Raw genomic sequence first — 104,863 nt, 5'->3', positions numbered from 1 at the left:
TCCTCTATAAGCAAGGAAAAATTCTTACATCTTTTTTTTTATTTCCGTTTATTTACGAAATAATGTTAATAATTTTTATAGTAGAGAATTTTGAGCTTTAGGTATTAATCGAACTGATCAAAGCTTCCAACATTTTGTTGCTCGAAAATGCTTATACTGGATCCGGTGTATAATGAAAATATATAATATGAAATAAATTAATAATAAATAAGTAAAAAATGAAATTAAAAAATAAATCAATGAATAAATAAAACAATAAATAAATAAAAACAAATACAATAATATCAATATGAAACATTGAGCGAATGTCTATATGGTTTCAATATTTTCCAACAATTTCAACATAAGGCAGTTGGAAGATTTTTCAACATTTAACTCAGCTAGCACTTACTCTTTGTGTGAAGCGTATTAAGATCTCAATTTAATGTGTCACGATTATGCGATGTGCAACCTTTTTTAAGAAAGTACATTAGTCCTTTATGAGTGAAATGATATTGCATGCCTTAAAATTATTAACCGAATAGAAATATTTAAATGATTTGTGTGCGTACTACTTATTTGCTTATTAGAGCTGACTTCATGTTAAGTGTACCAAACGGTTTAGGCAACAAAGTCCTTTAGCTGCCGAAATGCAAATATCGATGGTAACTGTTAAAAAAAATTGTTTAATTTAACATACAAAACACAACAACAACCATATAAACATATATGAATAGGCAACATAATTATGTTAACATCAAGTGAACGTTAAATTTAACATACTACATATTTAATGTAATTTAACCTGTTTAAATCAATTAGAATGTTAATTACCAATAGCATTTTAACACAATTAACATAACATAAATAACAAAGGCAATGGAAACTTAAACCATTGTTTCTTCTCTGTTGCAGCAGTTAAACAAAAACAAAATCTAAAACATAACGGAAGCAAGTGTGTGAGTAAACAACATGATTAACTGCAAGGCATTAGTATAAGAATGTCCGTGTGGGCGAGTGGTGACAAGCAAGAAATGGATCAGCGCTCATTTGTGATTAAAAAAAAAACTTAAAATTATATTCAATGATTTGAATTAGTGATTAACAAATTAGAGTTTTAATCAATATAAGCAATTTAACTGCAGCACAATAATATTAAAATAATAATTTTTACATAAAAAAAACCTAATTAAAGTGAAATGAAAAATTGTGACGCCATTTTAAAAATGGCGTTGATTCGGCAAATTAATCACAGCCAATAAGATATTTTTTTTGTTTGCATTTGTAAAGCGGTTTTAAAACATGCGTACGTAATATATAAAATGAATATCAGTTTTGTTTTACTTTTATATAAAATATTTTTATTTTTGTATATAAAAGTATAAAGTTTAAAAATGAAAGAATGTTACCATTATCTTAACATATACTGTAGCAGTGCAATGACAGCGCAGTGCAGCAGCAGTGACAGCCGCAGCGAAAATGAGCAACAACAATGGCAGAGACTCGAATCTGCTTCTATTGTGTAGTTTATGCGAAAGGTAAGTTAAGAAGTTTATTAATTCATAAATAAAAAATATGAAAAGTTGTCTTTATATTTATTTATTAAAAAATTATTATTATTTAATTTTAAATAAGCATAAAGTTAAAAATTATATTACTTTTGCATTTTGTAAATTTTGTTACCCAAAAATAATAGTTTTTTACATGTTTTTTGTGTGGCGAAAATTTTAACTGTGGTGAAATTTTCAAAAGCGACCGAAGATGTGTTCCAGAAAAACTCATCAAAGTGACATTTTCAATAGAGATTGGATCGATTAAACATCTCTCTGTGCTAGTATAGTTGTTAAAAATTATACAGACAAACAGAAGCTCTTCTAGAACTTTCTGGCATATAAAAGCTTTTTCACATGCATAGTTAAATCAACTTATACGAATGAAAACGATCAAATCTGAATTTAATTAATATAAATTATTTTAGTTGTAGTGGGAACATGGTATTATAAAAATTATTTTAATCTAATTAATTAAAACTAAATTTTTTGACTGATGAAACAAAAATTTTCTTTATCGTAAATTAATTTTAATCAATTAATAATGGTTATTATTATTTATGACTTCCTGTAATTTTTGGGTAGCTTCATAATTGCAATAGCGTAACACTTCTATAGTTTATTGGCAATACTCTTTGTTTAGTACCATAAATACCAGAGGCTTTTCTGACGGACAATTTTTTACTATTAAAATACTTTTGCCAAAACAAAACAAATGGTAGTCAGATGTTGCAAAGTGCGTGGTATAAGTTCTGTCAACTTTTTTCAAGTAATTAAAAATGTGTGAGTCCTGTCATTGGCAATTTAGAACGCAATACATTTTTTGTTTGTCAGTTTGTTGTCTCTGTTTGTTTCGCTGAAACGGTCGGATTGTAAGCAGTTGATGAACAAATTAACTGTTTAAAGGTTAGAGAGAAGTTGGTAATAAAAAAATCACTTTCAATCCCACCAAACACTCAACCATACTTTGGTTGCTATCAATTCAGACCATTAAATCAACGAAATAATCGTTGTACCAGGTTGAAGATGCTCGTCATAGACAATGCTCTGCCAATCCCACCATACAACATAATACAACATAACCTTGTTTGCTGTCAATCCTGGCTTTAAAGTAGATAAAAGGTGTTGGACACTCTCTTACGTAATTTATGTCATCGCCTATTAGATTACGTTGTATTTTAGCATCGTTTTACTGATCGCACAATTAATTTTTTTTGCGCTAATTTATGTGGCGCCAAATATCGTACGTCTATTGGTAGCTGGCTCATTTTATATGATGTGAAACTGTCACGTGATTGATGTGTCTCTACCATCTCCTGACAATTTGCTTCATCAATTGCAAAATTTGATAGGTTTTTTAATGACTCTTCGACCAGAGAGAGGATAATCTATGACATCGAACTTTCTGAAACCGAATCGAGTAGAGCACTCCTGAGTCCTATGTTCACTTACAGCATCTTCACCATAATGCGCACCAATTTTTGATTTTTTTATATGACTTTCGCATTTTCTTAGAGAATTTTTTCAGAAATTTTAGTATAATTTTTAAAAACTGTAAACTTTATTCAAAATATGGTTCGAAACTGAAATTTTAGTCTTAATTCGGTAAACTGTAAGCGATTTTAGCATCACCTCTTTTTGTGTTTCGCTATCTTACTTATGTATTTTGTTAAATTGTAAGCAAGTTATATAATTTATAAGTACGGAAATTCACTTTGTGACGAAGTGATTTTCAATGTTTGACTTAATTACTTTAGAATGTGATATTAATAAATATGTTCTACTTTTCATTTTACTTTATATATAATGCGGGCACTTAAAACCGAATACTTTCACACTTTCATTTATATAATAGATCCATAGACAAAAGGTACGCATCAATTTTTTTTTCTCACTGGGTGTATAAAATTTTTTTTTTTCGAGAGATGTATAAGTAAATATTGACTATGTAATTCGCAGTTGTACATACAGTGTACATATATTGCAAGTTCACGTCTATTTATTGATACTTTTATCTTATTTTACTTAAAATAGAACGGCACTACTCTATTGACGTTTTACTATTGTCGTAAAGTATACTTAAGCTAATTTTGTTTTATTTACCCATTTTATTTGTATCTAATAACTAAATGTATCATCTTTGGGGCTGATAAAGCTAAATATAGAATGTTAAACAAATAAAGGCTTAAGACTTAAATAAAATTCAAGTTCACTAGCACAGAAATTAATTGCAATAATAATAACGCGATCCAAAGAAAATAAAAATTATTCAGCTTAAATTGAAGCAGTAAAAATAATGTAAATATTTGACAGAGTGAACCAAAATAGATATACTGGTACGATCAAGTGAAGGAGTTCAAGTGAATACCGAATCACTGCTCAAATATGCAAATTTGTTTGAAAATAGATTAATGTAAGTCACCACCCACTAATTACGTACATTTGCGGATTATTTGTAGACTAGATAAACGTCAGTACCTATTGAATGGAAAATTTTTGAAATCTGAGTAAAGTGTAAAGAATTTTTCGGCAGGAAGTTTAAAATATTCAATTTTAGATTCTTCAATCAAAGAAGTTTACAAGAAAAATATATAGAAAGATATTTAAAAAAAAAATTATTTATTTTAGATTGAAAAAAGGACCCTTTAAATATAGTTTTGTTGATAAATAATAATTTATATATTCAATACTGTTTTATAAGTAATGTCTATGAGAAAATTCTTAGATTCTATTTAGAAGAGAAAGCAAAAACTGAAGAGAAAGAAACTGTAGAGAAAGAAACAAATGAAATTTAAACTTTATTTCTATTCAATTAAAAAAGGGTTAAGTGTATAGATTTAAAACTTTGTATTTATTAAGTTTTGGACAGTATGTATATAGCCGGGACAATACTGAATATAAACATTTATTTGTAATAAGGTGATCAAACATAAAAAGTCAGAGAATATAAGTAATTATGCAGAAAAAATATTTTTATTATAATAATATTTTTATTCACTTACCATAATCACACGAATATATTTATAAAAATATTAAACCAGGGTTATATATCAAGAGTCATCGCATGCAGTTCGTTAAACGTGTGCATGCAGGATTGAGTAGTCATGAAGAAGAAGAACGGTAGTCTGCTCTATGTATTGACATAGACAAAACGAACTGTTGGCACCATTTTGTCATTCTGGCAGTGACCCTAAATATTGACGTGTGAAATCACTTAAATTTCGGAACGCTTTCGTGGCAGGTTTAGAACAGTTATCTGCAGTATGTAATTTTTTTGAAATTATTTTCTCCACGTATTTAGTGCAGTTAGCTGCACTAACTGTATTTAGGTGGAAAACCCACTAACCCACTAAAACCACCTCTCAGGAATAGAGAGGATGCATAGAGTATAGATTCAGGGCAGAGGATCGTACAGGCTGGGAATATCATTCCAGAACACAGGGAAAGAAATGAAGTAGTTGATCAAAAGGCTTAACACTAATGAAGTAAATATATCTAAGCCATAAAGGAAAATTGTGTATTGATTTAGAGGTGAGTAATTGTAAATGACGTTAAAACAACTGGGTCAAATTGATTATTTAAGAGTAAACTCTATGTAGGGGGATTACTGTAACTATAATTATACTACGGGATTACAGAGGATGAATGGAAAAGGTATGCAATTTGACGAAAGGTACTTTGATAATAATATGACTTACCGTCAACGAAGTTATAAAGTTAGTAGTATGTTAATACGAAATTTATTTCTTAAAAAATATTATTATTTCTTAAATTAATCCTTCATACAAGAGCCGGTTTCGTTGACAAGTGACAAGTTATAAAGTTAGTAGTATGTTAATACGAAATTTATTTCTTAAAAAAATATTATTATTTCTTAAATTAATCCTTTATACGAGAGTCGGTTATATAGTTCTGCATGTTTCGCATAAGAAGTGGATGTGAGAAAAGGGTGTCTCGATGAATTTTTAGAAATTTTATAGCGGACAGTCCTCTTAAAGTTCGGAGAAATACTGATCTGATGGTGGCAGTGTTCTATTGGACCTATCATACTACTTGCAACTTTGCCCTAGAACACAAACTCAAAACCTCTTGGAAATTGAATCTGCAAAATACAAATATATACTACTTTGTTTATGATCAAATTTAATCAATCTTAGATTATTTATTAGATTAATTAATTTTTTTTATTAATTTTTAATTAATAATTAATTTTTAAATTTCAATTTTCATCTGTGGTATTTTGTAGTTGATAAAAGTAATCTTGGGAGAATAGTTAGATAGTGCAATCTCGTAGGTAAACATAAATATGTCATATATGTAATCATCTCTATTACTTACGTATGTAAATTTATTCCCATAACTCTGATGTTGCAATTGAAGCCTTTCTATATCTTTTTGTATTGTTTAGTGCAATATGTCATTACAATCAACATATGAACTGATGATTACAATGCATTCCATTAAATTTTAAATATTTACCAATAAACAAATTTGAATGCTCTTTCATTTTTTTCGACTTGACAATAAATTATATGTATGCAGCTCTGCTAATTTGTAAACATTTGATATTTATTAAAACTAAAAACCAAAATATTTGAGATTAGCCGTAGTCTTAGTCGTAAAAATGCCACAAAGATCCGAAAAAAAAATTAAAGTGCATTGCACATGTGCGCTTGATTTATTTATGCATTGTTAAACGGCAAACTGACGACGAAGAATGAAATCGCATCGTATCATCACGACATTTTCTAATGCCAAAGCAAAATTTTGCACTCTGAACCATTCGTAATGAAGTCGAGCTTCGGATTAAATAACAGGCTACAATAGACTTTCGAAGATTCTCTTAAGAGTCTTAACCGCGACTTTTCACACAATTCGGGTATGGAAATGTCATAACAATTTCATTGAAGTAGTGCATCTATTCACTGATGCATAACAACAGACGGACATTAGATTCTCACCTTTAGCACCAATACTAAGTCTTAATGCCGCCTGGCATACTCGTATATTCATAGAAAAATTTCATCCGTTTGTGCATATGCAGAAATGAGTTTGAGGTTGAGTTTTATGCACAATTATTCCATTTCGTGAATTTTAGCTTGAGTTGCAATTTCCATTGACGAATTTCGTTGCAGTTGGATTTGAATTTTTGCCACAAAGCTTGTAAAAATACTTTTTTTTAAATGCATTTTGTAATATTAAAATCAGAGTTTGAATTAATTGCATTTATTCTCAGCTCTGTTTGAAAAGATGATGATTTATAAATGTGACGATGACATTTTATTGTTAATTTAATTGTGAGAAAAATTAAAAAAAAAATACTTTCAATTAATTTGTTTTAAATTTGTTTACAATTATTTTGACACTGACTTCCAGTAGTTTTTTTTTGTATTTTACTATCTACTTTATTCTATTTATATATATTCATTTAAATAATGAATCACCATATCTATTTAAAAAACATTTGTCTCCAGATTATTATTGTTATTATAAGAAGCATTGGCACACTGCCTTATGTGAAATTTATTGTGCTAAACCAAAAATATGTTCCTAACTATCACAACGAATGGCTTTTAGGATTATTGATCAGCTTTGTAATATTCTTTAGTTCAAGTTTCTAAATTTTTTTTAGTTTAATAAAAATCTGATAAAAATACTAGACTATATTTTTGACTATAAATATTGAAGACAATATATTAAAAAAATGGCAAATATAGTACATAGTACATTTTAAGTGCATCTTTGAAAGGCGACAGTTGACAGTCTAGTTGAGAAATCAGGAATAAATTCAAAATCCAATATATGATTAGAATAATAAATATATTAGGTTTCTTTGTCTCTAATCGGTTTCCCTTGGGGATAGGGATTAGAGTATTCCTAAGATAAAGCATGCTAGTCGTAAGAGGCGAATCAAATCCAACAGGTACCACTGCTTTGATTATAACTTGCATGAGTTTCACTTGCGAAACCTACAGGTAAGCAATACAGGTAAGCTCTTTTGTGGGGAGTAACAGGGTGGATGTAATTTTATTCGATGTGAAGTTGCATTTTCCAATCGGGCACCTTTGAGCAAACGTGTACGATTAACCTCGCTTACTCTAAAAGAGAAAAATACGGTATATCAAAATACTTAACTTCAATTAGTATCGCCAGATTTCCTTAAAATTTCAATGGGGCTTATTATTATATCGACACGTGATTTAAGAACACCTTGGTGCTTACAGTAGGTTTTCACATTAAGTAAATCTGAACTCTAAGCGGAGTTTTTTAAATTACATTAAAAATAACTATAATTTCACATTATTGTGAAATGACTGTCTATGTACAACATAGCCATAATTAATTAACAAATAAAAATCTTCTGAATGTTAATTATTGAATAATTTGCTAGAACTAATTTTTTTACAGTTTATTCTTAAGTCAGCTGTTTGAAAACATCTAACTTGAAGTGTCCTTTCAACACTTCTCCATTAATTTCACTTTGTCACCAATAAAAGCATCATCTTTAGATCAAAAATAATAATAATTATATGATGATGCAATGTTAGATTCACGCGGTAGATGACCACAAGTTCCTACATATCATTTTTTAATTTAATTTGGATTGTCAAAAATGTGCTAGTAGTATTACCATTATTACCATTACCTTTATAAAATATATTACCTACCTTCATGATGCCGTTTCGGATTGGTAAATCTGCGGGAAGTTTTTCAATTGAAATTCACTTATGTGTAATATTCATTATCGATTGGTAAATCTCGAGCGAAATGTATAACACTCGAAATTAATTTATAATACTCTAGATATTTTGCTAGAGGAGCAAGATGACTATAAATTTAAATTTTATGTTTTATATGACTTGACAAACAAAGTGTGATTTAATTGGATATATGTATTTATGAAAAATATAAGTATCTACTAACATTACCTAAAAAATGTTAAGATACTTTAAAAATCTGCAATTGGAATAATTAGAGAAATTGAGGGTGACTCTAGTTTGAATTCTGGTATATCAATCGAAAAAGCCATAATATGCCGAAAACGCCATGATATATAGTCCAACGTTTTTTAATATCATTTTTAATTATACTTATTGGTGTAAGAAATGAAAAACTTCTAGAATATAAAACAAATATGTTATTATTAAATATAATAATTTAACAATTTAGCTCAACAAACAAAATCGTATAGCTCCTTCAAAGACAAACTTTCACATAATCTATTTTACATTACATTAACAATTTTTGAACTAATTCTTGATATTTTTTTCCCACCAAGTCCTTTCATTGAAAATCGAGAATCATTTTATTATTTATTTGTCCCATGGCTTTTTCACAAGTGTCTTCTTGCTAATAGAAGTCTGTAAGCCATTTCACCATTTCCCGATTATTTATTCGTTCCATTGGTTTTTTTCCAAGTATCCTTTTCCTAAAAGAAGTCCGCAAGAAAAAAAATATTTGTTTGATACTGTTGTTAGTTATGTTATTTTCGATTATCTTTTTACAAAAATAAATCAGCATATTTTAATCCCAGCACCACTATAGTGATTAAGAAAAGATATTGATCTCGTTTGATAACTATTTTGTTAGAAATAGTTATCAAACGATAACTGACATCCCCCACAACTCGGAACGTGGTCTTTTTTTCAAGTTTTTTTTTTTAAATATTTTTTAAAAAAAGAGGTTTACAAGTTTCGATCTCAGCTTCTTTATACCGATTATGAAAAAATATTTTTGCCTTAATAATTTCACCAAATTTGAGAAACGTCATACTTTTCTCAATATCTCTAAAAAACTAAACTACCGAAGCATACAACATCTTGTAGAATCTGTATGGGTTCGTTGTTGATCAGCACCACTGTTTTATCGGTGTTAACGTCTAGTCCCGCTTTACAGACATTTATGTTCAAACTATTTATGTTGTTTTGAAGATCCCTAACACTGTAGCTTAATAAACATACATCGACTGCCTATTTGATGTCTTCGAGATGGAAGAAAGGGATTCATTCAATTCCATGGTGACCATACAATGATACCCTTAAAATCTCTCCGAGTGCAAGAATGAATAGTGCGGGATAGAGAAAACAGTCCTGTCTAATTTCAGTGCTAACTTCAAAGGCATGTGATATTACACTATTGTATAGCAATTGACATTTAAAGTCCTTGTAGATAACTTTTATTAAATTTACGATTTTCTCGGGCGTCACACTTCGATGTAAAGAGCTCCAGATAAAATCTCTGTTTATACTATCAAATGCCTTCTTGAAGTCGATTTATGCAGCATAAACGAAATTCGTTGCACTGCTCAAATAATCTTCTTCAACCTGCTTAAACGTTTGAAATGCAAGATGTTGAATGATTGTCATTTCAAACAGTAATTGTTTTTATTTTATATATTCCAAAACAATTGATTGTACTCTGAATAAATTTAATTTTTTCTTCAATTCTGTTGTATTCTTGAACATTTAAGATTATAATTAATCCATAATCTATGATCCCTTGAGTTCACAATTTGTCGCAATTTTAAAAAAACATATGTATTTCACTATATTATAACCACATTCGTAGATTATATATGAGACTATGTATTCTGTGTATATATGTAAATATTGATATCAACAAACAAATATTGAGATTTGTGTGTGCCCACAAGTCTATGTTAACAGCCATTTTAGGCGATAATAATACTCGTAAAGAAAAAAATGTTGCTGATTTTTCTAGCGCTAGATTCGCTGAGCTTTAGTGCATGGCAACGTGCCCGAACATGAGGTTTCATGTTAATATTTTAACTTACAAATGTTTTCTATATTAAATAATCGGCTGATATTTTTACAAATTCATTTTAAAATGTCAAATAATTTACAACAATTTTGTATGTATTCATTCAATTGTGTAAATTTCTTATCGTGTTTATAGTGTTTTCCAAGGAGCGATTAAAAATTATTACGTTGTGCGAACATTTTGTGTATCTTAGTTGTCACAGACTGCTTGGCTATGTCTTTGAAAAAGAAATAAAATTTTTAAATAAACAAATAATAAAAATAGTATTTAATGCCTGTTAAGTGTGTGAAAGATATTTGGTAGTTTAGTGTTAAAAGATATTGGATTTGAGTACAAAACCAGAGTAGGAGTTCAGTTCACAAATAAAAAAAAACACGAGAATTATTTATTTAACAATATTTACATTATATTATTCAGCTGAGTTATTGCGGAAAAATTTGAAAACAAAATTAATTAATTAAAAAATTTTTTCTTTAAACATAGTTGTCACTATATAGGAATCTTATCTGTAAAATAGATTGCACTGAAATTATATTTAGAACAAGGAAAAAATTATCTTTAGCTTAATTTACGCTTCTATATATACCTTTTTTACAGAAAATCATATTTCTATATTTTTTAGTTAGTCATTATACATTCCAAAGTCTACAAAAATTTATAAGAATTAGTAAAAGTGGTTGATTGTAGTGGCAGGTCATCAGATAACTTTTACTATCACATTCCTCGCAATAAACCCTCAGATAGAAGAATACAAACTAAATCCATCCCGTTCAATTTAGAAAATTTATCGATAAACAGTCTGAAAAACTGTCAAAGAAATATCTCCCTAAAAGTTCATTTCTTTTAAATGCCAACGCTGGGCATTCACAGAGAAAACGTTTAATGGTTTCTTTTTCCTGCAGGTTTCCACAACTTCTGTAGTGAAGATTATGAGAAATGCACAGTTTTTCTACACCAATGACAAGAATGAACTGCAGTAAACCTTATAGCCTTGTAGTCAGCAAAATTTTAATAAAATAACTAAAAATTTTGCTGTTGTCTTTTTATTTCTATTCGAACCCTTCTGATATTAAAATATTATTATTTGACACTTTTTAAATTAATAGCGAACTGAAAACTTAAAACTTACACCACAACGATTTATTCTCGATGTTAACTTTAAGCGAAGTCCAATAAAATGAATATATCTCGTCATTGTCATATATTTTCAAGTGGATGTTTTGAGGTTATTCTGTTACTTCAACTGGCAAAAACTAATGTTAAGTATGAATTTTCTTTATATACTATTCATTTCACGAATAGCCTGATAAACATGCTCTATAAATTTATTCCCATACTTTAAATTATAAGTATTATTTTTATATTTCTATGGCTTTTTTTTAAAAGTTTTCAAGTCAGCGACCTTCCAAATTTCTATAGCCTACAATCACAGATACTCAAACTACACATAATTCCTATGTTCGAGTACAATTATTATCTAAGTGGTACGAATTTTGATTAATTTTTTATTCGAGCATATATTACGTATATTATTACAGATATATATATATATATATATATTTGAATATTTGAGAAGCAATTGGTATGTATGTTTCTATTTCACTACCTCAACCTTCAAAAGATTTCTATTGTTAATACTTATCAGCGGTAAATATGAGTGCTTCGACTGTTTCACAAGAATTCCCCGAAATGAGAAATATCCTATAAAGCTTGTGAAACACAAGTAAATATTTATCGCCACATGTTTTTATCAAAGAAATGCAAAATTTCGGTAGAAATACAAATAGAAATAAGAATCTGTAAAAAACATATGAAAAAATGAATGAATTCGAAAGACAATTAAAATCGGTTCACTTGGATCATTTTGCAATCAGCAGAATCGGCAAATATAATGAGCGCATTGTCAAGCTATTTCTTGTACTGGCATTTGCTGTTCAAATTAGTAGTTTTTTCTTTTTGAAATTGCGATACCAACAAAAAATATATGAGTATATCAAAAAATGTTGTTAACAAATCAGTAAAATGTATATTTTATTGTTGTTTCTATTTACAATGGTATCAGTTACGGTTTTATTTGGTTAACGATTAGAGCAAAGACGGTGCCGTTACTGATACTTGAAGGTTATAATTAATATAATCATTATTAATGTTAGTAACCCGAAAAACATTAACGGAGTTTCGTCTAATACAAAACAGAGCAAACTGACGCTGAAACTTAGTCTTAGCTCTAAATTAGTTAAATATGATGACGCTTTTCAAGGATGGGGCATTATTTGAGCTCAGGTGGGCTTTCTTGGATACCAGGCCGCCACTCCAATCTACCTACCTTTCAATTTATTATAAATAGAATGCATTGTCATTGTTACATTGAAGGTAATATATAAACAAATAAGTTAGTCTAGCTTCTATATATGTTTATCGTAGAGTACCGATAAAGTTCCTCTAGAGCCCGTTAAGAAGTTAACTAGCTCTATTCTGTTCAGTTAGTTAATAACAGGTAAAAGTCACTCATAACAAATAGAACCTCATGCTTGACGTATTCTTCATATAATAAGATAGACTCCTGGGCTTCTTCGAAAAAAACCGCATCAGTAAGAATAACTGGATTCCTATTAAGCCAAAGATATATAGGAATCAATGAAAATTTGAACACCTATCGCTTATTTAAGTGAAAAAGAAATAATTACTTGTTTTCTTTATGATTGCGCAGCTTTAACTAATTGAAGATACAGGTATTTAGATAACACGGTTTATCAGACTACTCATTGGTAAAGACAAATTATCTGTTAAATTACATTAACTTCGCAGGATAGATTTAGTTTAACCTATAAATGTTTCTTGTGAGAAATATGGTAGAAAAACCACAACTAACAAGCCACCATGTGAATAGTGCTCCGCTCACCAAGAACTACAATACAAACAAAAAAATAAAAAGATCAAGAAAAAACTAGAAGAGAAATCTATTACAATCCATTCACAAATAATATTTTAGGGTACCAATAAGCAAATATGTTTGTATTATCGTAAACCGCCTATGTTCTATTTTTTTTGTACTTTAAATACATTTCTATATATTTCTATATTATGCATATCGAAATTATATTTTTTTATTTCGAATTTCAATTTTTGTGCAATTCTTATTAAAGAAATATGTTTTTTGAAATAAAATTTAATATGACTGTCATTTGATGTCGTAAGAATTTCTACAAAAAAGGTCATTTCATTATGAAAGACATATTGCAAAGTAAAATAATTTAAAAATAATTACATTAATTCTTTATTTAAGGCTTGAAAAAAATGTTAAACAGATTAAAAAATTAAATTAAATTAATTTAATGAAATAATTTATTTCCATATAACATAATTTTGCAAAAAAAGTGGTTATATTTTTTTATAAAATATGCAAATTGACGGATTTTATGAATCTATTAACGCAATTTACACCTGATTTAAAGCTGAACTAAAGTTGTAAACATTAATGTATAACCATTAATCAAAAGGAACATTTTTTAACATTGAAAGTGTGTTTCAATCTTTCTACATTTTTAGTTTTTATTTTTAATGCAGTTAATCCGCACTTTTTGTGCTTTGTGTTGTACTAAACAATTTTTTTCCATATATTTAATGCAGTTAGCTAGATCTTTATTTCACCTTAATTTCTTTCCTTAAATGTAAGTGCCTAAATGTAAGTATATGTTAAGAAATTTTCATAAAAATGTTTAATAATAATTAATAATAATAATAATAGTTAATTTAATAATACCATTCTGTAATAAAGCCATTTTCAATATCTGACCGAATCACATAGTTAATAATGTTATTAATTATTTTTTACTTATAACAGATAATTTTTTACTATATTGATATTGTTTATTTCTTATAGTTCAATATATCCATTTAATATCCATTAATTACTAAATTTGAGATATCTATTTCATTTTATTTATTTCTATTTGAGCCAGTGCACTTGAGCACTTTTACTCTTTCTTAACTCGATGTATTTTTAAAACCCCTCTTTACGCCTTGACTGGATTATTGTTCATCACTTCATCAGACTAAGCAATAATTGACCTCAGATCTGCATACCTCCCCGAGGAGCCTGTAACTATTTTGAGATTGAGATATCATAACCTATTACTTGATATCGGTTATTCCCCATTTAACAAAAGCCTTCAATGGTTTTGATTTTCAACTAAAGCTTATCAATTAATGAAAGCTATTAGAGCTAAGTCATTATTCATTTATCATTTAGTTGCTTTTTAAAGTGCTACATATTTTAGTATTTTTAAGAAATTTATATTAATGTACATGTACATAACTGTAACAGTTAAAGCTTGTTAGTATTAGCTTTGAACTACTTATCACTTTTAAAGCCAAAAATTTAGTTTTTTTTAAATGAAATTTACAATCATAGAAGTTTGAACAAATATAATATGTATAATATGTAATTTTATAATAAATATAAAGTATATTAGTTATAATCAGCAATAAACATGATGTTTTTGTAAAATTCTTCTAATAATCTAAGTACCTCTCCATATTAAGCAGAAACGAATGAGTTCAGGATTTGATTAATGTATAATCGTATATTATGTATTATGCAAGTGGTCTTGAACCACTAGCTTAGAGGAATTTGTTTACAAATATTAAGCTCTTGTTTTCTGTCTCTCCTTATTCTGGAATGGTGTTGCATCTGCGGGTGCAAACTTCTACTTACATTCCAAAGAGGTGGTTTAGTGGGTTCAAGTCTCAGACGGTGGCTTTCGATGCTTCCACATACTGCAAAAAAAAAAAGTGGTCTTGAACCAACTTCTACAAGTAGAACAAAAGCTATAAATTTATAAAACAACTATATCCAAATCTAAATCGATCGACATAAGTTATACTACGAAAATTCTCTTCCATAGTAGATACCAAAATTTATAAATTTATAATTTATAGTGCGAAGGCACTGAAAAATGAAAATGTTATTCTAAAAAAAAAAACATTACTAAATCGCTGGTTTATATATGAGCTATATCGAAATCTGAACCGCATTTTTATTACTCCGATAGCAATCTATAAATTATGTTTAAGGTTTAAAGTAGATGCATGTTTAGTTTGTATTACAAAAACATATTTGAATCGGTAGTTTATTTTTCTGCTATATGCTATATGTAAATTTAAAGTATGTAAATTCTTTAAAATAAATACAAGTGCATTCTGTTTTAATTTTTATTCAAATATCTTTGTTAAAAATGGTAAAAATCTTCACATCCGATTGTTATTTGGCAATTATAGGATATAGTCCTCTAGTCGGAGGACGTACAAACGCTTATCCATGGTACTGCAACGGAACATTATTTGAGCTTAAGTGGGCTTTGGGTACAAGGCTGCCACTTCACCCTAACCTAATTTATAGAATATAGTGGTCTAATTTCAGCTAATCCCAAATAATCAAGACCTATGTGTTCACAGTTTCATTTGAATAGTTTAAAAACTGAGGGATTCCTGTGAATTGAAGCAGACAAACAGACGGACAGGGCTAAAGGAACTCGAACTTAACAGTAATTTTTATAAATATATGTTATTTTAGTCGACGACGTGTTCTTCTATAAATTGCAAAGACCTTGACATAGCTAATATACAATTTTTACACTTCTTCGTATAAAAGGTATACAAATAATTGAGTATTCTAGGCGCCTGTGCTTATAGCTTTTTTATACTATTCCAAATGTTATAATTTTGACAAAATTGTATTGCATTAAGGGTCCAATTTGGTATAGATAGTTGTATATATGTATTTCAAATTGTTTAAAATATTTTTCTATTAATATTGAAAATAATACATAAATCTTGAAACCACTCGGAATTGATGCATTTGTTAATATTCAATTATTTGGAAAACAAAACTTCTCTAACTTAGACTTACCTGTTGAATTTAACGAAACAGTTCATTAAACACCACATCAAATATTAGATGTTTTTTCTATATTTTTTTAAATTTTTTTTGTAAAAGTTTAAGTCGAATTGTTTTCAAATATTCTAACATCTATGTTATTTTATTATTTTGCTTACTGCTGAGATACAAGACAATTTAAGTGCATTTCCGTTTTCAATTTATCATAAATATTTTGAGCAATAAAATACTAATTAAGATTTTTATTTTTTTTCTGTTTTACTGTTTTTATGAATTTGTTTAGTGATGCATATATATGTATAGCTTATTACTTTTGTTAAAACATTTTAATTCTGAGATACTTTACTGTTTTTCACAGAAATTTTATTAGTCATTTGCATTTCTAAGTCTGTAAAGAATTATTAAGTTGATGTACTTTTAAATTTAAAAAAAAAACAACAGTACTTAAAAATAGAAAATTCATGACAATAAGTGATTTTATTACTACTCAAAGATAATGACTTAATCAATATTATTACATTATTTAATATTATTTTATAATTTGATTTGATTTTTAATTTAATTGAGATATTTAATTTTCATAAAGTTAATTATTAATCACATTTTGTTCTTAAACTTAAATTTCTTATTTCATATTTATATTTATTAATAAATATTTTTAATTACATATTTCAAATGTTAAAATTGGTTTTTATATTATATTCATATAGCTAAGTTATCGCATGTATTTTTATGTAGCAAAGGCATATTTTATATAAAATAAACTAATTTTAAAAATCTTTTTATATCATTTAAAATTCATTTTTTCAGACTTTAATTTGTTTCTTTCATAATTTTAAACTTGAAAAACATTGAACGGCTTTTACTAGTTTCAACTGGTGGTTATCGGTTAGTTTCAAGATGATTGCTTTCAATTTAAGCACAGCGATTATGTATGGCATTGGCAGCTTTGAACATAAAATTCAATTGTACCTTCCGGAAGGGATGTTTTATATAATAGAAAGGATATTGAATAATAACTGAATAATTTGAAAATAAATTATATAATAAAAGTAAAATAAAATTAAAGATAAATAAAAAAACATATGCATAAAATAACCAACTAAATAAAATAATATAATACAATAAATTAATAAAAAGCAGATATTACCAAAAATTAGATGAGGTCTGAAATAATAAAATAAATAAAACTGAAAAGAAAATATAGAACAGTTCAAAATAAAATAAAGTATATATTAAATCTTAAGAACCTATCAGCAAAAATGTCTACCGCACTCTTCATGTGGGTGACCCTAGTTCGTCTCAAACTCAAATTCTGTCAAAAGTGCATATGGTGAAATGCTCGTGCTCAATATATATCTATAGTGTGAAATGCCTGTATACTCCAAAGAGAACTACCTGGAGAATGAGAGTTCAAAATATCAGATGGTATCACCAATATCCCAATGAGAAACAGCTGAAGATGTGTTTAGTAAAGTCAAACCAAATGATAACTGAAATGTGCAAGGAAGAATAATTGTTTAAAGAAACTTAGATGCCTTTAGAAAATCTAGGCAACTTGTTGTACAAATCTTTCTTTAGAACGAAAACAAGTACCAAACTTTTTAGTGCCTGCGTTTGTAAACAATATATAGACAGATAATCCCTATTAAAATTCATCAAAATCAAAATTCCATGTGGCATTAAATCCTGGAACCTAAACTTAGTAAAACAAAACCTTTTGAATAATAATGAACAAAAAGTATTTGATAAAAAAAGTTTTTATAAGGATGAATAACTGTAAAGAACTTTTTTGTGTCCCTGTTTGCAAATATTATGTTAGCTTATGTGCCAAATCATTTTTAGAAAAGTGTTCAAATGCTACTCCAATAATATATTCTCCAACTTTAATCAGATTTCTGCTTTATAAAAAATAATTTAAAAAAAATTACAAAAAATTGAATCATTATCGAACTTATAAATTTATATTCTTTCACTAACAAAGAAGAAGAAATCTTCAAACTAATTAAAGTATAGTTCGTAAATATAGTAGTTAGTCAATATAGTAGTGATATAGTAGTGAATATAAAAATAATAAGAACCTAAATATTATAATATATAATTTAAAGTTCTTAAATTTTTCTATCTATTTAACTTTATTTGTTTGGTTTATCATAATAGGTTTATGAATTTAATATTGACATCTTATTATTTACAAAGGTTCGTTGAATAGACTTATAATAATTTATGAGATAAAAAAGGATTATTTTCAAAATCTCCAAAATTGAAAGAAATTGACTGGATACGTTGAGTTAAGTCTAACCTCATATCATGTTTATTAACTACATCAAAAAACGAATAAAGAATATATTTTACTTAATATGTGGCATTTCTATCCGGTTGGTCGGATATATACCTATATGACTACAAAAATACAAGATTTGCTACATTGGAGATTGTACTCATGTATATAAGACAAGACTAATTATAAGACAAGAAATGTCAAAATACGAGGATAACGTATATAACGAGGATTAAAAAACTGATACTATATACAAAAAATGTTAAAAGCCAACTTTTCTCGTTATAAAACCTCACTCATAAAACCCCAATTGTGTAGAAAAACAAATTTAAAGTCGAATTTTAACTTTTATTTTGGATGTTTAAAGCTTCGGGTATTTTAATATTTAAATGTGCTTAACGTATACTGGGAGATGTTCAACCTCTTCCTAAAAACTTTGACATCATTTCGCACTGGATTGAAAGACTTTTTTTTTAATTAAACTTATTATATATATATAAATCATATTTACATATATATATATTTATATTTCTGTTATAAACACATGTTATAATAATTATAAACACATATTTTTAATATTAAAAATATTCTATTACGAATAAATTTTGTTCAATCCACTAAAAATATAAACAATCACGCAAGATATTTTGTGCTTTCTTCAAAAGTACTAAAGGAAACGATGGTAAGTGAAATCGAAAAGTACTAACTGCTGCACTAAAAATAAATACAACAGGAGAAATACATATTCACAAAAAATTTTTAGGGGAAATGTGTATATAAATACATTTTATATGAAAAAAATGTTATAATGTTCGTTTAATAAAAATACAAAAAATCTACTAACTAGTTTTATCTGCTGTACTTTGCAGAGTATATCTATAAAAATAATAAAAAAACGATCTAAGTAAAATTGAAAAGTGCTAACTGCTGCACTAAAAACAAATGAAACAATAAAAATATATTTCCCAAAAGAAATTGTTGAAAAAAGTGTAAATGAATATATTTAATGTTAAAAAAATTCTATTACAAATAAATTTTCATGAAAAAATGCTAACTAGATACACTAAAAATAACTACCCCAAAATTTTTTGTAGGAACTATATATAAACATATTTAATATGGAAACAGTTCTACAACGAATAAATTTTTATTTAATCCATTAAAAATACAAGCAATCTACAAACTAATCTTACCTACTTCACTTTACACAATAAGTGTACTCATCTAAACTGATAAATGTCTTATAAACCTTATATCATATAAATTTATCTACTAAGTAAATGAAGTGTCAAATTTTGTATGAAAAATCGTTAATGAATTTACACGAAAATTTTACCGAATAAATTTATGTAGCATAAATTTATCTATACTCGTTACAGAGTTACATTCCTACACAAACAAGTCATTTACAAAAATATCTTGGTAAATACATATTAGTTTGAATTTTTCGCTCAATTTCGATATTATATTTAATAATTTATTGATAACGACACAGCTAATCAATAACAATTGCACAATTATTTAAAATTGCAACGATGTTAGATAAAAAATTGCGCTGTTAAGCATTGTATATTGTTCTGTCATAATAATTGCTGATATAAATAGTGCTATTATACAGCAGATTGATAAATTCACACAAATATTTCACTAAGTGCGTTTATATAACTGAGTACGTTGACGTATAAAATTATACATTTGATAAGTTTATGTGCTTAAAACGATGTTAAGTAAAATAAGTGAAATGAACAAGTGCTAACTAACTGCACTAAAAATAAATACTACAATGAAAATATATTTTCCTAAAAAAATTTTTTTTAGGAAATGTTTATGTAAATATATTTAATGTGAAAAAATTTCAACAACATATAAATTTTTATTTAATCCACTAACAATACTACGAACTATCTGCGAACTAATCTTACCTACTTCACTTCACACAATATTTTGTGTAACACAATATAAAATTTGTGTTGCTTTTCACATTACCAATGTGGTACTGGCATAGTCCACAAGTTGGTAACACTGTTCAGTGTTCAATTTGCTTCAACTACGGCTGCAATCGTATTTTTCTCTCAATTGAATTCTATTATGTGCCTGAAAGTCGCTCGTGTCGGTTGTGTTTATCTCTTAGCGGTAATGTGCGAAATGATTGAATTTGTTATGTTGGCGCGTATTTGAATTCAATGATTTGGAAAAAATTTCAATTTGTTCGTTCGATGGCAGTTTGCGATATATGAAAAGTTAAGTTATGAATGAAAGTTGAGTGAGTTCTAAAAGAAGTTGCCGTCGTAGCTGCACCCTTTGACGTATGCGTAATTTAATTTGCAGTACTAACGCATCCTGTTGTGTTTCGCACGTTTTCTAACGGTTACGTTACTGTTTGTCAAAAATTCGCGGCTCAATTTACCGACGGCAAATTCGAATTTAAATTTAAATTAAATAAAAAAAAAAGTTTCTTAAATAAACATTGTTTTTTCTTTCAATGACTTTAATAAAAAAAAAATAAACAAAATAAATATTAAAAAAGTGTAAGAAGTGCGAAAGGCAGAGCAAAAAAAAATATACACATATATATATATAATATAAAAATAATAATAATAAAAACAATGATTATCAAGTACATAAAAATGTATTGTTTTGTATGAAAACGTCTCCTCCACATGATGTCAAGCATAATTAATTTCCAATTGTGGCCGCGCCAACGTTTTTGTTGCTTCCACTGTTCTTGCAGCTGTTAGCCGCCGCAGTTGGCGAGTAATTAATATGGTGCGTTTATATATATTTGTTTTTGTTTTTATTATTATTGTGGTTAGTGCTGTAGTGTTGTAGTGTTGTATATTTTTAATATTATAATTATTATGTTAATTGTTTTCCAAATCGTATGAAGTTAAGCATACTTACTGTAGTGCGCATATAACTTGTCTTTGTTCGATTACATTTGGTTGCTTATCAAATTCATAACATAACAGCGCCGACACTGTAAAAAGAAAACTTAAATTTCGTAACATTGCGATTTAGTTCATTAAGCTCGATATCAAAACTTTGTTGTTGTTAGAACTGCTGTTGCTGTTATTGTTGCTGCTGCAATTGTGCTTTGTTTGATTGCAAACTACATATGTATACTGTGTGTGTATGTATGTGCAGCGAACCTGTATAATTGCAGGCTAATTATAGCCCGTTTACACGGTAGTTTCGTTTGAAGTAAGCTTTACTGCTGTTCTTTCTGTTCACTTCTGTTAAGTTCTGTTCACAAGAAACATTTTAAGTGCTTTGCATTCAAATTTTATTCACAATTTTTTCTTTTTTTTTATATTTTTTTACTTTGTTTAAATTTGAATTTTTGTTGTTGTGTTTTGTTTATTTAATTTTACTTTTTAATTATCTGTGAGTTATAATTAATACTGTTGTGATTATTATTATTATTATTTTGTTCACTTAATGTTGAAACAAATGAAGCGTTAATTGGTGGGAACTTTTTTCGACGTGGGGAGAATGCAAAATTTTTGTATATTATACATATATACATTTATTTTTTTTTTTCGCGTAAATTATTATTATTATTCTGAGCTTTTTTTGTAAATTCTTTTGATAAATATTTATTCTTTTTATTAATTTTGTTGCAATCTCAAAAGTTCATTTCGCTGGCTTGCTTCAATATTTACTTCAACAATATAAATATTTAATATTAAAATATTGTCTTATGGTGTTTGTAAAATTAAATATATTAAGTACATAAATATTAACTAAGAGCAGTATTGTTATAAATTATTGTGTATAATTTTGATAAGTTAAGTACAATATGCTTCAGCTTTGCTTGAAAGTATAAGCAAATGAGTATTGGTGCTTGCTATCCTTTTTATAGATGTATTTATATAGTAGAATAAATAAAGATTTCAGACTATCGACACTTTAGTTTTCATACTGTTGTGGTATTACTGAATTTTGAAAGGTTATGGTAGTCTTAAATTCATGTTTTAAAATCCCAAATCAATACATACTACGGCAGTTTGAATATTCTCTGAATGGTGGATATGAATGGTGAATTTTAGATTTTGTGAAATGTAAAAAATTACCACCATATAACGATTGTTATAAATTCTTTGTTCAGAAATACTATAAAAAAAGTATTTAAGAGGACTTATTAATAATTAACATTCGTAAATCAAGTTAATAAGCCCAAATTTTCTCTGACGCCGTTACGAGTACTTGGTCCATATTGTTCTTCTTATTCCAACATACTATCCTATTAATATATGTAATAGCGCATAATTCGAAAATCAACGTTACAACCCCTTCAAAAGTTGCTGTTATACAATTTAAAATAAATGCTACAGATTTTTATTAGAAGATTTTCTAATAGAAGAGACTGTAGTCAAGTGCAATAAAAACAAATTTGTATCTGCTATTTAGATGCAGTGATGTTAGTTTTAGAAAATGGTGTAAACTAATTTGTGGAAGGGTATAAGCGTTGGAAGATCTGAGTGGTAGAATGGTTGCACATTCAACTGTCAGATCTTCACTACCCTTTTTGCTGAGTCAATAAGACTTTAAAAGCCATTTACACTTTAAAAAGACTTTATTCAGTTTTCCACAAAACAGTTGGCAATATTTGTGATGTTCATAACATGCAACTTTGGGTTTCTTTGATAACAGATTTAAAGATTAATTTTTTCCTGTTAAGGATATTTGACTTTATATACATATCACAGGTCAAATACATAAACATATATTTCAAAATTCTTCTTTAAGTAAAACTCATTTTAAAAATTATTTGAAAAGTTTCTCTATTTCACATAAGAGATAGGGAATTTGAGAAATAATGTGTAGAGCAAAAATGTTTGTCTAGTTATTCGTACCAAGTTTTCTAAAGAGACGAAATTCAAGACTTTTCTAAAAAAACTTTATTATCAACTCTTTAAATCTCAATTTTTGAACTTTAACTTTAGCACTAACAAGCTAAAGGTCCAGATGTCCAGGAGACGTTGCAAATTTGAACTCAAATTAATTAACATCATTAAAAAATTAAAAAAACGATTAAATGTCATCTAGTGAATTTCTACATACATTTTTGCCCAATTGATGTAATTAGATTTTTAAAAGTTATTTTATAATTTCCCATCAGAATTTTGCAATACAAAAATTACGATGAAGATAAATATATTTAGTATTTATTATTTGCATTCCGCTGAACTATTAATAATATAAACTATTAGTAATTATGATTTTGTAATAGATAATGTAGTAATTATGGTGTACCGAATTTTTATTTAATAGGTTATTGGTTTTTCATTTAATTAAAAGCACAGTGGACGCTAAATACTTATATAAATGTATTATAAAGCTTTAAAATATACTGAATATTTACCTATTCAGATGGTAAAAGTAAAGTATGATATTGGGATCCAGTTTTAAATGCTTTCACATAAGTTTTTTGCCGATTATTAATGCCAATTCGTAGTTTGATGTAAACATACGATTTAAAAAATATATTGCTACATAAAAACAAAGAGAAACTGGTAAACGCGACGGACTAGACATTTCAAAAGTTCTGCTTTATCAGTATAAGATGTATAAGAAAGAAAATTAATAAGTTTGTGAAATCTACTTTCGCAAAATCGACTTAAATGAAACAAATATATGGATACCACCAAAAAGTTAATCCAGTTCCATAGTTAATAACGTATAACTGAAAATTAATTTGCACAGAGTGAATAGGTTCGAATTTAATTATGAAAATATTAATTGTATTCGTTATAAATTTTATTTCTTATCTTTACTCTTTCTATTCCTTAATAATTAATAATTGAATAGATGTAAGATGTCTTATTTACAAGCTTCCAATGAATAATAAGTTCATTCTAGGTATATAGAATGATATATTTTTCGATCAATGTATTGTCTAACTTATGTATTAGCAATAAAAAATGTACAATAACAACGCAAATTATAAACAAAATATTATTTTACTGAACATAAAGTTTCTTTTATTTTTTTATTCAGTAAATAATAAATCACTTTTAAATTTGCCAACTCATGTTCGTATATATTTTAGCATATATAGAATTTTCTCTCTGCGGGTGATATTCTTCAATATTTCTTATGGATTCTACGCATTAAAAGCGCACTTTTCTTATTTTATGATATTTTCTTGGTCATTTAGGAAACATATTTTTTTATTACAATTGACTTATATTTGTCACTTGGTCTTCAGATTAGATGTTATACTCAACAAAATATTTTTTTTATAGGTTTATACTGCTTCTTTAAATATATTAAATATTTACTTTCGTTGTATCATTGTGTCACACAATATGTATATACGTAGTTGACGTGACATTTATTTTTTTACAAATTATTTTTTTTGAAATTCTTTAACAAAAAAAATAATGTATTTGATTTTTTTAAAAGTACCGTCTCTCTAATGCAATTCCATTTTAAGATTTGCAAGGTTGCGTACATATTACCATTATATTATAATCATTATTATATATTTTTAAAACATCCCTTCATCTACATTCCAAGTGAATCTAATAGATCACCGATGTAATCTAAACTAACTCACGTTATCAATTGAGTTCTGTAACATATAAAAATATTACGCTGAAACTATACAATTTTTAAATATGTAATGGTAAATCTTTTCTATATTCAATACGATATATCTCATACGTTTTACTTATACAGTTATATGCCATGGCGCTGCTGTAGTATGTTAAAGGCAATATACTCTTTATGGTGGAATAAATCAGGAACTTCGAATTATTTCTTCATTCCACCTTTCTAGTAACTAAATATTTTATACAGATTCTTGTAATATTAGGATTTATGTACATAAATATTATTTTATTTTAATTATTTTATAAATTACTAATATTATAATTTACTGACAATAAACTTTTTAATTAACCACCATTCGTCTTACATTCCTAGTAATACTTAACCTCCAAGTTTACAGTAAGACTTTTTCAGTTAAAGATTTATTAGATTTGAAATCACTTGAACATATACCGTGTTACATTCCTAGTAATACTTAACCTTCAAGTTTACGGTAAGACTTTTTCAGTTATAGATTTATTAGATTTGAAATCACTTGAACATATAACTGCTCCTAGATCAATGTATGCTTTACTGAGGTTTTTAGTTGAATTTTTAAAAGAATACTACCTATTCCATCTACTCATATCATGGTTTATTTTGGTCTTGTAATTTAGTGTTAGGTACTTTAGTCAATTTTTTTATTTACACTTAAATAACATTAAATACTGATCATTTTATTTGAAATAAATTTTAAACAATTTATCATTTCTTTAATCTTATGGTAGATTTGTTGACGAGTCACATTTGTTTAGGCAACTATGGTGTAAGATACAGTTTATTTATTTATGTCGCAATTGTGGGGAAGACTAAGAAAGCGCCTCACATCTGCTTCATCACTGTCCAGCATATGCGCAACAAAGATTAATCATGGTCGAGACTCGCGTTTTAGAGAATCTTACCCAGCTTCCAGATCTTCCTTCAAAAAGTATTTTAGACTTTACTTAAGATTTAACTTGTTATCTAAGCCCCTGAGTATCAATTTGGTAAGAAGCTTTTATCCCTAAAGATTAGCTTAGTTAAGATTGAGTTAAATGCTTAAAAGCCATAGATGAAGCTATTGGTCCTTAGTGTTACCAAATATATTATCGAAGTATAAATTAATTTACTACAAATATGTTATATAAAGTATCGAAAGTTTATTTGTTAGTCAGTCTAACAAATACGTAATATTTGAAAATTAAGTTTTTGTTTAAAATATATTAAATAATATTTTATCTATCTACAAGTTAAGAAAACAAGGAAACATTAAAATCTCTTGCTTTCTGATATCTAAAAACATCGAAATACATAAAATTAATACTTTTCTTTCGGACGTGTTGGTTAAATTGTTCGCTCGTTTGCAAACTTTATAATAAAATGTGTAAAATAATTGCATTTGAAAAGTATAAAACAAATATTAAAATAAGATTACATATAATAATTTAATCTTAATGAAATAAAATTACATACTTAAACATACTTAAAAGCAAAACAACAACAATTTAACATATTTGCCATTTACGCAGCTATAGCTTTACATATTGGTTTTATTATATGTTTGTAGTCATTAACGTGGGGTTACACATGCTTATATCGTATATCGAATATCGTAATAGACCCGTACGAGTACAACAAAAATGCAACCATTCCAGTTTTGATCGTCACCGCAAAAAATACTTGTTTCCTTCAACAACAGAGCCAGGCCGCATGTCCAAAGTCTTGTCGTTTGTTGTTTTGTATTTTTAGCTTCTCATACTATTTATTTATTTAACATATTTTTTTTCATTTATATAAATTTTTTTCAATTTATTGATTTATTTATATTATTTCTCGTAACTATTTTATTCATACTCCTCAGATGATCTAAACACAGTAAATATAGGTGTTTAGCGATGGCAACATAAAACACTTTTTCATCGTACGACTTTTTGGATTAAAACACACCTGTCATGACTTTTGCTTTAGGTCGTTTTTTAAACAATTTTGGGGATTTACCTTACATAAGAGATTTTATTTTTTATTAATTGCATTGCATATGGAGACGTCATAGCGATTACGTCTTAATTTTGGCAATTGTAAAATACACGGCATTACTATTACTTTATATATTGTTTTGAAATTTTTATATAGTTTTTTTTAAATATTATTTTCAACTGGTGTGGCAATATTTTCAAAGCTTCGAATACTGACTTCTTTGTACCGATTATTACATCAAGCAATTTTGATTATAATGATCATATGTATCACTATCGGAGGCAATGCGCACATGGCCGAGTATCTTTCAAGCTGAAATTCACGCATTCAACTTATGCGTAAGATTTAATATCTTCAAAAAATCGTCTGGCTCGAGAATTGTTATTTACTCCGACAGCTAGGCTCTTTAAAGCTCTGTCTTCTTTGACTTTCAAGTCAAAACAGGTCCTCATGTGTTATGAGCTTCTATAGTTACTTATAGAGACAATAGAATAAGGTATGCCTATATTGGGTTTTGGGACAAAGGAGAGTTTTGGGATATAAACAAACTGATGAGCTAGCCAAAACTGTACCAAAAACTGCTTTAAGAGGTTCTCAACCCTTTTGTGGGTTAAACTAGGCCAGTACAAAGGAAATAATAAAGAAAGTAGAGGAAGGATCGTTTGCGGCTGGCGTACTGAAAAGATTTCCTAGGACTTAAACAAAGCAAACTACTGATCAAACCGTACTCCTATAAAAACATTCCTAAATTTTCAAAAGGTGATTTAAGGTTGCTAACGGGTTTTACTACGAGTCGTTGTGGTCTGTAATATAACCTACATAAACTTCAATTATCTGCTAATTCGAAATGCAGATTACGCCTCAAAGATGAGAAAACAGCTATGCATATTCTTTCCAGCTTTAACAACGCACAGAAGTAACTTAATTCATATGGAATTTCTGTCCAGATCCATATTTTATTCTGGACTTTATTTACAAAGCTTCAAAAGGTTTTGTGTAATAAAAAGTTAATTTTCACAATAAGACACTTCTGGCCGCAGTATCGCCTGTTGGACGATTTCATGACAATAGTTTTATTAAAATAAAATCTGTACTACCACAATCTGAATATTGTATGTTCTCAATTTTTTCACGAAACGCGCTATAATTTTCGTAGCTGATTTTAAAATTTAAGTAATGAAAGAAATCTAATAGTAGGGCATATCTACCTTTTAATTGAAGCAAGAATCTCCTAACGACAACATATAGGATCAAAATTCATTCAAATAAGATGACATAGATCATAACCTCAATAAGAGCTAACTATCGGAAATTCTATGCAATTTTTTTTATATATGCATAAAAGTACTAAAAAAGAAAAATTTAGAATCCATATACTTTATGAATTATTTTGTAATACTCACACGACAGACAACTTGTCACAAACTCAATGATCATTTAGGGTCAACAATATCAGAAGTTAACATGGATATTGCTTTTCAATTTATACAAATGTATTATAACTACATTATTATCTCCAAATTTAAGTATATGTATACATACTATATGTTCCAAATATATGAGAATTATAATCAAATTGAAGACTGTAGTAAAATTTTATTTTATAAACTATAATATATCGTTAGTATTTAGAAATTATACTTCACTGAGGTCAGAAAGCAAAGATTTTAAAAGAAATATAACTCAAAAAAATCTCGTTTCAATTCATTTTCTATATAGATGTTATAGAATGGAAAAAAGTGACACACATAGGTATATACAAAAACAAAAAAGATTCAACAATTGATATTAACATATCTATGCTTTTCATAAGTCAACTACTATTTATAGCATTTTGTTCCAAAAATAAATTATAGCAAATAACATTCAAAATTGTATTTCATATGTAAATTAAATTAAATTCCCACTTTTACCTTCGTATTAAATTATATTTATATATAGCTACACATTCAAGTACATGAGAATTGTTTATATATATATATATATATGATTTATATATATATACAATTCTAGAAAAGAAAATAGGTTTAATTAACCTAACAATGAGTGCTATTTGTTTCAACTATTTTTTCGTACAAAATAAGATATATAGATAACATAAATTAAGGTTTCTGTTCTTGAGTATTGGTGACCAATAAAATTTTAACTGGTTGACCATGCTCCTGTTTGAAATATTGTCAAATACTCAGTGGTTATTTTAAAAATAATGCTTACATTATATTATTCATCAATAATGCTTTAGGATCCAAGTACATGGATCTAGCCAAATTTATATAATTATCAGGTTGGTTTTTCTTTTTCTAATGGGGGAGTCGTTATCCTTTTCGGTGTTGGTTGTATACTGATTTCAATCTATATACGTACCAATGCTATTCCTGTGATACCACAATTAGCCATTATTCGAGCTCAAGTGGGCTTTTTTGAGTACAAGGCTGTCACTTCACCTACTTACCTGTATATCTGTACTATGATGTAAATTATTTTATGACCAAACGATTTAATAAAGTGTTTTTGCAGGCTAATTATTGAAATTTTTTAATTTTTGTTAAAAAATTAAAATTAAGAAAAAGAAACCACAATTTATTTTACAATTATTTTTATTTCATCGATATTTCGACATATATTATATATAATTATTATACATTATTATTATGTTAACATATTATATATTAAACACACTACTTGATACATTAAGTTTTTCCATAACCATTTACGGATTTCACAAACTTCTATTAACCCGGAAATAGAAGTAAACCATTGGATTCTGGAGTGATTTACGATTTTATTTTATTACTTGATTTATGATTTTGTGTTTGTCACAATACAAAATTCGCGAAAATGTCGCAGATGCAATGCGTCATGTACTATTTACAGTGAATTTGAATCTCTATTCTAAAAAAACATAACAATAATAATATTTTGTTTTTATTTATAAATTTTATTGATCATTTTTCGCTAAGTTTGGAAATGTTTTTTATCTAAATGCAGTGCCACAGCATTCGCAGCATAGAAAAAACAAATTTAAAAGATTTTTTACTCTGTCATCTGCCTCCTTCTGCTATGACTATAGTCACTCACTTCATTTGAACAAATGTGTACATATTTCCGTCAACTTTGGTTGGATTTCATACTCTTAAAGCCAACAGTAAATACCGAAATATTAGCAAAAAATCTTTAACACTTTAGCGATTGTTGTGGTTTTACTGGCGCTACAAGTTCAAGATAAGCGCCGAAGTATACTTTTTAGTTTGTTTGGCATTAAAAGTGACTCCCACGTTATTTATTTCGTTCATTTCTTTGCTATTGCTGAATCATACTCCACTATTCGCAAAAGCAAACGTAAAAGCGTAAACGTAAAAGCAAACACATCATCGAACCAAACTTGTACTTTGGACCGAAAACATTTCCAGCTGTATTTGCCGCAATCGTTCAGATACGTCGCAACTGCTGTTAAGTTGTATTGTCGCCAACAATAATTGACCGAAAGCTGTCAACTGCTAACTGCAAACTGTGAACTGCGAATTGTGAATTCAGAATATCTGAATTTCTCAGTTTCTGAGTTTCTGAGTTTCTGATTTTCTGAATTGTGAATTGTGACGTAAATATACGACTACGCTATGGTGACGTATAATAAAGCAATTTATTGAATGGCGAATTTTTATCGCAAATTTGTTACCTATTGAACGCAAAAATATCTCAATATCTGTATCTTATCTATGGAATGTGTACCCTCAAGAGTACAAATTTTGTTTGGTAAACATGCGTCATACAAAATAAACAAAGAACTTAGCAAATAAAGCTAACATAACAATAATGCAATTTCACAACGCCTTGTAATTTTTAAACAAAGTTTTGATTCAGTTATTTCTGATTCATAAAATCTCAGAAGTACTCTCATCGTATCTACTCAAACTGAAATACAGTACGCATTCCTTGAGAATTTGTGTAAAACTCGTGTGTGACAATCAATAAGTCAAAAGTGTTTGAAAACAATTGAATCGATTGTGTGGGAATATTAGCTTAAGTCTTGAGGAAAACTCTTTTATGAAGTTTTGGTTGTTGCTTAGTAAGTTTAAAAGGATATCTACGTCATTACTCCCACAGTTCATAAGTTATGCAAATAGGTCCAAGTGTGTAATGGTCAAAGTTTAAACCATGAATGTATGTAGTATATAAATTATAAGTAAAAACAAAGGTTTCTCCATATAGCAATAAATATGAGTAATAAAAACTGAATGAAATATAGAAAGATTGTGAAATTTAAAAATTTTTAACCTTATTATTAACCTTATTAACCTTATTAACAGGTTGGGTATATATAGACTTAATGAATGAATTTAGTACAAATGAATACTTGAATTTATGAATGAGGAAGCAGAGATTTAAAACAGGTCACTTATATTATAATAGAAAATTAAATGTTTACTAATAACTTACCAGAAGAAATGAGAAAAGAACTACTACGCAGAAGATGGATAGATGGTGTTAATACTGAATTACGCTGAATAAACATGAAACCAAAACAAATTAAATCATTTTTGTCGCGCGATATATGAGTAAGCTAATTATATGTAGACTGAATGAATGGAGCCAACAGAATTCGTTGTGTGTGAACGGAGACATTTAAAATGAATTGCACATATTATAATAACAATGCCGAAGATGAACTATAGAATGTAACATATACTCATAACCTACTACGGAAATCATTTCTGATTAAGTCAAGGTGTGCTGGCCAAATGTCAGCAGTAACACCGACTTATATGCAAAATGTGAATTGGAACCAATGGCCGATTATAAAAAACTAAGAAATTGGCGATAGCTAGGTCACACATTGTGAAAGGATGCCACGAAAAACTTGTCGACAAGCTATTGTTTGGAATACCCAATGCAGCCGTTGCAAAAGGAAATCGAAGAGTTCGGAAAAATGTGGAGCGGATGATTTGGGCAAACAGAACAGAACCTGAGGAAAATCTTTTATTAAGGCCCTATGCTCCAATGGGAAAAATTGGAATTGATGATAATGATGATAACAGATTCGTAAGCTAATTATATAAAAACTGGTTTAATGCTGTTACTGCAATTCAATACATATAAATTAAAAGTTTCAAAATGGTTTACTCATATAACAACAATGCCAAAAGACAAACTATAGAATGAAACATATACTCATAACTTACTACGGAACAGAAGAATAGAGGGATCACATAGAAAATGGACAGATAGTGTTAATATTGAATTAAGGAGAGTGGAACCAAAATACATAGATTTGATGAATAGAACCACAATATTTTAAAGAGATTATTCACACCATATGAGGAAGAATGTCTAAACAGAAACGAAAAGGTAAAATTTTTAATAGTCACGTACCACACACAGAATGAATATATAGAGTAAAGCCTAAATTACGGAGAATGTGTATTAGCAACTTAATAGTTAAATTAGGTTACAGTGGCAACTTTAACACTTTTTAGCAATCAAAAAGAGAACTCAAAAAATTTGTGTGAATGATGGGCTATCCTGTGCCAGTTTTCGATCTTTCTAGAGCTGCTTTACCAAAAAAAAGAAGAAAGTTGTTTTCTGAACCACAACTGGAAATTTACAAAATTTTTAAAATTATTATTATTTTTATTCAAATAGTTCCTTTGAATTTCGCTTATAATATAATATCGTTCTATAGTATATTAGTTGTTGATAAATTTTTGCAGAAAACGATGATGAAGTTTTGTAATCGTTAAAAACTTTGATGCTTTTCGCATCACTACTGAATCAAACATTGATTGTTGTAAGTGTTGCTCGTAAAATAAATTATAAATGGTAGTTATAAATGGTAGTAATTGATAGCATATATTGCAAAAGACGAGTCTCAATTAGGCTATAAGAAATAAAGTTGTAATACCATATTTTCAACGAAGGAAAGTACATCTTTACTTAAGGTAACGATATTCCTATTTTGAAATGGGGAGACGAATGAGCGGTTTTAATAACACCAGCAATGTCTTAAATGCCTACATGCTTAAAGGAGTGTATACCTTCTGGCAAGTACCGGCTATTAATTGAGTGGATAATTTATATTTATTTACAAAGTCTTTATTATCTAATTTAATTAAAACATCCAATTGTATAGGATTGTGTTATTGCTAATGTTTTTAGTTTCGTAAAACTTGAAGTCTTGAATTTATTTTAGTTTGAATAATGTAGTAATATATGTAGTAAGAGAAAGATAGAAATAATGCTGAAGATAAGCAATAACTTTTGAAAGTTAAAAAAAAAAAAGGTATGATCATTTCCTCGCTTCTATCAGAAACCTTTACATTGTCACCAGATGCAAAAACCTCAAGCTGTCGTTAGTGTGAATAGATCCATCCATCTTTCTTCTATTATAGTGATGTTTTCATATTCTAAAGATAATGGAAATATTCAGAATCTTATTAACAAACATTAGTTTATATGATTATTATTTTAATAACACAATATGATTACACATATTAATTTATTTATTTGTTTATTCTTCACAGAAATCAATTTTAACGCTACAAATTACTTTTCGTAGAAGTTATTATATGATTTACACTTGCTTGTAATTGCATTGAAATACATAAAAATGTAATATGTTCTCTATAAAATTAAATTTTTATTCAACCGAGAAATGTTAACTTAACGACCCATTAAAATGCTGCAACAAAATAAACGCCAAGTACTCGTCTGTTAACATTACAACAATTTTCAATATTTTCCATTTGAAAAAAAAAACAAAGTTTTACAAAATATTAATTAAAAACTACAATAATATAAAATATTTACAACTATAAAAATATAATTACAATTGTGTTTATAAGCAGAGACGTTGCGAAACCTAGACTCGTATAGATTTAATTTCCAAGCGTTTCACTACGAATGTGAACTGGCCTGGGAATTGAGCATTAAAAAAAACTTTTAAGTTATGAATTAAAACTGAGATTTGCGTTGTAAAAGCTAGAATACTGTGGCGTACACTTTTTTCAGAAACTTATAGTTTTTATTAAATCTCAACGGAGCTTCGGCTTCACTGCGGTTAATACCACTGACAGACGGACTTTATCAGTTTGATTTTAAGTCACTTAAAACGAAGCAAATAGACGCTCAAACAGCATCTAACAATAATCTTTGCACTATTTTCATGCTAGAACACTAAACTTGAGCTTTAGTAACAATTCCGAATAATTGCTTCTACACTCGTATGTATAAAATACCCTAATATATATTTCAAAAAAAAAAAACAAAACTAATAACATTTATAAATGATTAAGTATAAAACGAAATGTTTATTTTTTATATAAATAAAATAATACAAAAATGAACATTTTTTAATTGGAAACTAAAACTGATAAGTATTTTAAGGTCAAAAGTATTAAAACTATTAAAAATGAAAAATTTGTTTAATAAAATATTACGAAAAAAATGTTAAGCAAATAAAATTTAAATTGCAGATACACAGATAAGAATTTGATTACAAAATATGCATAAAATATATGTAAATCACATATTTTAAATAATGCATTTAATATTTCTAGGTAAAGCTTTGAAAATCACAAGAAAAGTTTACGAAATAGCCACAACATTTATTTAATATAAGTAAATTCTTGTTTAATAAAGCAAATTCATTGTCGAAATCGTTGCGTTATAACCACATACTGATATCACCTCAATCAATAAACCTTCGATCTTACACATACAGAATAGAGAATAGCATTCTTCAAATGTCACATATAAAAATTCTGAATGAGAAGTTGATGAAAACGTTGGTTAAATTGCATGAATTACTTTTCTGTTTATGAAAACTCACACAGTTTTTTCTAGATCTGTTCCCCAACGGTGACTGGTTTTTTGTAGACAGCAAAAAGATGCTTCAAAGCAGTGGTTCCAAACCGTTGGTTCGCGAGATGGTTAAAAATTGTCCGTTTAACAAGTATGGATAAGATACACAGCTTGTAGTTTTTTCAGTGAGATCTCGCTTATTAGAAAATAAGCACAAAAAATGTCCAAGTAATTATATATCTCTTTATAGCCTATATAGTGCACTATATTTATACAATTCATCAAATATTATACCAGAGATGCATAAAGCTTATCAAAATAATTATATTATTTATTATTCTTAAACTTTGTGGTCCCTACTACAAAAAAGTATCAGAACCTTGATCAAAAAGGGTTGGAAACCAAGAGAAAGGCTCAAATAAATAACTAGATTCAGCAAAGTGATTTAGTAAGCTGAAAATCACTAGTTCTTTCTTCAATATTTGTCAATATTCTGATTTATTATTATAATAATATTATAAATTATAATTTTTTATTAAATTAGTTAAGTTGGAGTGACGGCCTTGTACTTCAAAGCTCATTCGATTGCAAATTAACGCCTATTGTAATACCATAATAATAATAATAATATAATTAAAAAAAAAAAGAATCAAAACAAATATGACGCATTATCATTGTAAGAGTTTGAAACTCCTCAATAAGCTAGAAATAATTTTCTATTTCAAAATTCTTGTAATTTGAGAAGAGGGTGTAATAATTATATCTGCTAGTATTTTGTTTATTACTAAGCAATGAGTCGAATAATTGGGAACTTATATGCTTCAACTTGGATACAGATAACAATAGACAGTGGCATAACAGGTTCTAACCAACTGTTATCTCTCTATTAGACACCAGTAATGGTGCAGGCCCCAGGAAATGTTAAACGAATTATAGAAGAATAATAGAGAAGACATTGCGGTTCAACAAAGTGCTCATTACCCACTATGTTTGAAAGACCAAAAATATAAACTAAAGTTAAAGTTGCATTTGCAATAAACAACCGCCGAAATTACCTATGCGACTTACTTGTTAAGTAGGTCTCAATCGCCGGCAAAGCAAAAAAGAGGACATTACATTATATATCCACAAGGAATATGCGATACACGTCAAGTAAATATATAGTACATATACTTTGTTATATCAAGTGTATAGGAAAATCTATGTATGTATAACCGAGTCAGGATATAGTGCTTTTTAAAAAGATGTTTTTGAAATATTCTTTGAATATAGTGACTTTAAATAATTTTGATTGAAGAACTATTAACTGTTTATAACTAGCAATTCCTTAATATATAATAAAAAACTGAAAGCATATTGGATCAGTGGAATCGTACGTGAGATTTTTGATAATATTATATTACTGCTGACTTTTAAACCCTAAGGTTGCAAGACCACTTACAACGTGGAAGAGGATAATTCTTATTGAAACTCGGAAATTGTTAATTTGAAACTGGAAACTTTTTTGTAGAATCCTTAAGCTCCTAAAGTGGAGGGTGGAGATAGTAGTGCTAATGCTAAATAGTAAGGCGCGGTTTTGGAGATTACCCAAATGCTCTACAAAATATTTTTATAACATGAAAGCTATTTCAATATCTCAAAATACTTATAGTAAACTTAATTTAATATTATGGTTGTAGCTTCACCCATTGATATTGTGAAAAAAAATCTATCAAGTAACACTTTTGAAATTTATACAAAAAGAAAAAAATTTCAGTTATGTTAATTCTTCATACTTAAAAAATCGTTAAATTTGTCTTCTTTAAACAATATAAGTTGAATTTAAATTTGATATTCAAACCGAAATGTTTATGATAAAATCAGTAAGTCAAAAAATAATTTAAGCAAATATTTCTCCAGTGGTTTTAAATTTGGTTTTGATTGGTATGGATTATAGGTTTTTTGTTGGATTAGAGTATCGATTTATAACTTAATACGATAAAGGCATAATCGTAAATTTATGATATTATTAATTTTTTCTTTTTAACTGTGGCAAATTTCACAACTTTGACGAGGCATTTTGTAAACAAACACTCACACAATACCAGAAACTGATGGAATGAAAAAATCGACTTAAATTTTTATGAAAATTCGAATCCATTAAAATTAATATCAACATCAATATTTTGCTTTCTTACGTATGTTTATATTTATACGCGTATTGTCAAATGCCTCAAAGAATTAATAAGATTTTTTAAATACGATTTTTTAATTAATATGCAACAATGCGTTTTTTAAGCCATTCATTTGCGTAAACAGAAAAAAATTTTTTTTTAAAAAATAAAACATTTTCAAACATGAAAACACAATAAAATTTCAAGATGCTTAAGTGGTACCAGATGTCGTAGCGTAGAAGATGATGTTGCTTTTGAGGCTGATTCCGATTGGCTGAAAAAAGTAGTCCATACGATGCGTAATAGACAAAACCGGTAGCAGTGGATTATTTGACCCAACATGTTACATCCAACAACTTTGGCCTGTCGATCGGTCAGTCTGCGGTATGGGTTTTGTATGTCGCCATACTTTAATCTTACTTTTACCGCCTCAGTATCACGTTTTACTTATTTATAGGCACAACTGTTTAAATGAAGTCATTTGCATGTTCATTTGATACGGAGACTAATTGTAGGAGATTAGAGGAGATCTACTTTCTCACTAATAGTTGAATTTTATAGGTTTTGTAGTTTTATGATTTTACGATTTTATGATTTCATGGTATTAATATTATTGTATTTTATCTCTTGTTTTTGAATTTATGCTTTTTACGACTTTATCATAATGTCTTTTTTGATATTTAATGACACGATAATGATTTTAATATCATTAAAGTAACTAATAATTTTATACTTTATAAAAAATTCATTAGGAATTATCTGCATTTTGATATTTCTGTATTAAGGCAATCGGAATTTACAGTATACAAAGATATATCTTTCTCGTAATAAAAACTATTTATAGAGTGAAAATAGCAAATTATTTTATTATAAAATATAAAAAAAAAGGCATATAATTATTATATTTGAGAGAGATATTAATAATTTCTTTTATAATTTATAACTACTCAAACCAAAATTGTAATAAAAAACCCGGCTTTCTTACTTCTTCTTCTTTTTCTTTACTTGCCAATATTTTCCTTAAATTTAAAGAAAATTAAATTTATAAAAAAAGTATTCTTTCGGTAAAATACATATTTTTTATTTAAAACTAAAATAACAAAAATTTTTAATTATTACAAGTACATTAAATTCATAATATTATGAGCTCAATTCACACTTCACTCATGCAAGCAGTCAGTGTTCAAGTCAGTTGTAGTAGGTATATACATTCAAACGTCACTTGGTAGAACCAAAATAGCAAAACAAAACATGCAAGCTAACTGCTTTAAAAACATGGATTAGATTTGAGAAAAACTTTGCAAGTCAACATATAAAAAAGGTCTTGAAAAAAAAAATATTAGTAGTTGAAAACTACGACTACGATTAAATGTACAGCACATAGGTATATCCTCATAAAAGTTATGAAACACTTTCTTTATATATATTTGCTTTAGTTAATTTTCAGCGTAAATTCTCAAGCGGATACGTATTCAACATTAGAGAAATAACAGTTGGCAGTTGGGATATCTTTTAAAGTCACCCAGATAACATCATAAAGTTAGCTATATATATAACTAATCTCATACGTATGATTGGATTATCTTTAATCCACAGAAGCCAGTCAATTTTTTAGTCAAATAACATAATATATTTTCTTACAATAAATAATTAAGTTTAAAATATTTTAAATTAATATGCATTCTTGCAGTAATACGTTCATAAAATAATATTGTGAAATCATTGCGAAATCATATCTTTAAATATATATATATATATATATATAATATGTTTAAAATATACATATATAAGTAAAGTTTATCTTTTTCTTTTTTCGGATTTACACAAAAAAAAAACTCTATTTTGTATTAAAAATTGATATTATACTTAAATCTTAAATCTATTTTGCTATTTCAATGTTGTTTATTTCTCGGTTCTAAGTTATTTTGTGACCCTAAGTGTCGCATGACATCTTTGGCATTTATGGACCATGGGTGTCAGATGATGAATTGCAAAACGATTATTATTGTTTATATGATAATTTCCTTTTTTATGAGAAAACTTTATATATAATATTGATTTTTATATATATGTATTGAATATATAATGAATTTAAGAATTTATTTCGTTGAGGTACGCAAATTCAAATATTATTATAAACATTTTTAGTAGATATTAGATAAGCTAAAAGTTGTCCTAAAAAATAATTTTTCATCAAAATTATTAATCAGTTTTGAAGTTGGCTAATAAAATGAGCAATTGTTTGGAATTACTTCTTATTTATCACGTTTGCACCCTGAGAATTTAACTCATACAGTTTTCTTATATTCATTAAAAAGATTATCTGAAAAATATATTAGTATAATATTTACATTGGAGTCTCGTTTTGATGCATATAAATAGGTGATGTTTGTTATGAATATTTTTGTTCTACAAATAATTTTGATGACAATATCAGGTGTTTTTTAGCTGCATCAGAAGTTAAAATGATAATAAAAGACAGAAAGATTGTTGGAATGAAATTTTTTTATTATATTCTGGTAAGTAATATCATGGCATTAATTTTTGAATATGATTTCTGGGTTATGTCCGCCGCGGTTACGAGTTACATAGTCCATTTGATCAGTTCAATTTTTGACTATTTTTTGCAATAAATGTGGTCATATGGCATCAATGGTGGCATGAACTTTCCGGCCAATACTGCAAGAGTTGCTGTTTTGTTACCAGAAAACAATGACTGAACATAGCCCCATAAAAATTAATCAAGCGACAATAAATCGTACGAACGAGAGAGCCACTAAACAATACCGCTTCTGAAAATAAAGTTGTTATCAAATTTATTTCGCAATAACGAAATAAACGGCAGCTCCTACCTCATTTCGAAATAGACGAAATGTGGACGAAGTGCTCTATGAACTTCGCGAACAGATTTATTTTTTCCAAACTAATTTTCCACAATTTAGAAGTATTGTTCTAGCGTTAAACGATTCATGATGAATTGTCAAAGCTTACTGGACAAAAACGTTAACACAGTTTCATTGTCTCAGCTGTCTGAACCATAGTTATCGCTATCGATAGTTCTCTTGCAGCTAAAAAACACGCGATATATTATAAAACAAATTCTACATATAGAAATCCTGATATTGAAGTGGTATCAAAACTTAATTATTTTTTTTACTGATTAATTACTTTTATTAATTTTATTCATTATAAATTTATATTAATTTTAATTGAGTCAAAGCAAAAAAAAATGATGATTAGTTTGGGTTAATGTGAGAAACTTTATGATCGAAATTACGAAAATTTAAATGGGGGTATTAAAAGGAACATAGTGCACCTTATCAAAATAAAGTGAATAACATTGGAAAGTATTGTGCCCAATAGCTTAAATCAAGAGAAATGCTACTTATGAGATGAAAATAAAAAGGAAGATATCCATATGTTCATTGGTTCTAGCTCTACAAAAACTAGCTGTTAAGAAAAATATAATTGTTTTTGTAATTTCAAATATGAACAGAGAAACATCTATGTTTGGAAATATAACATACTGGACTTAAGTGTGAAAGGAACTATTTATATATTTATATATTATACACTATATTTTTTAATATTGCTTAGCAAAATAATAATTAAAGTGGTAAAAAAAATAGTCAAAAAATGGTATTTGCTGATCATTATGACATTTATTAGTAAACAAACGAACAGCGTACTAGTATATGAACATTAACATTGCATTGGGTATTATGTTTTAGGTACATTTAAAATCGTGATGATTAAACTTCTTGTTACCAATGGGGTGAGAATAAAATCAGTTGCAACATTCATTTTGTTAGAGAATAATTTTTAGGGCCTCGTAGCGATTTGTATCTTCTTAAACTTCGAGACTTTATCGGTTAAAATGAACTTCATTAAAGTTTTAATTTCAATTTAATATGTAATATTGTAAAAATATTTATAAACAGAAGTAGAATTTATAATTAAAACAAAAATTATTAACATTTCTTCATATTAATTGTTTTAATTATTAAAGGTATTCAGTCAACTTAGTAACACATTTCTTACAAAATTATTTTTAGATTATAGAATCTTGTTAATTCATTTAGTGTAAATCTCAGAAAGCATTAATTCAACAAATTCAACTTCTCAACTAAATTTAGAATCCCTCGCATATTCGATACATTTCATAATTCTCAATGAATTCTACTAGAAATCTTAAATGTAATACGTGTTGCGATTTGCACTTGACCGGTTATGGGGTTTCTTTACTTTTTTTTCTATATGGAATTCTTTCCTTATACTCGAGACTCATTTGCACATTCTATTAGCCACGTTGTTGTTGATGTTGTCGTTGTTGTTGTTGTTGTTGGTTTTGTCGTCGATATTGTTCTATAAAGCGCATCTGTCACTGCTTGTGTACATTCACATTTTATCGGTTGGCGTTGATCTTGTATTTTGTTTCTGGTGTTGTCGCTGTGTTGGCGCGTGATAATTAAATTTACAATTCCGAAGGCACGATCAATCGCATGCGTCTTAAATAGTTTATCTTTACATATTTGTTTAAAGGTTTTCATAGATCTAGATATTCTCAATATGTACATAAACCACAACAAATAAAAAAAATCTTAAAGAAAATAAAATCAAAATATTAAAAAAAGATATATGTTTGTTTACAAAACTTAGAAAGAGTTGTTATTATGTATTATTTTTTTTTTTTTTGTAAACTAAAAAAAAAGTTTTATTTATCACTTTTGGAATTCTTTTATTACATTTTCAATAAATGATCTGCAAGTAATTCATTAAAATCTCATGTAAAATGATTGCAACTCCTACAGTTTATGTTATTTTCAATGGTTACATTGCATTTTTGTGCATTAATTTTAGTTAATTTTCAATATGCTTATAATAAAGTTTAACTTACTAATAGTTTCTTAACCTAAATATTTATTTTTTAAGTCTCTCTATATCCAGAACAATACTTAGTGTCAACAACTTTTCTGTTTACTTATTTTGCATTTCAGTAGCTGATATATGTCGTGTCAAATATATTATTAGACTAGACACATATATAAATAATTAACTTAAAATGCAGTAATAGGCAAGCAATATGCTTGCATAGATAATTAGCACTTTTTGTAGATACATTGTATAAATACTTTTACACTAATCTTTCACAGTACAACACACAATTCACACTGACAATTCGACAGTTCAATTTTTGTTAAAAAGATAAGCTGTATAAGTTTATATCTTCTTTAATAACTCTTTCTAAGTACTTAATGGAATTATAAAGATATAGTTGTAAAAGACATAATCTATTAATATTTAAGAAACTGATATGTATAACGAGGATATCTAACCGGAAGTCATCAATTTTACATCAATTTTAATATGGGGAATTTTCAGGCCCCATATTATTTTTAATTATTTTTAAACATCATGAAATGTTTGTTAGTAAAAAACTGTCTCTAAAAATTTTTTTAAAAGGTTATGAGTTAAGCAATGATGGCATAAAGATTTTCCAATATTATTAGAAAATATGAAAATATATTATTATTGCATAGTAATATACAGTAATAATACCGCAATATTACTAATATACCAATGTCTTCGTTTTATAATTGCATTAAAATAAAAGTATTTAGTTTTTTTTTTTTTTGATTAAAATTAAAAATATGTTTTTTCCTTTATTTTAGAAACAATTTCATTAATTCAAACACATTGAAAGGTTTTCTAAAAAGACATTGACTGTATCAGTACATATATACAATCAAATTCGTCTTTGTTTAAACAAAAGTATTATGTCTTAATGTTTGAAAACTGGGGTCTAGTAACACTCCATAGTTAACAAATGCTCCCGTTTAATGAAAATTGAATTTTTTCGGATAATATCATTGTTCATTTTCATGCAATTTTAACATATATACCTTTCAATATAATATTTTCTATTTTGATTTAAATTGGTATCACACTTATAAAACTATAAGCTGGGCTTGATAAAAAAAATTATCTCAAGTAAACTTTATTAGTAAAAAATTTTAGAGGTACGTTTATAGTACAACATCATCATTAATAGCAATGCCCAAGTAGATTAAAATGTATTTCATAAATATAGATTTCATCATATGAAAAATGCTTATTTAATGCACTATGCTTATTCTTTGGGCTTAAATTTTAATGCAAATGCTATATAAATGATAATATAATTACATAAATTTTGTTTTATATAATTATAATTTAATATAATATAATTGGGTTGTATAGAATATGTAATTTTAATATAATATAAAATGCGTTATCTATCAGGATAATAATCTAATTTATTAATATTTTAATCCATGTAAGCTACAAAGTATAAATAAAGATTTTTAAACTATTTGTTGGGAAATTTTAAATATTTTCAGAATGAAAAATAGTGCATATGACTAATTAAAAAAATTTGTTAATTTTTTTATAAATATACAGGAGTGTACTTTTTTAGTGCAATTATTTGGAAAGTGTTCTAAACTATTGCTTCATAAAAGATAAATTACCATTCATAGGATTTAAAATTTCATACTTATTTCTCCTTCAGCCACACTAGTGTAACCTTAAAGAAGTTCGTTTCATAAATCAAAAGTAACTTAATAGATTTAAAAATTTTTGATGAGATAACTCTGACAGATTTTCTCCCAATGTTCTGAATATTATTAATAATATTAATAAATATGAGGAGGTTTCGAAAAGGTGTGAACTACAACAACAAAAATTTTTTTTATGTATTTTTTAATTAATTAAATTTTTGGCTGACCATACTGTTTCAAGTATTTGGCATGGCTCGAGTTTAACATATGTTACTTCCAATCTCAAAAAACGATTTACTTATAATTAAATATAGGAAATAGTTCCAAGACCACTGATGGTGAGTATTTGGCAATACTTGAAATAATCAAAAATCAAATAAATTAAAATAATATAAAAAAGATTTTTTGTTGTTGTAGTTCACTTATTATCAAAACTTCTCTATTAAATACCACAGTTTCTATTAAAGTAAAAAATAATCAATACTGTCATATCGATGTTTAAATCAAATTTAAATTAATAATATTGAATAAATTTTTTAATATTTAGAGTCAATTTAAAAAAATTCGAAATTTTAAAAAACAAATTTTTTAATAAAGTAAAAATCTGGTTAAGATATATTCATTTCGCTTAATTTTAACATTCATCACTTGTAATATATTTCTAATTAACTGATCTTATTTAATATTAGATGTTTTAAGAGTAAAATATATTGAGTAATTAAAGGTAACGACAAAGGCAGACTCCATTCTAAAAATACTTAATTATAACCTCGTTAAATGAAATGTATTTAATTTTAAATCCGCCATTCATCATTCTGTAAAAGACTTACTTACTGAAATTAAAGAAGCTATCGATTATAATTTTAATATAAAAACCCGGACATTGATGAAAAGATAATCATAATATATGTACTCGCAAATAGTTAAAGACAGATCGATGTGCGGAAATGAGAAATTCAAAGACATTGTAATAAATCTTTAGTAAATAATCTGATCTTGTATGATTAATTGACGGATATAGTTCAAATACTGCATTTCACTTTATACTTACAATATTTTATTATTAATAATAAATTGCATAGTCATGCAAATATTTTTAATAAAGTAAGATTCATTTGTTGTTCGTTCATATTACGTATAAAATTGCTATCATTGTGTGGATAACCCCAATTAATAAGATATATTTTAATAAAAAATTTCTTATTTTAAACCAGTTTTGTTGAGTGCGAAAAATCCAAAGTAATAAATACCAATTTATGGCGTCATCAGATTGAATATCTAATATTATTTTTCGCTGCAATAAAAACAATAATCAAATTGTATTTAAATCACCAAAAGAATAACATTTCTCAATAAAAACAAAATAATTTATATTATGTTTTATTATATCCACTGCACAACTAGATTAGGCAGAAATTTTTAGAAATTGAATTAACTTTAAAGATAAAATGTTTAATAATAAATGTTTTAAATGTATTTTAGATAAATATCAGTATATACTACATCAAGAAGAAAAAAATTTAATGATAAAGAAAATTTATGACAAAAATTTATATTAATTAAACCTCTGCACTATCACAAGGTCTTAGGGTTCAAATCTTCTTTATTATTGTAATAACAAGTTTAAATTAAACATAATTTTTTTAGCAGTCTTCTGAATTTAAGATTTTGAATTTACGTATTTAGCTATCAAAAAATCTTTTTAGTTTTTTTTTTAAATATCTTAAAGAATTATATTTTATAAAATTTACTGACAAATACTGACAAAAACTTATTATATAAACATGAACTTTACTGTATTCCGTACTAACTTTTTCTATTAATATTTAATATTGCAATATATCATGATATTTGTATGTTTATATGCCTTCTACAAGTCCCTCCACCAATCTCGATCACAAACCAATGTCATTCAACTGTGTGATAAGCCTAGACCCTAAGCTCCGGGCATCCATATCTGCGCCATCCTTCTAGATATGGTCTACCTCGTTGCTGTTTGCCTTAAAATCTAATCACAAGGGATCTCTGCGCTCACTGCTTGTACAATAATATTGAGAATGAAATACTCGTTTTCTTATTTCACTATAGAAATTCTAGACTGTAAAACCATTACTATGAAAATTAATACTATGGAAACTGTTGTTCATATCTACTGTATGTATGTTACAGTCTGTATGTTACAGTAGTTATTGTACATGATTATAAACATTGATTATAACTCTTACTTAATATTCTGAACCCCAAGTAAATTGAATTGTTGCTTTCTTACTTACCTTTCTTGCCTTACTAAACTTTACCGATGAGTTGTTTTCTTCTATTAAGTGTAATAGACACGTGTATATATTTTATTTAATGTACATATTTTTGTTTTTTATAAACCTTATTTTATTACTAAATAATGTTAATGTCATAAAATTAAATACTTTTAGAACGGTTTGAATAGAAATGAAAACACAACAAAAAAATTTTAGTTAATTTATTAAAATTTGGCTGACCATACAACACTGTTTTTAGTATTATTACTTTTGGCAAGAAAAAATTAACATTGGTAAATAATTTTATTTTATTTAAATAAATATTACAGTTAAATAAGCATTTTATTTGCATTTGACAACTTTTTCCTGATTATATTCATATGTGCATTTAAATATTATTTAAAAATAGCTTGATTATGTCTATGATTCTATTTTTGTGTCGTTATATTGACATTAATCTAGTATATATTATAGTATATTATATATTTTTGTGCAACAAACAAAGTTAATTAATAAAATATAATACACCAAGTTATTTTTAGTAAATTTTAATAATACACACTCATATATTCATATATCACATAAATAATGTACTTACTTAATGCTTACCATATGTTAAAATATATCAGATTACCCATAATTTATCAACAGAATTAATTTAAATTTTGTTTATTATACGAGTATGCTAAATTTGTTTATTAATATCTAAGTTATAGTATTACCTTTTTAAAAAATGTTTTTTAAATGTTGAGAGTATATTACGCTTATAAAGCAACTGTATGCCTTTGCTATAGAAACATTAATAATTTTATTTAAACTTCATTATTTTATTTTAAACGGATTGATTTTCTTGCTGTTCTCAATACACTATATATAATATTTTCGCAGTCATAGGGATATTTTCGGCAATTGCAAAACAGATGAACCAGCCAAACGGGGTGCACTGAGTTCTTCCTGTGTCGAACTTTTCAATAAAAGATGAAAAGTCTTAACGATATGCAGGTATCTGTATGCAATTTTGCTTCTGCTTCGTTCCAATAAAAAAATATCAAACTCTCTGTTTGAGATGACCTGTAGAGATATCAGTGCTGTAGTAGGTTTACTTAAAGGTTTGTTATTAAGATTTTAAGAAGACTTGATAGATTATAAACAAATAGCATTTTTAAATTATAAATTTTTGATATTGTATATTTTTGATATTGAACATTTTCGTTTTCCTACTTGTTTTCGCATTTTTGACAAAAATGTGTAACTGTGATATTATTTCTATTAGATATTCATGCCTGGAATACGTATCGGAATTAAAATTGGTTCGAAATTCAAAGCCGGCTCCAATTTAATTTAGATCATTTTTGCGATCATTTTTGCAAAGTGTTTTGCGGATTTGTAGTTTAATTACGAATCAGCTGTAAAAGTGAATATCTTCAAAAATGATTGAAATTTGTTAATATTAAATGTATATATCATTACTTTTGTAAATAACAAATAAAATGAAAACTTAAAATAAAGTAAATAAATTTGAGATAAAAATATGAGTTTTGTTTTATTACTTAATGTAGTATTAGGCGAAAAAGAGAAGCATATGAATGAAAGATTAAAGGAAAAAATTTTGAAAGACCTCAACAATCTGATGGATATGGCAGAAATAACAGAATGCAAATTTAATAATATACTCGCAAAGGAATCTCTCTCCTTTATGTTTGCCTTAATGTTGGTGTTGAACACCATAAGTTAAAAGAGTTCATCCAACGCCTTCTATGATTGTTCTAACATGATCGGTTCCAAAGCATGAAGTACCTTGCTATGCGGAATGCAAGTTTGTCATACAGCGTTCTCTGTGGCATGCAAATAATACTCCTGTTGTAGGTGAGCTTATTTTTTACCACGCCTTTCTAAACTGAGCAAACCTATTAACAGTAAATTACTATAATTCAACGTTTTTGTAATTTTATGAAATGCCCAAACATTTGAAGGTGAAAGCATATATATAATATAAAACTTTTCACCCCACAATATTTTTTGTAGTGAGTCCCTGTCTGATGTAACTGCCCTTTATTACCAAAGTCCGAATGCCGCACCATATAATTTAACATGATTTTAATTTGCTTTTTTGTGTTCTATCAAACATATAATTAAAATTGTATTTAAATGCATATACATACATTTTATATCTAAGTTACTTCTACTATTTTATCAAAAATTTGTTTATTAACAGTATATAAACTTTGTTCGCTTTTCTCTCCTTATTTTATTTTACGTTTTCAATTCCACTGTTCGGATTTAAATCGACAATAATTCCAATAGTTTAGAATTCAGAAGACCTTCAGTCGAATTCCGATCGGAAATTTAAATTTTTCTATTTTAAACGTTTAGTTTTTCATCGTTCGTATTGCAGAACAGCGCTGCGTGGATTCAAATACAATTCTGATCATAATCGGATTGCAAAACAGGCTAGAATATCCCGTCATCATTTTCTTTCTTGTAAATAAGGCAAAAAATTTCCTATGTACAAATGAGATCTTCACAATTAGCAATTTACTGGAAACACCTCTCATTCATGTCGAATAACAATTAAATAAATTTCAAACTTTATATTTTTTTCCGGAAAATACTACGGTTTTCAATTTGAAATTATGTAGACTAGACACTTGGCACTTGACCCTAATTACTTGCATACAGAACATTTGAAAATAATTAGTTATTGCAGTCAATGTGCGCAGACATAAAACAATCTAAACAATAAACAAAACAATTAATGTTGCCGTCAACAGATATAATTGACGAGAAAACACAATTGAATTAAAACATCAACAAGGCCTGAGCTCTCAAATGGATTACTGCTACATCTTAAGCTAATCTTTCTACCTGCAAAGAGAAAGGATCAAAATAAACAACACAAAAAACAAAAACAAAAAACTATTTCATTTGACATAAGTATCTGAAACAAAAATTCAAGTACATACAACTATTTTATATTTCACAGATTCCAATTCACTGAAAATATTAAGAAAATCCATTTAAATTTCTTTGTGTGGTACCAAGTTTTTGTTTCACTCATAACTTGAATTTCTTTCGCTATTGGATAATGAACGTTGTCACAATCAGTATCGCTGACGTCGCTAGCTTTGCCATTATACCTACATAGTATCTACAGAGATATTTTCTATTAAATTTAATATGGTATTTATATTAATAAATATTATTAAAATACTTTATAGTTGCTGTCGTTGTCACTGACGATTGTTCGCATTAAATTGTACATAATATTTTGACAAATCTACGACTAAAGTCTATTCAATATGCAAATAGACTCACAGTTAAATATTTAAGTTGACGATCGATCGCACAGTAATCATGTTCGGCGAAACATAAATTGTATCGAGTATCGAATATCGAATATCGTAGCAGATTACATATAAAAAAAATTATGGATTTGCAGTTCGATTTCTCCGTATCTTTGCACTTTCGGTTTTTGGGTTTCATATTTTTGTTTTATTTTTTTTGCGGCTGTTGCTCATTAAAGACATTAACAAATAACATAAGTTTACCTATGTTTTTCTGGTTGGCGCCTATTATATTTTATATTTCGTTTGGATAACAATCAGCGATTAAACACCAAGCCATTAAATAATTCAAAAATTTTATAAATATTTAAGAGATCTATAAATAAAAAAGTAATTTGATATGTTATGTTTATAGAGTTTTTAAAAGTTTTAATAAAACAAGTGTAGCAACATAAGTATTGGATTTCGGAATTTCAATATGAATTTTGAATATATAGAATTTGAATATGCTATATATTGAAGTATTTTTATCTAAAAAAAAAAATTGAAAATAGCAACAATATACAAGTAACTACCAGTATTTGAATGGTCAATTTAATAAATGTGATTTTTTGGTATAAACATCTATATTATATAGAAAAGATATAATGCGTTAGAAATTCTGTTCATAAGACAGCTAGAATTGATTGATAAAAAGAACATTCTTTATCAAGTAATCAATAAATATAATTACCAGTATATCGGACATAGACCGAGATACTGGTTTACTGATTTTATAAAATAAAATTTTGCTCTTAATAAAAATTTCTAATTTGATGAGGTCAAAAGCTACCCCCTCTATGAAAGAATGCCCCATATAGAAATAATTATAAATTATATAATGCGTTAGACATTATTTACTAACTAATCAATATATATTTATCGTCTCTAAGTAGGACTTATTTGATGTAAAATAGGGACCGAGAAAGAAACTCTCAAAAAACATTTCGGAGTTCATGAGGTCAAAAGCTAACCCGTCTGTATAAGAATGAGCCAAATAAAAATCATCATCATAAATATATCAATATTTGTTTTTCGTTTATTAAATAGATTTTTTTGATAGAATAAGTATAAAATATCATACACTAACATAATGTCAAATCTTTAAAATATTTTTCATACTTACTTTCCAGTATAATTTTCAATAGAGTCAAAACCATTACGCTGACATTCCTTGTTTTAACTTCAAATTTGATTACTATTTTAGTTTCAAGGAATAGTGCATTATCATTATGCAAAACGCACAAAGTATTATTTCAATAATATGCTTTTATTTGGCCAAACTATGATAGGACTACATGTCAGAATATAAAAATAAAAAAAAATCTCCATAATTTTTGAAGGACTTTGACTTGTTTTATTCACTTTCAGCTCGCTTCTGCTTTTTATTTGATAGCAATTGGCTCACATACATGTCAAATTCGTTGGTTCACGTCCCGTTACCAGTTGTGGTTTGTTCCATTAATATGGAATTTGACATGATTCAGCAATTTTTGTAGATTTTAGGACTCTAAGATTATTTAAGAAAATTGTATGAGTAAACGACATAGGATCACAAACTATTACTCAGTCTAAAATGGCGTTCGGTTGAAGATGTCAAAAACATAAAATAGTTAAAGAATTATTAGTTTTCAGATTTATATTTGTATACCTAATGACTGTAAAACTTATTTAATATATTCGACAAGTCAGATATCGAAATTCCGCTGGCAAGACAAAATTTTTTTCAAACTCTGTTTAATAATTTTACTCATTGTAAAAACCTTGATTTACAACTAAAGTAATAAGTATAGTAAATTAACGGATTTACAGATCTAATTCTACAAATCTAAGTCTACACCTCTCTTGTTGCATTTAATTACTGTCAGCCCTTGTCTGTATCTGCTTTTTTTAGTCTATATTATTTCTCTTTTCTTCTTCTTGTTACTTCATATTGTATTTTTCTCAATAACTTTATTTCTCGATCTAATTGCACTTTTGTGCATTTAGATCGAATAAACAATAATTGTTCGTTTATTTCGAATAACTTGGATAATTGTTCAACAAATTCAGAATAGTCTGAATATTTGAAATTCTATGTATAATATGTTATTATTAATGTGGGACGTTAGGACAGCGAGCTGTCACTCAAATGGCCCTACTGAAGAGAAGGATTAACAGATGTACACCACGTTATGTTGAGTCCTGTTTTGTACTTTGATTGTCCTTTTAACTTAAAATAGATTTAACGTTTTTGTTATACATGATAAGTAGAAAGTTTAATATAAAGTTTATTTAATATTGGGAATACCTATTATTAGTTAATAATAATAATTTAATTTATGACAACTTATTAAAAAATGTTTTTTATTTCTTTGATTATAAATTTAGCTAAAAAATTTCTTAAAAATAAAAATGTTAATATTAAAAGTTGACCTTTTTAACTCAGCCTTCTGCTTTCATATTTGAACTTGGTAAAATACATAATTATTATTTATGTTCCATAAAAAATGTACACTTTCTATATAATAAAGGGTTAAAAGCACCCTTTCATCAAACTTCTGTTCACAAAATATGTTTAAAAATTCTTTGAAATATGTTAACTATCAGCCGTACAATTCTGTAATCAAGCATTTATGGCTGTGGTCTCTGGCAGACCATGCAGTTCATAATTAACGTCATAACATGTCAATGTGGCGTGCCTGGACATGCTGGCGACACTAATTTGGTGCGGTAATTCAAATCTATAATCAAACATGTCATGTACAACTATAGTTAGTAAATAATTGCAAGTTATTTATGTTTTCTTGGATTCAATTTAAGTTTCTGTTTACAAGAGCGCAAGTAACATAAATGACGTATACGCAAATATTTGTTTTATAAAAATATATATAATTAAATCAAAATGATATATAATAGCAATGTATCTGATGTTTAAGAATATTAATAAAATTTGTCAAGTAATTTTATCACCTTCTGATGATACCATGGTAAAAAATATGCTCACAAGCGTTGACAGACTAAAAAATATTTTAATATATGGTATGCCACTGAGAAAGTTTTCTTGGGATATTTGAACATGATATTAGGTGGAGATATTTTTTATCGATATTAATTGGTTTTTGTTTATAATCATTGGCTTTACATGAGAGCATTGCTACCCATTTGTCAACTCATGAAATTTGCAAAAACAAAATGTTCAGATAAACAATATAGCTACACTGAGCTATTTTAACGGCATTATCTTTACGTGGAGCAATTTTTATATGATTTCGTAAGCAAATAACATGTAATCTTGTCTTATACTATAAGAAAACAGATGAATATGGATCGTAGAATATAAAAAAGATAATGTCACGCAACGAAGAGTCATTCGCAATTATGCTATAGCATCTAATTTGCTACTTTAAATTACCTACAAATTATTGGGTCAGATTTTTAAACGAAAACTATATATATTTGAGGTTAAGATATTAAATATATGGATTAAGAATCTAACTAGTATTTAAAAATAAAATGGACACCTATAACTCGGGAAAGGAAGGTAACAGATAGCGGGCTATGGAGAAAAATGGTTAAGATTATACTGAGAAAGATGGGAAAACGATTTAATGAATATAATTGTTTGCACATTGCATAGTGATTTTGATATTATCTTATAATTACTAATAATGAACTTGAATTGCAAGATCTTAATCTTAATATTGAATTCAAACTTAATCTTCAGCAGGTTAGCCGTATGAAGGCTTCCAATAATTTGACTTGAATTAGAGCATTATCATAATTTTCTAAAAAAATTTCTTTAAATACACATTTTAACTTTGAGTCATTACAAATGATATTGACTAATTTTAAAATTTGAGTGATAATGCTTAAACAAAAAAACATCCCAGCTTTAGTACATTTGACTTCAATAAAATATTAGAGATTATTGAATAAACGTGAAAACCTAAGACTTTCTGGAAGAAACTTAAATACATTCCCAATGTTCTTCTCGCTGTTAATGCTGTTATTTAAAGTTAGAGTCAGTTGAAAGATTTTCTTACAATTAACATTCGTAATATCAGCTAGTAATTAAAGATCTTCCAAAAGCTTTCCCCGCAAAATGCAAGATAATTAAATAAACAATTTCGCTGATAATGAAAATGTAATTAAAAGATCACAACAAATCACCAACAATGCCCGAACAAAAAAAAATAAATTATTTTTATTTTTCGATCTTAATTTGTTTATTTATACCTACATCAACAGAATGTATCTGTGCAAATGTATGGCTATACAATTTTATAATTTCTTAATCAACAGTAAAATGGCAAATAAATTTGTGTAGGAATTATTTGCAAAAGTAAGTACATCTGTTACTGAATTCTTGGCACAGAATACACAAATTTTTAGCATTGAGTGTCGATGAGGTTTGATGTTCTCCTCAAGTATCGGGGTCAGTTTGATTGACATGCATAGAGTATACAGATATCAACCATTGAAATAAAATCAAATCTTTATGTGTGATCAATTCAGTGGTTTCTAAAGTAAATGGATTTAAACAAAATTTGCAATTCTTCGAATAGAGAATGCAGTGGGTTCTTGAAAGTACACAAAAATGCGATTTACGCCTACTATTAAAATTTATGCACGAGCAATTTGTTTGTTTCCACTTACATGAAATTGTTTGTCTAAAATTGTTTATTAATATAAAATACATTTTATTCTATTAAATGTTGTTAATTGTAAACAATATTACTTTAAATTTCTAATATAGTCTTTTACGTTATTTTGGAATTTTGAAGGTTTTTAGTCCTGTTTGCTAAATGAAATTGTAATTTTTATCGTTAACTCTAATGCGTACTATCACTAAGGAAAAAAGTTTATTTTAAAGAAACAAAAATGTTTAATAATTGAATTTTATTTACTAAAGAAATTAAGATAGACTTGCGTCGAGAGTATGATTAAGCGAAAAGCCATTAAAGTTTTTCAAACACCATCGACTTCTGTCCAAACACTACAGTCTGTTTGCGGAAAACAACTTTCATCACTACTAGCAAATATGTGTATATACGAACAGTATTAAATTAAAAATCACAGCCATTTTAAGAATCCCAGTTCACACACAAGTTTAGTAAATGTGCTCCCGTCACAAACTCAAAATAAATACTAACAACAAACTTAGCTTATAGTTTATAGTTATCATTAAATAGATAAGTTAGTACTTTACCAATTGATGTCGTTAGACTTCAACCATTTCAGTTCATTGATTCATACTATCAATTTAACAACTGTTACTCTGCTATGTTCCCACTATTAAATCTTAAGATTGTAAAAACGAAGCAGTGATGTAGAAACCAATCTTAATCTTCTTCGTACTCTCCATTAACAGAACTGCGTCAAAAATCTTGGGATGGTTTTATTTTTTACCAAACGACTGTCACTAAAAATGGAACCAATACGTAGCTATGCGGTCTAGTGATCATTATGTACATACCTTTAACTGCAAATAGTACAACCTTCATTATTTTCTAGAAATTAGTTTTAAACATAGTAAGCAGTTAGTTCCTGTTTAGTTCACTCCTATAAAATTTGTTATTAAAGTTACGAACTGTTGCAGCAACTAATCTATGCCGCAGATTTAGCTCCCTATGACTTCTAGCTCTTCATAATACTCGTATATATCCTAAAAAATTTTTTTGTGGAATTCGATTGTTATAAAATGAAAAGATCAGAAATGGGACACATGTATTAAAGACTGAGGCATTGAAGTTTTGAGGAAATAATAGCAAAACATGAACTACTTTTTACAACTATAAACGCTAAGTCTAATAACAAATCATTTTAGATTCAAAAATCTTTTTAATCCACGCTTTATTGTGGATTTAATTCATATATTTCTGATGTTTCGCAGTAACTGAAAATATTTTTTAATAATTCAATATAAATAAATTTTTAACTACATTAAATCAGAAAAATTCTATACAATAATTTATTCTATTATAAGTATAAAAGAAAATATTAACGAATCACTTAAACGAAATGCTCCAGGTTATTTCTTTAAGTGCTAATGCCTTTAGGCAGTAAAATTTTTTCGAAATTGAGAACAATTCAAAACTCAATTGCTCTTCAGATATTAATTGCTTTGCGAATTTCTTTTTGTTGAGAACTTAAAGAGGAACATTTCATATATAACACTAACTGTGCTGCGATATTTATTGGCAATAACATTTTTTTTTATTATTACGTATGAAGGATCATCACTTATTTAAATAAGTTGCTTGGTCAATGAGTTGTGAAAATGTAGCAAATTATACTTCATAGTTCTTCTTTTCTGGGTATAATCTAAGAGCAACCAACAGAAAGTAAAAATTGAGAACAGACCTTTTTAAAAACTTTGTAGAAATGCTTTATCGCATACTTGATTTCGGAGTGCAAAAATTTGTCAAGCTTACTGAATTAATACTGAAATAATGCAGAAGGTAGTTATTTAATAGTTGATATTTTATAGTTAGTTAGTTGTGGTGGAGGGAGGACGAATCCTCCTCAAATAGCTAAGGATGAAAGCCGTTTTGAGTCCACAAAAACTTCGTAAAAGTGGGTAGTAGATAGAGGGTCGAACTAGAACCAACCAGAGGCATTAACAAAGGCAAGAATCTGGCTAATGCTGATGCTGGAGATATCGCTAAGTGAGTTGAAGAAGGGGCCCCTAGAAACTTAAACCTAGTTCTGGCCAGACCTGGACAAAAACACATCAGGTGTTCTGGTGTCATTTCTTCAAGTATTGGTAGACACGCACTACATGAGGTACCACAGGAAAGGCCAAGTCTGGCTCCATGCCGTCCTATGGACCAGTGACCCGTAAAGATAGATACTAGCTTAGAAACCTCAGATTTGTTTCTACAGATTAAGTCAGAGATTCTGTAACATTTCTTTTGATATTTTATAAAAAGAAAATAAAAATTTTGTAAAGAAGTGAAAATGTAAAAAAAATGTTATTAAAAAAATTTAATTATAACAAATTCAACAATACAAAACGTTAATTGCAGAAGTCGTATATGTTTTAAAAGCTCAGATCTATGGATAGATCTTTTATTATGCATTTTTATTAAAAATTGATTGAAATAAATTTTAGGGTCATCAATTGGCTATATAAAAACATAAAATATAATAAAGATCATTACTTCATTTTAAATTTTGTTGTATTACATAGAAACTTATAACAATTATATTATATTATATATATTATATAATATATATAAAGGCTACAGCTATGGTATTTTAGCCGTCTGCCGATAAACAAAATATATTTATTGTAGTATATTTATAAAGATCAGTATATATGTTTTACCGTTTATATATGTTTTTTACTGACCCCGTTTATTATTTTATCTTTTTTTCCAAAACAAATTTTAAGATTATAATAATGCCAATAATACTTATTTGTGGTTTATGCTTTTGTTAAAAAAGCTATCGTTTGTTAGTTTAAGTTTATGATGACTATAACATACATTCGGTCAACACAATAACCTAATAACCTATTAAAATTTGGTGAAATTAATTTATATGGATTGTACAATTAATTCTATTACATAAATATATTTATTGAAAAATGACTGAAATATGTCACTACCGATTCCTTATTCCTATTCCCTTATTATTTTTGATCTCATAAGACAAACGGTTTTTTTTGGCAAGGCATCGATAAGTTAAAAGACCTATATCCATACCTATATTCAATGTGTTTCATAAGGACCGATAAAATATTTAATGAGTTTTGCAAGACCTGGTATCAACATCTTCCCAAAAACCAATGCAAGCAAACGTACAATATTTTACGGATTAGTAGTGCTTATGTACCAATACTGGTCTAAGGACTGAGAACTAAAAAAATCGCCACTCAAGTAATTTCATCTTTCTTATGTTAGTATCACACACTTTTTATCACCAGAGCTGCTTTATTTTATATTTGTTAGAAGTTGAGTTAATTAACGAATAATATATAGTAATATTATTAATTTTTTTTTAAAAAAAAAAACCTGCACGATCTCAATATTCTCAGAAAATATAAAATACTATATTATAACTAAAATAATATATAATAAAAAACAATGTCAATCCGGATGTTTTCGTTAGCTTAAAACTAATTATTTCATTTTTACATAAATTAATAGTTGAGTTTCTTTATATTAAAAACGAAATAATATAAAATAAAATAAATAATACATAAGTCAAAACGAAATCATTTGGCGCCAGTGAGGCAATTGGCATTAACATTTTACGAGCCGAAGCAAACATATTTTTATATAAAAAATCATTTAAAGACCCAACACCTATGCTGAAGCTTGTAAAGTCAAAAAAGTTATATTATAAAAAAATCAAAAATTCAAAAAATAATAATATGAAAAAACCACATATGAAAATTTATAGATACGAGTATCTTCAAAATATTGTATTTATAACAGTAATGTGTTAAAGTCATAAAATCCAAAAGCCATTAAGTGCTAATCGTATAAAATCCTACGGACAGACAAGTATTTAGCCGAATAGACATTAAACAAACAATAATGTGACGAATGTTCTTTTTATATACCAATTAGATATTTATGAATTGGAATTTAATTTAAAAGATATGTATATGTTTACTAATGATAGATACAACGTCATGAACTTTTGAAAAATAAGAAAAAATTTCAACTTCTACTTTAAAAGATAACATCGCTTACAATTTCTGTTTAATTATGAATATCTAATAAAAGCGGTGATTTTTTAAATTACTCTGACATTGTATTAAATTTAGACAAATAATTCAAGTTAAGTTATTGCGATCTTGATACAAAATATAATTGCTTGAAAATATGAATTTTCAAATTAGAAATCAAAACAAAAAACGAGTTTAATGACGATACAATTAATGAGAATGAACTGTAATTATTTTATTGTTTTGTTTTTAAATATTTGACGTACGAATTATAAATACTGTGATAACAAACTATAACGCAAAAATATATTTACAACATATGAACCACCTACGATAGGATACATTATTCTTAACATTGATTAGAAGATATAAAAATCTGAACAATTTATAAACTTGAGATACTGTGTTTAAAAATTTGTGTCCGTATAATAGGACTTTATCTATATAAGGCTCCGGTTTTAAATTGTATAAATTATTTCATCTCCAATATCAGCAAATAATGTATAAAGGAACGGAAATTCACAGCATCCAATTGTCCTGCATACCAAAAGAAATGTCTGTTTTCTTTTATCATATTATAAATCCTAATTTCGGGGTACCATATTTCTGTTGCATATTATATATTGAAAATTTATCTTAAACTTTTCTACTATAATAGAACTTGAGCAAATACTAATCGTTTGTGCAAAGAGTAGTCGAGTGTCAATACTCGATTGTAATGAAATTGCATAGATTAGTTAAGGTCATTAGAGTAGAATCCAGATATATTCTTCTTTTTCTTCATTTTATTAAGTACCCAGGGGAATATTGGGCCTCAGAATCCAGACATAATGAATATTATTCGCAGAGAACACAAAATAAGTCCAATGTTCACAAACTGAATTAATCATCTACTTTAAGTCATAACACATCCTATTCTCCCATTGTATTGGAAAACATGAATTTCCTTATGAATATTGAAATTCTTAATAATAATTAACTATAATTTTTGTTTGTTTATTTCGCTACTTAAGAAGTGGCAAAATATCTTATATGCTTGAGTGTTGTTTATATTTGAAAGTAGTTCGGCTTAGCTTTACTCAAGTACTGATACCAATAACAATATCAGTAAATTTTTAATTACTTTACTCTGTAATTTCAAACCATTATATTCTCTTGAAATACCACTGCCACTCTTCATCGATATAACACTGCTAAATTTTAATCAAATAAAAATCATTAATTAGCGCTTTAGTTAACAATTGACTACGAGAGTAATCTTGTGATAATTTCGAAGAAGTGTTTGGTATTATCAAGCGATAAATTATGAAACTATCACAGCTATCAAAAACAACAAGTTCTTATTAAACATATATATAGCAATTCAACATTATTTATTTATATGATTTTTGATGTCTTTTATTTGATTTACTTAACAAGTGAAGGTATAAATATCATGATAATATACTCATATATGGACATATTTTTATAAATACTTACAATATTTTCTAGTTTAGTCACACATTTGAGGTTTCTTAAATTACTATGAAATTAGTAACTTGAGTTTTATCACACTCTTAAATTTCCATATAATTGTATTGATTCTACACGGAACATATTGTTTCATATTTAGTTTTTAATATATTATTAACATTGACACATAAAATATCCCCTTTAACTTTAATAGACTCATTTTAGGCTCGTGGGTTTTGATTCAGAACTTCATCTGTACGATTTCTTCGAAATCCGTAGTATTTATTTTTGTTCTTTAACTTGCGTACACTTAATCTTCTCCAACAAACAGCTGTGCCCATTGTAACTTACGTCAATAAATAATTTCTTACGTACAATTAATGTTTTATTATTCTGTTATTGTGATAAAAGTACATAGTCATGATGACTTAAAAATTGATTTTCCATATGAATTATTAATCTATATTCATATCCAAGTTGCTCTATATCATTTTGTGACGTACATAACTGTTGCACGTAAAAATTAAATTCTAAAAATATATTTTTAAAAACTACGAAACACCTGTTTTTATTAGAATTTCTACGAATAATTAATAATGATTTTTCATAAATCTTAATTTTTTAATAATTTTCCAAAATTGAAAAATTTTAAAGTTTAATTTTGTTTTTTTTTTCATTTTTTTCAGGAAAATTTTGCATCTCATTTACTTTAGCAACAATAAGAACAACATTATCATCGAAACAACATAAACAAATTTATTTTAAGAAGCAAATTTAGATAAAATGAATATTATAAAATCGCATTCAAATCAGAAACGACGGCATTCATATAAAAATAAAGAGGCAACAGCACATCCATTCCAGTTTTTTAAGCAAAGAACTATAAATGCTACCAGAAGTACAATTTTAAAGAAAAATATAAAGTTTCTATCGTTAAATATGACGCAACGGTTCTCAAGTTCTTGTAACTTAGTTGCAATTATTTTTCTAATAGTGATCTCAACAATTGTTTGTCCATACGTGAAAGCTTCAGCCGTTTTAACCGGTAAGTACATATTTACACAAAAAATTTTTAAAAATTGTTGATCATTTTTACATACTAACATTATCAAACAATTATTATCTATAAATTATGAAATTATAATATCAAATATGTAATCAAATATTTTCTTAACCTAAATAACCTCAAAATTAATTAACTTTGCATACAGAAAGGTAAAACATATAGTAAAATTTAGTCCAAACAGAAACATAATCTAGCATACCACACATCGAAATATTCATAGATATATCATATAAATTTTTCTGGTGCATTCAAAACTTAAATAAACACCATCTACATAATTTAACCGTGAAATAGTCCAAAAATGGTTAATGATTTATATATATGATTTCTATTATCTAAATACAGAAAAGTAATTTGTTAATCAGAGTTTTCAGTACAAACAAGACCTGGAACTTAAAACTGTATATTAAGAAGTAAAACTATTTAAAATTGAAATCGAATCGTCACGAATAGTCAATCACAGATTTTAAACATTGATGCCGTGTAATCCTGGTTTTAATTTATATTAATCATATTAAAGTTATTGTTTTATTTGGGTTATTGAGTAACCCGTGAGTTTTTTTTTTTTTTTTTTTTTTCCAATAGAAGGGTTGGGAAGTAGTCTCCGCGTCACTGCATCCTCGAGGATTATTGTGACATACCCACTTCAGTTCCATAGACGAGTAGCAGTTAAGAATGCCAGTATGTCCTTTGGAGAGATGTTGCCTACTTCCGTTATAAGCGGATAGGCAATGGATAAGTAGCGAAGTCTGAGTCTTGCAAGACTATCACAGTGACACAATATGTGTTCTGCTGTTTCCTCTTCTTCGTATACCGTGAGTTTCTTGCCATACATATCACATTAAATTGATAAGTTTCATCATTTTCTTGGAGTTCTTCGAGCTACAAATATGTTTCTTAAAATCAGTTTATCTTTTGGTCAAGGTAGATGGATAGATGACGTAAAAGAACGCATAACTGCTTAAATTATATAGAAATACTTTTTCGGTTCACAAACCTCGAAATTTGGGAAGATATTATTACGCATTGAATGCAAGAACTTGATGCTTTTTAATTTTTTAAGACGTTATAGAGTGAATATTTATTGTGATTATATTTGGATATGTAATTTATAGGTTTGTAATATGTAAATATTTGGATAGGCTTGAGTATCCAATGTTTTGTAATATAACACCTGCAAATATGATCGGCAGGAGTAGCTGTTGGGACATGCTCCGCCATACCGTCTTATTTATTTATTTATAATTCATATGCATACAACAGCAATAGTATGCATATTATAGAGCAAGATGCTGTATTAACAAGCCTTAACCACTAAATTTACATTATCATTGATTATAACATTAATAACATAAATAATAATAACATTATAAATATGATACAGAATTATTATATTTGATCGTATACGTTGTTTTGAGAAACTTAAATGTTTTCTCCTGTGGGTTTCGATATTGAGATATCACGAAAATTATTGTGTCTATAATATGATAATTGAAGTAAAAGGCTCTGTGTTACAAAACTGACATCTGAATAAAAGAGATTTGTCAAAAAGATGTTTGTATGCAAGGTGACTATGCCCGAGACGTAGACGAATAAATTTGGAGAGCTCTTTGCATGTAAGGGGTATACAAACGTTTGTAATAGCGTAATCATAAATGTTGTTTTTATGAGAATTGATTCTTTTATAGTGGTGATAATATATATGTATATATTATTATATTATATATTATTATATTATATGGAGATTGGGGGGTCTCATGTTCAGTATTTCATGTTAACCGATATTAATGTAGAGAATTATATTCTGTTCTTTTGGATCACATCTAAAAGTTAAGATTCAAAATAATATGATATGAGTTTTTATCGTTTTTGTTGTTTCTGTTTTCATAATTAAGCCTGGCATAAATTAATTAAATTAAATATGAATTAAATATTTTGTGAAATTTTTATTTTTAATAAAACTTTAATAAATAATTAATAAATTTTTAGAAATTGTGATTTTAAATGTGCCATACCTTAATGCACTTATTAATTTTTTTTATGTTTCTTATTATTAACTATATCGTATGACTTATCCACTCATGATGAATGAAACATAAAGATTTTTTAAGTCACAGTTATATTCACATGTAGTGCTTTTTTTATATATTTGAATATGTTAGAGGTTATTAACATTTTATCATTTGCAAAGCTTGTGCACGTATCTGCAATATTAATATGTACATAAAAAAATGATGCTACATCTCTCTAATATAGTTGCTTAGTCTTCAAATGTTACAAATGTTTACTAATATTATTTAAGCATCAACCATCGCTGACATATTACATTTTAGTAAAAAATCCGAATCTCCTTATCTATTCCAAAAATTTCAGATTCTCTAGAAAAACTATTAAGATCTGCTGCATAGCAGCACAGATAAGATATGTTTTATACTAATAAAATGATAAGAAAAGGTGGACAACACTCTAATCGTAAAAATAACTCACTGTATTTTATGTTATAAAAATGTTATTAACATTTGTTTTAATTATATTTTTAAGTTAAATAAATTAGTAAGGAGCCAGTCACAGAATTAATTGAATTGATTTCTAAATTCAATATACAACACAGGTGTTTGACAATTCTGGAATTAAAGAGATTATAATAATTTCATTCAGTTGTTATTACATGATCCAACTTAAAATTATTATTCATAGTTCTTATAAATTGATTAACCGACTAAAGATTATAAATGGAGTTTTTATTTGATCGTATCTATCGTTTTGAAAAACTAACAGCTATTGCCACGTTGGATTGTATAACTTTGCATAAAAAAAGTTTTTAATGATTTATTTTTCTCGAATTAATGATATCCAATCAACAAGACCTATTTTATTAATGTAACCTTTTAACTAAATAGTCCGTCTTTCTTCTCCACATGACGTTACCATATTCATAAATCAGTGCCCTTGTATATGCTTGGTTTCTTGTAGTGTATTTTCTATATACATATTTAAAATATAATTATTTTAAACGCTAAAATTTATGAATTTTTTTTTTATTCTATCTCTTTATTTGATCGAACTTATGATTGTGTCGTATTATTTGGGAATCGCTTGGCATGAGCTGTGTATCCTGCGAAGCACAATTTTCTCAACTTCCCTTATCCAAGCATATGTTAATATATTTTGAAAAATGAATATTTTTAGAATTTTTTTGGAAAGAGTAGTTTCTCTTTCACACTCTAAAATTCTTTTTAATAAATAGAACAATTAAATACTTGTATGTTTATATATAAACTACTTTTTATTGTATAAAGAAAACATCAATTAGAAAATTGTTATAAAACTATAAAATAAAGATACACTTATATTTTACAATCTATGTCAATTTGGTAATTGATTAGACATATGTTTTTATTATTACACCATATTAGTACATTTAAAACGATGTTCTAATGTTTATTACAACTCATTGGTATTTAGCGCCCACATCTTCAAATAATTAACAATTAATTACAAAAAACAAATACATGGTATTGAGGTCATTTATCATCGAATAGGGAGTTCTACTATATTTTTTTGTTTACTGCACTGTATTACACAATTGACTTCGATCATTTTTATGGAATAAATGTGCTTAAATATTTGACAGAAAATATAAATAAAATTTAATTAAAACTAAAACACTTCCCTTACATTGAAAATTCACATACTTAAAATACAAATAAACATTACACATATATCAACAATAACAAAAGATATAATAATCTTATATGTATATACATAATTGTGCAGCTAAATCCAATATGCAAATATTATTCTCATATCAGAACATGTCATTGATAATTTTACTACTTGAAAGCATTTTCAGTGACTCTGCTAAATCGAGTGAGTGAATATATTAACGATCCAGTGAGTAAGTCAACACAATGCAGAAAGGGTTCCTGAATCGTACACTTTAAGCATTTTATTCACATTCTTATAATTTGTTTTTCTTTTTTTTATTGGAATATTGGTTATTTCCCTTGCTCTAATGACGCATAAAATGTTTCAAAAGGTTTGCTTTGTTCATGCAGTCACTGCTGTTTAAGATAAACATCTTTGGTTTTGCTTTCTGTGCTGACTACACCACTTCATGGTACAATTGTAATGCTGGCGTCCAAATTTATCTTAAAACTTCTCGTACACACCTAAACGCCGCTATGCAGGTGGTCTTGTTGTTGTTGATGATTTTTACCTTTATTTTTGGAGTATGTTTCAGTTTATTTTTTATTAAACAAATATTATTCTTTTCATGTTCTTTAATCTTGCGAAAACTACATCCTGCATTAAAAGCAACGATTGGATGTAAAACGTTATTCATATATAACGTCAATATAGACTAAAATATAATTTAATTGTAAACACTTAATTGTGTTTTAAGAATTTAATAGTTAGATGTGATGGATCTATTTGAGTAAAAAATAAAACATACAACTTATATAAAACTTATAGAATTATAAACTTCTATAAACTTACTATAGGTATATAACACTTATAAGTGGAGGTGAAAAAGTGATCGAAAAACACGAGAACATGGCTTGAAATGCCAACATAAAAGAGATCCTTCTAGACGTAATGCGTTGGCGTTTCCGAGGGCCAATAAGTCTCGCCATAGAATGGGTGCTTTAGTCCTTATACTGCATACTAATATTAGGTAGTCGGGCACACAATTTCGACGACGGTCAGTCTCATGGTGCATAAAGCATTCCACGTTCTCACTACAAAAAAAAATATATTATTTATCTACGTGTGTGAACAAATCTTAATTATCAAAAAAACGTAGATATTGTGTTTATAATTATATCACAATAATTTTTTAAAAAACAACAAAAATTCGAATAATTAAAACCATTAGAGCAAAACAGAAACCTTACGATATATTAACACATAAAAAGTAAATACATAGAAATAAATGTTTTCTCTTTCTAATTTTTTTAAGAATTTCAAAACAGAATTTAACATATATAGAATTACAATATAAAATATTCACGTGATGAGAAGAAAACCATAAATTCTAAAATACATATAAAATTAGGCAAATAAATTTTGTGTTCCACAAAATTAAATATAATTTTCAGTTCCCTTTCTCTTTTATTATTTATTTTTTCAGAATCATTATTTGCACCTTCTCATCTCAATCTGCCTAAAACTCTTACTCTATCTTTTGCTATATACTTCAAATTCTTGCTGCTTCTTCGTTTATTTTAATTTAGCTTTAAATTTTAATTAAAAGTCTATAAAAAAAAATAGTTCTAAAAAAAGGTCTAAAATCAAGCAAAATTAATTTTTGATCATAAGCTTACTAAATTTTAAGTTCTTTAGTTATATTCTTATCAATATTATACAATGCTATAAACACAGTTAAAGATATATTTTTTTTACTGATACATTTTTCAGAAATACAATTATAGAAAATTCTGGCTATATTATTTATACAAAAGTTATAATTTAATGTTGTTTATACTAATCGCTAATATTCACATCCCAATCATATGACCATTTTAAATCCTGAACGTCGCTTCGAATAACATGATTACTTTTTCGTGAATAAATAAAGCTATATAAATATAATACATTATATGAACAGATAAAGTAGATTCTCGAACTAATCAAGTAATTGTGTACTAAATAGTTTCAATATAAGGAACATTAAGTCGATCTATGGTATAATAAATGCCGTTTTCTATTAAATGAGTTTATTATTATAATGTACTACTTAGTACTATCTAATATCTGAGTAATAACTAACCGCACGGTGCGGTACTCAGATCTTAGATCAATCATTGAATAATCACGAAGATTATGAGGAATACTCAAATTAGTGAGTGAGATGAGTGGGACTCTGCAGAAACCCCCCAGCCATCATAGAGTATATGTATGTTTCTAAATAATTCTTTCCAAATCAACTTGGGTTGATGTTTTCCTGCAAGTTATTATTTATTACTATTGGTTTCACAAGTTATACGAATACATTAAAATTATGTTAATTGTTATGTTGAGCCTCTGATATAATTCAATTATATCTTAATTCATCAATACCTCCGATTAGTTGTAGAAGATCTAACAAACTCTGGCTCTAAAATAGCTAGGATTGTATCATGAAATAAGACTGTCTATCTAATTTAGAAGATTTCGATCTTCTAACATTTCACTCGCCTTTTACTGTAAACAAAATGTAATTATAAATATATAACTAATTCATTATTTTTAAAAATACACGCATGTTTGATGTACACTCATTCGATGTAGAGTGCACTCGAATTCTATACGACTGTTATAAATATATTCTACTTCATTTAAGTCGTTTTATATTGTCTTGAGATGTATTTGAACTTTTATGCGTGCCATAAAAATGTTAGCGCCACTCGCTTCTTGACTTCTTCATTTCATTTCCATATTTTCTTATTTAAGTTGTTGTAATCTACAAAGGCAAATGCGGTACATAAATATTGTGGAATCATACTGCTTTCACCGCCTACAATAAAGAACTCAACAGGGCCAAAAAATATATTTGTACCTGCAGGGGCAAAGAACTAAATGTTTTTCGTACTCTTACCTTTCGGTGATGATGCATTTCCGGTACTGTTAAGTGCTGTTGATAAGATTCTTAGTACCGTGCTTCTTCTGTCATTATTGGCTTAATGATGCAGCATACCACGCAGTAGGGATTCTCGATATATCTTGTATTAATCTGAATGTGTATTTTGAAGTTGTCGGTCAACACAAGTCGGTTGCCTTTTATTTTCCCATGTTTGTTTATATTTAAGTACTTTAATAATATTTGTTAAATCATGTAATCGTAATTTACGTACTTAATAAAAATTTTATATGGACGTATTTCTTTTGATGCTACACACAATCAATGAAAGAATTGAAATTAAATAAAATAAATATTGCGTTTGTTTGATATTTGGTATTTAGTAATTTATTGAAATAATTGTTTGCTCTTCTTTTTTAAGCTTTGAAATATTATTTAGTAAATTTTAAAAAAAAATTTGTTATAATTTGTATATATATTTGCATTACAGGTAACATACAATCGTGCTCTAATGAAGGTGAAGAGATTTCATTACAGGGAATTCAAAACTCAGACTGTTTCAAGTGTGCCTGCAAGGTAAGAAACTTCATTGAGTTTTAAAAAAATATTTTGTTATGTAATTAATATTAAGATATATAAAGATATATATGTGTATATATATAGAAAGGTATATAAAAATTATATGTAGATATAGTATTCGCACAAATTTTATTAATTCTAGATATATAAAAGTATATAATTAAATAAGTTTGATCAAATATTATTGTAATTGTTAAAATTCAAATTCACCAAGAGATATGAGTTATGAGAATCTTCACAGATTTATTAGATAGTAAATGTGTTAAGATATACCAAAACTTTCGAGGCTCTTTAGGTTTCATGTAACAATTTAATTGCGACAGCATGAGAAAAAATTATGGTAATTTTACCAGGAATTAGGAGTTCATTTAAAACTTTTAATCAGGACCATAAATGTAATTCATTAATTTAACAAAGTGGATTATATATTTAATATTTGTATTGTAAAGAAAGCCTCAAAAAATGATCATCGTTTGGCGAGTATTGTGCACTCCATTTTCAATCCCACTTACAGACAATAATGATTGTTATTACTGGTCATATTAAAATGAATAGAACTTTGATCCTCCATAACTTACTAATGGTAATGATATAGTAAAATCACCAAAATTATTTTTTCATATTTTAAATGCTTTGCCGCAATTAATTCTATTTTTAACACAAAATTTTAAATAACATCTCTGATCCCATATTTTGGCATATAAAATATCGCCAATTGCAGTAATGTACATTTTGCATATTTGATTGACAAACCTAACTTAAGCATCGTAACTATAATTCTAAACTAACTATAGTAGCAAAAGCTAACGTTACTGAAAATAAGACCTATACACAAAACATACTGGACTCGATTAACTAAACGCAATGTGCACAATTTAAAAATTCTTGAAAGCAGCCCGTATAATGTGACGTTTGTGGTCCATGTGTCATATTTGGTCTCTCTTTTTAATGTATGTAATACATATTTTATTAAGCACACATATAAAAATCAATGTTATTAAAAATTTCCATCTGCAACCAATACATCGGCTAAGGTATTGGCACGGTTATATCTATGATTCTGTACTTTAAGTCAATTGATATATGTGCCGATACTTCCAATAACTAATTGACTGTCATCATTAACAATGTAAATATTAATCGAATAATGCTTTAAATTGTTAGGTGAATAACAACTACTTCTGCAATAAAAATACTATATTAATCGGCTAATGAAAAAATTCATTTGTTGAAAAAGAATTCGTTATCTCTAATACAATAATGCTTAAACTTATTGTCTGAACATATACATTATTATAACAAAGTACATATAAGAAAATGGCATATCTGTCATGGACTTTTTCTGTTGGTATGAAGCCAGTTAGAGGTCTGGCATCATGGTCAATGAAAATCCAGTAAAGAACACTTAATATTTTCCAACGGTTTTTAAAAAATGATTGGAATCAAAATAATACACTATACTAAGCATCAACAATTACGCCTAAATAAATCCACAACAAGATGCTAGGCTTACGGTCTCATTTATGTATAATATAATTTTTAAAATTGTAGATAACGAATATACATGAATACGTTTTGAATATATTTATATATATATATATATAGTTAACAAGAACAAGAAAAACTGTGGAACTCTAACTTTATGACTGCCCCAATAATCTTAATGCATATCCTTATATAGGAAATCTAAGCAGAACGCAACCAATCGCATATTTCCTTATTATATCAATGAATCTAGAAAAAAGCCTAGTATGACAATTTATTATCTGATTGCAGAAGAAGATATATATATATAAGTAAATTAACATAGTGAGAATTATAATAGTTATTTAGAAATATAGTGTTTAAAATATCTGCATCAATCAATGTACAATCTAACAATTTGTTCATGGCTATGCTTTTGTCATATGTCATTAATATTTATCGGAAACATATATTTAAAAATAATTTTCATATAAATGTATTTTAGCAAAACCCTTAAAATAATATGTTAAAAAATTGTATTAAAATTAGGAAAATTACTGTACTTCGTCTTTTGCATAATTCAATAAAAGTTTTTTTATATAAAACTGTGATTGAAGTTCACAAATTTTTTATACTTATGAATTTGTGTAGGTTTAGGTGAAAATTAAAACATAAAGTTATAATTTTTTTTATAGATTTTATTCACCTAAGTAAAATTTAAAATCAAATTCATAAGCATAAAACAATTTAAGGTTTCTCAGAAAATTAAAAATTTAAAGTATTTAAAATTTTTTCGAACCTTTGTTGCGAATAATATTTTTTGGTTTTTATCTATTTCTGTAATCTATTATAAAACTCATACATCTTTTTATATAACTTCAATATAATTACGTAAAAATACTTAAAAGTTATAAAGTTCACTTTAAGGTCTTTTGTTTCTTTGCCAAAAAGTTTTTGATATTTAAGTTGGCCAAGTGCCTAATAATAAAATGTTCACAACTCTCTCATTTTAAAGCATATTTAGGCTCCTTGCTATATTAAAACCACATATCTCAATAATTTAGATATGATAATAGTAAAAATTTATTTACTTAAGTAAATAATAATACTTTTAAATACTCGTAGTTATTTGTTCAAATAAAAGCGTTTCAATTGTTGCCACAACTTATAGTTTTAAATAAAGTGAAAATTATATTGATTTATATTTAAATATAAAAAAAATGTGTTGTATATATTTTGGAAAAGTTAATATAACTATATTAAAGAGTTTATCAATTCCGACTTAAAAGTAAGTTCCCTGGTTTTTGCTTAATATATATCTTTTAGGATTTTGCATTTCTAACAAAAATCAGTCTAGTATCATATAGAAAAATTTCTGTGTAGCATATCTGATCTAGGTATCTCACCGTATGTGATTTAGTTCTCCTAGATGGACCAAAAAGTATCTGAGCATCACAAAAAACTTGTAAAATGAAAAAGCTTGAGATTGCCTTTTAGGTGTTCTTTTAGAATTAAAAATGTAATAAAAAATGTGTAGTATATATTTGATTCATTTATAATGTTTTATAGAATATATCAATTGAGAATTATTTCTACAGATGTTATTATATCATAATAATCATTTTTCAAGAAATATTTTCAAAAAGATCACTGGTGATCAGTATTTGACAATACTCGAAAAAGCTGAATGCTAAGCCAAAAAGTCAGTTACCAAATATATAATAAAAATTTTGGTTTAACCTCTCTATTAAATGCTAATTTATTTCTTGTTGTAAGATTACGAGATAAACGATATTACAAAAATTTGACCAACTGTCAACACATCTATATATCAAATCGATAAAATAAAAAATGCTAATAGAAAATATTTACAGCTTAAACAAATCAGAGAAAGAAGAATTATTCAGTTTTCCCTTATTTTGAAGATTTCTCAAGAATACGTTACATCCCTGCTTAGAAAACAATTCTTTGAGGAATTTGAAGAACTAGCACCTATTGGTATTGAAAATATATTCAAATTAATAAAAAAAAAACACAAATTAATAAAAAACTAATGATAACTATTAAATCAAGGCTGCTCGTATTGTTGTAACCTCTACTACGTATATTAGGATATCACTTGGGGGGGGAGAGCATCAAATAACAAAATCTGTATATGGATATAATGAAATAATGCAAAGATATTCTGCAATTTTTACACATTTGTAATATATTGCAATATCTTTACTACTAATAGTTTCATAACTACTAAGACTGACTGCAATACCAGTACACTGCATTACATATAATTAATTCAACATTTATCTTGGTATATGTATATTCTTACAATTATACTTCAATATTTCCCACGGAAATATTTGCTGTACTAAATACGTGATTCCATATATTGTTGCCGATATGAACATTCAGGGAAAAAGTTCATATTTTTATAGACAGGCAGACAGCTATAAATGCTACCTCGTCCCAGATATTTTACGAATGTATATAAGTCATTAAGTTCTTCTTCTTAGTGTCCGCTTCCCTTAGTAGGGTATAGGACCGGAAGTCATTAACTTAATAGATATTATGTTATTTAATAGATTTAATTACGGATAGATCAGTTCAGCACCAATGAACAATTTTACAATTATGTAAAAATTTTCTTTTCGTCTAAAGAATTAATGAAAATAATGACACTGCAGACTAGAACTATAAACTTTGAATGTTTATAGCTATCGGAGTGACTACACATCACAGTGGAAGTTTGATCCTCTCAGCTTTTAAATAATAATTTATAATTATTTATTTATTATTTATTCATTCATTATTTTATTTATAAAAATTTATAATCACTTTATTATTATATAATTTAAATAATTAATTGATAATTAAAATGTTTAATATTACTGAAGTTTGCTTCATCTAAAGCAGATTGATCCTTGTAATTTGCGCTATAACTCTCTTCTAAGAATATGTTGATTAGTTGATCATCCATCGCTATCCTAAGCTAAAGGACTTTATGTCAAGTGCGTCTTGTCTTCAAACCAATTTGTATTTTTTGTATAAAATTCTTGCATCTTAATAGTATTATATAGGATTATCTTTTTAAGAGTACTATTGATGTAAATATTATTTTCCATATATCTCAACAAATTTCAATTTACAGAAGTATTCCCCACTTCATAATAATAAAAAGAAAATTATACATGAATAAATAACTCTGACAACTTCAATAAATCTATGATCATCTAAATAATTTAAAATGGTTTATAAATATTTAATAGTAATCAAAAGTGAACAAAGCAAACAGCATCAGCCAGTTTCTTCCAGTTCAAGCTTATTTATCCTGTTCAAGGTATTGTGAACTACTCAAGCTCCAGTGCAGTGGTACTTCTAGTATTGTTCCCAATTTGACGTAATCTACTTCATTTTAATTTATTTTTTATGCAAGAATATGCAAACATACTATAACTCTAACTTAAGCTATTGTTGCCAGCCAGGCTTCCACATATACACTCGTATCTGTTTTTATGCTCGACTGTAGCCTTTGGACCGAGTGCAATTTTTTCCCAGCTCTAAATCTGAAATAATCAAATGGAATAAATTTTATATAAATTAATATTGTGGCATTTGTCAAGTCTGTGTGGGCCAATAATTTATTGCATATGAATTGGATGCAGACTTGTGGAAAAGTGTGTGGACAAAAATCGTATATGACAATAAGAAGGAAAATGTGTTACATTTCGAAGTTGTTTCAGTATTTCAGAAAAATGAATAAATGAAAAATTATTATTTGGATTTTTGTTCGTTTTACTTATTTTTCTTTTTTGTTTTTGTTGTTGTCATAAAGAAAAGCATAAAAATACGAGCATTTGACCCATAAATCGAATGACAACTGCAATGAAATTGTCGCCAAATTTTGTGTTCATGTATGTACGTACGAATATATTCATATATGTACATTTTTAGCGCTTAACATGGTCAGTTCGCTAGAATGTTATTGACCCAAGTTATGCATTTAAACTATGCTCAAAAGGACACACAGGGTTGAGTTGAAGCAAATACTACTAATCCGCATATATCGTTAGATATACAACTTCTTCTCTTTGCTAATATTAATGCATAAAATTCGGGGTAACATATAGTACATGTTACGCATATATGTACACATCCTTTTGGCTGGGAATTGTGAATTGAGTTTTTTATTTCTTAATCCTGCATTCCTCTTGACGCCACTAAGTTAAGTAGATGTTTATGGATATGGCGGAAGCCTGTCAACATGTCGAAACATTACTTTACATCTTGCTGGGTAGAAATATATTTTATTTATTTATGGTTGCAAATATTGCAATATGTGCATATAAATATTAATATTTGATTCCAAATGATAGTATTTGCTTTCTCTGTGCTCTCTCAGACAAGACATACATTTCATTTCGGATTTTCTGAAAAGTATTAAAGTATAAAGAAATAAATCTTTGTTTTCAGTATTATTTGCACAATGCTTTTATATCTTTATCTGATTTTATGTGTTATAATAAGATTAAGTGCATTTTCTTGATATCCTTGGCCTGCTTATCATCCATAGTAATTATTTTTATGCTTGAACTGATGTATACATTTAAAGTGTTTTTTTTAAATTATTATATTGTCTTAGTTTTCCACATATTGTTTAATATTATTTATTCTGTCATTTTTGTGAATTTAAAATGAACATTTTAGTACACTTTATTTTAATGTGTTCATTTTTTGTAAACTATAATGAAACAAGTTTGAAAAATATTATATAGCAAGTTAAAGCACAATAAATATTCTATAATAATTTATTTTAAAATAAAGTAATTCATAGACTGACCCAATTGAACTGCAACATTTGCAACATTTCAGAACGCTGTCTTTTTTAATTAAAGTCCAATTTTATTCAACTAACAAAAAAAGAGGTTATAAAAAAAACTAAATTTTTACGATTAGTTTTCAACATTACAGCATTTAGCACGAACTAATTTGGTTGACAAACTAGACATGTGAACCAATGAAAACTTTATCCATTCAGAAAGAAGGGCCTTTTGGACACATCAGCTTTTTGGTAATATCGACAAAATGGACTCTACCAAAATGATAACCATGGAGGTTACTATGCGATAGAAATAATATTGACGAGTTTTTGATGTGCCAGTGCAGATGTTTTTATCAAAATATTGATTGTATATTATAGTATAGTACCCTCTGACATTAGTTAGCATAACAATGCGTTATTATCATTAAAATTTATTATTATAATCAGTATTCTATTAAGAAACTTAGTGACAAACTTCATCTAAATTATTATTTTCACTTTATATAAGATGTGTTCATAGATTAGTTATTTATGCCATTGTGAAATGATATAAATTTTTTCAAAAAAAAGTACCAGTTTAGTCTAATTTTCTAAATTGGGCTGAAATCATTGGGAAAAATGTATTGAGATAAAATTTTATCGAAAAATTAAAAATAAAAGAGAATAAAACGTGGAGCTTGAGCATTGAAAGTTTGTGCAGTCTTGGCTACTTGTGAAATAACACGATTAGTGGTCGCTTATAATTTGACAGGCACAAGTTCTAAGCCTGGGAATTGCAGTCCACACAAATTACGGACAATGAACTAATTTAAAACAAATCGAATATTTCCTGAGGTCACTGGTGATGTATACTTGCCAATATTCGAAACAGAGTTTTATGGTCAGCCAAATTTTAGTACACTAACATAAATTTTTGTTGAACATCATTTTATGTGGTTATTTTAAAAATAATATTAAACAGAAAAACATTTAAATTACTATTATTTGATGGGTATTTGAATAGAAACTCATTAAAATTACAATACTTGCATTGGTTTTGGACATTATTGGTAATATATTTTTATGGTGGGACGTTGCGACAGCGCACTGTCCCACAAGTGGCCCCACTGAAGTGAAAGATTAGCCGAAGTATACCACAAAATTACTTGGGTCCTTTTTCGTCCTTCTATTCTCGGATGTCGTTATTGAGTTAAAGCTGGGGTAATATAATGGTAATATATACAATTACACTTAATTAAAAAACTAAAAAATTAAAAAACTTTGACAATTCACTGTATTTTGTAGATCTTGATGCAATATATTATATAGAGAGATTAAAAAAATAATGAGAAATAATGAGTTTTTCAAATTAAGAGGACATTATGTTAAAAAATAAACAAAAAATTTTAGAAATGTTTCAGTTTTTTCAAAAAACAAAACTTAAAGTTTTCCTTATTTTAGTAATCCATCGTTAAAATAGACCTCCTATTAACTCCTTAGCATGTAAGTTTAACCTCATAACACAATTATTTTTCCCGCTTAATTGACTTATCATGTTAGCAGTTCGCGACATGCTCGTACATTTCAGAGTATTAAACGAATACTAAACCGTTGTATTCGTTTTTTTTAAATAACTTTATCTTTTTTTTTTGTATTTACTATCAATAGTAAAAAATGCAATAAAAGTTTTAGATGAATATTCATTTATAAAAATTGGAAATCAATTTTTTTATGACTCAAGGTCGTCAAGCAAGTTTTGTCACAATTATCGAAAACCGCGAAACTACATTTGTTTGGTACACTTGGCGCCATTTTATTCGCACAACTAAACTGTTCGAGCGGTCGCTGCCTCATCCACATTTGCACCCTATGGCGTCTATTCCGCAACTGGGTTCCACAAATGTAAATATTCATTTATCTTCTCTTATTCGCTAATAAAAATCGAGCTCAAGCTCCGATTTGAAATCTCGCAAAATGATTTATAATTCATTAACTAAGCACATAAAACGATCTTAGTTAATTTGGCTTAAATTCTGTTTAATTAAGAAGAAAATCTATTCTCTCGTGCTCGTATTATTCAAATATCTGAAAACGTTTAATACGAGCCAGAAGAGTCGCCGAACCATAGACCGCAAGCCGTAAAGCGTAAACCGTAAACCGCGGACCGCATTTACAATTTTATGATTTTGTTGGATTTTCGTTGAATTATTTTTATATTTCGTATTGTTTCAAGTTTGTGGATTGTTTTCAGTTTTCTGTTTTTTATTTTATTTTTCTGTTTTTTTTGTTTTTTTTGTTTTTTTTGCTACATTTGAATTCTCTTTTATTAACTTATCCGTAAGATTTTGTGGTTTGATTCGCAAATTTATGCTAGTAGTCTGGTGTTGTTGTATTTTTCAGTGGGCGTAACCAAAAATGTGCTGGCGCCACCTTATTTAATTTACTTGTCGTTAAGAAAAAGCATGCCAAGATTTTTATACTCTTAAGGCGACCGGCTTAAAGCGTTTCTACTGTATTTGCCGATTGTTTTTTATTGCATTCAATATTTCAAATAAATTCTATAAAGCGTTTTTGTTTTTATTTTTATATTTATTTTTAACAATAAGATTTCACAAATTACAAGATTTTAATCTAAAGGAATATGAGGTAAATGGGGACGGTCAATATTCTGTGTCTTCCACATAATGTATACGAATTATTCCAAGCTTTGAAACTTGACTCGAAAATTGAATTTAACATCAAATTAATTTAAAAATAAAACAATAAACATATATATTATTATGTTGAAGCTGTTTTGAGCTTATACTCTTTTTTAACTCGAGGTTTCTTCAAAACCCCTTTCTACACCTTGACTAGATTACTGTTTATCACTTCATCAGACTAAGCAATAATTGACCTCAGATCTGCATACCTCCCCTAGGAGCCTGTAACCATTTTGAGATTTGATAACGCGGTGTTGGTTAGTCTGTCAGATTTCGCAAATAATTTCAGGGCTCTATCGAAAGGCTGTTATCTGTAGACTTTGTTTAGGCCAATCTTATTAAGGGGTTTAAAGTTTAAACAAATGTAAGGGTAACAATGTATGTACCCAAAACATAAAATTGATATAGATTCTATGAAAATATTAATAGAAATTCATGTGAACAAGTAATGCTAGTTATCAGTATAAAAAATATAGGACATAAAAGTTGGTTGCAGTTCAATTGGTCCACATTCATTTATAAATTGTATGTGGACCAATTAAACTGTTGCTAGTTACTAGTATAAAAGATAGAGAAGTTTGAAGTTAAATAGTTCACATCTGTTTTATTCATGATATATGAGTTTAAAGCTTGTTGCAGTTTATTGCATGCAATTTATAAATGAATGTGGACTAATTAACTTCAAACCCCTCTATCTTTTATACTGGCAACTCGCAACATATGACCACATTTTGCCTAAAGTTGTTTATATTATTTGCAAGCGCACAGAAACTTTTGCCGTTGGTTGGTCGGTTGCACTGACAGATCAGCAGATAACTTTTCGTTCGGCCATTTTGCTACCACCTCCTTTTGAAGAAGCCTAAAGATGGAAAAAGGCAGACTAAATACATACCATCGAATTTAGATAATATAATTAGTCTTTTGTCCTTAGCGATGAATAGTTCAACTAGCTGTTAAAAAGTGCCCTCTTCCTCTCATATATTTGCAGTTTATATTCATTTGTTTTGGGTATATTCTTTTCTGAGTAATACCAACATTACACAGTACTTACAAACTAAGGTACTAAAAATATTCATAAACATCGAAATTGTGTTTTCCGGTCTTTAGTTTTTATCTTAGTCTACAGTTGTTGAAATGATAGTTTTTTCATATTGCTTAATAACCAGAATATCCATTTTTCTTTCATGCTGTTTAGTTTGCAAGTTTAAGCTGTTTACTGGTATCACCCCGTAAGATCTGAATGTGTTTCCCTTGTCTTAGAAACGAAAAAAACTGGGAAAGTTCATTTCACCTTTATTTTACACTTTTGTCAAAAGCTGTAGGTAATTTACTTCGGAGGTTGATTATGTCGAATAAATGAGGAATTATTTTTTAAAAAAATTTTTATAAGTTTTTGTAAAAAAAAAGTACAGAAAAGAGTTATGTTAAAATATTTAGACACAAAAACGGTTGAAAATCTTTTAATCATAATTACTTGGAACTCTCATAATATTTAAACTTATTTGACTAAAAATTAATATCCAAATTAAGCTATTTGAACAAGACGCTTTTGAGATATAAACCCCTTTTTATAGATTTTTTTTTATAATATTTATTATTTTACAATTCAATATTTTGTTAAATAAAGCTTAGGAATGTATGCTTAGGAATGTATGGAAATCGAGTCAAATATCTCGTAAAACAAAACTTCGCATCTTCAAATCATATATAAAATCTATGCTCTTCTATGGCTGCGAAACATGAAAAGCTTCCAACCGCATTGAGTCAAAAATACAGACCTTCATAAACAAGTGCTTGCGCAGAATACTTGGTATAAGATTTCTTATATAGAATAAGAAATGAAGACCTGCTGAGCCGATGGATTGGCAACGCACTTCGAAGACATGCTAACAATATTACAAGAACAGCACTCAGATGTAATCCTTAAGGCTCTAGAAGGCCTGGCTCATTAGCCCAAACATGGCGCAGAACTGTAGACAGAGAACCTTATAATGTTAATTATAACTGTAATAATATAACACAGGTATGACGCGAAGCACCCAGTAGAGTTAGGTTAAGATCTATGGCACAGGCTCTATGCTTCACGAGGAGAAGAGGACAATAGTGAGTGATCTTGTTAAATATTGAGAATATTAAATTTGTAATCAACTACTCGTATATATGTTACTAAATATTCAATATTACAAAAATAATAAAAGAATGACGTTACATTTCCTGCACATATATCAAATAAATTAGTTCAGAATATCTAAGATATTTACTTTAAGAAGATTGCTAAATACTCTTGTGTTTTTCTCTTTTTTTGCTTAATTCTTGTAGAGCTATGACCTATTAAAAACGCTTTTTGTATTAAAACACATAACACAAAAAATAAATTCACTACTTAAAAGAATAAAATATTAATCTCTGTGCTTAATAGAAAAAGCAATAAAACAAATCACTTAAGCTCAAACTATTCTTAACTACTCGCAAACTGGTTGAACAATTAATTTTAGTGTTAATATGTATAAACATTCTTATAGAAGCTCATAAAAGTGCAAAATGTTGAAAGAATGTGAACTCCTATAAATTGTCAATACAATAAAATAACATAAAAATAAATAATTTCATCGTTAAACAACGTCAACGTCATCAAAATAGTCGAAAGCCAACAATCCGAAAATCCGAAAAACCGAAAGAATAGAATTGATATTCCTAATCCACAGGGTTGGCTAGCCATCGCCGAATGTATGGATTTCATTGTATTTGCATTTATAGCCGGAGTATTGATAAAAACACTATAGATATTTAGATACGCGTGTATGTATCTCTATTTATGTGTGTTAAGATACAAAAAAAATAAACTCGAATAGTTTAGCAAAATTTGTGTTTATGTATTTTTTATATAGTTTTTATGTTAACAGAGTCAACTCGAAATTAACACGCGACAAAGCTAATCATTTGCTGTCAAAAGCAAGGTCGTTAGAGGCCGTTTGCAAATGTGATTGTCTGATATTAAAGTGGTTATGACCATATACAATATATTTGTATCTTAGTGAATATGTGGTGTGAATGTATGTTAAGTTACTTGTGTGGATATACAAAACAAAACCAACTTATACCGAGACTTGGAGTTATATTTCATCTTTGGACTTCTTTGCTTACACTGTTCCGCCTGTGGAAACAAGTGAAATATCTGTGCAGAGGTGAGGAAATAAAAAAAAAGAAATTTTTTTACTAAAAGTACGAAGATATACACATATACATATCTGAAGAAATGTTAAGATAAAACTATAAATAAGACTAAAATTTTCTTAAAATTATTTGCTAAAATTCAAGCAAAAAGTAATAATCAGTTTTATTAAAAGTATGTTTCTTGAACCTTAAAAGGAAATCACATTTTATTGGCATAATTAACTTATGTAAACACTTTAAATAGCTGATGTCTACACTTTGATAATTTTATGTGTGTCGAGCACATTTAAACTTGATATGCTGGCGAGATTGTCATTAAGTGGAGCTTGAAATAGTTTTGCATAGAATAGAAAGAAAAAAAATTATATTTTTACTCATAAAAATATATTCATTTACTTAAAGTGGTCCACACATTAATTGCGGTATCAAAATCGAATTGTACATCGATTTGTAAATGTGAATATATATTAAATATACGAGTAGACAGAAGTATTTAAAATTTCAGCCTACCACTGCTTCACCTTCTAGATCTGCGCGTAGATCTAGAGTACTTAGCACACTTCAAGCGTCAAATGGCAAATTTTCACTATGTCATGTTGGAATTACAATGGTTGTATCTGTTAACAGACCAGCGGGCAAAGTCCAGTTTATGTGTAATAAATTTCAAAAACTCTACTTAAGTTGTCTGTTCAGTTTGAGTTCAGTTTTATGTTAAAATCAGTTTACTTTTTATGGCGCCTTTTAACTGCTTTTTATTTGAAAACATTTCAGTTAGAAAAGAAACTTAACTTTGTAAGATTTAAAGTAGTTTAGTAAATATAATAATAATAGTCAAATATAATTACTTTTACTCCAATTATATTTATAGCTTATGAAAAAAAAAATAATGCGCTGCTTTTAAATAACTGCAACAATAATTTGAAATTCTTGGACATATAGATATTACTGATGGCAACCCATAATAGCATAAAAATATTCGAATTTTATATTAACTTTAGTGATTATAATTTTTAATACCTACATAAATAAGGACAGTATTTGATATGATTGAAAAGTATTAATAATTCTATTTACATGCTACTGGAATGAAATCCGCAAAACTGTAATTCTCTGAAAACAAGTTATTCACAGAAAAAGAAAAGATATATAATAAATCATGGTTTTAATTCAATACTACAACCAATTGAAACCATTTCGTGCGACATGTAAATAGTGAATGGGGCCATACTGCCTCAGTAGTCAAGTCAAAGACTAAATGGTCAATCTATTTCAAATGTAGAAATTCTGACTTGACACACAGCAAATCAGAGGTATTTAGATTAATATCTGTCTTTACAAGGCACTGGGTCATAAAACGGCATAAAACGGAGCTAGGGTCCCTGCTCCAGTTGTCAACCGTCTCTCGTAGTAAATATACCAGAAAACTTGTTGTGTCTATATTCAGGCTTGACAAAAACTAGTGCAAAGTTATTTGGGTCCCCTTCTTTAACACACTAAGCGATGTCTCCAGCATTAGCACAGATCAGACTCTCGCCTTTATAAATGCTTCTGGCTGGTTCTAGTTTGATCATCCTTCTACTCATTATTACTTGGATAGATTCAAAACAGCTTTCTTAGTTTATTGCAAACGATTCGTTCCTCCTTTTACTTCAACTAACTAACGAGTTGCAGCACTGAGTTGTTCCTTAGCTTCTCTAGGATTTTGATAATAAGCTCATCATTAGTGACGACATATTAGACAACATCATTTTAATCCTTTCCAAAAATTTTAATTCAAAGTCGAATGTCGCATTTTTAACAAACCTGACACACATAACTTTTAAATATTCAAAATATTGATTGCTCTGTTCAATAAATCTTCTAGTACTTCTACTTAATCATTAACGGTCAAACATTTCCATTCCCAAAACCAGTACTATCACTCTTAAACCAATCAGCCCACATATCAACCATCGTTTTTAGATGAGTCGACTGAAATTATATATTTGTCGATTTAACATATATATTTATTCCGTTTTTAAAAAAAATCACTGCATATTTTGTAATTTCTTCCAATATCAAAATGCGCACCATTGACATGGTAATTTCAAATGGCTGGTAAACAAAAATTGATTTAGTAGATCGAACTCTACATATATTCAGAAAATATAATATGCGAGTTTTATATTTTCTGAATAATAGATATATTTACCTATGCATTCTAGCATTCTGACTAACTCACTCTTAATCACCATAATTTAAAATCTTTCGAATAAATTAACTTAAAATCATCATCAAGGTTATAAAGGATATCGCAATAAAGTATATTAAAGGACTATAAATTTAAATAAGAGCTAATGAGATAAGAGATATTGAGAGCCTATTTATTGTATGTGGAGTTTTCAAGAGTAGATTTCTTATATACCCTTTATAACGATCAAATTTAAATATGCACTTCTCCCCCTTTTAATTTTTTTACATGTATGGCGAATAATTAAGAAACGCCTCGTACACCACATTATTGCTTTGGGTCACAAGTATACATGTTTTCTTTCTTAAACTATGATAAAGTTTACAAAATATATTTTAAGAAGATATATACTATTAAATATACATTACTAATTTTATAATTTAAGTTATTAATGTTATTACATCGTCTTCACAAAACTAGATCATCTGTTTTGGACAATCTTTATCGTGAATGTGTGTAGAGATATTCACTTAATAATATTCTTCCAGCTTTTTTTTTGTATTTTTACTTAATTTTGTTTAAGTAATCTTTAAAAGTAAGACTAATAAATCTGTAAAGATTTTCTCATTTCAAATATAACTGCAAACACTCTAGTTATTAAACGAAGGATTTATTTTAAATTGGATGTTTAAATTGCATGCTGGATGAGAAAGTATTGTTTGCTAACTAGGTTTTGACGAGGCTTAGAATCTCATGAGGTTTATTTAGATTCTTGTATGGTATAAAATAATTTTAGTGTGACCTAAGAATATATATGTCAGTTAAGGTGAAAATAACAACTTGAGAGCCTGAAGTAAGCAATGTGTATTGCATTGGGTTCAGAATCAGAGTACCGTCGAGGACTCCAATCTTTATATTCATGGTAATAGAAAAGCAGGTTTAGATTTTTATTTGGAATTTTTTTTAATACAACATGATTATATTATATTATGTTGTTCACATTTTTAGAAATATATAACTGAATGTTGTACATTAGTATGTTTTTATGCTACAAAATAATATCATAATTAAGCAATATCTGAAAAAAATTTTAAGTCCATTAATAACATTATTTAATATCAATATTGATACGAATATTTAATACACATACTTGTTACTTAAATACATATTGATTCAAATTAAATATCTTATATATAAAATAAAATGTGTTTAAGCTGAACATAATAATTACATTAGATATATTTTAATCTACATTAATTTGTGTATGAAGTATACTTCTCCATAAACATAGCTTAATCTAAGCTAAAATTCCAATTTAAAAATGTATTTCAAAATTATGCTTAATATACATATGAATACAAACATACAATATATCAATATTATAGATATATTTTCTAAGATCTCACCAGCAAATGTTTATACAGTTGCGAATTATCTTAATTTATATTATTAAGATAAACAAAATAATGGCTAATAAAATGTTGCTAAATGAAGTGAATTTTATGGCCACTCTAACCAACTACCTCATATGAGAATGCAATCAGTAAAATAATAATGCCGTACATTATTGCATATTTGAGATAAGTTATTTCAGATTTCGAGAAGGCAAGAAATCTTTGGAGTAATGCAACAGTCACTCGCAATTGTTGTTTATGGGCTGTCACATACAATTTGTAATATTTTGTGTCTTTGGATTTGAACAAATAATTATTGGTATTGAAATGTAGTGAAACGATGTCAGGTGCATTCAATGTGAACAGCTGGCCATAGAAGCCCGCCTCCCAGGTACATTATAATCGCGTGCACATCGACTTCACATTTAGATTTTAATTCATAAGTAAGCAGCATTTGTTCAGATTGTTATTTGTGGCAATTGCCAGATGAATAATGTTGTTTTCCTTTTTTTTTTTTGTGCTTGATACTTTTTATGTTCGTTGTCTTCATATCAAACCATAGTACATATCACAATTTTTTACTTGTTTAAGTATTTTGTCTGGCATTCGTTTTTTGTGAACAAAATGCCACATGGTAAACAGGATTATAATGAACTTAATTTTCTAAAAAATTCTAACATGTACATAAAGTGCATTTTCATTAATTATGATTTATATCTACATTGCTATTATTGAATAATTTTTGTTAAATTAAGTTAAAAATTTGTAATTATGTTCAGCTTTTACAATAACTAAATAATTAATGAAACAATATTATTACTATTATTATAAGTATTTTATTCATACTCTTATAAGAAGTTTAAGAAAAACATAAGCTTTCCAAATATTTTTGTTGTTTGCTATTAACTAACTCGTTAAACGATTTGCCAATTTCATTTTGAATCTTCCATCTGCATGATATCTGCGGTTGACCACAGCTCCAAGTAACCTGATGATAATAAATATCAATTTCATTTTATAAAAAATTAAATGAAAACACTTACGCATTCGTTATTTATACTACAATTGATTGTAGTGAAAAAAATTGTTTTTTTTATAACAAAAATGAAATATAAGTATTTGAAGCTACTAGTCTACACTGGCTTGACTTTCAACAATTTTTTGTGAGAATACAAATACGTCATCGTCATCGTCAAACGCCTGCAAGACATCGAGATACCCATAAGGACCGATCGATCTACATATATGGCGGTTCTTGAGGACCAAATGAGTAAAATGTCATTAATTACTAATTGGGTACACTATCTTACAGAGCAATCTTATGCAAATAAAAATATACCCTTCTAACGTTGCTGCTCTATATATTTTTTCGTCTCAAAAATAAGTAAAATCTCTTTCTTTTTTTCGTTTTCAGACAACTGCAAAACCCATATAATAATTTTATTAATACTGTTGCGAATTCTAATTTTGAAGTCTCATGTAATGAAACGTAGTACACAACATAATTGCACAGTTCGTGTCATTGATTATGCAATTTTTTAGCAATGCAATGCGGACACTGTCCACATATGATCCAGCCAGTTCAATGTCATGAAATATAATTTGAACAATTGGGGCAGCAAAGTATTTATAACTCAAATCTTTGAACTATAAGAATTTCACAACGTAATAAAAGATTTAAATATTTGATTTTAAAATAGATATAAAGAGTGTCGAATTATCAATTGTTCTCGATTTATCTGATCAAGGAAGTAACTTCTCCATACAAAGTAGTCCAAAGGAATAAGGTCATTTGATCATGGGGCCAACCGGAAGCAAAGAAATATAAGCCAACAATTCCACCAGCCCAAAGTTACAAAGCAAAGCTTTTAATTATCGAATAGGTTGATAGTAAAAACCATATCGCAAACTTAAAAGTCTCACCTTTAACAATAGCTTAAATTTAGTTATAAACTATTAAAGTAACTTTAAACTAACAACAAAAGATAATAATTTTCAAATTTTCAAAATAATAACAAGTCCGTAAAATAATGTAAGAATATATTCAAAACCTTCTATTAAACAATCTTAATACTAAAATATTATTATAATATTTTTATAAAATTGAATTTATTTTATAGAATAATTTTATCTTTATCACCATAGCTATTTAGCTCATTTAAAACCTTGACTCATAACACAACATTAACACATTCTTCTTGGTTTTTCTCCTTTGTTTTTCAGTATGCGGCAAGATCACAGATGTCACTCTATCTTATTCTTTATCTTCCTAGCTTTTTTGTTATTTTAAATTCGCTTTACAATATTTGTGTCCTTTCTTTAAGAATAAGTATACCATGTTGTATGCAGTCCAAGTATTTTCAATTTTTTTTACCTTCCATTAGCTGATTAATTTCATAGTTATACCTGCTACGATATATTTCTTTTCCTGTACCGTCCCAAATAATGTTCGCATTATCTTTCTTTCAACTACCATTAATCTGTATACTTCTGTATCTAATAATCCCTAGGTTTCACACCCGCAAGTTATTACTGGACGTATTATTGTTTTATATAATATCTTCTTCAAGTTCAATTATTAAATTTACCATTTCTTAATATGTAGTAAAAGACCTTCTCTGGTGAAATAATTGCTTTATAATGTATGTACGATAAATTTATAATTTTGTTGAAATAATGAAGATAGTAATCGTTATATAAATTAGTGAAGACAGTTTTTGATGAGAAATCATTGTTGTTATTTTAATTTTTTTTAAGAAAACCTTCGAAAATCATAAAAAAAAATTTTTATTCTTAAATATTATAAATAAAATTAAATAAAAAATTAAATAAAAACAATTAGCCTTTAAAAGTATTAATTGTTTCTCATCAAAGCAGCCTTTAAAAGTATTAACTGTTTCTCATCAAAGTAGTGTCTAAATATACTTTTTTTTGGATCCTTCATAATATATACCGTCTTCAAAAGTTTTCCAGATTTCATTTCCACATATTTTTCGTCAGCACTTTTTTCATAATTTTTTATCTAGCTATGCATTTAATCTATATGAAAGTATTATACCTATTTGTTGATTTTAAGTAAAATAATAATTTTTAAAAATAATTTTAATATAAAAAAATGAAAATTTAATATTAGTTTTATCAAAATTAAGTTCCTTTTTTTCTAACTGCAAAGATTAAATCCTCATTTAGCATATAAAATATGTTAGAGAAGAACAATAAAAAAGCTGCTTGTATAAAGCATGCAAAAACATTTCCATCTACATATACTAAAAAATACTTAGCATTCCTTTTATCTGTAAATATAAATACTCTTAATATTAACACTTATCTATTTACATAATTACAACTTCCTGAATAGTTTCTTGAAAAATTCATAGACGTATTACAGAGGAAGGCGGCTACTTTATTTAAACTAAATCATATTGTGGGTCGCTGGGTGACTAGTGCAATGTGTAGGATTTTATTTTAAGAAGTAAATGATAAAATAGCTTTTAATACAATTTTATTTGATTGTCATTAATGTATTCTTTTATTTTTATTCATTTGCATTCATTAGCTTTTTTAAGTATCGCATAAAAAGCAAATGTACGCGTGGGTGAGCTAATGTATAATTCAGTTTAGTTTTTTTTTTTGTTTTAGAGCTACTGCAATCCGATATTTTTATCTGTTTTTAATGTTATACGATATTTAATGACGTTGGTGACATTTATTGTTATTTTGTTTTTATGATCTTTGCATTTTAACGCAATTGTGACTAATTTATTTGAGTCATTACATGGTTTTGTTGGTCAAAGGGTCTACACAATTCAATTTATATTTTAACAGCTTATAAGATTACTAATTTAAAATGGATTTAGTTAAATCCTATTGCATAAACATTTTTATTTAGCTTTTTATGTTTTCCAAGAAATAAACTTATTTTCAATAAATTATTTTACTATAAAGGGTTTGGTTAGTCATTTATTATCTAATATTCATTTACATGATCATTAAACTTTTCTTTTTCAATGCAATTATTTAGCGAATATAGGTTTTTAAAGGTGTGCTATGTATTACCTAATATTGTTTATAGTTCTAGTATAGCAACTATCTTTTGTTCACATATAAAACGATTAACTATTTAAACTATAGGTATTAATCGGCGTTAGTAAATTTATTCACATTAAGGATTTATATAGCAATGCAATTTATTTAAGGAAATGATTCGTCCCTTCTTGTGAAATACAACTTTTAACTGCTTTTTCTTTGTCTTGAATTTTTTGTCTTGATATCATATTACCTCAAAGTAATAGTAACGTAGTCCTATGGTAGGAAAAGATCATTAAGAAAAGAATGAGAGAGAGAGGTTTATTTGTGCGAGTCCGGCACTCATTTTCCCGTGCGACGGATTGTGGTCATAGGCAAAAAGAAACTTGGTGTTGTATAGAGATATGTAGATTTCATATACAAATATATATATAAATATAAACATTAATAAACTAATCCGGATTGGATTCCGTTTTTCACAAAACTATAAGAATTTCACAACGTAATAAAAGGTTTGAAGATTTGATTTTAAAATCGATATAAAGTAAGTCAAAATTATCAATTGTTCTCGATTTATCGGATTGTGTTCAGTGCATAGGCAAAAAAAACTTGGTATTGTGTATGGACAAGTTGAAGCAGATTTCATATACAAATACATATACCTATAAATATAAACATTAATAAACTAATTCGGATTGGATTCCGAATGAATTCATTAGATCACAAATTATGATTAAAGACCTATTAGTTTTTCATTACTAATTTAAAATATCATATTATTTTTATAAAATATGTAAAATAAATATAAAGAGGTTTTCGAAAAGTAGTGAACTACAACAATAAAAATTTTTGCATTATTTTAATTACTTGACTTTTGGGCTGACCACACAGCTGTTTCGAGTATTACCAAATACCCATCATCCATGGTCTTAGAAATAATTCTTGTATTTAATTATTCGTAAATAATTTTTTTTTGAACCTGCAAGTACCAGGAATCGAACCTGCCAAATTGGAAGCTCAGAGTCAGCGCTTCTTAACCAACTGACCGAAAACCGTACTTGACTTTTATCTTGGCACATTCTTCTGGAGTTTTGTTAATCTGTAGATTGATTGAATTAATTACTTATATTTTTTATTTTTAATTTTAAATAAATAGATTTATAAATTTATTTTTATTTATTTTATTATGATTTATTTATTTTTTAATTATTTTTATAAATAATAAATTTATAATTATTTTCAGAATGGTTTTGTGAATTGTGAACAAGAAAGTTGTCCTTCTATTGATGATTGTTATCTACTAGATTCGAAAGCGCCTGATATTTGCTGCAGAAAATGTAAAGGTAATATTTATACTTTCACAATTAATATTTTATACGAACGATTTAATATAAGATCTCTGATATTGCAGGATGTATATTCAAAGGGCTTGCCTACGCAAGTGGTACTGAATGGACTGATCCAGAAGATCCTTGTAGAACTTTTAAATGTATTGCTAGTGTTGTCACAGAAACAACAATGAAGTGCTATACGCAATGCGATGATAATCAAGCGGCACCACCAAGACCAGGCGAATGTTGTCCCACATGTTTAGGTGAGTTGAATTATTTATTGAAAGATATATAAAGTAATATATTGTAAAATCCATTCTATAAGAAGTTATACAAATAAAAAAAAAATAACTAATTTTTTTTACATATAATAAGAATCCTTCTTCTCATTATACTTCTTTATTAACATTTGTGGAAATAAAAAATTTAATTTAAAAAATAATTTTATTTAAGAAACTTCTATTTGTATAAAGTAATTACGAAAAGTAAGATGTAAGTCATGACTTTCGTGTTCACGCATATTTTTGCGGTTTAAAGAAAAAGTAATAAAAAATTAAAATATATAAAATATATAAGAATAAAAAATATACGCTGACATACTCGTATTCATACTACATGAAGCACTAACTGACTTCTGCATCTTAACCGCAAAACTGATTGTGTTCAATAAACTTCTACTCGAATTACTTAAGCTAAGCTCGGTTATGGCACAAAGGCACTAGGCACTTTCCGAAAAGCCAGCGGCATTGTGAACTCCATCAGCAACGTCGACATTAAAAATCTTTGTTTACACAAGCACTGAACTGTGTGTTTGGTCCTCGATCTTTCGGTCAATTCGATGCTGCAAACTTTCAACGCTGGCATAACTAAAAACCACTTAAAGATCTACATAAGGGCGTACATGAACCTCTTTGCTACACACTTACTTACTCGTACATAAGTGGGCATACGCTTTCGTAGTGGCTTATGTGAGTAGTGAGCAAAGCCACTACGTATCTTTAAGATACGCGCATGCGCCATAATTTATGTTTTGTTTGTTTGGAAAGGAAAGGAAACATTTAAGCATGAAATTGAGATGTGTTTTTAAGTCAGTAATTTCCCTTGATTTAGCGAGGAACCAATTTGACTTTTAGAGTCATTAAGTTAAACAAAAAGTTATAAATAACTTGAAAGAAAAAATTAATAAAAAAAAATAAATATGCTTGTCATCAAAGAAAAAGAAATTTTAAAGAAAACAGGAGACACCCAAGTTGAGTTTGCGAAATAATGTAAAACGACAACAAACAAACAACGACATACCGAATTATTTCTAAAGCACCGTAAGACTTTTTTTACTGCTACTTCATAAAAACCAAATACACACCGATCGAGTTGTGAGGTCCAAATATACTTTCAAGAAGCCCTTAATGCCAACATCTAAAAAATGGAATCTAAAGAAGTAAACACATTGTCTGCCAGTCAACACCAACTACTTATTGTGCTACGAGCATTTAAAAGCAGATTACTGTATTTGATTTCTTTCAAAAATGGTAGTTGCTGGCATTACTCATAGGCCAGCTACAAATATGTTACTAAATGAATCATCCATCAAATCCTTATCTCATCTTACTGTAGGCAAAATCTTTGATAATACAGAATAAAAAATTTCACATATGTTTTGCTTTTACTAAAAGTATAAATTATCTGAAAGGGTAAGAGATGTTATTCTCTTCTAATAATAGAAGATGAGAAATAATATATATATATAATATATATATACAAAGCTTTTAAAAAAAAGCTATAATCTTGAGTTATTGCTCTATTTGATTTTAATTTAGTTTTAATAGCAAAATCTATTATTTAATTGATGAATTTCAAAATTGTTACGAATAATTTTTACTCTTTAACATCAACAAATAAACTTTTTAGAGGAACTTGACTGACCAAAAAATATAGTTCTAATCCGGATTTTATTAAAATTATATTAATAATATAGTATTTTAGTAATCAATTAATATATTCGACACATATTTTAATAAAAAAAAATTTGGTATTATTTATTAATAATTTGAGTGTTGAATAACCGACTTTAAGCCTGGTAAAATTAAATTTCATTTTAATAATATTGTTGTGAATATGAAATTTAAGTAAACTTTGAATATTTCTAAGGATGTCAGTTTGGTTAGAAAATAAGTTTTGATATATTATGGTTATTAGAAATATTGTGTTTAAATTTGATAAAATATAGAGTATAATAAACGATTACACTAAACTCAATTTAACTGTTTATATTACTTATCAGGATCCAGTGATCGCGAACGACCACATAAAACAAAGAACTGAACTTAATCATACGCTTTAAAAACTTTTTAAAGCTACATAAATAAACACTAATGGTTGAGATTCAATCAATTTTTTTTAAAACATTGCTTGAATTCTGATTCTTGAATTCTGCAGAAGATTTTGAGTACTTTATTTATTCAATATGATTTTCAGTAACTTATTGAGATATAGCGAACCTTAACGCGGCACTAATTTCACGGCTATTCTTATTCAAAACTTCGAAATACCAAAAGATTATCCACATAAACACACAATCTTACGCGTAACTCTACATAAATGTTAAGTAATTCTAAATCTGGAAATCTGAAAAGTTCAGTAATGACAAATCGCATGATATTGGCAATCAATTAACATCACGACCGTGAAGTTTCGCATCCAACAAAACCAAGTTGGAATAAATTATTTAGCTTTAGGAAGCCACACATCTTCCACACTCATATACCTATATATCTCTGCTTTTGATATAATAATTTGTTTTTTGGCATATCCAACAAGAAACTACCTATATGATGCCTTTATATTTAAATTCCTTCATCAACCACATATTTCTGATGGCAGCCCATTAGATGTGCTGTAACTCCTAGGAACAATAGTGGCCGCCTCATTATTTGAATTAAAATCTTATAAGACATAGTTATTTTATTTGTATATAGCATTGTTACTTCCAGCCGACATTTCTTACATTTGCTGGAAATTGGCTATCTAGTAAATTGGCTAAAATCTAGTAAATAACAACAATGGGGCGAATGTGAACCATACTAATATATTCACCACTAATAATACTCAATGAATATTTTCCTGAGTAATAATATAGACAATTTTTAGAATAACTAAAGATTTAAATATATTTATTCAAACCAAAACTTATTACGATCATGTAACACGCTTACAAGTCGCTTTAATGTCGACTTGCAATAATATCTTCATTTCTAGACCTCTACAGACCAGATGTTATTTTTGACTTCAATCAATACACTTACAAAATAAAAATTACTTAGTAAATTACAACACTGCCCAATTTTTATGTGCCACCTCCCACTGCAATCCTAAAGATCCACCATCCGCCATCATTCTTGTAGGTAGATAATCGACATAAGGACAGAAGTTTTTGGAGATAGAAGTACTCAACAACTTCAAGTACTATTGTTATATATAAGGATAGGGGTTATTGAAAATAGTTCTTAAAGAACTGTGACTATACATCACTAAAGGAAGTTTTTTCCACACAATTTTTAATAGATGGCATCACTATAAATACCTGTTCAAAAATGTTGTGCTTATTTTAATCTCTACATTATATTCCTAATTTATATGAAATCTAGTTTCTTTTACTACTTTTTAAACATTTTATATATTTAATATATAATATATCTTTCAAGCATAAGTATTTTTTTCACTATGTGTACACCAACCAAATTCTAAATTTAATGAAATTTTGATAGTACGTCAGTGAAGAGAGGTCCTTCACCCTTTTGATTTCTATCATATTTTCCTATATATGGACTCAGTACATGCTTATTTTAAACTCTATCTTATGCTCACAATTTATATGAAGTCTAGCTTCTTTCACTGCATTAGAAACATTTTGTCAAACTTAATATATTAAACAGAAACAGATATATACAGACAGATAAACAGATATATATTCAAACAGAAATATATTTTTTGCTATGTGAATGCTAATTAAATGTAATCTGAGTTTATTTTTGTTTTATTTTGTTTGGTTGCATTTACTAGAGGATTTTGTCTAAGTACGTACAAAAAATTAAAAGAATATTATAATTTCCATACTATGAACAATACTTCCAATCTAACCGTATTCCATTCGTGCCGCCGGATTGTCACAAGGAATGATGGTTCCCAGAAGAAGAGAACAATGGAAACAATGTCTTTGAAAAACATGGTGTTGCCAATCCAATCATATTCCAAACGCGCTGCCGGATAGTCACGAGGAATGATGGTTCACTGGAAAAGAGAACAATAGAAACATTTAAAAAAACATGGTACTACCAATCCAATCGTATTCCAATCAACCTTCAACCGAGGTGCAGATTATCTTTCATTGGAATAAAGTTTAATATGACATATAGTTTTAATCTTCTACTTAATTTCCCCTTTGCTTTTATGCTTTTGTGTAGCAAATTAAATTATATTTGCTGTAGCCGATATCTGGTGCTGGAGTTATAACAGGCATTCGGACACAATACTAGACTATACTTAATTTTAATATTTACTACTTTTCTCAAAAAATCACAATAATTTAACAATCCTTTTTAAAATTTCTACTTCACTAAAAGACTGAAATACCTTTCCAATTCAGTTGTAGGGTTAAGGAACCTTGCGAACAAGAAAAAAATGTGTCTCTGTGGGCTAAGAAGTATTGTTACAACACAAAGGTGGTCTTCATTTGTTTTTTTTTCTGATTTAATTTGCAATTTATAGACAATACACGACCGATGTTGTGGCAGTGTTGTCGGGGAGGTCATTGTCGGAAAGGAACATTGCACAATTTTCACAAAAAAGAAAATTATTGCATTGATAACTTATTTTAATGAAGAGTACCAGTATGGCTACGAGTATAAATCTAATGAAAAAGGAATACATAATGGAGATTTTTATTGTGCTGATAAATTTACATAAACATGCATTTAATTAATTTATTTCTGTAGTTTGTTTTTTTTTTCTTGTGTCAAGTGCATTGATTTTGTTAGTACTAAAGTGGAATTTTAAAAGTAGTTGGTAAATTTAATTGGTTTTACTAAAAATCCTTTATCAAGATAAGAAGGAGTTAACGAGATTGCATAAATTTATTGATTAAAATCGAGACTGCTCTAATGACGTACTGCTATTTCTTATTTCTTAACATTGTTATCAAAACTTAAAAGCAAAATTAATTAAGAAATTCATGTACGAAAATATTTTAAAATTAATTTTATTTATAAAATATAAAACTGTTTTTCTTAAATTTAACTTAGGTTGTAAAATCAATGGACAGATTGTATCTGAAGGACAAGAAGTTGTAGCTTCAATTGATGATCGTTGCCTCGTATGCCAATGTACAGGAAACAAACTGACTTGTGCTAAAAAAACATGTCCTATTTTGCAATGTCCTATAACGAAACAGCGAAAAGATCCCAATGAATGCTGTCCTCGGTGTACCGAACATCGTGAATTTATGCCAGTAACGGGTAAGTAAAAAGAATATATAATTCCTTTAAAAATGTCAATCAAAATAAATGTAACTCATTTAGATAATTATTTTCATCTTCTTCTATTGTAGGCAAGTGCATCTTTAGCAACAAAGTGTATTATGACAAAACTCAATTCACACCAGATCGCTGTACAAATTGTACTTGCACAAATGGTACCTCCATTTGTCAACGTAAAACTTGTCCAATACTTGAGTGTTCACCGGAATATCAAGAAATGGATGGATGCTGTCCACGTTGCATTATATCTGAGGTGCGCAGTGAATGTATGCATAATGGCATCACTTATTCCAATAATGAAACTTGGAACTTAGGCCCCTGTCGGTCATGTCGTTGCACTAGTGGTAATATACGTTGTTCGGAGATGCGCTGTCCTCCCATCAAGTGTCGGACAAATGAACTGTTGAAAACATTACCTGGAGAGTGCTGCCCAAAATGCGTTGAATCTGCTGGTACCTGTACAGTATTTGGTGATCCACATTTCAAGACATTCGATGGCAAATTTTTTAGTTTTCAAGGTTCTTGTAAATATTTATTAGCGGCTGATTGTAGAGATCACAGCTTCTCTATACGTCTGACTAATGATGGACGTGACACAAAACGTTCATCATGGACAAAAACCGTAACGCTTAAAATGAAAGATGTACGTATTAATCTAGGACAGAAGATGCGTGTAAAAGTGAATGGCTCTCGTGTTGTTATGCCCTATAGCCAAGGTTCAATATTGAGTATAGAACGTTCTCCAGAAGGTATTTTGTTGAAAACAAGTTTAGGCATCAATATTGAATGGGATGGAAATAATTTTCTACAAGTTATGGTACCGGCAACTTATAAACATAAACTATGTGGTCTTTGTGGTAATTATAATGGTATTGGACGCGACGATCTAACCAGTCGCGATGGTTCTAATCATTCAGAGAAAGAAATATGGCGATTTGCAAATTCTTGGAAAGTTGGTGGCCCTAAATCCTGTTCAAGAAAAGTTGATAAAATTGCTGTACAACCTAGTTGTAATAAGCGTAAGTCCAATGCCTATTGTAAACCACTGCGAGAATCTGAAGTATTTGGAAACTGTGATAATAGATTAAATCCCAATAACTATATTGATTCATGTAAAATGGATGTATGTGAGTGCCCGAATGGAATGTGTCACTGTGACAGTTTTGCTGCTTATGCACATGAATGTCAACGGCTGGGCGTGCGCCTCCCAGATTGGCGCACCGCTACTAGCTGTCCACTGGGTATATGGCGACGTAATACAACGAATTTGGCTCTTTCCTTGAGTAGTAATCGTTACTACGGGGATATGAGCGTAGATAGTAACAACTTGCGACCATATCAACGCAAACAGAATCGTCGACGGAAACAACAACTACAGAATAACCAACTTTTACAACATGAATTTATGACAAAGCATGTTCCAAAAAATCTACTTATCTCTAAGTCGCCAGATAGAACACCTCCACCAATACATTAAGTTACATACCTGCCATGACTATTAATTGACATGGTTTCATCGATAAGCACATAATCTCATTGCGAAATTAAGAAAAAGAACGGAAAGCATATTGCTTTTTGGTAAAAAATTGTTATAATTTAAGAGTTAATTTATTTATTTATTTTGTTTATATAACTGAGATTTTTTAACTTTAATTTTACTTTTATATCTATATAATTTATTTCAGTGTACTCGTTTATCATTGTACAAACAAACATTATTGATTCATTTTGATTGCTCATAGGAGCGTATGCATGTACAGTTAAGTGCAATATAATAGACACAGATTATTTGACCTTAAAAGGATAAAAACATATTAAAGAATTTTCTATGTACCTTGGAAACAATCTACAATTTAGTTAAGGATTACTTTGTAGCAAAATTAATATCTGTATTGCAGATATAATACCCATTCATGCATCTATTGAATATCTCTTCATGAAGAATTCGACAGTCATGTATCAACTGACCAGTTCGCGAAAAGTGGTGATTAACATCATATATTGAACCCAAGTTTTCTGCGGAACATCCGCTACTAGATTCTATTTGCACTTATACGTATCTGTATTGATTAGTGTAAATAAAGTAATCCTCGTCTGAATATCTGTTCATGAAGAATTCAACCTTAGCTTATCAACTGACTAGCTCACGAAGAGTGGAAACTTAAGTTTCTATATTGGACCCAAGTTTTTCTGCGGAATATTCGCTTGCTAGATTCTATCAGCACTTATACGCATTTGTGTTGAATAGTGTAAATAAAGTAACCTTCGTTTAACCTTTCGCTCCTACCACTTTTCAAGGGTGGAATTAAAGGACACTGAAATCTGTATATCAGTGTTCAGTTTAGAGTAAAACCTTTTTCAATCTTACTTGTAATCGTCCAGTAAATTTTTCGAAACAAATCCTTTACCTTTATTTGATTTTTAATTTGTCGAGAGAGATTATGTGGATATTGTTACGTTCATTAATACGCTTAATGTATCCGAAAACTTCCTCTTGGGACAGCACAATAGTTTTCATTTGTAGTAATATTATATGAAAAAATTCTCTAAAATTTTTTTAATTATAACAAAATCAATTTTGTTTTATTTTGTTGAGGCTAGTTGAGATTCAGTTACAGGATCGGGCTTTAAATAGCATTTTATGCTTCGTAAAAGGTTCTAGGTGGTTTTAAACCCTGAGGTTTTTATTATTTATATACGGCATCACAATGGGTCAATAGGCCTAAGTGGATCCACTAGGGATCACCGGTATAACCTAACCTAACCTAGTTGAGTCAGTGGACTTGAGCACTTTTATTCTCTATTAACTCCGAAGTTTCTTCATGACCCCTCTCTACGTCTTGACTTGATTATTGTTTATCACTTCATCAAACTAAGCAATAATTGACCTTAGATATGTTTTAAAGTAATCTATTAAACTATTTATTTTAATTACAAATTTTTTCTAAAAATTTTATAAATACATTCTCTGAATTATTTTTTTTTTCATTATATTTAAAATTACAATCCTTCTAAGAAATTATGAAGCGAAATATCTCACATCCATGTAGTTTTCTTTTATAACATGTATTTTGTGTCCTTTATTTTGCACTCAACTGTTAATTAAAATGCAAATTATTTTTAGATAAGATTTTAAACGTTGGTTTTCGTACTAGGCATGCACGCATGCGCTGGCTGGCTGACGCATACGTGCACGTAAAAGACACGTTCCAACAATGAAAGTTCCAAGCTCACTTCTACTATAGAAGACTCTTTAGATTTTAATTGTATTTTAAGCGCATAAAGATTCATATTTCCGCACATATAAATTAACATATATATAGATTTATATTTACATATTATGTACATAAAAATAAACTTCTATCGTTATCGGCTATGTATTTTAACAGTAATTCTGCGACTACCAAGTTTGCATTCGGAAATATATCCAATATTTATTCAAAAAAAAACTCTTTTCTTTTTTTACTTTATATACTAAAATAGACAAAAGGCAAAGTTCCAAGATTCGACTGTGATATTTTATTATCAATTATTTAACAAAAAGATCACTTTTAAGGAACTTTGTAGATTAAAATTAAGAAAATGGAAAGTTCCATTATTCGAAACTGTAATATTTCAATTCCGTCATCTTTAAATGTTTAATATACATTTCATTGTACTATAATTCCTAGAGTCCTAAAAATTTATATTTCAATCCTTGAAGCTCTCATTACATTTACGTAGTAACCTAAAAGCAAAACTGTACAAAATTTCTCGTTTTGCAGTGCATTTCAAACTGTAATTTTTTTCAAACTCATATTGTTTATACCCATACAGAATTATAGCATAATTTATTATTATAAAAAATATTATTTATTCTTTAGTTTAAAGATTTATTAGTTAATTTTTTATAAGTACTTACGCACACTTATTTTAGCGTTGCACTTAAAGCTATTTGCATTGTATTATTAAAGTGAAATTATGTCGTAAACTAATCAAATAATTGCACAAACAGTATTTTTACTTACAAAATAATTTAATTTTAATTTACTTAATTAGTTAATAAATTAAATATAGGAAATACTAACTTAATATTAAACAGCAACAACAACAACAACAACAGCAAAAGAAAACACTATAACTCAGCACGATTCTGTAACAAGTAAAAAGTTTTTACCATGAACTTGGAAACACAATATTATCTGATCAATAATTCAATATAATATTAAATTTTATACAGAAAGCAAATGTAATAAAATTGGTTATTAAAGAGTAGTGATCGTCGAGAAATTCTTTGTATTATATATATATAAGTATATTTTTGCGTGAATCTTGAACAAGTGGTACGTTTCAATGAACTTATATTACTGACAGTAATCATTTCCGAGTTTCTTAACTCAAAATAAAAAATTGTGAGAAACTGTCTACAAATAATTCTACTCCATACACGCCTTTACCCGGCTCACAATTCATATAGTGTTAATACATCTGCAACGAAATATAATAATTATAATTATATTAATTATTAATATATAAATAATTATTACTATAATTATTATTGTTTCATATATAGTTATTATAATAATAATTATTATATTTACATTAATTTCATCAAACAAAACAGGAGACAGAAACTTCCCATATCGCTTATCGTTTTAGTATCCAGATACATTTTTTAACAACTCGAATAATATAGCGATCGAAACAGCTTAATGTTGATTCGCTAAACGATGTTAGCATCATGATGAAGCTCATATAGAGTATACAGAACAAACTGCAACTATAAGCTAATTATAAAGTTTATAGTTGAGGTAGTTGTTGTCAACTTGTTCATGAACAAAGTTCTTACGAAGAACTCTCGAGCACCCCTAATGCTGCTTCATCATTATATGATATAATTTAGATCATATAAGAGTGCAGGTCGAATGAGTATAAAATTTATTGTTTGATTGATAGCTGTATACTCCAGTTTGCTATTGAGTACATAGTAGCATCTATTATATGTGTGCTAATGATAGATTTTTTTATTCTCAAAAGTAAAGTCGTCAGCAAACTGTTCAGCAATCTTTAGAGCAATGCCCATTTCTGACAATAGTTAATATTTATTTTGCCGGCATTCAGCATTAGTTCCACTTTTAAAGATTTCTATTTGATATCGGTAAAGTAAGTGGGCACATCACGCTCTATATACACAGTCTTGTCAATATAACGAATATATATCAAGAGCTGGACACATTTGTAGAATCTGCTCAGCAATATATATAATATATGTAGAGAGTTCTTTGCATGATAAACACTATAACAACCAATATATGTTCTAATATGAAATATAAAATAAAAAATTAAATTTTGGAAATATTTTTATATAATATCATAAATATATATACCAATCAAATTGTTACAGAATCGTCTATTATAATATAAAAAAGCAACACACCATGTAAAATCTCATTAAAATATACTAATTTTATTAACAATTTTAAAAATTGTATTTAAATATATTCTGTAAGCATTTTATATAAATATATATGCAAACAATATAACTATTATAAATATATGCAAGCATATAATGTTATAGACACATACATATATGTAAACAATATATTTTCCAATTTTAATTGTATTAACTTTGATTTAATAATAAAACAAAAAAAAATATGAAAATTTAATGTAATTAACTTTATGAAAACAAGTGCTTTCTGCAAATTTTGCCATTTATATTATAAACAAAAAAAAATATATTAAAATTATTTATTGTAAATTTTATATTATATGTATAATTAATATATTAGAAATTTTGAAAATATTTCAAATTCATGACAAATAGAAATGCAAAATAACAACTAATTAAACTTCCTTTTGAAGTTAATTGTAAATTTCGTATTCCAAAAATACTTAGGAAAAAATATTTTAATAAATAAATAAAAAAACAAAAAAATTAAAATAAATAAATATCTGAATTATTCAAATTAAATGTTTGTCTTTTTTTCCAATATATAGTATAATTTTCTTTAATGATCATCGTACCAATAAAACTTCTCTTCCTATCTGGCACTACAGTCCAGTGTGAACCTTGTCCTCCCTTACGAATAAAACTATAAAATATAACTTAGACATTGATGTAGTTACATTTCGCGATGGATATGAAAAAACACTTAAAATTTTTAGTTTAACTCACTTTCTGAACTGACTATCACTACCTTAAAATTTTCAACCTCGGGAAAAGCTTTATTAATACGGTCTGTTTACCGATATCTTATCATGTTCACAAAAATCAACAATATCTTTGATATTGTATATGAAATCAGCACTTGAATCAATCTTCTAGACAATATTAGTCGTGAATAATTACGTATCCTTTTAGATTTGGAGAAAGAGTCTACGCTCTTGGTTCCACATGTTAAGTATTTAAACACGCTCTTATCCAAACCACCATTCTGATCAATTCTGATTATACTCCATTTTAGAGTATGCTCTTTTAATTCATAGTTGTTTATCTGATCTATTTTCTGAGAGTTGTAGTTGTAACTAAGCCAGAGGACTTAACCCTTAAAATATGACGAAATACTAGTGACATTATTCATCACTTCTACAATATACCATGAACGAGTGATACAATGCTTAAAATCATCTTCAACAAGCGAATCACATATTGTAAATTAAATAAATGGACTATACTACATACAGACGGTTCTAAAGGGGAAACTACCTTAACGTTAGCGATAGTCCGAGGCCGTTAGTATAATGTATGCTAGCATGCTATTGGTACCAAAAGAAAATTCGTCGTGTGTTCCGCTGATTTAAGAAAATTTAAGAAAAATTGAAAAAGCAAAGAAAGAATTTTTTGATTTTACAGATTTTATGGAAGTTAAAATTCAATATCACGTTAAGAAAGTAGCTCTTTCAGATATATATTTCTGTATAGCAATTAAACTTTTTGATACCACATATATATATATTATTCCTATTAAAAAAAATTTGTCGAATATTCAATTCAAAAAAACTTTGTTAACTTTAAAGTCAATATTTTTTGTTACAGAACTTAGGATTTATCTATTGAAGAATATAGATTTTAACTGAAGTACTGTTTAAATTGTTACCATAAAGCATTTAAAGTGAATCAATTGTTTCCTTTTCGCTCATTTTATGGTATATGTTAATGTTATCCAAGTACAATTTTTTGATCCCTCGCAGTATGAACAACAAATCAATTTGCTGTATTTACGTAAGCTTATATTTCTTTCAAGAAACTGGACCACCGCTGGCACATAAAGCACATAGCATTGAAAGTAAGTCTTTCTGCATTGTGCTCAAGTCTTGTGCATTTACTTAGAGGGATTCAATTACATGTCTATCATTTTGATTTCAATGGCACAAATGAATACATGGAAGAGTAAAGTCAGAAACTCAGTACGGTTTGTTGTCACCGTTGGTGGCTGTATTTACGACAATGTCGGAAAAAATGCATGTTTACTCGTAAATTAATGCTCCTGGTGTCTTGTGGACTCATGTAGCAAATGTGATTGTTATGCCTTTAAACAGTTGACATTTTTCGGTTTCCAAAGAAACCAGACTACGACTACCACCAACAAAGAGTATTGAATGAATGAACAAATACGTTTACTGTAACTTAATTCTTTTCTTCTAGTGTTTGACGTAAGTATGTATATTCGATTTTTTTTTTAATATTTTGTTGATATTTTTTTTGTAATTTTTTAGACATATTTTTCTTAAGTTTTTGTTTCTATTAAAGACTGGACTTGCATATAAGATGATTCAGCTGCTTCTCCTCACGAGCTTGCATGATATTGTATTTGCTTCTATAAAGACACGTGTGACTTACGCTTAACTATATATATCAACAATTAACCCCAGACTGGTAATGTATCCTTTATTGGTCTATAGAAAACATATGCATAGGTTTTCAAATTATCTAGGAAATGGTTGCTTTATGATACTGAAAGCTTCACAAAAAGTGTATATTACTTACTTATGTGTTTTGGAGAATATTTAATGAACAATTTTGTTTTTAATCAATAAAATAATAATAAGTAATACAATTGGTTCTGCATTTCCTCATATTTTTACTTTGACACGAATAATCAAATATACTATTTTTTATCAGGTAGAATGGGTGAACTAATTTCTTACAGCACAGCTAATTAATCCTTTAAACTATTCGAGCACCACGATTATTCGCAAAATTAAAACGAGCAGTTTAAATGCTCCAACTGCTCGAACAGCTGTTCCGGTCTATGTTTCATACTAGTTTTATTTTATTTTATATAAATGTTTTTTTTTTGTTTTCTAATTATATTGTAATATGTCTCAAAAAGAAACAGAGACAATGTACAATATTTTATTTCATGTGATAAGTATACTCCCTATACATACTCTACATTTAAGTTTAGCATATCATTCCACTGATTGCTGAGAGTGTTTACTTTTTAATCAGATACAGATTAACGAATTAATATCCAACAGCTTAGCTAACTTGGTCATGTCTTGAGAAGAAATGACATGGCTTCAGCCAAAAAGGTATTTGAAAGAGAAGTTAAAGGAAAAAGACGTGGCGGTAGAATGTGTCTTCGTTGGAGTGATTAAGTTCAGGGAACACTGACCACACTTGAGGTATAAGACTAAAGAAGGCACGCACGCAACAGAGGCGCTTGAAGAGGTATGTTGTATCAGGCTGAAACCCATTAAAGGGTTGTTATTGGCCACTTAATTAATAAGTAGGAGATTTTTATAGATAACAACAAATTTCTAGATAACAACCAAAATCTTTATAATGAAGCGGTTATTTATATATGTTGATATCTTTCTTGGACATATGAAAAAATTATTTTAAATTATTTCCGTTAGATTTTTGAATTATATATAAATAAACTATTATAATTAATAATTTTGAAATTTTTTGTATTAATTTTAACAATAAATGAATTTTGTAATTATTGTTCAAACAAAATGAAATAGTTTCAAATTAGTTGATCCTATTTAATAAAAAAAATAAAATTATATAGAAATATTATTTATAAAAAATTTCCGTAGAAAATATTAATATAATATTTTAATATAAATAATTATAAATATTTTTTTCATGTTAAAAACAATAATTCTGTTAACAAATAAGCATGTTAAAAAAATAATAAAGTAATATGTGTGTATATATTTTATTTTTAAACTCCATCTTATGATAAATAAATTCAATTTACTTTTATTCTATTATAAAGTTAACAGAAAAGCTCTTTAATTTATGATCACTTAAAAGAACTCAGTGCAGGGTTTATGGTATTGAGTCAAATAAATTAAGTCTTTTGTACTAGTACGCACTGTTAAGTACATTACTTGCTGACATATCTGCTACGTGGGCGCATTTCTTTTAATTTTATCGTTTCTTTCACACAACACAGTGTTGATGATGTTAATTTGCGATTAAGCTCTGAACTTTGCTTAAATCTTGACGCTTGCAACAATTTATTAACTACACTTCTTTACTCGTATATTGTTTAATTTATAATATAATAACATTTGAATTACAATTCAACTAAAAAAAAATTGGTAGCAATATTTGCTTTTTGTAGTTGATATACTCAAAATAATATGCTTTAACCACTTACCATTTAAATTGATCTGATTATTTTCTTAGAGAAATTTCAGCTCATGAAAACTAACATGTAGTATGGTTGAACCAACATGATGCGTCTAAATCTCAGGTCAAAACATTCCTAAATTTGACCTAAGATTTAATTAAAATCTGTTTAAATCAACTAAATTATTTTTATGAACATAGGATTTTATATTCCCCCTTCATCTACTACCAATCTACCTACACCATTGCCCATAGTTTCTGGCTTAGACAAATCTAGTCCCCTAGGTACTAAGCTTACTACTCATATAATTAGGGCAGAACTAATTATTAAAATGAGGTTTCCACATTGCCGTGAAAATCTCCTCCATTCATTCTTAAGAGGTGATTTTAGTACGTTAAACTATCACACTGGCTGAAAAGGAAGGATATCATATTTCCCACACATAGTTTCTATTAACATCTTAAAAGATATACTGTAAACTTTTCAATTTTTGCAATGACTACTCTAAATAAAGTGTCAATTTTTGCAAGGACTACTCTAAATAAAGTTTTTATTATAGTTATTGCCTTAACGAACATCTTCATCCTTTAACTTTAACATCGATTAACTAATCAGATTGCTCAGAAAATTGATTCATAAACAGAAATGCACATGTAATGCGTGTAATAACATTTTTGTAACATTTTTTTCCACTGCAAAACATCTATTAATCTTACCCAAATACAATTCTGCTAATGACTTTAATATGTTATATGTCTTTGCTTCTGCAATAATTTTATATATTCTATTTCTATTTAACAACAAGCAAAAATAATGTATTCTATATTACTATATTCTATATATTCTAATATATATTCTATATATTCTAATATATATTCTATATATTTATAGAATATTTTATTTTTCCAACAATTTTCACATAGGTAAACTTTTCACCAGCTTCTTTTATATTCAAGACAAACAAATGAGTAAGCAGTATTGTCCACTGTTATCGTACTGTTAAGTAAATACATTGTTTTTGCTTAAATTGTATCAAAGTTCAAGCCGAGTTGAGTACATGCTTCTTCTTAAACTTTGACTCAATGCGTAATGAATTAATATGCAATTAATCAGTATCGACTCGGCGTGGACTCAATGCAGTTATTGGCGTAAAATAGTGAATGAAATAAATGTGATAGTGAAAAGTTTTTTGTTTTTAGAAAATAATTATATTTTAAAACAGTTTTTAAGTGATCAGTTATTAGTAATATTTGCTTCCAAAATATCGTTCACCTAA

At 27.7% G+C, this 104,863-nt stretch overlaps 1 protein-coding gene across 1 annotated transcript; it reads left to right on the top strand.

The window, feature by feature from the left end:
• Positions 1-21,102: 21,102 nt before the first annotated feature.
• LOC119679633 (BMP-binding endothelial regulator protein-like) lies at positions 21,103-95,596 on the top strand. The gene is made up of 7 exons (XM_038092094.1): positions 21,103-21,256; positions 59,908-60,266; positions 67,340-67,425; positions 88,397-88,496; positions 88,565-88,747; positions 93,782-93,994; positions 94,087-95,596. Exons 2-7 carry the CDS (start codon positions 60,005-60,007, stop codon positions 95,490-95,492), a joined length of 2,250 nt encoding a protein of 749 aa, XP_037948022.1. The 5' UTR covers positions 21,103-21,256; positions 59,908-60,004; the 3' UTR covers positions 95,493-95,596.
• Positions 95,597-104,863: the final 9,267 nt, after the last annotated feature.

The sequence above is a fragment of the Teleopsis dalmanni genome, chromosome 2, assembly GCF_002237135.1.
Source record: "Teleopsis dalmanni isolate 2A chromosome 2, ASM223713v2, whole genome shotgun sequence".
Classification (NCBI taxonomy): domain Eukaryota; kingdom Metazoa; phylum Arthropoda; class Insecta; order Diptera; family Diopsidae; genus Teleopsis; species Teleopsis dalmanni.
Note: the sequence above shows the minus strand (reverse complement) of the source record. Positions and strands in the feature narration are given on the sequence as shown.

Coding starts and splice junctions, on each gene's coding strand:
- LOC119679633 (XM_038092094.1), top strand. CDS start 60,005: ATGAATATTATAAAATCGCATTCAAATCAGAAACGACGGCATTCATAT. Junction 67,426..88,396: donor GTTTCAAGTGTGCCTGCAAG/GTAAGAAACTTC, acceptor AATTATTTTCAG/AATGGTTTTGTGAATTGTGA. Junction 88,748..93,781: donor ATGTTGTCCCACATGTTTAG/GTGAGTTGAATT, acceptor AATTTAACTTAG/GTTGTAAAATCAATGGACAG.